Here is a 118,742-nt window from a genome sequence, read left to right as displayed (position 1 = left end):
TGGAAGGACATAAAAATCAATTCAGCTACTTCGTAAGTTATGTTACACGCATTCAAGGGAATATTACAAAACCATTAAAAATAAGATAGACATAGAAAGATCTCCAAACCACAGCTAAGAAAATAAAAGGCAGGCTGTAAGTCACCTGTAAGTCACATGCTGCTGCAAGTTGACCATGACGTCATTTCTGCATGAAAATAACCTGTGTATATTAGTATATGCATGTAAAAAAATCTGGAGAAAGACACACTGAATCCCAGAAGGTAGACTTAAGGGAGATTTTCACTTGTAAATTTCTGTACTATTTAAGCATTTTTGCAAAGGAATAAGTTTCCAGTCAGAAAAAAACCAACGGATTAAAAACATGTAGGAGAAAATAATTGTGAAATACTGGATGGAAAAACAGGTCATTGAATGGGACTAAGCCCATGTATTAGTTTGGGGGGGCAAGGGAGAGATGCGAGAATAAAAGAGACTGCAAATTTGGGGTTGAGAGTACATGGGTATTTCTGGTGTTATTCTTATATATTCTTTTTGATATTTAAAAATTTATTTTCGCTGTGAGCTATATATTCAAAAGAGAGTATGTAGTGAGTATAAATTTGCTAGTGCTGCCATAACAGTACCACAAACTGAGTGACCTAAACGACAGAAATGTATTGTCGTACAGTTCCAGAGGCCGGAAGTCTGAGATCAGGGTGTCAGCGGGCGATGCTCCCTCTGGAGGTGCTGGAGAAGGATCGGTTCCAGGCCTCGCTCCTGGCTTCTGGTAGTTTCTTGGCAGCAGAACGCCATCTACATGTGATATTCTCCCTGTGTGTGTCTGAGTCCGAATTCCCCCTTTTTATAAGGACACCGGTTACACTAGATCGGGGGCCCACCCTACTCCAATATGATCTCATCTTAGCTAATTACATGTACAATGACCCTATTTCCAAATAAGGTCACGTTCTGAGGTCCTGGGGGTTCGGACTTCAGCATATGAACTTGTGGGGGACGCAGTTGAGCCCACAGCAGTGCAGATGTTCAGTTTAAAGATGTATCATAAACTAGACACTAATAGGGCCACTGCCCAACTTAAGAAATAAAAGGTTTAATTTTTTTTTTTTTTTTAACCAGAAGACGCTATCTCAAAATGTTAACACTGGTGGTTTATTTCTCTTGTTCTGTTTTTCCAAATTTCAACAATGAACGTAGGCTTCTTGCGTTCGTTAGAAGTAACCACAGGTGGGTAAGCAGCTGCAGCTCCGGCTCTGGGTCCCAGCCCTGCATGCAACTCACAGCCCCTGAGTCCTCTGGCTCAGGCTCCAGCCTCTCCATTTGCCCAAGGGGCCTCATTACCAGTTATTTCCATCCAGGAGCACCTCCTCCAGGGGCCTGATGCAACTGTCACAGCACTGCTCTGGGGAGAAGGAAGAGCTGGGAGAGCAAAGTCTCCCAGGCCCTATCAAGGTTGGGCTCCTCTTGGACCCTTTGACCAGCCACTCACTGGCCCCGAGCCTCTGAGATTAGACAGACGCCCGGCTCAGCTGCCAGTCTTGGATCTACAGTTGCCCAAACCAGTGGTTCTAAAAGCGTGGTCCTTACGGTCCTTGCACCAACAGCATCAGCATCACTAAAGAACTTATTAAAAATGCAAATTCTTGGGCCCTACCCCAGACCTACTGAATCAGAAACTTTGGGGGTGGGGCCCAGCAATCTGTTTTAATAATTTATCCAGGTGATTCAGGGCACTCTAAAGTTTGAGAACCACTTCCCAGACCCTTGGGAGCGATCTTGGAGAGCAAATCTGTTCGTGCCCGTTCATTTCCAGAGGGGGAAACAAAGAAGGACCTGGCTCAGTGGCACAGACAGATATGTGGCAGTCAGGTCATCTGTTTCCAGAGCCCCCACTCCTTGTTCTGACTCAGTCAGACCTCCCACGTTGATCCTGATTCTCTCTTTCACTGTCTGGAAGGTCACTGTGATGCCAGTGACCATCAATGCGGTACTCCCTCTGTGCCAAGCACTGTGCTACCTACTTTAGCTCATGAATCCCCACGACATCCAGTGAATTTGGTATGAATACTAACCCCTTTTTACGGAGCAGAAAACTGAGGCTAAAGAAAGGTCAGGACACTTGCCCAAGGTCACAGAGCTAGAAAGGGCCAAGATAGAACTCAAACCAGCTTTCTCGGCCCCCAGGGTCCATGCTGTGGCTAGTAAGACCACAAGCAGCTTGCAGAGACCGCCACCAACCAGGGAGGGCTCTTCAGCATCTATAATTCGTCTGAGTAGCTGTAAAGGAGACAAAAAGCTCTCTGAGCAGGCAAAACAGTTGGCAAACAGCCAATGCCCCAAAACTACTTCCATTTACTCATAGGAAAACCCTTTGTCTCTTGGTTGGCACACAATCATACCTCCTGGGGTCGGGGGGCAGAGCAGCCCTCTAGGAGGGAGATTGGTAGACATGGATCTTGCCCATTGGTCCTGTCCCCACTTGCTCACTTTCTCTGTCATCCATGACCCGCTCCAAGCAGCGGGTGTGCCTCAGGGCAAGGCGGCCCAACTTTCTTAGCAAGGTACCCACAGAAAGTCAAAACATTTGCACACCGCTATCCAGAGTAGTCTGGAGGGTATCGCGGGGGTGGGGGGAGGGCGTTTGGAAGTCTTAATGAAAATTTCATAATACATTTTTTCATAATATATATTAGAATGAGAAACTATAGTATAAAGTATTAGGGAAGATATTAAAGCTCAATTTTGTACAAAACTTCCAAATAAAACGTGATGCTGGATAAAAGGAGACAGACACAAAAAGCCACATACTGTATGATTCCATCCAGATGACAGTTTGGAAAAGGCAAAACCACGGGGAGTTGACTGCAGAGTGGCCCAAGGGAATTGGGGAGGGGGCATCTAATTATGTACATTCCATATCTGCATTGTAGGGGTGGCGACAGGACTGTTTACATTGTCAAGAATCATCAAGGTAAATTTTACTGTATATAGTTTTCACAGTAGTTCCCAAACCTGTCGCCTCCTTGGAATGACCTGGGGTGGTGATTTGGTTCAAAAACCTCACAGCAGGGAGACAGGAGAGGGCAGGAATCTGCATTTTAACAAGCTCCCCAGGTCCCCAGTGATGGAGTGTGTGGTGTTGGGGGCCAAAGCTTCTGGCTCAGGACAGGATTCCAAGCTTCTACCTCCAGCCCAGACTTGAACCCTGAATCCCAGGGTCATCTATCTGACCCCAACCTGACATCTGCATCCCGAGCTCAAATTCAGCCCGTCTAAAACTGACCTGCCCTGCCCCCCACCAGGCCCACGCAATCTCTCATTGCAGTTCATGGCAGTTCCATTCTTTCGGTAATTTGGGCTAAAAACTTTGGCGTCATCCTCAACTTCTTCTCTTCTTCTTCTTCTTCTTTTTTTTTTAGTTTAGTTTTCATTTCATGATTATAAACTTAACTCTTCAATTGAGCTAGACTTGGAGGGAGAAAAGGAAAACACAGAACCCAAAGAAATACAGCGAGAACACAAACATCATCAGCTGTCGTGAGCAGGTGGGGCTGAGTGAGGGGTGCTCTTCCGAGCTGTGGAAGGGATGATGACCTGGTGGTTAAGATAAAACACGGGTCAATGCTGGCATCGTCCACAGACAGAAGTGGTGCCCTTCTCGCTGGTCTTGTCATTGCTGGACCCAAAGCGTCCCACGGCTTCCGCGGTTGGCGTGCCCTTTTTCGCCTTGCCAAAGGCCACACGCATGCGATCCAGGCGTTCGGTCTTGGCCATGCCCGTGCAAAGCCAGGAACTGTTTGTGTTGGTCCAGTGTTCGCCATGAACAAGATGCCGGGACCCACGTGCTTCAGGATGAAATTCTCATCATCACATTTCTCCCCATGGATGGATTTGGCGCCAGTGCCCGTACGGTGTGTGAAGTCACCACCCTGGCACATAAATCCCAGAATAATTCTGTGAAAACGAGAACTTTTATAACCAAATCCTTTCTTCCCTGTGCTCAGAGCATGGAAGTTTTCTGCTCCCTTTGGCACTTGGTCTGCAAATAGCTTGAAGATGAGGCCCAAGGGCTCGCCAGCAATGTCGAAGAATGAAGAACTCAGTGGGGTTGACCCCATGAGGCAGGGCAAGGTGGCTCCAGGAGCAGAGGCTTCAGCCTCTGCAAAGCCACCTCTTCTGTCGGGCTTTACTTTCTCACCACCCCCACTGCCACCACCCTGGTGTGAGGCACCATTTTGTCTCACCTGTTATTACCATGGGTTCCTAACCGGTCTCCCTATTTCCACCCTGGACCCCCCTACAGTTCATTCTAGTACAGTAGCCAGGGTGATACTGTTAAAATATAAGTCATTTCTGCCTCAAACCCTTCAGGGGCTCCTTATCTCAGAGTAAAGCCTAAAATAGCCTGCAAGATCTTTTCTGCTCTGGCCCTGACCTTGGCTCTGCCATCTCCAGACCTTGGCTCCTCTTTGCTCACTCTGCTCCAGCCACACGGGCCTCCCTGCTGTCATTTGAACCTCCCAGTCCTGCTCTTGCCTCAGGACCTTTGCACATGCTGCTCCCTCGGCCTGTAATGGTGTTTCTTCAGATATCCCCAAAGCTTGTCCCCTTAGCTCCTTCAAGTCTTTATTCAGAGGTTAATTTTGCAGATCGTACTTGGTATCTCCTCTCTCATTTTTCTCTGTGGCACGAACCCTCCAGTATTTGTTTCTGTCTGTCGCCCTCACTAGAATGTCAGCTCCATGAGGTCAGGGACTTTGTGTGTGTGTTTTATTTACTGCTGTATTCCTAGTGCCTAAACCCGGCCCACAGGAGGTGCTCAATAAATGTTCATTTTAAAGAATGAAAGGGGCGCCTTAAGCCTAAAGAGAAGTGACTTGCTCAAGGTCAGAGCCATCCAGAATCAATGGCTTTTACCCTTGGGACAAACTAAGCACCAATCCCACAGCTCTGGCCCAAAGCTCTTCTCACAGCCTACCAGGTCCCAGAACCAAGGCCACACCAAGTGGACTTCATGCCCTCAAGGGGGTGCCTGCCCGACTCTGCCAAGACCCAGGTGCTTACACGACCAAGTCAAGGGGCCGCCATGGGAGAGGGGCTCCTCTGAAGAAGGAAACCGGAAGCTGCCAGTATCACAGTCCTGAGCTGGGGGAGGCCCAGGCAGCCAGGCCAAGGCAAGGGGCCACCTTCCCACAGCCTCCAGCTCTTGAGTACAGGCACTGGAGACAGCTGCTAGGCCAAGAAGCCTGACGACGGGAGAGGGCGTGGTGGACGGCGCGGGAGGAGGGCCGGCAATTCCCAAGCAGAAGGGCAGAAAGAAAACCAGAACCCGGAGCTGCTGCTGGTAACCCTCACCTCACGCAGAGTCCAAACGCCCTGGGCTCCCTTCCCCGTCTTCGGCCCCTAACCAGCAGAGGGCGCTCTGGCCCACAAGGTCCAGGCTCTGCCACCTAGCGCCCTCTGGCGGCCACACTGGTTCAGGCTGGAGGGGAGCCCGGGATGTCCCTCAGCCGCCCCCAGCAGAGGGGTTCCAGCTGCACAAGTGAAGATCCAAAGGCGGAAGGCATCAGCAGCCCTGGGTCTGGCCTGGGCCCACCCTGACCAGCAAGGCGAGGTTGACGATGACCATGACAGGACCAATGGGTGAGCATTCTCTTCTCACCGCTTTACCAATCAGTAGACTAAGGAGATAACGCCAGGTGGGCCCAACTCCTCCTCCAGGCTGCCCTCCCCTCTGTCTCTCTAACTGCTTATCCACAGATCCCAGACCTAGTGACAAGCAAAGAGGCTCAGCCATGAGTTAAAAAATATAAAGTGCAAACGCCAGCCGGCTTTTATTGAGGGCCTACTGTGTGCAGGCTCTTCCTCCCACCTCCTTGAATTTCCCACTGGCCAGGGGAGAGGGTGGGTCCTGGCAGGTGAGACCCAGGCTTCCAGTTAGGGGTGAGGACTAAGGTGGAGGTAGAAGAGAGTGGAGGGGCACCAGCAGCTGGGTCCTCAGGGAGGGTAAGGCTCCTGTGTCTGCCCAGCTGGAAACTGAAGGCCGGGCAGCCTCCCTCCTTCCCACCCCAGGCCGTGGGTCAGGCCGGCAGGGTAAGAGGGCCTTCAGGCCCTGCCCTTTTGCCACATGACCTCAGGGAAGGGCACCCATTTGTGAGTGGTTTCTCCCAGGGCCAGAGGGAGAGTGACCATGCCTAAGGTGGCGGCCAGGTCTCTACTGGGTCTGTGGTTCCTGATGGCCGTGCCCGCCAGCAATCTCCACCTCTGCTCCCTGGACATCTGTGCCTGTTCCTGGGCGCTCCTCTGGAGTCACCGCCTGGACCTGGTGGGACAGCAGAGGCCAGAGGAGGAAAACAGAAAGAGCTGGAGTTGGACAGCAAAAGGCAGAGACAGAAACACACACAGAGGAGTCAGTGACAGAGAGACAGGTGGACAGAGGCAGAGAGAGACACCAACAGATACAGAGAAACAAAGAGAAGCAGAGAGAGAGAGAGCTACAGGTGGAGAAATGCAGAGACAGAGACAGAGACAGAGACAGAGAGAGAGAGAGAGAGAGAGAAAGAAACAGCCCGGAGAGAGAGGAGAGAGAGAGAGACAGGAGACAGAGACAGAGACAGAGAGAGAGAGAGAAAGAGAGAGACAGAGAAGAGACAGATAGGAAAGAAACAAGTTCCAGAGAGAGAAACGTTCTATATATATATATATATTGGTATATATAGACAGAGAGAGAACAGGGAGAGAGAGAGAGAGAGAAACAGTCCGTGAGAGAGAGAGAGAGAGAGAGAGAGAGAGAGACAGAGAGAGAGAGACAGAGAGACAGAGAGAAGAGAGAAACAGCCCCGAGAGAGAGAAAGAGAGAGAGAGAAACAGCCCGAGAAGGGGAAAAAGGACCCAGAAGCAGAATTGGCCACAGAGGAGAGAAAACTGAGGACCACAAGGCTGGGGGCCTCTTCCCAGCCCCGCACTCACCTAGAGCTCGTCCCTGGGGTGGGGATGGAGGCTGTGCCCACTGCTGCCAGCCAGGTCCAGGCGGGGGCCACGCAGGGTCTTGTGAGAACCGCTCCAGCTGATGAGGCGGCCGCTGTCGTCGTCCCAGAGTGAGGACGTCTCCGTATCGCTGAGCCATTCTGCGTCCCCCGCGTAGTGGGTGGGGGCAGCAAGCAGGGGCCGGGCCGAGAAGGCCCGTAGGTCCCTCGGCCAGAAATGTGCCTTGTACTGCTCGCTGTGAGGTAGGAGGACAGCTCAGGGGGCTGAGGCAAACCCCACCACCCAGACCTCATGCCAGCCCGGAGCCTGGCACCTCACCTGCCCGCAGCACCTCACTGCCCTCCCTAGCTAGACCTCACGACAAACACGAGAGGCAGGGTTTCCCTTCTCCCCATTTTCCAGATGAGGAAACTGATGGGGAACAGGAAAGTCGCTCATCTAAAATCTCATGGGCTGCAGAGAATTCACACCTAGGTTGGCCTGACGCCAGGGGCTGGGTGACCTGGAAGAAGTGACTCAGCTTTGTCAGCCTCAGTCTCCCCACCTACCCAGCAGGGGACTCACTACTTGCCGAGGTGGGCTGCCGGGACAGGGCGAGCCTGCCCCGCCCCAACCTGTGACTCACTTGGGGTGCTGGTCAAACATGATGGGCAGGAACTCGTCCACGGGCAGCATCCGGCGCAGGGGCTGGGAGGCCAGCAGCTTGCGGGCGCCCGCCAGGCTCAGGACGTATGCTAGTGTCCAGTAGGAGTACCCGGCCACCACCAGGTGCGGCAGCCCCTCCACGGCCTCCTCCTCCTCAGGGTTCACCTGCTTCCGGCCAAGGTAGCTGCTCGTGACATCAAGAGTTCAGGAATCACTAGAGGTCCTGGCGTGTCACGGGACCCCTTCCCCAACCCCATCCTCCAGGCCCAGGCTGGGGGAAGGAAGGCTCCAAGCAGGAGGGGGCAGACCACTCGAGGTGCGTCCCCTCGCCCCTGCCCCTTGGGCGCTGGCTGCCTACATCAGGTCCCACGGAAGTCTCTCTGCCTCCACCTCCGCCATCAGCTGCCGCAGCCGCCCCTGGAAGTTGCTCTCAAAGCGGACGTCATCCTCAAACACCACGACCTGGGCCAGGCCCCTGGCAACCACCTGTGGTAGGCAGTGGGGTGGGGCGACTCTGTAGATTTGAGCTGTCCCCTTCCACCCGGCCAACAATGACACTCTCCCTGGCCTCACTTATATGCCAGATGCTCAGCCTGGCCACATCGCTCAGCTGCTCTGGAGCCCACGGGGGCTCCCACCATCTGGGGACTGAAGTCCCAATGCCTCGCCCTGGCATTCGTGGCCCTCCAGGCCCCCGCCGAGCTCCCCAAGTAGACTCATGGTGGCGATCGGAACCTGTGCTGCATTCGCTGAGTGCTACTACATCCCAGGGGCCAAGGCGCCACTACCTATCTCTAGGGACCCTCAGGAGGCAGCGCACACGATGGCCCTGTACAGCAGCAAGGAGACAGAGACAGGGAGGTGCAAGCACCTGTCCAAGGACACACAGCTAGGAAGTGGCGGAGCCGGGATCTGAACCGGCACGGGCTGGACTCCGGGGCCCGCACCCCCATCTCGGCCTCCTAAGCTTTCCTAAAGGAAGCTGAGCTGGGTGGGGGTGGGGAAGACCCTAGCCCTAACATCCCTAACGAAAAGAACTTTCTGGACCTTTTGGAAACGTGAAAAGAACATGAAATTAGCTCAGTAAATGTACCTCATCCTTCAATCTGTTCAGAGACAGCAGAAAATAAACAGAAATATAAGCTCACACGCGTCTATTTTGGCTAGAGCAGAAAATAAGAACAAGGAGTGAGTGTGCATCACGTCCTAGAGGAGGCATCCCTCGGGGGCCAGGGCCCAGCAAGTGGCCTCTCAGTGGCCCCTGGAGGTCAATCCCTTGGTCCTTCCCGTGGTGTCCAAGCAGTAGCCTTTCTGAGGCCCTCACACTCCAGCCCTGGGCTGAAGCTTCTCACAGAGGTGAGCGGGCCGCTCACGCACCCAACGCCCTCCTGCCTCAGAGCCTCTGCTTCCAGTTTTCCTCTGCCAAGAAGGCTCTTCTTCCCACCAGTCAATGGCAAGGCCCACCCTGACCCCACACCAGGCCAGTCCACACTCTAGAACAGCCTGTACACCTCCCCTCTGGGGCAAGCTCGGTTCTTTCTTGATTTCTGTTTCCCCTCAGGTCCCTGGGCCCCAGGAGGGCAGGGCTGTATTCTTGTTCACCTCTGAGCCGGATATGTCCTAGCACACAGTAGGTTCTCACTAGAAACTGCAGAACGAATAAGGTATAGGGCTGAACACATAGGTGGTTTAAAGCTGCTGGCTGGGGCTTTGTTAATGCACTCAGTCACCCATCAGTCACTTGAGGGCTGGGCACAAGGCAGTGAATAGGTGGCCCCTGCTCTCCCGGAGGGCGTGGGCCGAGGGAGCGGGGTCCTCACCTCCTCCCAGATGGAGTAGTGGCTCAGGAAGCAGCCCACCTCGCCCTTGGTCAGCGTGCGGCCGGAGTAGGGGTCCTGGTAGCCAGGGAGCAGGTCCACGCCGAGGCTCCGCATGATACTGCTGTTGAGTGTCCTGAGGGAGATGGGTGTGACGGGGTGAAAGGTGCCTTCTGGGGACATGTCTGGGGGAGCCTGGCCGGTGTGTGCTGGTGGCAGTCACGCTAGAGTCTGGTTCGAAGGAGGTTTCAGTCTTATTACTGCGTCGTGTGGTCTGAAGCCATTGGTGGCTGGATTGGGGGGAACCACAGCCACCTCGGGCAGGGGTGACCCTCGGGGGAGGGGGTGGCGGCATGGGGAGGCGGGAGGAAGCCTGAGGGGGGTGCACCCCAGGATGAATGTGGGGAACATGGCAGAGGCCCAACCAAAGGGTGCAGCCAGACGGGGCAAATAGCAGCGGGCACATGGGGCCTCGTAACCCCAGGCTCCCCCGGGGAGTGTGACTGGTCTGCTCCCACCCCATCCATCAGGGACCTGATGGAGAAGAACCCTGATAATAATCACGAAGACACCTGACCTCTGGAATACTTACTGTATCAGGCCCTGGCTAAATCTTCCTCAAACCCTTACAAACCTCCGAGAGGAAGGTACCCTGATTGGCCATTTACACACAGGGCTGAAATATAGGGGTGACTTGTCGAGGTCACAGAGCTGGTAAGTGGCAGAGCTGGGACCCCAGCCAAGGAGCCCCAGGCCTTGGGTCTTTAACCGCTGAATCCCCCTTCCCCCGGGGACTGAGGTGGCGCATCCCGTCCTGGCTCTGCTTTCCCCGGGGACCCCCTGAGACAGAATTACTCAGGCCCTGCTTGAATACCTCCTGGAACAAGAAACTCATTCAACTTTCCCCCCGTCTCAGGAGCACCGATGGGCCGCGCTGCGCCCCAGGGAGCTCACCGGCCGTCCACGGCATCCAGCACCCGCCCAGACACCTCCATTTCCCAGAGCGAGCTCAGCATGCGCTCACGGCGGTCTGGCCGGCGGGCCAGGCTGATGACAAAGACCTGGAGGAGGCGGGAGAGGTGGGTGCGCGGAGCGGGTGCCAGGGAGGGGAGGCCCTCCCGCCTCCGACCCCAGACCTGCAGGCTGGGGGCACTCACCTCATCAAACCCCATCTTGGTGGGACTCTTTGGGGGCCGGGACACATGAGCTGAGGCCCACATGGGGGGCCCATCCACTGTGGAGGAAAGTACACCCAACTGTGAGTCCCTAAAATTCCTGTCGACAGTGACCCTGGCATCCTAGCTGCCCCATTTCTGTCCCCTTGGCAGAAGGCCCAGCAGGAAGGGCCTTCAGACATCACAGAATCCATCTGCCTCCCCTGGACAGATGGGGAGACTGAGGCCCAGTAGAGAAAGGGACTTGCCCAGAGCCAGGGAATGAGTTAGAGGCGAGGCTGGGCCCCCAAACCCGCTGCGCACTCATGTCTGGGGCCTAGGAGAAGGGGTGCATGGGGGGGCAGGGAGCGGGAGCCGCACTGGGCGCCAGGCTCTCGGCCCTCACCTAGCGCCTCCAAGATCAGGTGGATGAAGTTGACCCTCTCGTCCTGCAGGTCCTGGTAGGATTTCACAGGCACGTTCATGTACCCGTAACGGTGCTCATTGCACACGTGGACTGACACGCCTGCGGAGAGAGGCCACGTGAGTGTCGGAGTGGGGGCGCAGGGCTCTCAGAACCCAGCTGAGAGGTCCCGGGCGCACCCGGTCCTGCCAGTGACCCTAGAGCACCTGCTGGGTGCCGGGGCGATGGTGGCGAGCAAGACAGAGCCCCTGCCTTCGGGGGGTCAGGTTGAGGCAGGAGCAGGCCATCTCCAGGGTGACTACAGCCACGGGAGGCCATTGCCACACCCCCTACATCTCTCCCATGTCTGCCCAGAGCCAGCCAGGACCTAGCACTGTCACCATTTACCCAGATCCCCGCATTTAACTCCGCACCCCCTCCTGTCCCCTCCATGCTGTCCCCACTGGCAACCGGCGGCCTTTTATTTCTTCAAGATGCGTCACCTTTACTAGAATTCTTTATTTATCCTTTATTTTCTATAGACCGTGAGCTCAATAGCTGGGTGCTGGAAGCATAAAAGATGGAGACAAAACCGCCGTTCGCTAAACTCCTTCAAACCGCTGACCGATTAACAGCGGCTGACGCTCGAAGTGGCGGCAGCAATAAAAAAAGACTCTCGCTCCTTCTCATTTTCTCTCCATGTGTTTGCTTCACCTTCACTCGCTTTTTACACCTGATTTTTTTTTTTTTCCTTCTTGCATGTCTGCATTGTAGATGTCGCCAATACCGGTGCCCAGAAAAGCTGATGACAATGCTCCCCTCTCTGGCCACTCCTCACACGGCTGCTTGCTCAGGTGCAGCACCTCTGGATCGAATCGTCACTTCTCGTTCACTCCGACCACCAGCAGAGTCCTCCATGCACCAGACAGTCTTCATGTCCCCGCCGCCTCTCAATCCACACCTCAAATTCTACCCTCTGGAGCCTTCTCGAGAACCTCACTCCAACATTCATGTCTCTGTTTTGATCTTGTCTTCGACTCTTCTGCAGAACCGGATTCATTCCATCCAAACCCAAATGCTTTCTAGTAACTTACATCTTAAAATAAAATAACTCCCAACACCAGAGTGATCTTTGCAGGGTTCAGATCCCACCACATGATCTTCTGACTGCCCACTGCTCTCAGGCTCAAGCCCAGACACTTGCTGGTCAGTTCCACACCGGCTGGCACCGGCCTCACCTGCCACATCTGCCTCGGCGGGCACCAAGCCCCACACCCTTCCTGTGTTCAGCCACCCTCCTTTTTGTGTCCCCTGCCACCACGGGCCTCTGCACCTGCTGGTCCCATCGCCTGACATACTCTGACGGGAAGGGAGGCTCCAGGAGGGAAAGGACTGCTTGATTTTACTCATCACTTTCTCCCCAGTACTTGGCACATGACAGGTGCTCCATAAATATTTGCCTAATGAAGGAATACGTGATAGTGCCATGATGGGGACCGCCAGAAGAAAGATCTGATCTACTGGAGCAGCGGTCTCAAGAAAGGCTGTGACCCAAAGGACAAACAGGAGCGAACAAGATGAACTGTGGAGCGGGGAAGGGCATGCGAGGCTAAGGGAACAGCACGTGCAAAGGCCTAGAGTCTTCCAAGGAATGCTCAAGGAGAGCCGTCCTCACCAGCAGCCTGACAGGAGTAGGCGAAGACGATGATGTCGTCGAAGGGCCAGGTGTAGTTGGGGTGAGGGGGGTAGAAGGCGAGCTGGGATGCCCCCTCTGCCCGTAAGGAAACCAGGAAGGTGGAGTGGACCATGGGGACCCGGAAGCAGCCCCGGCGCTGGCGGTTCTTGGTGGGGAAGTACTCGGCTGTGCGGCGGTAGTAGCCCTGGGGAAGGGGGTGCTCTGGGCTGTGAGAGGAGCCCCTCGCCCCCCAGAACACTGCTCTCTGCCATGGCCCACAGACCCCGAGGCCTTCGGGCTCTCTGCTCTTCATGCCCCTTCTCCCAGGACCTCGAGCCCCCCTGAGGCCCCCGGCCCCGGCCTCACCTGGGGAGTGATCCCACACCAGAAATTGGAGTAGTAGGTCTGAGAGTCCAGCATTGGGGCGACCACGGGCAGCCCCTGCTCTATCAGAAGGCGCAGCGTCTGGTTGTTGGTCAGAATGTTGTCTGTATCTGCAAACTTTGGGCAGGGGGATGTCACGGGCCCCAGCCTTGCTTGTCCCCCAGGGAACACTGAGGGATCCCTCCAGATTGCCAGAGACCCAGAGTGGCTCCTAGGATCCAGTGAGGGGCCCTTAGAGAGGTCTAGCCTACAAACCAGGAGATCTGTTTTTGGACCAAGGATCCGGCCTGAGGCACTGGCTCAGGGACCAGGTCCACAGATTTAGACCTAAATTGTTGACTTAAGAACTTTACCTGAGATCTGACTTAGAAAGCAGATGCAAAGACCTACTCCGAGCTCTAGCGCAGGGAACTAGGCTCAGCACATACCCTGGGATCTACCTCAGAGATCCAGGCTTAGTATCTAGTCTGATACTAGGTACTAAGCATAGGGATCCCAGCTCAATATCTGGTCTGGTTTCTGACCCAGGTTGCTAGCGGAAGAATCCAGCCTACAGGAGGTTAAGTCACATCGAATTTTCTGTCAGCGACAGATACCAGCACCGATGGGAAACCCAACCGCAGGCCAGGCTTTCTTACCAGGATGTAGTCAGCTCCCCAGCCCCTGGCAAAGGTCAGGGCTTCCTGCTTCAACTCCATCAGAAACTGGTACCTTTCTTTGGTCCAGTGCTTGGGACTCTCTTCGTCTGGGTAGGACCTGAGTGGGTAAAGGGATGAGATATTCCCATGGGGTAGGTGCCTCTCCCTCTCTGCAGGGACTGGACAGAGCCCTGGCCTGCAGGCTGTGGCTTACGCTGCCCCTTTCTCTGTGAGTTGCAGCTGCTGCCCCTCCTCCCAGAGCCTTTCCCCTCAGGTCACCACCTGGGCTCCCCCTCGGGCCTCCAGACCACGGCGGCATAGTCATTGCCCACAGCGGCCAGCCACTCCTGTAGCATCTCTGTGGTGTTGTCCACGTTGTGGTCCGTGGCACACCTGGGGACACAGGAGGAAGAAAAGTGAGGGCACAGCCCCCAAAGGCCCCTGAGGCAGCCTTGACCCCTGGAGCACCAACACTTGGAGGCTGGCCTCTCCTGGGAGCAATGGAAGTAGGTGGCAGGCAGCCAGGTCCCTGTCACTGGTCTGTGACCCACTGTGAGACTCCTGGCAAGTTCCGAACCTCTCTGGGCTTCACTTTCTCCCTCTGTGACTATGAGATGTCCTCTGAGGCTGGAAGCAGCCCCCCGGGCTGAGATAACAAAACGCGAGAGCATTTGGAAAAGTGAAAAGTACCTCATCTTAGAAGCACACACACAGTCCTTGGTTACCTGCCTTCCTTGCTGTGCGACCACAGGTCAGCCGCTTCTCCTCTCTGAGTAAGGACTGGACAGAAAAGCTGCTGCTTCTCTCAGCTCAAAGGTCGTAATAAGGCCCCAACACTCTGAGTGTCCCTGGGAAGTGCTGATGGACCCTCTCCCGCCCTGTGAGAGAGGCCCCCATGGCCGAGTTGGGGTGGGGGGCTTAGACGGGAGCCCAGGCTTTCCATGGCACTGCCCCTTTAAGTCAACTGCCCAGGAGTGAAGACTAACTACGTGTCAAGTCCTGCAGGGGTGGGAACTAACGAACTCCCAAAATGTGGTAATTGTGGGCGGCCTCCCCAGGCCACGGCTCCGCCCCTAGCCCAAGTTTGGTGTGTTGTGAGGGGTAGTTTGTCATTTCTCTCAGTTTATCCCCAACCTCAGCTTGGGACTCCTCCCTGTTCTGGCTTCCACAGACTGTGGCCTCTGAGTCCAGTGCCTTGTAGAGGACGCCTGGGGAGGAGGGACCCTGGGGGGCGGGGTGTGTGCAGCCATGAGCTGGCAGGACCACTCCTCTACAGAGAGAGGCTGGAAGCAGCCCAGATGGAGGAAGAGCGAGTCTGACTCCGCAGCAGGGCTGACAGCATCCCCACTGCTCCCCAAGAGCTCCCAGTCCCGCTGATCTCGGCCACCTTGGCCCCGGGGCACCAGCTGTTCCTGTCTGCTGCACTCCAAGTCAAGCCAACCACAGGCCCCATGGGGTTGAGTTGTAAGCTGGGCCCAACTTACACCCAGAGGAGGTCCCAAGAGGAGGAGCAAGGGACAGGGTGGGTGTCTTAGGGTCAACATAAGTACTCAGAGGTCAGTCTGCAGGGCCAGGGGGTACAGGGTCCTGCCTGGGGGAGAAGCTTGGGGCTGTGGGCCGTCTGGGAGGAGGAGCCTGTCTGGGGGTAGGGAGCAGTTGAGGCCATCTGGGGCAGGGGCTGTCGGTGGGGCTGGGGGGCAGATGCCCAGTGGGTACCAATGCCAGGGTCTCTCTCACCAGAGGGCCAGTCGGGCCCGGGGGTAGTCCAGCCGCTCCAGTGCGCCCAGGTAGTGGGGCAGCGAGTGCTCGGCATTGCGGGCCAGGATGGCAAGGACCACGGCGGGCGGCGGCGGCGGCTGAGCGACGCCCGCAACCGGGAGCCGCAGCCGCAGCAAGAGCAGCAGCCGGAGCAGCAGGGCGGCTGGGGCGGCGCGCATGGCGGGCGCTCGGGCGGCGGAGGCGGCCCCCGGGGCTCCCGGCTGGACCAAGGGGAGTGGGCGGTGCGGCCGGGCCGGGGCGGGGCCCGGAGCCCTGGGTGGGGCCGCGGCGGCCCGGAGTGGGTGGGGGGAGCGTACCCCACAATGAGTGGGCTCCCACTCTCCGCCCCTACACGAGAGTTCTCAAGTGTCTTCTCCTCGGCCAGGGGCACCGCAGGGCCAGGACCCGGCGACCCGCCCCAGACGCGACCCGGGAGCAGCCCCCTCCGGGCTGGACGCTGGAGGGGGAAAGGGGGTTAAAGGGGAGGGTCTGGGGTGACGGCATCTGAGCTGCCCGGGCGTCTGCGAACGCGCCACTCCAAAGGTCTGAGCAACCCCCGGAATCCGGCTTCATGTTGCGCCCGACGCCTCTGAATCCGGATTCCCTGGCCCTCGGTCCGACCCTCGGACCTCAGCTGCCCACCCCGCGGAGCAGGACTGACCCCGCACCGCCCTTCCCGGTTCCCCGGCCCGCCCCCTCCGCCGTCCCGGGGCGCCCTCTGGCGGACCCATATGGAACTTCGCAGAGCCTCGAGGCAACGCGTGGGCCTGAGAGTGAGACCGACCAGCTTGGGGAACAAGGAGTGGGGTCCCCCTGACCTGGGCGCGCCATTCCACTGCGGTCCGAGCCTGGCGTCCCCCGTGCGTCATCATCTTCGCCTCTGTCGCCGGCACCGGCACTGCTCCAGCCCTTTAAGAGAGCACAGCCCAGTCTTAGACTGAGTGCGGAACAAGGGGGCAGCCCCTCACGGTGTCCCAGCCTCCCCACCAAAGCAATCTCCCCGGGGGCAGGGGGCAAAGTTTGGGTTCTAGGCCATGCTGAGATGGAAAGGGGTCTCCAGCCTCTCTTAGAAAGCAGGAAAAGGGAGGGGCCTGGAGGCACCAATGATGGGTTCCAGATACATCTGCCACTGACCTCAGGCAGGTCAGTTTCCCTGAGCCTCAGATCCTCGTTTGGCTGGGAAGGAGGGGACGGGGAAGGTTGCAAGGATTCCTTGAGAAAATGAACGCACTAGAAGCTTTTCCACTGCATGGAGCCTGGCCCCAAGAATTCCTAGGGCTGGAAGACAGGACTGGAGAGAAAGCCAGGCTCCCCTTCTGTCTCTGGTCAGCCTCTTCCCAGAGTCAGAGGGAGGCTAAGCCTGTGCATACTATCTGCACTGGGAAAGGAGGGATGAGGGCCCAGCAAAGAACGGACTTGCCTAGTGATGGGGCAGGATGAGGGGGCAGGGGACCCTGAAGTCCAAGAGTCCTGGTTCCAAAGCCCCCACCAGGCCCCAGTGCAAGTTTTCAGGTGGGGCTGCTTCCTGGCCAGAGGCCTTGCAATGAAAAACCTAAGGCCTCTCCTTGCTACTTTTTGGAGGAAAAGAAGAAGCTATTGCCTGGGAACTCTCATTTCCAGCCTCCAAACCTTCCACCCTCTGCCCCAAGCTGGCTTCTCCTCTCACCGTAAGGTACAGTGGGAGAGGCACTCGCACTCCTTCCTCACGATGGAACCTCTCCCGGGCTCCAAATGCCATCTCCTTGTCCTTCCTGGATCGCCAACCGCCCTCTCTCCTGGATCCTTCCTTTGACATTTCAAAGGACTGGAATCTCCTCCAACCTAAAATACAAAAACGCCAACCTGCCTGCCGGCCCCCAGCTGCTGCCCTACCTGTCTCCCTCCAAACCTCCTGGGGGCGGGTCCTGTGCTTTGCTCCCTGTATGGCCTCCTCATCTCCATTTACCACTTGACATAGACCAAGGCTGTTCCAGCCAAGACCAGCATCCTCCCGGCCACTGCTCCCAAAGGACCCTTCCTCCTCATCCAAGAGGGCTCTTCTGCAGCTGGCCGCATGGACCAGTTCCTGTTTCTGGAAAACTGACATGCGTCTCAACTGCCCACCTGGACCTGAATTCCATTTGTCCAAAACGGAACCTCAATCTTCCCCCGAACCTGGTTCCCCTCCAGTGGTCTCCCTGCTCTAGGGAACAGCACGTCCACCTACCCAGTGCTTAGAGCTGGAGACCTGGGTGTCACTGATGACACGCCCTTCCCTCTCAGCCCAATCCATCAATCACCTCATCCTGGCAAAATCACCTCCTCAGCGTCTCCTGCACGTGGCCACCTCTTCTGCACTGCCACTCGCCTAGCTCAGGGTGTCAGCACCACTCACCTGGCCCTTCTGGCCACCCCCCCGCACCTCCCAGCCCCTCCCCACCCCATGTGCCCCGCCTCACCCTGGCCCTCGCCCTGGAAACCATTCTCAGCCGGCCCTTTCTAAAATGCCTGGCATGAACGCCTCCATGGGGATGGGGGGCTACCCGTCGCCCTCAGCATAGAGCTCAAGCCGCTTAAGGGACAGCAAGGCCCCGCACGGCCTGCCCGATGCATCCCCAACTCCTCTGACCTCCCCTCCCGCCCAATCTCTGGCTCCAGCCAACTGGACTCTGTATAGTTTCCAGAACACTCCACACTTTAGGACCTTCCCACATCCTTTTTCGTTTTTGCTCGTCTGCTTGAACTGGTCTTTCTGGCCAAACCCTACAGGCTCTCCAGTCCCAGCTCAAACTTCCTTCCTATGGGCATATCCGCCTACACGGCATCTAATATAACCTCATTCACTCCTCAAGTATTTATGGGGTACATGCTAGGTGCAGTAGAATTCTAAGTCCTGGGGTACCCAAGACAGACCATCTCTGCTCCTTGGGAGCTCACATTCTGTTAAGAGGAGACAAACAGGAAACGAGCAACTAATAAATTAATAGTTTCGAAGAATGGTTAAGTGCTATGAACAAAATAAAACAAGTTTATAAGAACAGAGAGCAGCTGGAGGTAAGAAGTAACGTCGAGTCAAGGGGTCAGTGAAGACATCACAGCGCGTAAGGGGAGCCCACCAAGGGCAGTTCTGGGGGAAGAGTGTTCCACGTGGAGGGAGCAGATGGGGCCAAAGTTCTGCCGTGGAGACGAGCCAGGGCGGCTGGAGCAAAGTGAGTCAGGCGAGTGCGATGAGAGCTGAGGACCACCTAGGGCCTTGAAGCCATGGCAGGAGTTTGAATTTTTTAAAAAGTGAAATAAAGAGGCATTGGCGGAGGTAATCAGAGGAGTGACATGATTTGCCTTTATTTTAAAAAGTTTTTTTTTTTTTACTCCTACAGTACCTGGTCTTCCTAGGTGGTCTCCTATCCAAGTACTAACCAACCCTGCTTAGCTTTCGAGATCAGAAGGGATCAGGTATGTTCAGGGTGGCATGGCCGTAGATGATTAGTCTTTAAAGGATTAATCTGGCCGCAGCTCAGAGGGTGGACTATGGGGGCAAAGATGAAGCCAGGAGTCCCTCGTACAGGGAGAGATGACAGTGGGCAGGGTCAAAGTACATAGTGGGATTAGATGTGGGAGATGGAGCGAGGAATCAGTATGACCCATAGGGTTTGCAACCGGGCTGGATGGTGGGCTTGTTACTGGATGGAGAAGACCTGAGAAATGGGATGTAAACTGGGTTCTGCTTTGGACCTTATCCTGAGCCACCCTTTACTCTTCCTGGCAGAGAGATGGCAGGCCAGACCTGACTAGCTGTGAGTTCTGAGACAGGGACCTGTCCGCCTCCTTCACCATTATTATATCAGCAGCCCTATAGCAGGGACAGCCAGGTGTAGGGTGGGCTCTCAGTAGAAATATGATGAGGTCACTGCAGAGGTGGGGTGATCAAGTACCTGTACTCCCACTTAACTTATTTTTTTTTTTGCCCAAATATAATAAGGCATATTCTACAAAGGTAATATTGGGCCAGATCCACAGTAGTTATAAAGCAGTGGTTCTCAAAGTATGGTCCCTGAACCAGCCAGCATTAACCTCAACTGGAAATTTTAGAAATGCAAATTCCTAAGCCCTTCCCCATGTCTACTGAATCAGAAACTCTGGGAGTGGAGGTTAAACCAAGGAGCCTTCCCGGTGATTTTGATGCAGGCTAAAGTTCGAAGCTGCTGTTCTGTAGGGCCTAAGGCCTCTTTCTCAGGGTCACGTGATGCCTGGAAAAAAACTGGACCCATCTGTCTGAATAGGACCCAGACCGCCCTGGACCAACATCTAGCTCTGGGTTTCGGCCCCCACATTGTAATTCTGGCCTAAGCCAGGTGGTGGCGCTAGTGCCTCAGGCTTCACTCTGGTATTAGGAAATAGAGACCCCAGAGTTGTCCCCCTCCCCAGTGTCTTCTTAGCACTGGGAGCCTCAGCCCCAAGCCCTGCCCACTGGCAAAGGCTCTGCAGGGTGGTCTTCATCAGAGACAGGCGTCCTGAGGCTGGCACACCCAAGGTGGCAGCCAATCTCCTCCTCCTGGAGGTTAGGAAGGTGGGCTAGAGGACACCCCTTGGTCAGAGAGAAATTGGGGGTGTCTGTTCTGTGGCACTTGGGGTCAGAAGCCCAGGCAGGCAGCTCTGATCCGGTGGACTCTGGCCACACGTCCATTAACCAACCCCCTGCCTACCCTGCCCTACCTCAGGCGAGGTCTCAGGTGCCGCTTCCCTGCCAGCGGGTGGGGGAGACCAGGAGGTACCTCAGGGCCCAGACCGAGCCCCAGGGTTGGGGGTCCTCATAGCCTGGCAGCCAAGCAAGCAGGGAATGGGCACCTACAGCTGAAGGGATGCTTGGATGGAGCTCTTTCTTACCAGCTGCCAGCTTCACGTCTCCTGGGTTGGGGGCTCTCTGGGCCCGTCCTGCTCTGAAGCCAAAGGAGCCCAGGATCCTGGCCAGAGGAGGCGCCCATGCCCCGCTTCTGGTCCTGGGTGCAGCTCCGCAGATAGGAGTCCAGGAGCCTCTCCTGTCTGGGCTCCCTCCCACCTCAGGTTCCAAGCCCAGTACCCAGAGGACCCAGGGCTGAGTGCAGGCTTGCCCCCCCCATCTGCTCCCCTGGCCCTCATCTTTCTTATCTGAGGGGAGACGGAGACCCCCAAATCCAGCTGGAGTCACCCTGCGCAGTCTGCTTAGACCCAGCATGCCTTGGCCTCCGCTCCAGGAATCTGCCCACAAGCTCTCATCTCCTGTGGTCCCACCCAACGCCCACACCCACTCCAAAGGACTCCCTCTTAGCTATGCCTTCCTCTGCCAGGACCCCAGAAGTGGAGCTGTCCTTTGAGGCTCTGCCTCTGTCCTTAGGAGGCTGGGGCCGGGCCAGCTGTTTTCCCCAGGCAGCCAGCTGTTTTGACCATCAGGAAACAGTCCTGGCTCCTCTGCTGGAACCGTTGCTGTGGCTGGGCTGCAGCGTGGCAGCCCTGCTGGGCCAGCGCCTGGGAGCTGTTAACTCCTCTGGGCCCAGGCAGCCCCTTCCCCTCCCAGCCCACCCTTCACTTCCCCCCCCCCCGCCCCCCCCACCCACAGGAGCAGCCTGTCAGGGCTTCTAGAGACTCCGAGAAGACTGAGCATTGCTACCCCACCTCCATCAACAACTGCTAAGCCGCCCCTTCCTTAGACAGAGCCTTGTCCTCAGGTGACCCAAGGTGAGAGGAAGGTTCAAAGGGATAAAGGCCACTCCATTCGGCCCGATAACAACAGTTATCTTTAACTGACTGCTGTGTGCCAGCCATGGTGCTAAATGCTTTATATGTATAATCTAACTCAATTGTCACAACCACCCTGTGAAGCAGGGAATGTTATTTTTCATTTTACAGAGGAGGAAACCGAGGCGTGGGAATCTGAACCGCCTGCCCAAGCCCACGCAGAGCTGGCGTTTGAAACGGAACTGCCGGCCTCTCTCCGGCTGGCCCTGCGGCTCCGGAATCGCCATTGGTGTTGCTATTTAAGATTCCCCTCACTGCGGTTTCTTTCCCTGGGCCTCAGCAGCACCATCTGTGAAATGGGAAAACGGAAAACGGAGCGGTGGAGTTGACACCACCACTGGCTCCCGCAGGCTGAGTCCGGTGCTGTGCCAGGCTCTGCACTCACCACCTTCCAAGTATTTATTAGCAAAATCATTCCTCTCGGTGGCGGCTGTCTGCCTGGGCTGGGATCCCAGCTCTGCCGGTTCCTGGCAGCTTGGCTTTGGGCAAGAGACTTTACCTCTCAGAGCTCTGGTGTCCGAAGCTGAAAAATGGATATAAGAACGGTACCTACTAGATCCTCAGTTTTGTTGTGAAAAGGATGTGATAATGCAGGTAAAGTTGGTCAGCCTAGTACCCGACACAGAAGAGGTGGGTGGGGATGTTACCTCTCACTGTCAGAACCATCAACCACAATCTGGAAGGACTGGAGTGGCCCACCCACCACTGTACACCCTCACACCCAGCACGGAGCTGGCACATAAGAGGGCTCTGTCGTCACTTTGTTGATGAATGAACCTGGTCCGGTGGCACCTACACAGAGACGGCAGGCTGCGAGAGAGGCACAACTAGCTCGAGATGAGTTACCAGGTAGAGCTATGGGGATCCCAAGATACCCAGCTCTCAACTCCTGCACCCCTGTGGCCTTCTCTCCTGAGGCTGGACCTGGTCTGCTGGAAGGGTAGGAAGGACAAGGGAACAGGGACAATCCCAGGGCTGAGACAGCCCAGAAGGTGACTGGGCCGTGGCTGGGTGGGATCTCAGGGTCTGGGAACGACCCCTCAGGACGCAGTGACCCGTGCTCTCCCCTTTTGTCCCCACCCCCCTGCCCACCATGGGTCAGCTCCCTGGTCCCAGCCTAGACATCTGGAACTGGGGCAGACAAAGGGCCGCGAGGAGGGACAATAACCTTCTGTCCATTTTCAGATGCCGGCCGGGCCTGGACAGGGCTGGGGGCCGGAGCCCCGGCGAGGCGGTGCCAGGCCCCCCGCGGGCAGCGGACAATGTTGGCAGTGATGGAGAGGAGGCATTTCAAAGTGTTTTGTTCCTGTTGACCCCCTCCCCCCCCACATCTCGCCCCAGCTCAGGGTGAGGCCCCGGCCCCACCCCCAGCCACCTAGGCCCCTGCTCCAGGCGGCTTGGGGACCGGCCACATTCTTGACCTCAGGGGAAAAGTTTAGACTCTTTGCACCCTGGGCAACAATAACAGTGTCACAGAACTGATTTAGGAGCAGCACTTACCATCACAAAGCGGCAGACAAAGAGCCAGGGCTGAGAATGCGCTGGGCCTCTGTGCCTACTGCTCCCAGCGCTGCTCACTTCTCTCCTGGGCTCTGCCTGGCGGACTGGGTGCCAGGGCCCGATCCCGGGCACGCCAGAGGAGAACTGTTGGAGACAGGGATCTAAGTGGGAATTTGGGTTCTGAGAGCTGCTTCCTGCTCCACCACCAATTTACTATGTGACCCCAATAAGTCCCCCACTCTGGGCCTCAGTTTCCCTATCTGTAATAAGGAGGTTAAACTATAAGGCCAAGAGCTGGAGGCTCTGATCTTGCAGCCAGAGGCGTTTCGATGGTGATAATGATGATGGTAATGATGATGGTGGTGATAAGTATTTACTGCTCCATCCTGAACACTTCGTAGATGCCCGGAGTTGTAACCACTAACCCTTTTCTGGTCTTTACTCATTTTTTTTTTTTTTTTAACTACAACGGAGACCACTCAGACAGCATCCCCTCCCTCTTACTCTCCCAAGGGAAGAGAAGAACAGTCACCAATGGCAAATGATAGTTGCAGAAGCAACACCAAGAGCACGCTTCGCACTTAGGAGGGAACGCCACGCCTCCTCCTCCTGGTTTCCGGTGTTCCGTACGTTCAGAGAAATTTCTCCAGTAAGAAACTATGTAGAAATGGTTCCTAAAAGTCTAGTCTTTCCATCCCCTTCTAACATTCAATCCTCATCAACCTCACGAAGCAGGTGCGCCATTAACCCCAGTTCAGTTGATAACGGAGGCTCAGAGAAGTCGAGTCACTTGTCCAGGCCCACACAGTCTGAAGGTTATAGAGCCGAGACATGAGCAAGGCTGGTTCATTTCTAATTGCGCCGCAGTGGGAAGGAGGGAGGTGATGAGGCAGCTGGACCCTGGTGAGTTCTGGGTGGGAGGGACTCTGCTCCCAGCCAGAAGGCTATGAATAAATAAATGTCTGATTACCCCCAGGGGAAATTCTACCCTTGGAGCAGGTGCCTTTAAAAAACAAGATTGATTCTTGTCTGTGAGCAGTGGTTGGCCTGGGCGGACACCCAGATGCAGGGGATTGGACACAATGACCTCTAGTGGAGCACTCCTAGGAATTAGAGGCAGGATAGGAGAACATTTAAGGGCTCAGGGCCTGGAGCCAGGCTATAGGTTTGTCCACGGACATGTCCCTTCAACATTCTGCGCCTCGGTTTTCTCATCTGTAGCATCGAACCTTGTAGGAGTGCGGCAGCCACTCAGTGAGGTTTGGGGCTGGGGGGCCTCAGAATGGCTCCTGACTCAGCGAGAGCTGCCTGTTTCTCTTCGTTAGGGTCCTCCCATCCAGGTCTCATGGCAGGACCCCTCGAGGTGGGCACTTTGGGGACGATGTGGCAATCAGCTGTTGCTCTTGCTTCCCAGGAAGCGGTTGGCTTTGATTATAGCATGACACTGAGAGCAAAGGGGGCCTGGTTCTTTGTGATCCAGGAGACAAAGGCCAACCATGGCTGCCTAGAGACAGAGGAGATCGTGGCATCTCTGGTGCTTGGGCAGGGATTTCTCGGCCCTGGGCTTGGTGCTTGGAGAGCGGGCAGAACGGGAAGGAGGCCCTGCAAGGTGCTGGCCAGAGTCTGGCCCACTCTCACCCCTGAAATCTAGAGGGACCAAACTGTACATGGAGAGGGAAGGAGAGGTGACCAAGCGTGGAGTCCATAGCACAAACAACACTGCCCTCGGCATCTTAAGGGGGCCTGGTGGGTTTGAGTCCCCGCTCTGCCAAATGGCCGTCACCCAGGATGAGTTGCTAGCCCTCTCCAAGCTCATCCCAAATGCTCAAAGGAGACCATCGCAGGAATTTCTGGGATTCCATGAGTCCAATCCACAAGATGGCTTGGAATCCAGGAGGCCTAGACTCCAGCCTCCCGTCTCCCCTCATCCCGACTTTACCTGCATTTCTGCAGCCAACCCCTGGGCTCTCTCAGCAAACCGCCAGTGGCACACGGACCCTGGACAGAGCGCGAGACGGCCCAGCGGAAAATGTCAGCTTCTTGGGGCCTCGTAGAGTGCACAGGGGCCCTGGGGAGCCCCAACAAGGACAGCCCCACCCTCCCTCACTGCCTGGCTGCGGGGCCAGAGTAGCACTCACCTGGGCAGAGCACCTCGGGGTCCCCCTCGGCCCAGGAGGCGGATGGCACTGCCGGGGCTGTCTCTGACAAAAGGTGACTTCCTCACCCAGTTCTTGCTTCTGTGAAGGGCTGGTCAGGCAGCCCTTAGATTTTCTTGGCATCTTCTGGGCAACAGGCTGGGGGGGGGCAGCAGGGCAGAGAGAGATTCCTGGGAAAGGACGAGGTGTCTCCTACAGGGCATGTCCCCAGCCCCTCGACCCGCTCCCTTTCTGGACACTGTGGGCCAAGGTCCAGGAGGCCATGGCCCTCAGGGGTGGGAGAGGGTTGATCGGGGGAGGCTGAGATGAGCGCAGGGCCCCGCCAGATCACGGCCCCCCCAGTGGGCCGACGTGGCCCAGGCTGCGGTGTTTGCTTTTCCTGTCTCTACACTGACTCCTTTCAGAGCGGCTTTTCTCCACCCCCGGCCAGCGAGCCAGGACACCAGGGCGAGAGATCACCACCCCCACCCTCCCTCCTTGCAAACCCCCTCCTGCCACCTTCATTCTGGGGACCGTCAGCCTCAAGGCCTTCCTAGTTTTCAGGGGGGACTGCAGAAGTAGGGGGATTGCGGCGGACCTGCCCAGTGGAGAGGAAGGGAAGAGGAAAACCGAATGGAGAGAGTGGTGGGAAAAGAACATGAAGGGAGGTCAGGAAAGAGAAGAGGCAGTGGCATGTGGAAGGGGCTGGTGGAGAACAGGGCCCCTAACGATGGAGATCCCAGGCAGAGGTGGGGTGGGGAGATGAGCCACGGACTGGGGCGCCACCGGGCACAGGCTGGCACAGGAGGCAGGGAGCGCCTTTCCAGGCTGACCCAGGGCCTCGGGCCTGGTTCTGTGCCATCGAGGTAGGCAGGGCCTGCCGTGGACCCTGCAGCAGGGGGCTCCTGACTCCCACCTGAAAACGACCTTCTCCTCATCCTTGGGCCAGGGGCCAGGGGAAGGAGGGTGAAAAGTTTCCCCAAGTCAGAAGGCCATGGGGGAGGCAACTCAGGGGGTCCTGCTCTTTGCTCTCTCTGACTGTCACGTTGGTACATAAAGAGGGTAGAAAGGTCAGATGTGGCTTTTCAGGCCCGTGGGAAAAACTCTGCCCATTTCCCTAATCCATATTTATTGGTGTGAGACACTGGGCTGGGAGGAAGCCCCCCGCCCCCACCCGCTGCCCCAGCCAGGCCAGGTTAGCACTAAGAACAGGCTCCATGTCACCCAAATCCTACTCTTTGTCTCCAGATTGGCTCCAGAGTCCTCCCCCTACCCTCCTCCCCTCTGCTCTTCCCCCGCTTTGGGGTTGCCAAGCAACTGTGGAAGGGTAGCTGAGATATTTTCTTTATTACAAGCAAAAGCAAGACAGTATCATGGCCCCAGGAGGGGAACAGGGTGGGGGCCGGGGCGAGGGCGTCTTGTGCTCTGGGGGAACCTCCATACCTCTGTGTGCCTGGTCATGGGCAGTGGGGAGACAGGGCCTCAGAGCCCAGGAGAAGGTGGAGGATGGAACACGGCAGTGGTGGTGATGCAGGGGTGGTGGATACACAGACGCCGATCCAGTCTACAAAATGCTAAAAGAAGCAGCGGTGCCAAGAGACCCAGGCCTCGGACCCTTACCCATCACCTACCAGTTGTGCATTCTGGGCCAAAGGGTCACTTCCATTCTCTGGGCCTAAGTTTTTCCCCCGTGATAAAATGAGGATAATGGCATGTATTATCTCATTTAATGCTCGCAATAACCCAATGAGATGTTTATTTTTCCCATTTCACTGGTTAGGAAGCTGATGCTCTGAGATGTGAATTGACCTGCCCAACAAGTAAGCGGTGAGATTCTCAAGCCCTGACTCTTTTTAATAGCAGCTTTTTTGAGATGTAATTCACATGACATACAATTTGCTCACTTAAAATGTACAATTTAATGGCTTTTAGTGTATTCACGTAATTGTGCAATCATTATTACAGTCAATTTTAGAACATTTTTATCACCCCAAAAAGAAGCTGTACTCATTAGCCTTCACTCCTCATTCCCCCCCCACTTCCCCTCCCTCCAGCCCTAGGCAACCACTAATCTGCTTTTTGTCTCTATAGATTTTCCTATTTTTGGATATTTCTATAAATGGAATCAGACAATATGTCTGAGTCCCAACTCTTAACTGCCAATGACTCCGACCTCACTGGGTGCTGGGGTAATAGAGTAAAAGGTGTCAGATCATGGTTAAGGACACAGCCTTTGCTGCTAAAACCTGGCTGTCACTCAGTAGCTCTGTACCTGGGGGAAGTCACTTCCTCCCTCTGAGCCTCAGGTCTCGGGTCAGCAAAATCGGAAGGATAATGGCGTCTGTCCCAAAGCTGTTGTGATCCATGAAAAGTGCAAGCCCGGTGCCCAGTCCCCAGTGCTTAATATACAGCATTGTGAACTAGGTTACGATGATCCACGCATTTGCCAGTCTATTTATCCCTTTACCCAGGCATTTAATAAAAGTTAGCACCTTCTAAGGGTTAGGCGCTGTTCTAGGTGCTGGAGATAGGGCAATGAACAGGGCGTGACCCTCGTCCACATAGGGCTGACAGTCAAGTGGAGAGACAAGACGGCTGATCAATCAGAGGCTTTCAGAGAGTGATATGTGTGATGAAGACAGCAGCACAGCATGATGGGATGAAGCCGTTGAGGCACACTGACTAGTGGCAGAGCCCCTTCCTCTATCCCAAGCTTCGCGGCCAGGCGTCAGTGAAACTTGGACTGATGGGAACATTTGGGAACAGGACTCCAGCACAGAGGTGCAGCGTGACCGACCTTTTGCCTCAACTGCTCCCTGGGCAACTGTCTGCCATGCCCCGGGCCTCGGATCTGTCTCTGAAGGGTCACAGCATGAAGGAAACCCCCTTCTGGCCTCCTTCAATGAGCCCCACCCACAGCAATGCCTCCAGGTCCACATCTAGAACCTCAGCTGATTGGCTGCATCCATGCGCCCAGTCAACTCTATTCATTCATCTTTCATTCAAGTGTCTCAACATGTTTTTTCACCTGTCTGTCCACCCACCATTCTTTTAATTATTACTCCAATAAAGTATGCATTCACTCATTCATTCATTCATTTGACAGACATTTACTGAGCATGTCCTTTGCACTATACACAGTATTTGGTCAAATGCCAGTTCTGGGGGAAGGCATGCTTAACTGGCAGTGTGGATGGCTTTGCTACCTTCTTCCTGAGACTTAATAAGGGAGAAGGGAGAGAGCAGAGGCTAGGAACAGCTGAATGCATGCATGAGCCGGAACATGTGTCCTGTATGTGTGTATTAGATAACCAAACAACTTAACTGCAAATAAATACAAGGTACTGGATCCTCCCCCAATACCACAACCATCTCTAGGGAGGCGGGACAGGCATAGTGGCCCCATTTCACAGAATAGCTAAGGTTCGGTCTATTGGAATTCATTTGCCCTGAAAGCCCAAGGCAATACTGTCTCTTCCAGAAGTTTTCCCAGTCTGCCAGTCGTTCATCTTCTATAACCCCAGAGAACTGTGCTAATACTTTCTGTGGCTCTGCTTCTTCCATTGGTGCTGGCTGGGTATTTGTACGTCTGTCCACTTGTCCACAAGATGGATACTTCTGGAGAGGTATTATCAGATTTGGTTCATCTTTCTCTCCCCGCTCCCCACAGCCTCCGGCATGCACACAGTACCCCTCAGGTGCTCACTAAATGTTACTCATTGCTAAATGACCTGCTTAAGGACACCAGGACTGTCAAGAACACAGTTTGAAACCCTTCTCTGCCATCACCTAAGCCCAAGCCACCATCAGCTCTCACCTGCAAACCAGCGGTAACCTAATTGGTCTCCTGTGGTCCAGTTCGCGGCTCTCCTCCCATCCCCCATTTCCCCCTCCTCTATTCCCTACATTGCTCTGCCCCGGCAAACCTTTAAAAATGTAAATCTGAACTTGGCAGACCTTTCAGGATCCCCACTGTGATTAGGATAAAATCACAAATACTCTCAGTGTCCTATAGGGCCAAGCAGGGTCGCCTCAGCTTTATCTCGCACTTCCTCTTCCTCTCGTGCCCCAGTCATGCCAGATTTTTCCTTTCCGGAACTCGCCAACTTCTTTTTTGCTTGTTAGCTTTGGAGTATGTTGTTCCTTCTGCCTGAAACGGTGCCAGCATCAGCACCCCACCCATCTTCGCCTAACTTCCCCACTGACCAGGGTGGCTCACCCCTCCGCCCCCTGTGCATCTCCTTTGGGGGTCATCTGCCCACTGCGGAGTCCCTGACTACCACACAGTAGGCATTCTATAAATATCTGTTCGATGACTGGCGGTAGGACTCCTTCTTGGCCCCTCGGTTTCCTTGAGGGTGAGGGTAAGGTGAATTAGCCCTTTTCTGCCCAGGACTGGTGGCTTTTGAGAGCCTTGACATTCCCTGGAGGCTGACCAGCCCTCCTTCAAGGACGTAGCTGCTGCCTGAAGTGGCCTGAGAGCTCTCCGCTCGTGCAGAGACCCTTCCATCGGGGCTGTGTTCCCGCCAGGCTGGGGTGGGGCCAGGGCTGGATTCTGACTTATAAGGAGACACGGGGTGTTCTCCTGGGCCTCACGTTTTGACTGCGATCACGTTGGTCTCCTGCATATCTGTGAAGTAATGGCTGGGAAACTACTGAGCAGCGGGTTCTACGGCCCTGGGTTCCAACTCTCTGTTCCATCACATGTCGGCTGTGAACTAGAGACTTAACTGCCACCAATTTCAGTTTCTTCTGTAAAATGGGGCCGATAATAGTATCTACTAGGCTGTGAGACGTCAACAGGCTACTACCACCTTCGAAGTGCACAGTGCTCGCACAGAAAGCACTCGTAGTGGTTAATGATGTTATCTGATGGAGCTGGATTAGCAGGGCTCTGTCTCTATGAACCCCCATTTGAAGTATTTACTCCCCAGAAGCCATATTTCTTCAACTTTGCAAAGAAACACTCAAGTTTATGTGGTACATTTTTAAGTCACCAATGAATATTCAAGGATTGCTTGGGGATAGGGCCCTGTACTAGGCCTTGGAGGCACAAAGATTAGTAGGACCCACTTCCTATCCAAGTGATGAGAGTAGATACCTGGTAACCACAGTTCAGCGGGGCACGTGGTGAGGTGGCCCCACAGACTGTGAGAAGAGAGGATGGAAGGGCAAGGGGTACTTTGGAGGCCTGGGGAACCCTGTGGCGCATGGAGGGCAGGAGGCATGGGAAGAATGGCCACGCGCTCACCACCAGGGTATGAGATTCGCTGGGAAAGCTAGGCTGAGCTCTGTGGGAGAGAAAGCCGGTATGGATTTCCCAGCAGACAGAACCTTCTCTGTGCCAGACCTGGCAGGGGTGAGGGTGGGGGACGCCTCAGAACTAGACAGAGCCTCTGCCCTCCTGGACCGGTGAGCTGTCCAGTGGAAGAGACAAGACAGCATTACTCCATTCCACGCCCCTCTCCCTTCCCCCTCCCCCTCACACACCCTGCTAGAGCTGAGGTATCCAGGACCTGCCGGAAGCGTCCTGGGAATCAAGCCCTTGCTCTTGGTACCTCAGTCTGCAGATTCCCAGTGGGGGTGTGGTCACTGGAGATGGCATCTTCAGCCTGGGGCTCAGGGCTACATCCCCTCCCTTATGCTTCAGCAGAGCCTTTTAAGGGGGTGACCCTCTGACCTCCAGACTGTTCCCCCTCACCCTCCAGCTAGAAGCCCCTGGGGCAAGAGCTTAAGGAATGAGGGCTCCAGAGGCCTCAGTTTAGATGCAGATAGGAGGCCAGGGTTGGGCCTCGAAAGACTCTAGAGTCCCCTGGGCACTCTAGGGGAGCTCAGCCAAGGCCAGGGGCCTGAGTCAGGTCCATGGGAGTGCAGAGCCGAGATGCGGGTGCCTGGTCCAGGAGGAAGGAGGGGGCCATGGGCCAAGGGTTCAGCGGAGGGAGCAGGCGGGGCACCGGGAGTCTAGGACACGGGGTAGGAGTGGGAGGGTAAGGGGTCTGGCCGGTGCAGAGGGGGGGCGCCCCCGGGGAGGGGCACGCTATGTCTTTAAGAGCTGCCTGAGCGCAGGTTGCAGCTGCCTGGCCAGCCCGAGAGACAGCGGAGATTCATTACCAGCCGACACAATGACCATTGATGGCCCCGTGGCGTTATTCAAATCCAGTACCAATTGCAGCCGAGCCCCTTTCTCCGCGCCAGGCCCGTATTGTTGGAGCGGCCCACTAAAAGCCCGCCCCGGCCCCGAGCCGCCAGAGGCGCCCGCTCGGGTTCAGCCCTGCGCCTCGCCAGCCCGCCGGCTCCCGGCCCGGCTCCCCGGGCGCGGCAGGTGACCCGGCGGCGCATTCCAGCGCTCCCGTCCGCCCGGGCCACTGCTACCGCCGGCGCCCTGGCCGCGACTCAGCCGCAGGGAAGCAGAGAGCGCCCGAGCCGGTGCGTGCGCGGGGACGGCGGGGGCGGGGGACCCACGAGTCCAACAGCCCGGACCCCGGGCTCGGAAACGCCACCCGGCCTCGGGCCCCTGCTTTCCGGAATCCTGGCAAGCCCGGGGAACCCAGGCTGGGGGCGGGGAGCGGGGAGTTGGGGTTCCCCGGGCCCAAGGCGATTCCCCCGACCTGGGGCGGCGAAGAGACCCAACACGGGCTACTCTAGGTGCCCGGGGCCGCGATCGAAGGAGACACACGCCAGGGGCGATGGGCATCCCGACACACGGTCGGGATCCGCGTGCTTGCGCGTCCACCTTACCGCGGGATGGGCGGCCACCGCCGAGCGTCTGCGAGGCAGTCGGACGCACAGCTCCGGAGATCTCCCGGCCAGGCGCTTTTAAGGACCAAAGCGGAACCCAGAGACTGGGGCCGTGAACTCAGGGGCTTCGCCACTGATTGTCCAAACGCAATTCTTGTACGAGTCTGCGGCCAACCGAGAATTGTGGCTGGACATCTGTGGCTGAGCTCCGGGCGCAACAGGGGCGGGAGCCGCAGGGACCGAGCTCAGGCGGGCGAGACCCCTCGGTCGGGCGGCGGCCGGCTGGCCCCAGCGCCAGGATCGCGGCCCCGGCCAGGAGCGCAGAGGAAGGACGCGGGTCCCTGCCGCCAGCGCCGCCATCCGCGTCTTCGTCGCCGCCGTCGTCCTCCTTCTCCTCCTCCTCTGCGGGTGACCAGTCCTGCTGGAGGGGTCCTCCAGTCGATCGCGTTGTTTTCCCATTTTTCAAATTTCGGCTGGGAACGAAGCTGGCACACGGCGGCGGGGCCGAATGTGGTCCAGGGTGCCCGCCCTCGGGCCGAGCCGCAGGAAGTCGGGGGCGAAAGATGCCGGCGGAATGCGCTCGCTACCTCGTTTTGAATTGGTTCTCACCTGTCCCCCACCAATAACCTCCAAACAAAAAGAGCCTAAACCGACCCTTAAACCCCCCATAAACCGACCCCTCCCGCCAGCCCCTCCAGAGGAACGGATGGGCTGAGCCTCCTCCAGCCGCTGCCGGAGTCGCAGCTCGGAGAAGCGTGGGGAATCGTGCGCTCCAGCCGGGCAAACCGCCTCGGCTTTGGAACCCGAACTTGGACAAATGAATCCTTTTCATTAAAGACTAATCTTCGGATATAGTGGGGTTTATTTATTCGTTTATTTCCTCACGAGCGGGGGTGAGGAGTTGCCTGGGGGGGCAGCAGTTGGGCATTGCTGGGGCTGAGCCTAGGTCACCTGTCCCTGACCCCTCTAAGACTCTGGGCTGAAAATGACCTATAATGCTGTGGCCCCTGGCCCTGGACAATTTCGGCCTTGGCACTGGCATCCCCTCATGCCTCGGAGAACCTGCGCATCCTCCTGCCCTACTGCTCCGCGTTAACTGGGGTGCAGACGTGGAACGGATATTCCGTATCTACCCCCGTTGCCCCAGTGTGGGTGGGAAAGGAATCCTCGGGCCCAGTCTCCAGGACTTGGAACCCTGGGTGGGACAACAGGCCACTCTAGTAGGACTGGAGGCAGGGAGGGACCTCCAGGTTACAGGGATCAAGGGACAGGCCAATTTTCCACCGTGAGGTTGTAGGGGGCCATTTCAAGTCCCTTGGCACTGCTCCCTAACATGGAGACCTTGACCTCAGTACCCAATGTGGGATGGTCATACAGCCTCCCTAGACAGCACTTGGACCCCAACACTGGCCTTAATTTGTAACCCCAACATGGCAGTCCCCACCCACACACATACCCAGAGAGCTGGAGAGATGCTTACCAGCCAGGGTGTTGTGGGTGCTCTACGCCTTGAGAATATTACACACACATCTCCCACATACTGCTGGGACAACCATTTGCCACCTTCATCCCAACAGAGTGAGAGAAATTCCACCTTAAATTACTGATATTTAATGAAAAACGTTTTGGGCAGGATGATATTAATGCCCTAATTTTTTTTTTCTTTTTTTTGAGCTATCCCTCCAGCAAACAAAGCTTTTCTCCAGCTCATGAGAAGGAGGGGCTCAGCAGTCTTATCTGTGCCACTCCTGTTCTGGGTTCTGGGGCTGTTGGTTGCAGTTAGTGGGACAAAGCCGTGGACGGGTATGGCAATGTCCTGGGACGCACACTGGTGAGGACAGACTGGCTCTGCCACCCCCTTCTCCAGATGGCCCTAATCAGATCGCCCCTTCCCAGACAGGATGGGTGGTCTGGGTTTCAACCCCGTTCCATTTTTGGGTGAAGGGCAGCTCTAAAAGCCCTAGATAAGAGGGCAGAGAGGATGGACCAGAGACCATGGCTGAGAGGATGTGGGGTGTCACTGGTTTCTAAGGATAAAGCTCCAGGCAAGGCTAGTAAACAACCTAGTCTTTTATTTGCCCAAGGCCAGCTGTGGCAGACACTGAAGCCCCAAGACTTCCAGAAGGGATGAGGGGAGGAACGGTGAACCATCCTGCCTACCAGGTGCCACTTGCCCTGATCCTGCTTCCTGCAGAAGGTGGGAAGATAAAAGTCTACTTTTTGTGCCATCAAGTGTCACACCAGTTTTCAGATACTATATTCAGTTGTTGTTGAGGAGGCAACTGAGGCACACTGACTCTCCCAGGCCTCTATTCGCCAGTCCAAGGTTAAGCCTACTGCCTCCTTCTCTCTAGAATGAGCTGCAGTCAGCCTTTTGCTGGGGGAGGGTCTCAGGAGCCCATCTGGTGGCCTGTGGGGGGGAAGGCCAGCCAGGGTCAAGGGCTGGGCTGTAGATGGAGGGGAGAAGGAGGAGTGTGGTTGGAAGAGCAGCTGCTGGGTGGGGGGGAGGGGGTCGGCACTGAATAGGGGACCCCAGCTGGGGTTCCATAATGACATCGGTGGGGGACAGGCAGAGCTCTCTACTGTCCAGATGGGGAAACTGAGGCGAAACTCCTCCAATGTTTGAAAAGGGAGGGGCCTCCCGTCAGCCATTCAGGACCATTCATCTTCCCCCTGAAGACACTGACCGGGAGCTGGAGTGCCTTGCCAGTGGTCACTCAGCGTTTAGACTGAGACACAGGAGTGGAAGGCAGCTGGGTCACCTGGCTGCAGAGCCCTCCTCCACTACTGACAAACCAAAGGGGCACCCTCCCCCACCTCAGCTGCTGGGAGAGGGCACGCCAGGCTCAGGCGCCCGCCTGCCCGCCCGCCAGCCTGCTTCCCCTGTCCACGTGTCTGAGTAAAGGCTCATTTTTAGCACCTGGCCTCTTTTCCCTGCCTGGAGGGAGCTCAGGGGACAGAGCAGGGAAGAAAGCAGACAAGGGGGACAGGGAGACCTGGAAGCAGGGCCCAAGGGGACGTCTGATTGTTCTCTTCTCTGCCCCCCAAGGGCGCCCAGGCACAGAGAGGGCCCCTTAGCCGCCGTGCAGGGTGGAGATGAAGAGGACGCTGTCCTGGTCCTGAAGCTGGTAGTCCAGCTCGCCCTGGTCCAGGAGAGAAACGAGGAGGAGACTCTGAGGGCCACTTTTCCAGTTTGCCCCCAGGTGTCGGGAGGGGTGGAGGGTCGGGGGTGAAGGTCGGGCTGCTTTGGGAGGAAAGAAAACTGGGTTCCCTATACTTTCATTTGCAAACGTTTAGGATGGAGGACAGCGCACCACCTCCCCCAGCCATCCTTTCCTTCCTCGCTCACGGTGGGAGACTTGAAGAGCCTTAGTCTGGGGGCTAGAGTGGGACAGAGGATTACCCAGTCCCCCTCTTTGGGCCTGATGAAAGGCCCAAGGCTTTGCTACTAAAGCAGTGAGGGGAGGGGTTGGGGGAGGGATGTCCCCAGAGGCACTGACCAGCAGTTCCCAGTCCGCGTCGTTAATCAGCACAAGAATTCCTGGCCGCCTGCGGGAAAGATGGTGGTGAGTAGCAGGGAGGGAAGGGCAGTCAGCAGCAGGCGTGCAGAGGCTTAAGCATTTGGGCTGCAGGAGTGGGTGGTGGGAGCCCTTCCTTTGGAAGTTCCGGTTAAAGATCTCCCTGGAAGCAGAGGTAACAGCCTGAGTCTAAAGGAAACCAGATCAGATAGATAGTCATGGTCTAGGGGCCAGATGGAAAAGGGGTACAAATTCCAGCGTCACCTCCCAGACTCTGGGCAGGTCATTTTGTTTCTCAGAGCATCAGTTTCCACACCTGAAAATGGGGTAAATGACAGCGCCTTTCCCACAAGGCCTGTGCCAGGATGAAATGGATGATGATGTGTGTGCGGTGCTTGCTCGCCAGGGTTGGTAGCGATAACCACTGGCAGCGGTATATTTTTCCAGGGTTCCAACCTCACTCTCCCAGGCCTCCTGCATGCCTGTCTGGAGAGGGGGCTGTCTCAGCTCCTCCAAGTCAGGGAAGGCTGCCCAGGCTCAGGGCCCCTGGATGCCCAAGAACAGCACTACTGATATAAGGCAGGGCAGGCCGACGTATGGACAGGGACCTTAGCCCGGCTCCTGTTGGCAGTGGCCCAAGGAGCACTGCTGTCCTTGGGGTGGCCTCCATGACTACCAGACCATGACCTGAACCAGGGGCTGGATGGCAGCCTTAGCCCTCAGGACTGGATGGTGACCTCTGCTTCAAGGCAGATGAACAAGTCCTACAAATGCCCTGCCCGCCACTTTTACACATTACGCTGTTTGTTGTAGAAGTGACTTCTTGGCACATGGAACCTGGCTCCTTGCCTAGGAGGCTGAGCCAGGCCTGGGACAGGTACAGAAGCTTTGGACTGGAAGTAGGGGTGTCCCCAGCGAGCAAGAATTTGTGTGCATGTACGCACGTGCACACAGTAACACCCTGGGACCTAGACCGGTGCTGTCCAATATGGTATCTATTAGCCATATTCAAATTTAAATTACAATTAAATAAAACTGAACATTCACTTCCTCATTCACACTGGCCACATGTCTAAGGCTCTGCAGCCTTATGTGTCTAGCAGCCACCATATTGGACAGGACAGATAAAGAATATTTCCATCATGGCAAAAATTCTACAGGTTAACACATCCAAGACTGTCAAGGGATTGAAGGGACCCCAGGCAGCATTTTTTCCTTCGTACTTTCTGTACAGAGAGAGCAGCTGAGGCCCAGAGAAGGAAGTAACTTGCCTAAGGTTCCACAGCAGCAAGCCCGTGGCAAACAAAAGGAGGAATCCAAGTTTTTTGAGGACTTTACCAGTCTCCTGGCCTGGGCTTTGAAGAGATTCCCAACAATCCAGCATGGTTACAAGAAAACTGGATGGAAGCTCTTTCCTCAGAGGGTAAGGGGACGATAACAGGGACAATAGGACATGGAGAAGGCGGTGGCTGAATGCAAGGACAGGGGCCCAAACCTCCTTCCCTCCAGCCGCCCTCCTCAGGGGAGGCAGGAAAGGGACTCACACGCTATCTCCCTGGATGAAGAGCTCTGGCCGCTCTTTCAGCAAATTCTTCTTGATCCAGACAAGGAGGTTCCGGATGTCCCCTGAAGAGGAAGGCAGAGATCAAACTACTGTCAAACCTAGATGACTCTTGACCCCTAGAGCCTCACCTGGACCAGAAGAAGGTGAACATGGGGCCCGGAGGGCCTCTTTCAGACCAGACTGCCATCGGCCCTGAACTTATGCATTCCCGAGGTGAGAAAATAGGTCAACAGAGGCCAGAGACCTGCCAGAGAGGTCTTCAGAGAAAAGTGGCATCTAGCACTGCTGAAGGCTTAAAGAGACAATAGGGGCTCAAGGCACACGGCAGGAGGAAGTCACATCTGAAAGGATTGGGAGACAGACCCCCACAAGCCCTGGAAGACAGTCTGACACTGCCACAGATCGGCTTTGGAGGGGGCCGTGGACAGCTCCCTCCATTTTTATCTCTCTAGCCAGTCCCGATGGGGAGGATGCTGCTTTGCTCTTAGAGCGGTCTGCATATATTTCCTTTGTGAGGGAAGAAAAACAATTGCTGAGCTGATAACATCAGTTAATTTCCTCCGGTAGAAGGAGAGAAGGATCCTTCACCAGCCAGAGACACTGACAAATCACTGCCCCCTCCACAGAGCCCCCGGAGCTGGGGACAGCCACTCTGAAGAGACAAGAGGTTCAGGGTTGAAGGGCCTCTCCTGCTCAGCTGGACTCTGAGATCTGCTGCTTTGTGGTTTGGGGACAGCCACCAAGCTCTTTGTGCATCATGTGGAGGCTAAGAGTCACCTGTCCCCAGGGTCACCTCTCCTTCCTAGGAATAGGATCCCGGGCGATAACACATTGAAACCTGGCTCTATAAACTCCTCGAGGGCTATAGCTCTCAACTACCCACTCCTCAAACAGACTGTCTGCTGAGGCTGCCCGAGTTCCCTCTCCCCTGGAGACAGCCTGAGGACTGAAGGCTCTGGAGAGACAACTAGTCTCTGAAAAGCCAGTAGGGGCCTGGGACTAGCCACCCCCACCCAAGTCAATGTCTCAGAGGGGTCTGCTGTCCTGGACTCATGCCTGAGACAAAGCTCAAAGGTTAGGCTGGAGGAGGCCCAGGTGGGGCCTTGTTCTCCGCCTAGTCAGTCCTGGAATGTAGGTGACGGGAAGGCTGCTCGGGCACTGAGAATTAGCTCTCCGCAGTCTAGGCCCAGCAGCGTGTCATACGCACAGTACCAGCCTTGGGCAGTGTTTCAAGGCCCTCTCACTGGCCTGTGTACCACCCTCTTGGAAGGCACAGGCTGAATAGGCTGGTTTACTCTGCCCCATGCCAACTTCTCTGGGTCATATGCCAGCAGAGCACAGGGCTATGGGCAAAGTGTCCATGGACGGAGACTGCCACCTTTCAATTTTAATTCCTACTTTTAAAAGCAGACCGGATTTCTCAGGGTCCCTGGAGTGGGCAGGGGGTGGGAGTGTCGCCTCCGACTAGCCGCAGTCCACTTGGTCTCCTGGCTGGGTTCCTCCTCTGACGCCTAGGTTTCAGAGGCTTCTCCTCGGCCTCCATCTTGGTACTGTCTGGTGGGCCGCCAGCTCATACATCTTCTGGCCGCTCGATAGAGCCGCCGGGGTCTGACACATCCATCAGCCAGACCTGACAGACAGGGTTCTGCCTGTGTGTGTGGAGACACTGAGAGGGACTAGGCAGTGCCTGGCCTAAAGGCCACCAGCTGCACCTCTACAGCCTATACAGAACCAGATCCAGTTGGGGAAAATGAGGGGACTTCTATTCCACTCTGGATAGGCTGCGGGGGTGGTGGTGGTGGCTAGTGGTCATGCTGGGGTCATCCAAGTGATGGTACCATCATGGAGTCCCAGAGGGGTGGGCTGGGGGTGAGTCTGCTGCCGGTGCTGGCTCATTTATCATGATGCTCCTCTCTGCTGAGGTCATTCCCTCCCTCCTTTGGGCCCCCCAGGCCTACCCACATTCTTGATAGCCTGTTACCATGGTGAGGCCACTGCATCATCATCTGTATTGTTCCCCCATGCCTGGATTTGGTGGTGGGGAGAGATGGAACTCAAGGCTCCCTTCGCAGGCTGCAAGGGCCACTCGGCCTGGCCTGAAATACACCCCCAGGGACATCTTGCCAGGCTTGCTGAGGCCCAGACAATATGCAAATGGCCTCCAAGCCAGATGGCCTGCTTCCAAAGTTGCCGGGGAGGAGGAAGGGTTAAGCAGAATCAGGGGCTGGTGGCTCGGGGAGGGCTCTGGGGAATCTCACTTTCACCTTCCCCCTCTGCGTCCTACTGCCTTTCCACTGTGACTGAGGGTGGCTTCCCTCCTGGGATCCCACGCAATCATTTGTAAGGTAAATATTTACTGAGTGAGTAGTACGTGCAGGTGCCAGGGAGATGGCGGTGAGCAAGACTGACATAGAGCCTACCCTCATGGCATTAACAGGCCAGCAGGGGAGCCAGACATTACATATTAGTTGTGATAAATGCTATCTCCTTTGTGTAGGATCAAGAAAAGCTGAGGCCTGAAGGATGAGTGGGTGGGATGGGAGAATATTCCAGGCAGAAGGAAGAACATATGGGAAGACCTGTGGCAGGATGGAACTGGCAGGTTCAAGGTAACAGAATAGAGAAGGCGAGAAGATCGTCACCAGATGAGCCCAAGAAGTAGATGGCCAGGGACCAGATCCTACAGGGCATGTGTGAGCCTTGAGAAGGGGCCTGCTCTGGCAGAGGCCTCTGCTTCCTCACGCATCCCAGGGGTATTTACCGAGCATGTGCTCCAAGGGCGCAGAACCCATACTGCCCGGGCCTGTGCTCTATGTTTCTCTGCTCTGACACACGTGTCAAGATCCAGCTCAAATGTGTGGAGTCACCATTACTAGAGTATGTTCTCTGGATCCGGCACAGGCCACAGAACACAGCATAGACCCTTCCACACAGCACCCTGCCCCTTCCCCCAGATGTGTGCCGAACATGTGGACAACTGGAGAGAGAAGGCGGGCTGAAAACAGGGACCCCCGGTTCTGAGTTCAACTCCATCGCTTCCTAGTTCAATGCTCTGGGTTAGGAATTCCATGAGCCTCAGCTTCCTTCTTTGCCAAATGGGGAGAGTAAGAATGCCTCATAGAGCTGTTGTGAGGATTGAATGAGATGATTCACATGAAGCTCCTGGCACTGTGCTGTGATTCTTCTGCGATTCAGAAGAAGAACCTGTATTGTGTACCCTCTCTTGATGACGTGAGCTTCCATGCACTCTGCCCAGGGGCCTGGCACTCTGTGGAAATGCTCATACTGCTCTGGAGGGTGAGTTACAGCCAGTCAACCTTTAATTGGACAGTGCTGGGAGGTTTTCTATGGGATTCACTACCTTCCCATCAGAAGTCAGAGAGAAAATGGGAAAATGAAGGAATTGAGAGAGTGGTAATGGGGCCTCCCCTCCATTTTCTATGTTCGGATGCCTAAGATGCTCCAGGACAACCCAGGTGGAAGAAATCACATTCTGAGGCCATGGGTACTGGAGGCCAGACTGCCCTGGTCACGTGGCCCCAGAAGAGGGACAGGAGCACCCTAATAAAAGGCTTCCAGGGCAGGAAGCCTTGCACCTGGCCTGCCCATCTGGGGAAGAGCAAGTGATGGGAGCTGCTGCTTTGGTGGCGTGGTTAAGAGTTTGGATTCTGGAGCTGGAAACTGCATGCTAGGTGGCCTCGGGTAGGTCACTTCACCTGTCCTAAGTCTCAGTGTCATCATTTGACAAATGGGGATAATAATCCAACCTCCAAAGACTGCCGAGGATTTGGGCATAAGGGCAGCGGTCGACCCAGTGCACCGTTAAACACACAGGTCAAACATTTGTCCAGTGACAGGATTCTTTATCCTCTGGGCTACCAGAACCTTCTTCTCCTAAAGGCTGCTGACAACGGGCACCATGCACGCCCCTTAGAGAGCACCTACGAAGGCTCCTGCCAGAATCCCTCTCCCCAGTGGACTGTCCTTGTTTGGGGACAATGACCACCCACTGTGGCAGGGTCCCCCAACGGTGTCAATCCAAGCTTCTCAGGCTGAAAGAGAACAATCTCAAGGTCTTATCTGATATGGAGTCCCAGCTGCAACAGCCCTTCACGCGGCCTCTCTCTGAACGCTCCTGGGAGAGCTTTTCTCCCAACCAGAAATCTGTCTTCCTGTCACTCCCACCGAGCCTGGTTGGTCCATGGGGACTACACCAACAAATGTGTTCCCTCTTCCCCATGCCCGCCCAGCAGACTGGGGAGAGACAGCTCCCCTGAGTCTCCTCTTCCATAGGTTAAACCACTCCTGTCCGCACCAAGTCCACCGGGCAACAAGACAAGGCTCCTCTGGGAGCCCACCCCAGGCCTTCGCTGAAAAGGGAGAAGAAAGAGCTGGGTAGGGGGGAGTAAAGGAGAGGAGAGGGTAGAGGGAACATCAGAGGGTCCATTTACAAGTGAATGGGGGTAAGAATGGAGCAGTTTGTGGGCTAAACTGGCCTCAGAAGGAGGTTTACAGATGTGCGAAGGGACGCTCCTCATTGTTTAATTAAGCAGAAAGTGGATCTTTTCAAAAGCAATTTTGCACAGGGACTGGGAGGGGTGGGGGGAGAGGAGGGCAGTGGGGACGGGATCAGCAAACAGGCCCCGGAGCAGAAAAAGGAACAGCTGGCCCCAGAGAGGCTGTGAAATGCATGCTAAGCAGTTTAAAGGCGCTGGGAGCGCAGCGCCTCAGCCTCCCTTTAGTACAATGGCAGGGCGGAGGAAGCGGGCAGGGAAAGGTGAGACAGACACGTCTCCTGCTGGGGGCCAGGGCAGGTAATGCCCTCGCTGGGACAGTCTGTCCCCCGACTGTTTGGGTTTGCTCCAGGCCACTGACCAACCATGGGCTGGAAGCCTCAAGTTGAAAGAATCCTTGAAACATAAAAGCCAGCCCCCAGGGGCTACAAGAGCCAAAGCTAATGGGTGCCTATCAACCCCAGCCAATCAAAGAGATGGCCCACTCCAGGGACACGGCTATTAAGAGGTCCCCCCTACATGTACAACCTCCTCCTGATCAGCATGTCCTGTCTCCCAGAATTGTAAACTTAGCTCTGGAAGCAACATTTCCAAACTACATGTCAGATGGATAACCTGCTCAGTGAAGAGGAAATCTAGCCCAACCTCTCGTTTTACAGATGGGAAAACAGAGGCTCACGGAAGTAAGTGGCGCTGTGCCAGGGCTCCTCTCCCCTTTGGCCTTGCCCACCCTCTTCTCTCAAGTTGGCCGGGTTGGACGCTCTCCCCTGGCCCAGGACCCAGGGCCCTGGAGTCCCCTTGTTTGGGCGACTTGTCACAGTCCATAATCTTATGGCTGCTATTTTCTCTGCTGGAGTCTCCAAGACCTGCTGGGCCAAGTGGCAGCCCCTGGGCTGGGAAGGATGCCAGACAACAGATCTGGGCACAGGCTTGGGCGAAGAGTAAGACTCTCCCAGTGGCAACTGCTGGGCTCCCGTGTGCCAGGGTAAGGCCTGGCAGCTGCCAACCAGCTCGCGGCTGCGATGTGACCCAAGCCTCTGGGCACGGCAGGGCAAAAATGGGAACCAGAGGTAGAGTGTCATAGCCAATGCCCCGAAGACTGAGAAAAGGGGCCGTTTCAGCTTCTCTCCCCTGCTTCCTTCCCTTTCATCCCAGAGGGCGGAGGATAGGCCCCCAGCTGGCCTATAGGCAGCAGGTGGAGAATGAGGGATCAAAACCCTGGGTCTTAGCCCAGACTCCCCACTTGAACAACTCTGGACAGGTCACCCCGCTTCTCTTTCTCTCAAGTTTGGTTTCCTTGATGATAGATAATATCTACTGGGGGTGATTATGAAAATCAGAACAAGTAGCTGTTGAATGTACAAATATAAATACATAAAAGTATAAAAACCAGAAAGTACATTGCAGATGTGATACGTTATGTGATTCAGGGAGCCTCTCAGGATAAATGATGACGAGTCAGTGGCAGCACGCAAGGACTCTGAAGAACCTGAAATCTGGTTCTGAATCCCAGCTCCGCTATTTAAATAACTGTATGACTTGGAATAAGTCCCTTGACATCTCTGAGTTTGGGTTTCCACTTTTTAAAATGGGAATAAAAATGACAGCTACCACCTAGGAATTGGTGACAATTATTTGCACAACCAGTTGGGGCCTTGCCTACCATGCCGAACTCAGTCTGTGCCCTTTAGGACACTGGTCTTCCTTTAGTTCCTCAGCCACCCTAAGGCCTCTTACCCCGAGCCTTCGCAGGAGTGATCCCCTTTGCCTGGAACGGGCCCCATGCACCTCTACGCTCCCTCCAATTTATCAGGCCGGCTCCTTCTCGTCGTTCCGGCCTTAGCCTCCAAGACACCTCTTTAAAGAGGCCGTCCCTTACCACCTCATTCAGAGCACCCTTCTGTTCCCATGCCAGCCAACGCTATATGTTGTTATAATTATACATGAATGTGATTTTTTTTTAAAATTTATTTTACAGGCACGTGTCTACTTATTTGTTGCCTGGATGTACTTCCATGACACTGTAAGCTCCGTGAGGGCAAGAACTATTATCTGTTTTGTTCACCATCGAATACTCGGCAACTAATACCATGCCCAGCACAAAGAAGCCCCTCAAAAAGTATGTGCCCACTATAGGAAAGGATAAAGTACTTCTAAATCTGACACTTGGTAAGCATTCAGACAATGAATGAATGAAAGAGGCTGGAAGTATTAAACTTGGAGACATTTATGCCAAGCAAACGCAGGGGGAAGGCAATCATAACCTGTGATATTTTAATAACTTCCCAGCTAGTTCTTTGAGAGGCTTTGACTCTTTGAGAGGCTTCTTCTAAGGGCCCCTTGTTCTCTCCCAAGGCTGCGTGGCCATCCGTCAAACTAAGAAATAGTCACCTTTATCACCCCTGGTCTTCTCCCACCAGGGACATACACAATCCCACAATCCTGACATTTAACCCCAGCCTCACGCCAACTGCCAGCTCAAGGGTGGCAGTGCCCTGTTCCTTGGTGAGTGTCCCCCAGCCTCTACACGTGACACGCAGACCCACCCTGAGCCACTGCTCTCCAACCCAAGGGAGGCTCAGGAACAACATTGGCAGCCAGCAAATTTGGGTAATAACTGTTGGATTCCTGGCAGATACACGTCCAGTTCCAGAAGAATCCTGTCAGACCTCACTGACCATTTTCTGCCGCTCACCTCCAGGAACCTCACTCCCCTGCCTGCTCGTAACTGATCCCCTCTTCCCCCCGCAACGTGTCTCAGTCCTCGGTGAGAAGGGCTCCGGGTCCCGAGCGTTCTGCTCTTGCTAGGATCCACTGCCAGGGCTGCGAGGCACCTCCAGTCGTGACACCAGCCCCTGTCTCTAGGCCACAATGATATCACCCAGCTGGACCTCTTCGAGACCCCCAGTTTGAGGCAGGGACTGGCTCTCGTTCATGGTTGTCACCTCAGTGCCTCGTATGTGGTCTTTCACACAGGAAGTGCTCGATATATGTTTGTTAAAGAAAGATGAACAAGTATTTGAGTGAACAAATGAAGAGAGTCCCCTGTCCTCCTTGGTCAAACTCCCTCCTCCAACCTTTTTGGGTGAATATTCTTCTCATCTGAACCCTCTTACCACAGTGTGAGCCCACCCACATTGCTCCCGTTTCAACGGAGGTTCCCACCCTCACGAGAACAGCTCTGCTGCCATCTAACAACAACGGATGCTCCTTCTAGCAACTCTGAGAGACAAGGATCACCACGCCCACTTCACGGACAAGAACACTAAGGCTCAGAGAGGGGAGGTTACTGGCCTAAGGTTCTAAGGGGATTCTCACTCTAGTGTGTCTGAATACAGGACTAGGGTACGCCATCTCCCTCCTACAAAGCTGGCTGATCCCAGAGAGGACGGGGGAAAGGGTGCTCCAGTGACCTCTCTTCCTCGTTCTCCCTGGCTAGGGAAATCCAACCCATTCCCATGTGAACTGGGCTGAGTGACCCCTGTGACCTCCTGCCCAGAGTACTCGAGAGAGAGGCTCAGACAGCCCATACTCACAGGGCTCTTCCTGTCCAGGCAAGGTGACCTGATGTTTCTTTACCCCGTCGAACAGGAGCTCCGCACCACCTCTGCAAAGAAGAGCCAGAGAAAGACAGCCGGGTCAGCGCCTGCAGATACCTAGCTGAGCCTGAAAACTGAGGAGGGGGCTAGCACGAGAAGCCCAAGGTTCAGGAACACCTTGGGTACCAGTGACTGATTCTCAAATATGACTTCCTGATGTGGTAAAGTAGGATATCAGTAATTTTTTACCAAACATCAAGTACCCAAATTTTCAGACTCTTGTTTTCTCTGCTTTCTCAAGAGGTGGCCTAGCATACAGGGTCAGGTTTGGAGCTGATGGAGACCAGGGTCCACTTCGGCCTGATGCCCAGACCTTGGGCATGTGACTCTATGTTCTCAAGCCTCAGTCTTTCCATTTACAAAAATGTTGAAAAGCCACCATGAGGCATGCTGGAGACCCTGTATGTGTTGAGGCGTTTCCTCTGGCCAGGTGAGAGTTTGAACTGTCCCTGCTTGTGCCACCCGCTGCTGGCCTGGTTGGCACACCACAATGCTGGAGTAAGAAACTCCACTAGGCTTACCAATAACTTGGCCATTTACAAGATCGTTCTTCATCTCATTTCATCCTCAGGGCATCCCAGGGAAGGAAGGAGGGAGGCAGACATTATTAACTCCATCTGATGGAGAAGCAGAGGCCTAAAGCGGTTAAGTAATTTGTCCAAGGTCATGTAGGCAGAGGCCAAACTAGGCTTTGAATTCCAACTGGTTTCTTTTTTTATTTTATTTTATTTTATTTTATTTTATTTTATTTTATTTTATTTTATTTTATTTTTAGGCAAGGCAACCCTTGGTTGACCTCACATATTGCAAGGACCTTGTCAACTTACAATCCCTTATTTTTAATTTTTTTACGCCTACAGCACCTGGTCTTCCTGGGTGGTCTCCCATCCAAGTACTAACCAGGCCCAACCCTGCTTAGCTTCCGAGATCAGACGGGATCCGGCTTGTTCAGGGTGGCACGGCCGTAGACCCAACTGGTTTCTGCTGAGTCCCAGCAGCCTTGGCAGAAAAAAAACAAGACTTCTCAAACATCAGAAAGCCCCTCGAGGGCAGAGTTCGGTTCACTTCTGTGTGCCAGCACCTGGCCAAGGGAAGGCTGGGGCAGCAGAGAAGCTCAGAGCCAAGTCGGGAAGCCAGGGCTTATGCTGTGGACACCGGGGCTCTTTCAGTGCCCCACACGGCTTCTCCCTCTGGGTCTCCTGACTCCATCTCAGACTTCACGTGGATCTTAACTGAGAAGGCCTTAACAGACTCGATGGATGTGATGCCTCCCACCCTACCGCTCTTTCCCAATTTCAGAGAACAGAGATGTCCTGAGACAGTCCACTGGGAGGCAAAGGCAAGGCAAACATTGTCATGGAGGAAACATGGGGCGACTGTCATCCAAACAAGGTCACGCTTTGTTGATGCAGAAATGTGGAGGGGGAGAGGAGGCCCATCTGTGGCTGTGCGTAGGGCCATTTCAGCTGCAAGCCCGCACAGAGCCTCCATTTATCCCCTTCCAAGAGCCTCGTTCTCTCCTGGGTGGGGGTTGGCACATGCAGCAGCTGGGGTGGGGGAGGGCGACAGGCAAGGGGCTCAGGAATTGGGGGTCAGAGAAAAGGGGTGGGAGCTGGAGGCACTGGGACCCAGGCAAACAACCAAGAATGGCCAAACCTGGTGGTGCCAGGCTCAGAGGCCGAGGCTGTTTCTCCCTTTACAAATGGATGAAGGGAGAACCAGTCTGGCTCAGAGAGTGACTTGTCGCCACTGGGTTCGCTAGCCCCCAGGGGAGGGGCTGCCATTTCTGCTATCAGCACATCTGGAGGGGAGGAAGGTGGGTGCTCAGCCTCTGGAGTGATTCAAGGAGACAGGCAAGCGGCCTATTTTGGCCCCAGAAGAGAACCGAGGCCAGACTCTTATATCTGACAGGATTTACTCTTCAAAGTCAATTGAGGCATTACATCCAAAGACATCTTGTCTTCCCTCTACTCCCCAATTCTTGGCAAGAGTGTTTCTTGGTATCAGTGACTGGTACGGACATTCCCAAAACTGCCTTTGTTTTTTCTAGTTTATCATCTTTTTTATCTTATATTTTAAATTTTTTGTTTCTTTATTTCCTCTCTACCTGTTGGAATGTAAGCTCTGCCTAACACAGGGCCTGGCACACAGTAGGCACTCAATTTGCCATGAGTGAAAATGCCCATTTCTCCCACTTCTTTTCTAACCTCAGTGGCGTTCACTCCCTTTGCTAATACCTCCCAGACTCAGGAAAGAGAAAGGGAAAAAGACGAGGGAATCGCACAGCTGGACCGCAGGGACGCAAAATATATCTGCACTACATACTTCGAACCCTGTGTGACCTGAGAAAATGCTCTGCTAAGGCCAGTTCAGGAGGCAAGACAAAGGATGGCAGAACTGGTCACTGAGAAGAAGGAGAAAGGGGTGAGAGGTCTTCTGGAGAGTCTATCAGAGTTGGTGGGATGGGAGGACACCTGGTGCTCAGGGAGAAGAGGCCAAGCCCTTACCCAGACTCTTCAAGGATCAGGGTGATACTCAGGGACAAAAAGGAGAGAATGACAGGAAAGACAGCTTCTTTGCAAACCTGCTAAGGTTCAGGGTGAAGACAGTCTAGTCTGCTAAGAGACATAGCAAATGAAAGTCCAAGGGCAAAAACATGCAGTGAGAAAAGGACAAAGAGAAGGAATCTGGGTCTGGAATCTTAGGCACTCTTCCTTCCAGAAAAGTTGCGATTCTCATGGGACGCTGTGGTTGCAGGTAGAGGTGCAAGCAGGTGAGTAAATGGGTGCAGGAATGTTGTCTTGCTTTGCTGAGGCTCACTACTGCTCTTGGGGGTAAGGAAGGCTGAAGTTAGAGATGGTCAGGCCAGAAAAGAGATAATTATGCTAGTCTGTAAGCCTTGGAGGGCAAGGACCATATCTTCCTCACGTGACTTCCCCGCTGCTGCCAGCTCAGTATCTGGCAGACAGGAGACATTTCTGATGAACAAATACCATGTCTGACTCAGTTAGAATGAAAGGTAAGTTGGCTGTAGATAAACCTTAACACTGGCAGTCTGCAGCTTCTCCCTTTTCAGCTCTGCTGAGGCCTGCCAAAGCGGTAGGGATCTTCCTAGATCCTCCAGGCTATGAGGGGCATGGCTGGGCCAAGAGTCAATGAAGCAAAATAGTCAGGCGTCCAACCCAGTACGGTTCTAATTGGATCCAAGGGGCCAGACAATATCAGCAATTAAAATGCAGTTAACATTCATGAGACTACTCTCTTCTTAGAGACAGAACCCTGAACACTGGAGAGCATGGACAGAGTTCTATTTATCTTTGTATCCTCTGTCTGGCTCACTGCCTGGCACATGGTAGGCACTCAATAAATGACTGGTGAATAGACTACCCAGTGGAGGGAAAGCATGAAAGAAACTGGGAGCATCCAATGGAAGGAAAGGAAAGGCATTTGGATTCTCATTTCTGACTTTTCCTTTCATATAAGCCTTGGCTTGTTATCTTCAGACAGACAGACAGACAGACAGACACACACACACACACACACACACATCCCTAGTCCCAGCTTTTCCATGTGACTGGAAATTATACCCCCCACATCTTGGGTCTCAGTTTCTTTGCCTTCTCTCTAAGCTCTGCAATTTCTCTCGACTCCAAAATTATGCGACAAACTTTTTATTTGTAGCAGGCAGAAGACAGTGTCTTGAGGAGATACCCTCCCTGATCTGTTTCTTCAGTTACTGTTTGTGTACCCCAATTCCTGCACTTTTCGTCGTGGGCATAGCGCACTGTCAGGGCTAGTCTCCTCCACTGTGCTATCTTATTCATCCCCCTGTCTCCACCTGACTCAAGATTTGCAGAGGACACTCTGCAAATTTACTAAACGTCCTAAAAGGGAGGGGTTCAGGTCTGTTTTCCCAAATCTTGGAAAAGAGAAGAAAGGAATCTCGTCTTGGCCACACAACCCATGAGAAACAAGGCTTCAAGAACCGTGTAAGTAGAACTTGCTGCCCAGAGAAAGGAATCAGGGAAAGGGTGGTCCTTCTCGGTTCTAGGAGCTCAGATGCCAGACACAAGGGCCTGGTCTAAAGCGGGACTGGCAAAGAAGGTAGGAAAGCCGCCTGCTAACCGTCACGCCTTTTGAGTCCAGCTGGGCGCAGGGCACCGAGAAGTGGCCGAAGCGCACCTCCACACCCGGGTGTGCGCCTCTATTCCCGGACATACGGCCTCGTCGCCAAGGGAGACCGAACCTCTCAGACCCTCCGAGGAGGATGGCATAACTCACGGAAGGCGCCAAGAGACTCAGAGATTCGGTCGTGACAGGCCCCAAGGCAGAAGGAAGGGAGTTCCGGGCCCGACGATTTCAATCCATCCCCACGGCACCCCAACTCTGTGACTCACCCGAACTCCACCTCCACTGACAAGGGCGCTGCCATGTTGAGGAAGCCGAGCTCACAGGAACTCATTTTAACTTCCGGCGCTCCCACCTCACTTCCGGTCCCGAGGACGGAAGAGGCGGTGCCCAGGGAGCCATCCTCCTCAGCTATTGGAGATAGACTTGGAGCGGAGCGGAAGAGGGAAGGTGACCGGCGCTGATGGGGCCTTTAGAGTTGGTCCACTTCTGCCGTTTAGGGACGGGACTCAGGCAGCCAGGATGGGCGGCGACCTGCACTGGGCACAGCTAGGCTGAGGAGAGCCCCTGGCATCTTTGCGCAGTGGCCGTGAGTCATGTTACTGTTTATCTTGGATTAGTTACAAATCTCTGTTCAGTCCGCACACCGTTTGGGCGAATTCGACTTCTTGCTCGAAGTGACTGCCCCACCCAGCCCCGCCCCAATCTTTATTTCCAGCCCAGAAATCTCTCTCCGGAGCTGTCGACTCAGTATCCAACCACTTCCTTTGCTGTCGACTTGGATTGAACTCACAACAGGTTTTTATTGCACGTCCTCTGTATGCCAGGCATCTTGATTGGGTGCCGTGGATGCAGTGGTGATGGGCATGGTTCCTGCCTTTAGGGCGCTCACAGTATAGTGGGGGAAACTAAGCCGATCAAATAAACATGCCAGTCTTACTAATAAACGTAAAATCTCAAACGGAAAGGAATGGTCTGGACTTATCGGAACTTTAAAAAGAAAGAGGACTGCCCTGGACTGGTCTGGACTTGAGCTGAACTCTAAAGCCTGAGTAGAATTAACTAGGTCGATGTCAGGGGAGGAAAACCTCCAGGAGTGTTCCAGCGTGGAGAACAGAAGGTGTGGGGGCTCTGGGTGAGAGAACATGCTGGATCACCAACAGAGGTAGATAGAACTCAGAGAGCGGAGGGCCTGGTAAGAGATGAGGCTAGAAAGGTGGACAGGGGCCAAATTATGCCACATGAGCCAGGTAAGAATTTCAGTCTCTGTTCCAAGAGCAATGGGAGGCCTTTGAAGGGTTTTGGTAGGGGGCGACATTATTAGAACTATGTTTTAAAATGTCCTCTCTGGCTGCAGTGTGGAGAATGGTTTGGAGGGGAACAAGGAAGAGGTTAGGGAGAACACTGGAGCCTGTTACAAAAGCCACGGGCAGAAATGGAGTGAAGTGGATGTCCCGGGGTATCTAAACCACACTTCCAAAATTGAACTGGCAGAGTATGGTGGTGTAGCCTGGTGGTTAAGGGCAGAATGATGTAAAGGTTAAATGGGTTGAGTTCGATTGCCCGCGTTGTTTTCATGTTCTACTTCCTCGTCGTGTGTCTGGGCAAGTCCCTTAACATCTTTGTGCCTCAGTTTCCTCATCTGTAAAATGAGGATAATAAATCCGCCTCATAGGGTTGTAATAAAGACTAAATGAATTCTTGGCACAGTGCCTCTTTCCCTAAAACAGGCTCTCCCCTGTGTCCCCCATCTCATATGTACTACTGCTGAAGAGGAATTTCCCACTCAAATGGCTAACCTCGTAATCATCTCTTTGTTCTGCTTCTGTTGACATGCTTGCCGCATAGGCTGAAGGGCAGAGTGACCTCAAGATCAACTGAAGACTCACACTCCCTTTTGCTTGTTCTGTCTAGATAACAGATGTGTTGCCTAAGTTCCTATCTGAAAATCTCATGCTCTTTAACTGCCCGTAGCCCATAGCAACTCTCGTGCTCTGTAACCACCTGAGGATGAATTTACCAGTCGGCCTATGCCACCTGTAACTGCCAACTGTAACTGCGCTATAAAAGTAAGGTTACCCCTGAGCTTGGGGCCCAGATCTTCAGAGCCCTAGCTCTTTTGGGACCGCTGGCATAAAAAACCTGAGTTCTCCAACTCTCGGAGTGGTGCTTGGTTTCTCGCCCATCTGATTTTTCTGCAACACTGCCACCCACTGAAACGCCCAAGCAAGAAAACTTAGACATTGTGCTCACTTCTCTTCTACTTCTAGTCACCATATTTGGATTTGTCTCCCTTCTAAGCTGATGTTACAACCCCACATTCTTCCACTACCACCCATCACTTGTCACCTGCACCTGCTGCTTCTCTGGCCTTGGCTTAATTGTACAGTTCAACCTATAGACAGCCCTGAGCCCCTGCAATATACCAGGCACTATCTCAGGGCACTGACAAAATGAGAAATGAGACAGCCCCGGTCCTCAAAGGAATCCTGTGGAAATGGAGAGACCCTCCCATCACCAGGCTGTGTGGGTAGGGCACTTCCCCTCCCTGGAATTCAGTTTCCCCAAACTGTAAAAGTTTGGGACCAAATGATCTCTTAAGGTCCTTTCAGCAAAAATATTTTAAGATTCTTCCACTGGACCCAGCTCCTCCAGGGCAGAAACAGTATAGTGATTCATCTTTGATCCTTAGTTTGTGGTAAGGAGCTTTGTACCATACACAGTAGGGGTTTGGTAAGTGCTTGAATGAACAAATAAAGGAATGAGTGAACAAATGAACACATATCACTCCTCTGCTCAAAGTCATTTAGTGGCTTTTCTTTGCCAACAAGATAAAGGCCTTCCCAGAAGGCATTCAGAGGCCTTAGAGCCTCCGTTCCCAGTATGCTCTGACCCTGGGAACTGCCACTTCTCTGTACTGGAACAGGAGAGCTAGGGAGCATTTGAAGAGCTTTATCCATTTGATACAGTTATTGAGCACCTATGAAGTGCAGGCCCAGTGCTGGTGCTGGGAACACAGTGGTGAACAAAACCAATGGGTCACTGCCCTCCTGGGGCTGATGTTGTAGGAGACACAGAGGGAAAAACAGACCACACAGTGAGATCAGTATTATGAAGGGGGATCGTGGGGTCCTGTGGAAGCAGGAAGAGGCTCCTAATCCAGCCCTGAGATCAGGGAAGGCTTCCCAGGGGAAGCCACCTCTAAGCTCAAATCGAAAGGAATTGTGGGAGGTGGAGGTGGGGAGGGAGAGGGCACAAGGGAAAGCCAGAGGCATTCCCTCACTCCCAGAAGAGGAGGAGTGGGAATACCTCCCACAGCTCAGTAGGCAGGGGGCGGGGGCTCCAGTTTTCCTTGTATAGCCCAAAGACTGGTAGCTCACTTCTGGACTAATGAGCCCATTCTGTGAATGCCTGGCTCTCACTCAAAAAGTCCTTCCTTTTCCTGACCTGGCCTTTTAATCAGTAACAATAACAGTTTAACATACTCATTCTGTATTTATTAATGCCCTCTATGCACTCTGCTTTACATGCAGAGATTAATATCCCCATTTTTCAAATGAGAAAACTGAGGCTCAGAATTGGCTTGCTCATGGACCCCTAAGTGTCACACCTCACCCCAGGTTGTCGTGCCTTCAGGATCCCTGGCCCTACTCACTGACCCTCCTGTCTCCCAATAGGCCAGGCTCACCCAAGTGCCTTTTGGGATCCACGCAGAAGAGGGGCTGGGGCCCATCCCCTATCCCCTCCAGCAGGCCGGCCAGCCCGGGCGCCGGCTGAAGGCTGCTCTGAAGCTGCTAGGGAGACAATGGTGGGGTCGGAGGGGGAGGCAAGGGCGCGGGTGCCCCCCTGCCCGCTGCCCTTTGTCTTCCCGCCGGCTCCCCTCGTCCGCCCCGGGAGGCTGGGAGGCGCCTCTCGCAGGCTTCCTCCTCCCATTCTTGTGCTAATTGAGTGTCAAGCTGAGATCAGTGAGAAAGAAATCCGCCCTGGCTCGGGTTAAACTGCCGCCAAAGACTAGGGCTGAGCCCAGAATATCATTAGGCTGGGAGGAAGCAGGGCCCCCTCCTCGGGGGGAGGGGCTGGCTACGCATTCAGGCCCCTTTGAAAGTCACCGGGTCGCCCCCTCCCTTGCTGCCACCGCCTCAATGGGCCCCTCGGAGGTATTTAACCTTCTCAAGAATTGAAAGTGATATGCCAAGCACTGGTCTCGGTGGCCACTTGCCTGTCCCGAGGGTGGTAGGACCTCCGGGGTCGCTGGAGAACCCCTGGCACAGGTTACCAATGGGAACACTGAGGCTCCAAGGAGGGGCCTGCATCCCAGCACTGCTGTTCACAGGCTGTGGTCTGTGGAGAGACTTCGCATCTCTGAGCCACAGATTCCTCATCTGGGGAATGGGGATCAAAATAGCAGCTGCTTTGTTTCATGGACTTCATGAAATAATGCACTTAAAGTGCTTTTGTACAGCGCCTGGCACATAGGAAGTGCCCCATACGTGGTGCCATTAGCAAGTCTAAGGATCTACTAGCGGGCTCCCAGCGTCTGGGGTGTTTAAGTACAAATGCCCACAAAGGACTCACTTTTCAGATCTTGCCTCAACTCTACCCAACCCCAACGCCCCCAGCCTCAGTGCACTTCTTAATCTGCCCGGCTAGCCCTTCACCTCCAGGGCGTTACATTTTGCTGCTTATTCTGTCTGGGACACTCTTCCCTTCCAATTCTTGGTTAGCTCTCCCTTGAAAAGCCTTTCTGACCAGTAAACATGACCCCCCAACTTCACTCCCACACCCGCCCGGGTGCTGGATTAGGTGCAGCTAAGCACAAACTCTTTGCTTCTTGGCTGCTTACCCCTCCCCTGCCCCCGACGGTGGGCTCTCTGAGGGCAGATCTAGGGCCCAGTCTGTCTTGCTCACTGTGGGCCCCCTCACCCCTGTCCCACCCCCACCCTACCCCCTACACAGAGGCTTTTTGAATCTGCTCTTAGATGAACTTACACGGTGCTCTGTAAACTGTGAACCACTTTATAAATGTCAGGAAATGGCCAATACACAGTAGCCATCGTTAACTTCACAAGCACGCACTGAGCGCCTGCTTCCCATGTGCATGGAGACGACGCACATAGCCGTGGTTCAGGATGACCAGAGGCCCACCAGTCCCATCCCTGCATGGAAATGTAGGCCTCGTCTGGGGTCTTAACATCTGACTCCATCTCCTTTTAACTGCCATATACTGAGCAGAAATCAGGACCAGACCCCCTATGAGATTTCCATGCACCATCTTGTTGCATGTGCACAACTACTACGATGTAGGGATTCCTAGATCTTCAAATACAGGAAACCGAGGCTGAGTCTGGCAAAAGGATTTGAATGCCTGACTCCTAAGCTGGAGCATTTCATCAACCACTCCATACTGCCCTTGGTGACTGTTCAACCTGGAGGAAGGCATAGGCTCCTTGCCATTGGAGGGCATGCCCTGCTGACGGTTAAAGACGCAAGGCTACATTATCAGCTAAGCCCGACCAAGGCATTCAAGGTACTCTCGGCTGAGTACCTGCCGGGGCATGATTGAGGCAGGGGACCCACAGTTCCCTCCTTTTTGCTTCCCTCAGAAGAGCTGGGATTCTACATGCCCTGCACGCCCTCTGCTGGTCACATCAGTATGCTGCATATCAGGACACTGTAGCCATACCTGCCATCACTAAACCTACTCAGCATCACTCTCGCTGTCCAGAGGCCTATCTCTAGCTCTGCATCCCCCTTTCCCCCAAGAGAGGCACCAGACTCCTTTACCTTTCAGAGGTCACTCCCCTAGGAGGCACCCCAGATTTCTTACTCTGGCCACCCTCCACTTGAACTGTCAGCTGCTGGCCTAGGATGTGGCCCACAGAAGACTCCACAGGCATGCGTGGAATGGAAGCTTCCCCAGGCTTTCCGGTCTTCTACACCAGGGGGTGGGTGGAGCATGGGGAAGGGCACGGGGCTGGGGTTTGCATTCCAGCCCAAACAAGTTGCTGTGATTTGGGCCATGTGCCAGTGGTGAGGGTGAGTAAAGATAAAGCCCAGGGGCAGGTACTACCCACTGCCCTGGGCTGGGCTGGACCCCTTTCCCATCAGGCTGCGCAGCTTCCAGCCTGGGTGTGACTCCAGCAATGGGGCCTAGGGGACAGCTGACTCTCCACTGGCACTGTCGACTATACATACAGCCCTGGTAAGACTGCTCCAGGAAACTTTCCTGGACCCTGCCCCTCCCAGTTCTGGCTCCACACAGCTCCCAGAACCCTGGAGTAATGCACCCCGGGCAGAGAGAACAGCGTGAGCATGAGCCTGAAGATGTGATCCTAACCTGGGTTAGAATTTTCTCCCTCAAGGGCTCTGAGCAGCCCTTTCCCCATAATGGCTACTTCAGCTCAAGATCCTTCTGATTATTTCCTTTTCATAAGACAAAGTCACCTGCCCAAGGCCACAAACTTGTTAAGTGACAAAGCTAGTTTGGACTTTGAAGCTAAACACCAGGCCAGGCTTATGTGTCGAGGGCAGGGCTGAGGGTCCTAAGTCCAACTGAGTGAATGGATGGATAAGTAAATGGGCCAGAGGGGCAGGAGGTGGGGCCTGAGCAGGCTGCAGCAAGCTCAAGAGGCATGTACCCAGTCTGGGGAGTCAAGGCAGTTTATTGGCCCCTGAATGCCCCTCACCCCTCTTCCTTATAGCACTAGGCCAGGATTGAGATGAAGGTGACAATGGACAGACCCATGAAAACAGAAAAGACTCGCCTGACACAGGCAGGCAGCCACCTAGGGAGAGGAGGGGTGTTCAGTCCAGGCCACCTGCTGGTCGGGGTGCTTCTGTCCTCCTGGAGGCGCAGGCCAGGATCCTCTTCAGCCACCGAATCAATGGCCTCTGCTGCCCCTGCCAACTCTGCAGGCTTCCTGAGTCTGGGGGCTTCTACCCTAGTCCTATTTACAAATCCCCTGCTCTCTGAGTGCTTGGTGTTGTGACCGAAATAACCAGGCCCAACTCGAGTGCTCTAATCCAAGAGACAGTTTATTAGCCGGCGGCTGTCCTTGCCAAGGAGCAGCCCTGAGGCGCAGGGGCACAAAGGTTTTAAGCCCTCGATTCCATCCCCCACATCCTTAATTTTTACACAAAAGACTATATCTCCTCCATTCATTAACTGATAACTAAGAGGTGGGTAAGCAAGCACGGGTACAGAAGCAGAATGCGTCATTGTTAAAATATTTTGTACCTATAGGCAGTGATCCAGCCAGTAAATCCCTCCAGTTAATAAATTTTTAGCAGATAACTAACTAGAAGTGAGACATGGCGGTTAGCACATACCATGTCTTATCCTTAACCTATTGTTTCTAAAGGTGAGGCCACTACACTTGGCAGCTCTACCACCTCCCCTGACCTGGCCCAAGACATCATCCGGAGGGGCCTAGTCAATCTGAGGATCCGGAGGCCCGGTCTAGCCTCAAAGATACACGTGGTCATGAAGCTTTCACAGAAAGCCACTGGGGGAGGGAGGAAGTGGCAGTGAGTCACGTGGCAGTCTGAGTTGGGGAGGGGGTCAGCACCTCATGGTTGAGGCGCTGGGCCCTGCTTGCTTAGGTCTGGCACTGCCCAAGACCCCTCTGGGTAGGAGCTGGGGCTCTGGATCCAGCAACTGCTGGCCCTGAGAAGGCCTCGGGGCAAATCACAGCTTCTCCTTGCCGGCCTGGATGCGGTTGTAGACCCCTTGGTCCAGTGGGACGTAGCGGCCCTTCTGGGCATTCAGGTAGAACAGTGGGTCTTTCACAATCGCAGGGTCAAAGCCCTCCTTCCGCAGCTCTGTCTTCTGAAACTTGAAGGTCCCTGAGGGAGCAGGAAGATGGGGGAAGAAGAGTTGGAGGGTGCTGGGCAGGAGCCGAGCTCCTGGGAACCCATCTGCCAGAATGGAGGGGCAGAGGAGGGCTGGAGACATAGGAAGGGGACATATGGGAGGAGGGCTGAGCCCTTTCCTGTTTGCAAAGAATGCTCCATCAACTTCATTATGTACCACTTCTCAGAACAGCCCTGGCAAAAGGGTTGGGGGACACACTACCTGACCTCTTTTTGCAGATGGGGAAACTGAGGCCCAAAGAAGGGAAGCTACTTGTCCGAGGCCACACACCGAGTGACAGCAGAGTAAGGAGCAGAATTTGGGTCTTCTGTGAGACTCCCTTTATCTGAGCACCTCCCAGGTACAGCTGTGATGGCGTTTAATCTGCACACCAACCTCAGTGTGTTCAACCGTATTCTACGGATTCTAAGATGCACGTTTTCAGATTTTAACATCTCTGAAATAGTTTCAGCAGCACTGTTTTTTTCTTAACATTACAAATAAATTATACATCAATTGGTGGTATTAGCCCCACTGTACAGATGAGAAAACTGATGCTCAGAGAGGCACATCCCTGGACCAAAGTCACACAGCTAGAAAGTGGTGGAGCTGGCATATGAATCCAGGTATGATTGCCAAAAGTGGCCACAGATTCCTCCTCTCTTCATAGGCACACTCCTCTGCCATGGGGCTTGGCCAGTTCTCCCAGCAAGAGCTGGAGTCTTTCTCAATCCCTACCTAAATTCTTATGACTTGCTTTAACCAATGGAATACAGCAGAAACAATGCTGCGAGAGTTCTGAGTGGTCTAGGTCTCAAGGGGTCTTGCAGCTTCCACCTCCACCCTCTTGAGGTTTCCGGGACCAGTCTAGCCTCAAGGATGAGAAGCCACAGGGAGCACAAATGAACCACACCAGGAAAGGCCCCCTAGTCTGGCACTGTCCAATAGGGTACCCACTGGCCATAAGTGGCTATTTAAATTAATTAAACAAAATGGAATTTCTCAGTCACACTAGCTCCATTTCAAGTGCTCGATAACTACGCGGGGCCAGCAGCCGCTGTGTCAGACGGCGCAGACACAGAACGTTTCCATTGCAGAGAGCTGTCGCATAGTGCTGCAGAACCAAGCAGCAGAGCCAGACGAGAGAGGCCGTCTTAGAACCTCTAGCCTCGGCTGAGTCTCTGAGTGATGGCAGCACCTTGACCCAGGTGAGGCCAACAGAACCACTCGGCTGAACTTAACCTCAGTGGCTGACCCACGAATTGTGAGCAAATGGTTGTTTTAAGCCCTAAGTACACTTGAGGGTGTCTGTTCTGCAGCAAAGCCTCTCTTGAAAGCCAAGTTCTGACAGTTCCCCTGCCTCCCCTGGACAGAGATGTCACAGCTATCCTCCAGTCCTCAGGGAGCCTGCAGTCTCCGTCAGGAGGCCAGCACCAGTGTCTCCATCAGGCCCTCTCTACTGTTTCAGGTGCTCCCAGGGACCACTATCTGTCAGGGACCATATCAGTTGGGGAAGGCCTTCCATCAAGTGACCATGTGGTGACCATGTGGGAGGTGAGTCAAGGGAGAACCACGCAGGTCTCTCCAGAAGGAACCAGAAAGGGGCCTAGGCCCAGAACCTGGGAGGTGGAGCAGAGGGAGGGGGTGAGGACAGACCTGTTTTGTGCAGCTCAGGCATTAAGCGCATGAAGATGGGGCGGGCGCATAGAGGCAGCTCCTTCTCCAGGAGCTGGGCCAAGTGCTCAAGGTCACAGCTGCCCGCAGGGTTGGCCACAGCTGCCATTCCGGCCCGGCCCTCAGTTCCTGAAGGCAGTAGAGTGGACAGTGAGCTGCTGGCAGTGGCCCCTGGGGGCGCCTCCCCACACATACCTGGCACCTCCCACACAGAGATACCTGGCACTTTGACACCATACACGGCCACATCGGCCATATCCAGCAGGCGGCTAAGTATGCCCTCCACCTCGGTGGTGGACACGTTCTCACCCTTCCAGCGGAACGTGTCCCCCGTGCGGTCTCGGAAGTACAGGTAGCCCAGCTCGTCCATCACCAGCACGTCGCCTAGGGAGGGGTTATGTGAGGCAGCGCTTGGGCCAGGCAGTCCTTGCTGGATCCCAAGGATCTGCCTGACTGTAGGCGCTCGGCCTGGGGCGCGGGTCCTGGAGAGGTGCTCTCTGCAGGTAGGGGAGGCGCTTTCATTCCTCTACACCCTCCCCTCTGACGGGCTGCCAAAGGCTGGGGAGAGGTGCCCACCCACCGGTGAGGTAGGCCTGGTCCCCCTTTTTGAAGACATTTGAAGCGATCTTATTGTTGGCACTCTGCATGAGGTAGCCATCGAAGCTCCGCAAGGGGTCCTGCTGGATGATGCGGCCCACCAGCTGGCCCGGCTCACCTGGGCGCAGGGAAGGTGGGGTCAGATCTACCCTGGGTGACCTCTTCCGCCGGCCCCCCCAACCCCCAAATGCACCCTGACTTTTGATGTAACTTCCGGTCACACTGCTTCCCACAGAAACACCCTTCTCCCCCTAGCCTGGGAGACCCCCCCAGGGCAGGGAGCTTCCCTTGGCAAATCTGGCACATGTAGGTGCTCAGCGATGCCCGGTCAGCTGAGCAGATGGAAAGAGGAACAAAGAGATGAAAGGGTGGCCGTGCTCTACGCGGACAGTCTAGGCAGAGCCAGCACTCCCTGGGCTCCTGGCTCTGCTCAGAGAGCCCCATGTTCAGGGCCACCCCATGAGGTGGTGCTGCCATCAGTCCCACCACAGATGTGGGGACTCAGACACGGAGCTAAGGGGCTGACCTAAGATCATCCCAGGTGGCCTGGACCCAGGGTCTTCAACGTGAAAGTGAATGAATAAACCGGTGATGATGACGGACGGAACGGTGAAGGAAAGGGTGGACTGAAAGATGAGATGGTGAAGGACAGGATGGGTGGGTGCAGAAATAAATGACTTGTCGCCCTAAGAGAAGAGCTAACTGATGGCCAATGATCAGAACAGGATTACTTACCTACCCATGCCCTACCCCCATCCTGGGCCAACCCCACCCACTCTGATCCCCAGTTCCAACCCTGGGGCAGACCTGGCTGGCAAGGAAGGCAGACACCATCGGGCCCCCGGATCAGCTCCATGGTGTCCTCGTTGACACGTACCAGGCGGATGGGGTATATGAAGGGCAGGATGCGGCTGTTGAAGCCACAGGCCCCCACCTGTAAAGGCCAAGACTTCGGCCTAGGCTCTCCAGCACAGGCCCCAAACGGGACAGTGTGTGTGTGTGTGTGTGTGCGCGTGAGTGTGTGTGTGCGCACGCGCCCGTGCGCACGCTCTGGCACCCACGCTCCCTCGCTGGAACTCTGCCCTCCCCTCTGCTGCCAGTGCCTTCTGTGGCCCATCCATGGCCCATCTGTGTCCCCAACCTGGACGCACCTGGCTGTCGAAGTTGCCCAGGCTGCAGTTGCACTCAGTAGCTCCATAGAACTCAGCCACCTGGGAGATGTTGAAGCGGCCAGAAAATTTGGTCCAGATGGAATGCCGGAGGCCGTTGCCAAGTGCCATGCGCACCCGGTGCTGGTTTTCTGCCTCCCGGGGCGGCTGGTTCAGGAGGTAGCGGCACAGTTCGCCGATGTACTGCACAATCTGAGGGTGGACTTGGTGTGTGTCTGGGCCCCCGAAGTCGCTGTCACTTCGCACCTCCTAGTCCCTCAGGCCCCTACCCATGAGTCCTGTCCCTCCCCTCGGTCTCCTCAGTGAACACAGGCTGCTCAGTCGTCATAAGGCAGCTGTCCCTGGGCGGGGCTGGTGGGAGGGTCACAGGGGAAGGGATGGCTCATCCGCTTCCCTCTCACTCACTGTGCAGTTATACTTGATACAATCATCCCAAAACCGGGAGGCTGAGAACTTCTTCCTGATCACCACTGTCATGCCATGGAGCAGGCACTGCCCGATCCCCACGATGTTTCCTGCAGGCAGAGTGGGCCCCGGAGCTCAGGGAGATGGGACACCCTTCCCTCCAGAGCCGCCTCTTGTCCAGCCAAAGGCCCTTTCCCCTGGTCTCTTTCCTGTCCTCTCCCTCCAACACTAATGATCATCTCTCTCCCCTAGTGAGACACCTTCTATGGTTCCTCATGGGATCAGGTGCACACTCTTTAGTCTGCTCCCCAGAGCATCTGAAGCCGGCCCCTTGTTCTTGCTCTAATACCCATAATGCTGCCATCCGGCTGGGGGGACTGTGCTAACCTGCCTGTCCTGGGTGCCCCTCCTCCTTCCCGGCCATCACTGGGCTCTTCCCTTGAGCCCAGCTCCCGCTCCTTGCCTCTCTCACACTCATCATGCCATTTCTTGTACAGAGTCATGAGGGTTCCCATCATTCATCCCTGACTCTAAGCACTATATTTATTCCATCTGTCTTCCTTTAAGCCCCTAAGACCAAGCAGCAAGGCCATGCCCACCCGTGAAAATGAACTGATGGTCAGACCTGCCCAGGTGCCCTGTGAGACACGGTCACACACACCCTCAGACTGCGGTGGCCATCCTCATTCAGAGCTCCAGTCCATGGCTATGTCTGAACTTGAACCCTGATTTAACTCCAAAGCTCATGTGTCTCTACTGCTGCATGCTGCCTGCTAAGAGGGGTGGGTTCCTGAGGCCCTGGGGGTGCTGGAGGCTGAGAGGTGGGCCCAGGGTACCTGCTGTGTGGTAGAGCGGGAGGCAGTCGTAGATAATGTCATCAGGCCGCATGCGAAATCCATAGTACACAAAGGCAGCTATTCGGTAATACCTGGGAAGCCGAGGGTAGAAGGCTCAGTGGGCCCCTGGAAAGGCAGGAGGGTAGATTCTCAGGCCCCGTCACCCCCAGCTCTCCCCACAGGGATCTGCCCCTTACCTGCTATGTACTACAATGGCGGCTTTGGGCAAACCCGTGGTGCCCGATGTGTAGATGTAGAAGAGCTTATCTGAAGAAAACAGATACACAAGTGGCTGTGAGAGGCGTGCAGCACAGGGCTCGGCATGGAGTCAGAGAGATGGACATCCGTACATGTGCATCGTTTAATGCCTACTCCATCACACCTCTTCCAGGAAGCCTACTCTGATGACCCCAGACATCACACTTTGCTCTAATGCATCCGTACCTTCATCAAACTTTTTCTGGGCCCTCACTCTGTGCCAGACATCAGTGACTAAGATGGGTACAGGCCCTGCCCTGGTGGAGGTTGCAGCCAAGTGAGACAAGCAGATGAGAACAGAGGCATTCTGAGCACAAAGTGCCAGGAAGCACAGGGCCTGTTGAAGCCCAGTGGTAGCATCTGACCCAGGCTTCAGGGAGGGGAGGTGACACCAGGGAGGGCTTCTCAAAGGAGGTGATGCCTACCCCATGTCTTAGAGTGTGGGGAGGCATCACCTGCAGGAAACAGGGTGGTGACCACTGACTATTTCTTTCTGCCACCCTGCAGCCCAATCCAGGGACTGTCACATTATGGTTTCTGTATGAGGCTCAGCCCCACCAGGCTGGAAGTTACAGGAACCCATGGGATGACTCTATATTAACCATCACCTGTTCTCTAGATGTCTGCTGTATGCCAGCTCTGGGCTGTGCACCATGAAGGCACCAGGCTGAACCAGTCAGAGTCCCTGGCCTCAAGTGGCTTACAAAAGCACCAGGAGATAAGATCCTCATATGACAAAGTTTAAATGACCACAATGAAGTCAATGACCAGTTACTGAGCACTTCCTGCCACACCCTAATTTCCCGCTGCATCTTTTTCAATCCTCAAAGTTGCTCCATAAAATAGGTTCTGTTACCATCCCCAATCTCATGGCCATGGGAACTGAGGTTCAGAGGGCAGCTCAGGTGTTTGGGTTCGCACATAGGAAGCAGTAGAGCTGGTGTATAAAGTAGCCCAAGCTCTGAGCCATCAGATGGCTCTGGGCTTCACAAGGCAGTGCAGAGGAAGAGAGGCGAGAAGGCAGGATGTGTGTGGGGGAGCTCCCTGGAGGAGGGGAGGGGAAGGCAGCCCAGTGCAGGGAAGGATCACAGCCCAACAGGGGCCTGCACTGAACGGGTGCTGGAGGAATATTTGAAGGGTCTTGCCCCTGGCCCAACTCCAAACGAAACTCAGACACAGCCAGTTCCTGGGCGCCCCATGATGCTGCACGTTACGCATCCACGAAGGATTTTATGGTGCCATCATGGCACTCTCATACACATCATCTCATTTAGCTGCACAGTAACCGGAGGGTTACCGTCCCCATTTTCCCAGATGGAAAAAGGGAGGTGATGTGACTCACTACAGGTCACATGCAAGTCTGCAGAACCCAGGCCTCTGGCCCTGAGGCCAGTGATCTGTCCTTGGTCATCTCAGAAGCCCTTTGTGGAAGTGGTGCGGGGGCGGAGGGGGGTGGGGCGGGAAGCCCACCTACGAAGCCCTTGTCAGGGCGACTGGGCAGGTGCTTGGGCGCATCTTCCAGTAGGGGGTCCAGGTGTTCTGTGTTGGGCGGCACTGAGCTGGGTTCCCAGGGACCGGAGCAGAAGAGGCTCAGTGAAGAGTCCAGGCTGGCACGGATCTCAAAGACAGCTGCAGGGGAAACAGGGCAGATCAGCAGGCAGGCCAGGAAACCTTGTGTTCCTAGGACCTCTGCTCATGTCAGGGCTGAGCATGTTGCCAGGGGAGCCTGGCTGGGTGGGGGGAAAGCGATGGGTAAGGCTCCCAGGACCTCATTACAAGGAAAACGCTGATTGGAGCAACAGCTCCCATTAGCTGCTGGCTAATCAATCACACAGTGAACTCTTAACATCTATTCTCCTGCTCACACACCCTAGAAGTAGGTACTGATATTAGCCCATTTTACAGATGAGGAAACTGAGGCTCTGATATGAGAGGTACTTGCTTACAACTAGAATGTGCAGGGGCTGCGAATCAACGCCAACTCTATCTCACACCAAAGTTTGTGCCCTTAACCACTACATGGCGCTAGTCCCTGGGGGTCGCCTTGGAAGGGAGGATTGAGGCTCAGAGGCCAGCAGCCCCCCAGCCTCTTTAGACAATGAGAACCTTCTCTCAGCCTCCCCAGTGCATTATAGTTGTCCAGAAACTCACTCCTGGGCCCACTTGACCCCATTTGCTCTTGGTTTGTCCAACCGTCTCCTTTCTCCCTGCTGTATCCTTTCTCTTCCCCCTTTAGCACCTTAATAACCTTCCCTGTTCATTATCGCACAAACCACAGCAGCATGGAGAGAAAGAACAGGGACGCTGTGGTCAAGTCCAAAGTCAAATCTGGCTTTGGCAGCCGTGTGACCTCACACCACTCTGAACCTTGGTCTCCTCATCTATAAAGCGGATGGCAATCCTTACCTCACCAGGCTTTGTGAAGATTAGAGCTGTTCTTATAAAGCACAGCGCTCAGCACTCACTCAGTGCCCAATGTGGCAGCAAATAAAACATAAGCTCTGTAGGAGAGCGAGAATGGATTCTTGTTCTCATAGTATAGACGAGGAAATGAGACCTAATCAATCACGGATGGTTACTATAAATCTGAGGGCTCACTGAGCATCAGCCACTTTGTTGGTGCTTCAGGTGAAGTACTTTCTTTAGAATAACGTGAGATAAGTACTACAATGAGGAAACTGAGGCACAGAGAATTCTAGTCTCCGGCTTATCAGGCCATCTGACTGCAGGGCTTCTGCACTTAACCTATGAGCCACACAGCCCCTCACAGGGCTGGAGGGGGGCTGCGGTCTGTGCAAGGTCCTGTGGAGCTCCCTGCCTGTCCCCCGCCCCTTTGGGGACTCACCTGGGGCCATCTCACTGCCAAAGATGAGTACTCGGGCCCGGGAAATGGTCAGGCAGTGGCGCAGGGTGTCTCGCTGGAGGTTGGTGTTGATGAGTGCCGCCTCCACACCCAGCTTGGCCATGCCCAGCCACAGACCCACGAACTCATTGCGATTCTCCATGAAGAGGGCAGCCACGTCGCCGGAGACCAGGCCTCGGGCCTGCAGGAAGTTGGCCACGCTGCTTGAGTAGTCATCCAGCTGGCGGAAGGTCCAGTGGGTGTCTGTGCCCTCGAAGATCAGGGCTGTCTTGTCGGGGTGGCGCTGTACCGTAGAGGCAAACAAAATGGGTATTGTTTGCCGCTGCCGCAGGTATCGCTGGACCTTCACCTTCACCTTCAGGAGCACCATGCCACCACTGTGTGGAAGCCAGTAAGAGAGCTGTGAACGCTGGGTTGGGAGTTGGGCTCCCAATAACCTGGCCCAGGTTGCTGCCCTATGTACCTGAGCCCAATTGCCTGCAGCACTCCCAAGGTCCAGCAGCTGTACGCTGGGCACCGCTACACACACCGGCTCTCTGATGTCGCATAGGAACACCAGGGACCAAGGCAATTACTCCCTCCCCTGTACAGGGGGGAAACTGAGGCTCTGCTGGCACATGACTTGCCCTGGCTTCATGGGCGGAATGTGGCAGAACTGAGATTCGAAGCTCAGTCCTCTCTCTCCCGAATTCAACTCCTACCGCCCTCTATGTCTGCTCTGAGTCTGCTGCTCTGTCAGAGCCTTCTGGAACTCCAAGGCCCAAGTCAAGGTCCAAACTCCTCTTCTGGGGCCTCCCACCATGCCATATCATACTTCTCTCAACTTCAAGCCTCCCCTTGCAATGCCACAGTAAATAAAGGATGCGTTTGTGATCTGTCCAGTGTCCTCCTGTTCACCACCTTGTCCCCGAGGCCCTGGTCAGTGCCAGGCATGAGATGTTCAGCAAGCGTTTGTGGAATCTCTGGCCACGCCCCCCTTTCCTGCCCTGGCCCCGCCACCTCTGATCCCCTGAATTCCCCCAGCTTACCAGCCTTTACGCCTTTGCTGATGCTAAATTCTCTGGCTGGAATCCCCTGCTGCCACCATCTTGAGGTCTCTCTCTTTTTTCAAGGTACCTACTTTTCCTCCAGGAGGCCTCCAAATCCCCAAGGCCCTCTTGAGTCATGTGTCCTTATCTATGCTCTCACAGCTCTCTGCTGCCACCACCTTCCTGCAGTGGCCACTGGATACCTCTTTTTGCAATCAACTCAGATTGACAAATGCTGAGCTGCGTGTCCTGGGTGTGGGTCATCACGCTGGGCACTGGGACACTTGTGATCAAGACGGCCAAGGTCTCTGCCCATATGGCACTGCCAGTTTAGGGATTTACTGTGTCCCCCAATTATTTCCCTGACCAGCCTGAGCTTGGCCTGGGGCTGAGTCTGTCTTATTCCTCTCTAGGCCCCAGAGCCAGCCTGACACCTGGCACAGAAAAGGTGGCAGGAGGTGTTTCAGGTACAGGACATCCCTATGGACCATATTTAACTTTCTCTAGGAAACAGGGTCTCCCAGACACCTGACCTGAGGCCCTGCTCTAGAACTCAGTGCCCTCTCACACTCATGCCAAGTTGAGGACAGGACCTTTCACACAGGGTTCCCTGTCACCCTCTCACAAGCTACAGCATATCCTCAGGACCCCTTGCAGATGTATCCTCAACACACTCAGTGTTCTTTGTTATGACCAGGGCCCCTAAGTCTGCCCTAGGCTAAGGAACACCAAGTTAGGGAAATTCCCCAGGAGGAGACTTTGACCTTGGAGATAGAGGTACCAGATACCAGTATCAGGGGAAAGGTGTGGGGCAGAGGGTGTGGGGCCCAGATGCCCTATACTGGTAGAGGCCATGGGTCTGGTCTGAGGAGATTTTGGGACTAGGAGACCAGCGTGGCAAGGGAGACCCCAGGAAGGGCTAGACCAGGTACTCACAAGACATCGCGCCTGATGGTCTTGATGAAGACCCAGACGAAGCGCCAGCCAACAGATCCCAGGTAGAGGAGCAGCAAGGAAAACCCCACTTGGGTCCAGGGCAGTTTCAGCACCAGACTGGAGAACAGCAACACTCCCACAAGGGATGCCCCAAGCAGCATTGTGGCCTATGGGCATAGGGCAGTCAGTGGATTAAAATGTCTAGGTCCTCCACCTCCTGGCCCAATCAGCCAGGCCACTATGACCCCAAGGGGTCAACCTGTAGTGAGGCTTAGCAATACTAAGTGGGGTGGTTGAGGACGGGGTCCCTTTCCAGGGCTGTCTGTAAGACTAGAAACAAGGGACTTGAGGTGAGGAGTTCCAAGGGTGACAGGCAGGCAGCTGGGTTCTAATTCCTTAGTCCCATCTCTGCCTGTGACTCTCTGAGTGACCCTGGACAAGTCCTTTTCCCACGTTAGGACTTAGTCCCCTGCTCTGTGCAATGTGTGTACTGAGACTTGCTCTCAGAATCCCTTCCAGCCAAAACGGAACAGTCCACTCTCCTGACATCCAGGGTCCCTAACCAAAACGGCTTGGACGGGGGTACTGACTTAAGCACCTCTGGCTGAACTCCCCACCTGGAGGCCCAAGCCAAGTCACAATACCCAAAAGCGCAGCTTCCCGGGAAGGGGCCCTGCTTAGTCCCTGTCCACAGGCTCCGGCAGCGTCATGTCTCTGCTGGCCGATAGAGGGCGATGGAACCTGGAGGTACCTGAGAGGTGACCACCCAGAGAGGAAAGGTAATTGAGGGAGAGGAAGAAGGCCTTGAAGGTATCCCCACAAACACACTCAGTAAGGCACTCAGATGAATATTTGGGAATTGGGCTCAGGGGGAGGGGAACAGCTGGCTGGGCTGAGATTAGGACTCTTGGGTTCTATTTCTGGCGCTTTAGGGATTTGCTCAAGGGGGCAGCAGAAGGGGCTGTTTTCCTTTGAGTCCTCTTGTTCCTGGGGAGAGGGTGAAGGTCACGGCTGTGATGTAGCCTGAGAGCTTCCAAGCCAGGATGAGGACATGGTCTGGACCTTAGGGAGACCTTACAGACCATCTTCCCCTCCTCAATGCGAAAAGCAAAAGTCGGGAGGAGTACTGAATCGGGCCCCCAACTCCAAACCCAGGATCTCCAAGGTCCTCAGACCTCTGGCCTCCCAGAACCCGCCAGAGCAGAGGCAGGAACCCGTCCTGGAAGGCTGGAGGATGGGGAGTGGAGAGAAGGGGATGTCCAGTTCCCTCGTGCTCCCGTTTCAGGTCACTGCGGATAGTCCTGGCCCCTTTTAAAGAGCCAGGGCAGCAGAGGGCCCGGCAAGGAGACAGAACAGCCGGGCACGCCTCCCGCCCCAGGCCGGTACCGTCATCTCCCGACCCAGCAGGGCATATTCCCACTCTCGGGGACCCACTGGCCTAGCCTATACTCACCCGGCGTCGGACCCGCCGCGCGGCGCCTGGTCCAGATGCGGCCCGGCTGCTGCAGCTGAGTGGGGAGCGCTGGGAGCATGGGCCGCCCCTAGGCGCGCAGAGTCGGGTCTGCGCCCTACACGGCCCGGCCAGCCCCGCCCGCCCTCGGCGCTCCCTCCCCGCCCGCCTCCAGTAGCCCAAACCGGCTACGCCGGCCAGCAACACCACCTCCCGCGCCTTCCCCGCCGCCGGCAAGCTGCAGATCCAGTGGCGCAGCGCAACCTTAGCGCGCGGGACACCGCCCGGCCCAGCCCGCTCTGCGCGCGCGACGGCTTCGGGCGGGGCCCCCGCGCAGGACTCTGGGAGTTGTAGTCCGTGCGGCACACTCCCGCCCAGCCACGGAGACTTGCCCCAGGGTGTGGAACAGACAGACCGGTAGGCTTTGTATGGGCCCCCAACCCCAAGTCCCCGGGCGTCCAGACGTGGGGTAGAGCGCCCTCACCCGAAACGTTGGCGGAGAATACGGAGCCCTTAGTCTGATAAGTATTGGGATCTATTTCTTCCAGAATATAGGGTGTATCTTTTGGGAGACCTAGGTGAATTAGAGCACTACCTCCATATGGGTGTTACATTCAGGTGGCAGTGTGGTAGTGTGTTTATAGGCATCCAAAAGACTTGGGTCAGCTTCTCAGTTGAAAGTTCAAAGCCTCCATTTCTTATATATAAAAATGAGGACATACTAATAATGCTTACCGCATAGGGTGTGTGTGGAGAATCGCGGGGAGCATTTGAATTAGCACTTGATACGTTATTGTAGCCTACAGGCTCATTGACTGCAAAGCACCTATAAATTCTAGACATGAAGATTACCTCATTGTTACCCTAGAGCTTAACAAATAACAGAAGCTCAATGAATGTTTGTTGAATGAATGACAGGGAGAGTGAATTGGGGGCTCTGACCTTATCCATATCAGGATCGAGGAGTACAAATATGATTATTTTCACCCACTGCTGAGGTCATATGCAAAGAGGGCAAGTGAGAATGTGGAGGATGGCGGTAGTGACCAGCCCCCTCTTCTCCGCCTAGGCTAGTCACATTGGTGAAGCCAGAGAGCCATTACCCCACCAGACACTGGAACAGGCCTGAGGAGTAGGTGCAAAGGGACACAGAAGGAACGAGACAGTATGCCTTCAAGTTGCTTAGAGTCTAGTTGGACACACAGAGAGGGCGGGTGGCGAGTAGGACACTAGAATAGCTTTTTCTTCACCAAGTGCCCATTGCACTTCTGTTCACACCCACCACACATTATTGTGATGTCTCCTTTGCCTTGCAGTCTGATACACCTGGGTTGCACTCCCAGCCCTGGCTGTGAGACATTGGGCAGATCACTTCTCCCCAGGAAGCCTCAGTGTCCTGATTTATAGGAGGGGATACAGTCATCACAGTCCCTGCCTCCTGGGGCTGGGTATGGATTTAATGAGACGACGTTTGTCAAGTTCTTAACACAGGAGTGGCACATGGAAGGCCCTCAGTTGCCATAATTGCTCAGCTCCAAGGGAGGGGGATGCAGCTGTCTTGATCACTGCAGAACCCCCAGCATTTGGCAAATGCTTTCAAGATATTTGTGAAATCACTGAAGACTAGTGGGCCTGTGCATCAGGATACATGGGCAGGGTACATGTAGTGGGAAGTAAATGGAAAGGCCTTCATGAGCCAGGCTGTCTATCCCAGTGCAGTGAAGAGCCATTGAGGGTTCTTCAGAAGGACAGGAGCTGGGTGCTGTCATTTGTGGGACAGGCTGAGCTTAGGCTGACCTCGCAGTGGGCTCCTTTCCACTGACATGACCCCCATCTGTCCTGCTTGCACTTGAATCTCTGGACTTACCGGAGACTGACATTTGGCCTACTTGAATTAAACCTCCCCAGAGGGCTGAAGTGGTTTGGCTCCTGGCACACAGTAGGTGCTCACCCCATAAACATTCAGTTGCATGTGGCATTAATGACCTCTGAGCTAAGTTCACCCACTCTGGGTGTGTACAAAATAAATACCTCTGGCTTATTGTGTACCGGATGACTTTAGAGGCCTCAAAGGGCCTTCCTGGAAAATGTCAGCTTGTTTCCTGAGTGCTTACTATGTGTTAAAGCACCACACATGCACAGTGGAACTGTTGTGAGATAGGCATGTACTCTCCCCATTTTAGAGATGAGACAGAGGCTTGAAGGGGCGATGTGACTACTGTAAGTTTGCAGAGCTGGTCAGTGGCGGGCCAGGTCTGCCTGCCTTTAGAGCCTGTGCCCCCAAACACTACTCTGGGGTCAGCTACATATGCCTTTTATTAGGCAGAGGGAGAGGGAGCTTCCCCTTGGCTACTGGGAGAGGACATGTGCGTCCCGGGACAGGCTTGCTCCACCATACTCGAGCTGTGTGACCCTAGGATCCTCCGCGAACCCGAGACCAGGGTCTTCATGAAGTGAGGTTGTGGGGCCCGACCGAGTACGATCCTGCACGCTGTGGGGACAGGAAAGCGTGGGGGTTCAACTTCCATTCCTTCAAGGTGAAGCAGCCCCTGCTGTGTGCCAAGCACTGTCCCAGCATGGAAGGGAAAGAACAAGGACCCTGCCCTCTTGGAGCGGCCATGAACTCGGAAATAAATGTCAGAGTGGTAAGCGCTCCAAAGAAAATAAGGCGATGTGACGGAGGGGAAGGGGATTTGGGTGGGGTGGTCAAGGCAGGCCTCTGAGGTGACGTTTGAGCACATGTATGAATGACGAAGAGCTATGTAATGACCTGAGGACAAAGACAGGAAGAAGGCCAGTGTGGTTTATTGAGATGAATGGAAGTTTCTAGGCAGGAGTTGACAGAGCCTCATGGGCCGTGGTAAGAACTCAGTTAAGTAGTAGCTATCGCCAGTAATTTTTCTCCAGCTGTGAGCTGGTGACAAAAATGCCACCTTATGATCTGCAGACAGGACTCCACTCCCAGGTAATCATGATGCTTAGCACCTGTCTCTTGAACGCCGTAAAGGCCCAGGGTCATGGGGGCACCAAGGGGCTGGAGCAGGTGGGCTACCAAGCTGGGCTGAGGCCATCTGGGTCCAATCTTTCTTCAACTTTGACACTGTTGACTTTTACTGACCTGGGGATGGGCGTGTCTGGGATTCTGGCAAGCGATGGAAACAGCTGGCAGGTCCAGAAAGGTGGCCTATACTGCAAAAATCTATGAGGCGTGAGGAGCTCACCCTAATCCCTTCCTCTTTCTGCAGAAATTCAGAGTTTGGACAAGGCTTCCCTCTTGAAAAGAGGTTCCACGGTTGGTCTCCAGCCTCCTACACCTTCCCTCTGTCACTGGGCGCCCTGGACTGGAATGTGGTAGGCACAAGGAAGGCAGTGTTGAGCAGGTATTCGGACACCTCTGGTTCCAGCCTTAGCTCTGTTCCTATCGCCTCGTTAGTAAAATAAAATAGTACCACCTCTCTCCATGAGTTGTTGGAGATGTCAGTGTGATAAAGCCTCTAAGTGCTTGGCACTGCCTGGCACTTAGTACAGCTGTAAGTACACCGTAGCTGTTATCCATAGGAAAAGCAAACAGGAGGCATTTGCAGTCTGTATTCTAGTTACTCCAGGAGATTCCTTGCCCATCTCTGGGCCTTAGCTGCCCCATCCACACGAAGAGATGCTTCTCCCAGACTCAAAGGCTGACATTCTGGGAGCGCATCTGGTTCATGTGGTTGACAGGGCCACCCACTTGTCAACAGTACCTTTCTCCCTGGCTGTCTGCACTCCCTGGCTCCGACCCAAGGAAAATACCTGGTTGCCACTCTAAAATAAACCTGCCTCACGGTTGCCTCCTCCACAGGTAAACACAATAGCACGATTGCTCCAGCCCCTTGGCTTCTTCCAATGAAACCTTTCTTTGTACTGAGTGGCACTCACGAAACTCCCACAATAACCATAGGAGACAGGTGGTTTTTATTCCCCCTGGCACTGATTATGAAATGAGCTGAGGGAAAAGGATTTGCCCCAAGTCTCTCTGCTGGAAAACCGTGCAGGGGCTGGGAGCTTAAATCCCAGTCTACCCGATTTCAGACCAGAGGAGATGGGGCAGGCAGCTAATACACAGGCTGGAAGGGACATCTGCCTTTGGGGCTCAAGAGTCAGCCTGCACTGGGTGAAGGCAGGAGAAGCAGGCACATGACCTGATGGAGCTTATTCAGATAGAGACAGAGCTTCCTATTCCCATCGACCTCTTTCTCTGGCCTTTGGAACTGGTATAGTCCTCACTTGTGGCAGGGAGGGGTCTGGAACGGGGGTTGCGGACCTGAGACATCCCTGCAAGAGCTGGGATGACTGACTCCTATTCACATGTGGTTCTCTCGGGCAGCTCCCGGCTCCCCTAGGAGCCCCACTGCCTGCTCCCTCCTGGGTTAGCCCTCAAAGTCACTCAGCAGTGGTCAGGACGAATTCTGATAAATGATGTCCAATGGTCAGGGTTCAAAGAAAACAATCAAAAGGTAGTGGCAAAGGAGCCCTCTGCCCGCTGGGGAAGTGGTAGGGGTCGGGGTGGGGAGCCAGGCGGGCCCTCCTGGCCCAGCGGCACAGGGCCTAGGCCCGACCCACGTGTATAGGGGGGTCTGTGATGCCCAACTCCTCCCGCAGGGCCCTCAGGGACTGCGCCCAGCGCTGCTCGTAGTATAGGTTGAGGACGCAGGGGGCCCTGCGCCCATTCTGAATTGCCCATGGGATCAGCTCCGTGACCAAGACTTCAAGGTGCCTGTGGGGCAGCAGGGAAGAAAAAAAATGTTAGGCCCTGAGGGCCGGGTACGCTATGTACCCAGCAGTCAACGTGCATCTTCTCAGTTAGTCCTCACACAGACCAAAGAAGGTAGTTATTGCCACTTTTCAGATGAGGAAACAGCAGCTCAGTGATGTTAAAATCCTGTACCCAGAGCCACATACCTGGAACATGCCAACGCCCAGGTTTAAATCGAGGGCTAACTGATGCTAGACCGCCACCAGCCCTGACTGCATCATCATGACCTGGACTGAGGCCGGGCCCGAGAGACCCCTGACTGCGTCATCATGACCCGAAAGACCCTAAGGTCCATGCAACGTCCAGCTTCGTTCAACGCCCTGGAGACCCCATGCCACGTCAGTTTCACCTCTCCACCCGGTTCTTTCCACCCTGGCCTCCGCCATGGGCTGCTCAGGAAGGCTGCATGCTCTTCCATTTCCTGGAGCCCTGGCCACTTGAGAACTTACTGGACACTGAGTCGGATTGGCCCGAAGAGCGCACCCAGGATGCACATGGGCAGGCCGGTCTGGACAGCTTCAAACCATTTCACGACGATCTCCCCTGGGGGGCAGGGTAAGAGATGAATAGGGCCCAGAAGAGAAGCCAGTGGCACACATGGCAGAGAACAGGGAGATGTCTGCTCCTCTCTGAACCTGCCAGGGATTAGACATACCCAGGCTAGGCTGCTGGGCCCTGGGGCACTTGGCCTGGAGAGGCGGAGAAGGACCGAGAAAAGTGTCAAAGGAAACAAGGGCTGGAAAAGAAGCTTGAAGTCAGAACGCAGAGGACTCCACATCCAGGCTGGTTCCTACAGGCCCTAGGAGTTTCTGAGGGGGTCAGAAGAGGGAGCTCAGATGCTGGAGTCGGGTGGCAGAGACAGGTGAACCCTGCCCTGGCCCTGAAGACAGAGCCTGGCTTGAACGCAGATCACCCCCCCACCCTGCCGCCAGCCTCCTCCCCGCTGAGGCAGGTGACAAGGTAGCACTCACCCAGGATGTTGGTGGGCATCCCCAGCAGGGTGTGGAGCATGTCGTGCACCTCCCGGTACCGCTGGATCACATATGCTAGCTCCTCGTCATCCACGAATCGCGTAGGCGCTCGGGTGTCCGGGGAGACCCTCTGACAACCGTGAACTTCCCCTAGACCCCCTTCCCCACAGTTCCCAAAGCCCACCTGCCAGCTTCTCCTCTACTCTACCAACCACTCCCACCGAACTCTCTGGAGATTTTGCTTCTGTCTACGCCTGCCAACTGGGGAGTCCTCCGGCAGGGTTTGGCAGCCTCTCAGCCTACCCCAACTCACACACATGCCTGTGTAACCTGTTGAAATCCATGGCACAGAAGCCTGGGGAGGAAGGGGAAGTGGGAGTTGTTTAATGGGTATAGAGTTTCAGTTTTACAAAATAAAAAAGCTCTGGAGGTTGGGTTCATAACAATATGAACACTACTTAACTACTTAACACTACTGAGCTATCCATTTAAAAATGGTTAAGATGGGAAATTTTATGTTTTTGTTTTTACCACAATTAGAAATTAAAAAAAAAAATTTTAGCACAAGCAAAAGCCTAGGGTGCTCTCTCCCAACTACCCTCATCTCCACCTTGATAACTCTTGCTCATCATCTATGACTCAGCTTAAGGGTCCCCTCCAAAGGGAGACCGTTCTTGACCTTCGGACTGATCAGGCCCACGTTGTGGCCTTTTGTAGTATCCTGTATCTTTCTGTGGCATTCGACGTGATTGTGTCATGATGTTCAGTGCATGTGATTGTTAACGTCTCTCTCCTAGACCTATGCTCGCCACAAGTTCCAATCGAGAAATGTTGTACATGAAAATACGCACTGGATTTCAAGACTTAGTATGAGAATGATGTGAAATCATAATCATTTAAGAATATTGATTGCATGTTGAAATAATATTTTAGACATTGGATTAAACAAAATGTTATTAAGATTAATTCCACCTGTTGCTTTTTGCTTTATTAAAGTAGCTAGTAGCAAACTTTAAATTTCTTATGTGGCTTCTTATCTATTTCTATGAACAGTGCTGCAGCAACCTCTCATTTGCATAGGACAGGGCTGGCTCTGTTTTGCTCAGTCTTATCTCTAGGGCCTGGATAAAGAAACATCTCTTGAATGCATGAGGAAAAGGCTAGTTCCAGGCACTTTTCTGACTCCTAGGTAGGGATGTCAACTGTCCTTTTATCCACTTACTGCCTGAGTCCTCAGTAGCACAGAGTGGGAATAGCCTGGTCTTCCTATACCCAAAGCATGGCCTCAGCCTGACCAGAGGCTGAGAGATTTGATGTTTTTATTGCTCTGGGGCTGCTAGCTCTGTGCTATGGTCTGTGTCCATTGGCCTCATTGGGTCACGGGCCTTGATTTCTTCCACAGAGTTCTCCTTCCTTTGTGAGGCTGAAGGTGGTCATAATGCTAGAGGCTACATTTACCGAGTCCCTACTATGTGCCTGCCCTGTATGATGTCCTTTACGTGTATTATCATACTTCATCCTCATCACCATCTGGGGGGTAGATGCTATTATGACCCTCAGATACAGATAACAAACATGAGGATCAGAGAGATAAAGTAACTTGCCAGGATTCGAAATAGTCTGTTGGACTGCAAAGCCAGTTGCTTTAACATCTATTAATAATAAGCCATATAAGTGCCCTGGAAGATAAACATTAGGTTCCTTTTCCTCATATAAAGAATCTGAGCCTCATTTGACTTGTCCAGGTCTATAAAGCTGGGAAGGGAGACAGGATTCTAACTGGGACTACTCTTAACTCCAGAGCCCAAGCCTGTAATCTTAGTGCCACAAGGATGACCACACCTCCTACCAAGATCAGCCTCAAAGAGTGTGGCCTCACCTGGGACCTTGATCTAAATCTCTTCTGGAGCAAAGGTGTTACTTCACACTCCTTGGGTTGCTGGTTTCCATCCTCTAGAAGAGTCATAATCTCTAGGGCTGTTACCACAACTAGGGCTGTGATTGGGCAAGGTGCCCAGGGAGGCCCTGGCTGTCTCATCCTCTCCACAATAACAGGACAAAAGGCTCTGGGGAAAATTCAGAAGCAGCTTGTCCCTCCTGGGGTGACACTTGGGGCAGATGACCCTGGTGAGTTTCCCACTGATTAAATAACTTGCATCTGGGTGAAATCTGAGGGATATGGTATAAAATAGGGCATGGACGAGTATCAGTTGAGTATGGGAAACAGGTTATTTTTTTCAAGGACAATATCCTTCTAGAGCAATGGTTCTCAACTGTCCACCAGGGGACATTGTCTGGAGATATTTGTGGTGATTATAACTTACGGGAGTGCTACTGGCGTCTAGTGAGTAGAATGCTAGAATGGCTGCAGAATGCCATAACTTGTCATACCATAGGAAAAGCAGTGTCTCTGAAACAGGACACAGCGAAGCAGTTAACAGCATGACCTAGGTTTAAATATTCCTTGGCATCTGGCATGCAATAAGAGGTTAACAAATGCTGCCTGGTGTTATCAATTGCAGTGATGTTACAGGCCCATTTACCTGTGCCAAAGAAAAAACAAAGCTTTGGCACAAGAGACTGAAAGCACACCTGCTTTTCTTTCCTTGAGATGTCACCCCCATTCCACTCATCTAACCTTCCTGGTGACTGCCAAATGCACAGAAGCTGGAAACTCACATTCACATCCAGGAAACGGAGATACTCGCGGCCGAGGGAGCCCTCAGGTAGGTTCTGGAGCTTGCCCAGGTTGAGGGTGGACAAAGAGATCCGGGGACGCTGCCTACGAGGCAGAAGTTAGGACTTAAGTATTAGGAGGGTGCCAACAAAGGTAGAGGTGTGAGAGGTAAAGGGGCAGAGTGGCAATGGGGCATCTTCTAGACTACCACAAGCTAAGGTCATGGTTCCCACCCACAGGGGCACAATTGAGGCCAGTCAGCCTCAGATGTGATCAGGGCACTCACAAAGGGCGGTACAGGAAGGGGTGGATGGTACAGCCCACACATGTTATGGGACAGAGCCCTATGGATGGAACTGGGCCAAGGTCACCATACGATAGTACCCAGGGATCATCGTAGTGTCTATATGAATGGCACCCCTGGAGTTGGGCAGTGCCCAGCCTGTGCAGCCATCCAGAGCCAGGATATCAAGAAGAGTTCCTTCAAGGAACAAGGTTGACACAATGTGACTCCAGAGCGAGCAGGGTCTCCAAAAAATGCTCCTAACCCCCCCAAGGCAGGGCTAGGACCTACTGCAGGATCTGGGAGCCTTCTGGATCCCTCTTCATCTGGTCCCTGAGGACCTTCAGGGCACGGTGTCCTGTGGTCTCCCCTAGAACTGCAACCATGTCTGAAAGGAAAGACATGAGGACAAATGGAGGCTATGAACTTAGGTAAGTTATTTGACCTGGTCTGAGTCTTAATTTCCTAAATGACAAAATACGGATGAGATCTTCCTCTTAGTTATGAGAATTCATGTTAAATGCTTAGCAAATCATCCTGCACAAAGTTACAGCTCAATATATCTGTAATTATTAGTATTATATAATTAATCTACCGGAGAGAGGTGGCTCTGGTTAGCATGGTGCTCTAAAGAGATTATAAATCACTTTCACATCCATTATAACTGTTGCAGAAAAGTTGCAAAAATCGGACAGGGGAGAAACCAAGCAGCACTCGGAGAGTTGGGGAACTCAGGTTTATTATACCAGTGATCCGCTCTGAAGATCTGGGCCCGAGGTTCAGTTGCAACATTCCTTATATAGAACTTATTTGGCATGGGCTAATTGGTTAATTTGTCCTCAAATGGTAACAAAGCTCGGGAGTTCCTATGGGTTGCAGGCAGTTATAAAAGAGTTATAAAGCACAGAAGTTGCTAGGAGGTACAGGCGGTTACATTCGTTGCTTAGAACAAACAAAAGGGAAGATGAGTCTTTGAGTGCAGCCTATGCAGCAAGTATATTTACAGAAACAGAAGAGCTGATTAGCCTTTAGTGTGAAAATTCCTCTTCATAAAAATATCATGTCTCCATCGACAGGTACAAGCTTTGGCATTAGAGCCCAGGTACAGTCACTGTCTAGGTGAGCTGATATAAACTGCTTCACTAAGACTCAGTGTTCTACTTTGTGAAGGGCAGATAACACCTTTCTCATAAGGTTAATATGAGAAACCAAAAACATGCATATGTATAAAGCACTTAGCCAAAATAAGTGCTCAGTAATCAGTTAGCATTACTGTTTTTATTAGTAGGAGTAATAGTACTTTCCAGACTTAAGAATCCTGAGGGGTGAGAGAGCATTTGAGATCTTGCTCCCTGGCATATGTCATCAGTTTTTCTCAAATAAACTCTTATAAAAATTAATAATAATAAATTATTATTATAGGGATGAGAAAGGCATCATAGAATCCCAGGATGTTGTCATACATTCGGGAAACACTTACTGAGCATTTATTATGTGCCAGGCACTATCCAAAATGCTGCTGATACAATGGAACAGGGCAGTCATGGTCTTTGACCTCTTAAAAGTTATTTTCTAGTGGGATGTTATCATGCGCTAGGTGGATATTAATCTATTTAGTCCAGAGGTTCTCACTGTGGCTGGATGACATAATATCTCCAAAGTCGTTTCGAAAGGCAGCTCAGATTCCACGCCCCTTCTTCCCGCACCTTTCCAAGTCTGAAAGAGTTTACGGTGAGACGCAGGCATCTGCATTTTTACGAATGTTCCAGGTGACCATGAGGCGCAGCCAAATTTGGGTACCCTGGTCTAATCTATTTTCCAATTACCCATAGGAAACGAAAGCTCTGACAGAGGTCGGGACCTGCCCAAGCTTCCAAAACAAGGGCGCTCCCGGATCCTTTGCTGCCTCCATGGCAGCGCGGAGCACGAGCGGTCTTACCGTGGCGATATGGGTCGTAGAGGGCCATTGCGGCAGATCCCGCGGCCAACAGCGCTTTCTGCAGCGGGGAAGTGCGGATGTGTTCGGGGTAGAGCAAGGCGGTGCCATGGCTCGCGGCTCGGAGGGGCACATCTGTGGGGCAAGAAAAAGGCAGTGGTCAAACGTGTGCGTGGCCCTCAGGACTCCTTCCCGCCCCCGCCACTTGCCTGCGAGAGGCCCAGGGATGCACTGGAGTGGGCGGAGGGGGCGCAGGGCCCGCCACAACCCCGTCGTCATAACAGCTGGGACTTTCTGACCTGCGCGGGGGGGTAGGCGGGACAAAGCCGACGCTCTAAACTTTTCTGGCGACGGAGCGCCGGAGGGGTCAAAATAACTCGACCCTTATTACTCTAAGTAGGGCTTTTTGAGCCGGGGGGATCGTAGCTCGAACAGGAAAGGGCCCTATCGCTAAGTGTGAGTAGGAAATCCAGGCAGCCTGTCTGCCACCTACTCTACCGACGTAAAACTCTCATTTCACCTCACCCCCAGAAAGGATCTCCAAGTAAGTCTTCCTAGGTTGGGTTCAGCGCCGGGCCCTACTTATTTTCTGCATCACCTTTCCCCGCCGAGGATAATAAGATGAGAACCGCTTCCGGCTGCGAAACATGGCGGCGCCCGTTGAAAGGACCGTATTTGAGTGTGGGACTGTACGGCACTTCCGTCCGTCCAGCTTTGCTGCGAGTCTGGACCGCCGGCTTCACACATGGGGTCCGCCGGCTTGGCACGGTTGCATGGGCTCTTCGCGGTCTACAAGCCTCCGGGGCTAAAATGGAACCATCTGCGGGATACCGTGGAGCTGCAGCTTCTGAAGGGTGAGTGCCTCCAGCTAGACCACGATTTCTCTCTTGATCCTTCTAGCAAAATAAAGTCATGTGACTTGGTCGCCTGGGCAGAGCGCTTTCCTAATGTGTTCTGTACACTCTGTTACTCCTCCTTTTCCATGTGTTCAGATGGGTAAACAAACTCAATATTGTCGGTTGTTATAAGCAGTTAATAAGTAATAGAGTAGGATTTGAACCCAAGGCTTACTTAACTATTGCTATTCTGTTCGCCACCGTGGGCTTTCTTCTGTCTTCTCCATCTTCATACTTCCTTGGCCCTTCCTTCCCCTCGAACGGAATTGACAAGATATCCTCTGACTGTGTATACTCAGGTCTCAATGCTGGGAGGCCTCCTGCCCCAGAACAGCGCGTTCGCTTCCTGCTGGGCCCCATGGAAGGCAGCAAAGAGAAGGAACTGACCCTCACAGCCACCAGTGTGCCCACCCTCACGGACCATTTGCTGGGTAAGGTACATTTCAGGCAGGGGTCTGGGCGTCACTTCCCAGGAAGTCTCTGCCCGGATTCACTGTCCCAGTCAGTGCTCAGACTCCTGTCCCAGACCTTTGAAGGGCCACAGTGAGGATGAAGTATTTGACCAGGAATTGGCAGATTTTCCAGATAGTAGCTATTTTAGGTTTTGCAGGCTCACTTCTGCCATTGTAGTGCAAAAGCAGCTGTAGATGATAATGTAAAGCGATGAGCTGGGATGCGTTCCAATGAAATTTTATGGACACTGACGTTTGACTTTCATGTAATTTTCATATGTCACTATTCTCTTGATTTTTTTGAACCATTGAAAAATAGAGAAAAATATTAACTCATGGGCCATTATAAAAATAGGCTTTAGGATTTGGCTTGTGACTGTAGTTTGCTGACCCCTCTACTATTCTGGGACGCCATAGGGAAGTCAGACCCTCAGGTAGAAGTCCTAAGGAGGTTGAAATCTAGACACTCTAGGAGGACAAAGAGGCTTGACCAGAAACCTCTAAACCCCCTTCAACAGTGATATTCAGTGATTCTACAGTATAACAATAGCAAATATGATGTATTGAGGATCTGCTTTGTACTAGATACTGTGTTAAGCTTTTCCCAAATGCCATCTCACTGAATCTTCACCACAATCCTGAGTGGTGAATCCTATTCTCATTTCACAAAAGAGGAAACTGAGACTCAATGTTAACATTAAGTAACATAGCCTGGATTCACTAGGCTCTTAATTACCTTATACCATCCCCCTAGAGTCTGCCGTGGTATAAATGCTTCTGGTTCATTCCTGCATTTACTCTTTTTTTGTTTTGTGTGTGTGTGTGTGTGTGTGTGTGTGTGTGTGTATGTGTGGGTGTTTACAGCAATTTTATTGAGGGATAATTGGCAGACAGAAAACTACAGTTATTTTAATATATATATATATTTTAATGAGTCATTCATTCTTTCGGTAGTTATTTCCTGAGCAGCTAATGAGTTCTGGACTCTGGAACTGTGAACAAGCAGACCCAGGCCTGCCTTAAGGAGCTCACAGCCTTTGTTTTCTCACTGGCAGACTGTCTAGGATACTCCTTCTGCAGGAGCTGGATAGGGAACTGTATAATCTTGATTCTCAGTGTCATGCGCAGTCCACTGAGACTCTCACTGAGGGAATGGTGATAGGCAGAGTAACAGGCATCTTGGGTTGTCTTTTCTCTGGGCCTAGGGAACTGAGGAAGTGGTTCTAGGCCCCAGGTTTTGTGGTAAGGAAACCTGAGAGCCCAACTTGATCCTGGTTTGAGCACTGTGAGGCTGCATTTTAGGAATGAGGTCATCGAGCAGCCTAAAGCCATCCTGGAGTCTGGATTCATTGAGGAAAGGGACCTCATGTGTTTCTTTCCAGTACGTGGACCAGCATTCACCAGCCTGAAGGTTGGCGTGGGACACCGGCTGGATGCCCAGGCATCTGGGGTGCTTGGTAGGTGATGTGGTGAGCCTGGGGATGTAGTCATATAGCCTTAGGGAGGATAAGGGAGCTTCTAGGAGCCCAGCGCACTTCCAGCTTGACAGCCATTTTCCACCACTGCTCTCCTCTGATTCCTGGCCCAAGAGTGATCAGCTGGTGGAAGTGGGGAGTTCACAATTGCCCACCTTCATCAAATCATTCCCGAATGTGATGTAGTATGAAGCCCTTTGTGTACATGTATTTACCACAACAATCTCATTAGATAGATATTGTATGATTTTTATGAATGAGAAAAGCAAGGCTCCAGGAGCTCAGGAGACTCGTCCTGGGTCACATGGCTGGTGAACACTCTTGGTCCAGAGAGGGGAAACCATCATCACTTGCATGGGTAGCAAAACGCGTGACTCTGACTCCACTAGCTAGGGTCTGGGTCACTCTGAGTCATGAGCCATCTGTGTCCCTAGGGTCAAGCGGTATCCACATCCTCCATGTGTGACAGCCATAGTCCTCTTGTCTTGCTTCCTGGGGCACAGGCAGGCAGACATGACCTCATGCCCCCTCCCTGTTCTCCCTCCAGAAGTGAATGGAGAGTCATTTCTCCTTCAGCCAGAGGGACAAATAGAGCTGGGGAAAGGCAGGGAGTGGCCACAATGCCCCCATTTATAGGGCCCTTCCTTTGTCCTGATTGCTTCTTGTGCTTCCTCAGTCTTCACAACATCACAGGGATCAGACAGTGAGGCCGGAGGAGGCTTAGAGCCTCCCCTGATTACAGCGTAGGTCCGTGTGACTGGGCCACTTGTCTCTTTTGAGTGTATCAAAAGCCCCTCCCCACCACATCTCGGAGACAGTGCATATGAGTGGGGCCCAGGAATCTGCATTTTTACATATACCCAGGGGATTTCGACTGCTCCCTGTAGAAGAAGCTCTCCTTGCTCCCTCACTGGCTTCAGCAGCATTGGAGGTGGGAATATTCTGATGGTGGGTATGGGGGTTGGGGTCCCAGGGAAACGGGAAAGCGGAGCCAGCTGTGAAATCAGGTTGGGTGCCTTTCAGTACTCGGCGTGGGACATGGTCGCCGTCTCCTCACCGACATGTACAACGCTCACCTCACCAAGGTACGAGGTGCTGGGGACAGACTGCTTATCCTCTGGTCCTTTCCCTGGGGGTCACTAGCAGGAGTCTGAGGCTGAGAGGATTCCACTGGGGATTCCCAGGCCGTCAGCCAGCATGTTTTTATGGTCACGTGCTGTAGAAGCCTGTAACAACATAATAATGACTGTGGGTTCTGTCCTTCACCCATTTTACAGATGAGAGAACTGAGGTTCAGAGAAAGGATGTCGCTTGCTCAGGGTCATGCATCCTGAAAGGGACAGAGCTGGGATTGGAACCTATGTCCGTCTAATACCAGAGCCTTACTATGACACCACTCCATTCTTTCCCCAAGACTGAGAAGTGGATGTCACTGCCTAGACATCAGGCTGCTTGTGTCCCAGCTGAGTCCATGGAGTCTGGCCCCGCGAGCGTGCACAGAGGTGCCCCGTTAGGGGGCATGAATTTTTAATAGTTAAGAGCATAGATTCTGGAGTCAAATGGCTTTGGTTCAAAACCAACTTCTACCTCTCTGCCAGCTGTGGTCCTTGGGTGGGTTACTTAACATCTGTGCGCCTCCATCTCCTCCTCTCTAAAATGGGAGTGGTAATAGTACCACCTCCATAGGGTCACTTTGAAGATTAAATTAGTGACCACAAGTAACACACTTAGCACAGTCACTGTCATATGGTAAATGCTCATTGTTACTTGTCATCATCTCTATCGTCATAGTCATTAATTTGTGGCAAAGGCCGTTAGCCTCACAGATCATACTTAGAGGGATAGAGAGTCACCAACAGGACATGCCAGGAAGGGCCGAGCATGATGAATTGTTACGTTCGGCTGGACTGGAGAGGTGTAGCAGCATGGGATTGTCACAGTATGGTCATCAGTGCCCTTTTTGGGCTGCCAGCCCTCACCATCATAGGAAAGTCCGGTGCCCTTCCCTAGGGGGTACTGGGGTAGCTGGGTAGGGGCTGAGTGCCTGAGCTCCCTGAGGGTCCCCCACCCCAACCCTCAGTCTAGTACCCCCCTCCTCAGCACTGAGGCTGAGAGCAGAGACACTGACTAGGTCTTACCCTCCTTGTCCTTGCAGGATTACACAGTGCGCGGCCTCCTAGGCAAAGCCACAGATGACTTCTGTGAGGACGGGCGGCTGGTGGAGAAGACGACGTACGGTGAGAGCCTGTAGGAGCCCAGGGTGGTGGGAGAAGCAGTTGCGGCTGCCTCCGCATTTGCTTTCCCGATTCCTCACCCCACGTGGGCTGTGTGGGCTCCCTCTCAGTCACTCGCAGACACACCAAGCTCGGGCTGGCTATTAGGGGTCTTTGGATACCTCATTCTGTCTTCCAGGAATGCCCTGTGCTCCCCTTTGTCTCCTTGCCTGGCTTAAATGTCACCTCCCCAGGGGAGCTTCTCTGCTCCTCAGACTTGGACTGGATGGACTCTCAGAATAGTTAGTAATCAACTAATGATAAGTGATTGATTGATTATTTATTTATTTATCTATCTATCTATTTATTTATTTATTTACGCCTACAACGCTTGGTCTTCCTAGGTGGTCTCCCATCCAAGTACTAACCAGGCCCAACCCTGCTTAGCTTCTGAGATCAGACGAGATCGGGCACGTTTAGGGTGGCATGGTCAGACTCCATTAGTGCGATTATTTAGTATCTTTCCCCAACTGCGAGACCTGTCACTCCGCGCTACAGGACCGTGCAATTTCACCAAATGCACAATACACAGATCACTGTACTGTGACCCGGGGAGGTCCCTCATTTTCGATGGCTGCGATATTTGATTTTAATGGGGACGGACGGGATGGATTATTTTATCAAGACGATTTGAAATGTATGAAATGATTTGGATGTGGTGAGAGGATGATTTATGGATTTGGATGGGATGGGGACAGATGACGGATTTAAAGTAGTGTTTATTTTACTTGGATGGATATTTGATGGAAAGCGGACGAACGGACGGACGAATGGACAGACAGTGGACGGGGAGTATATCGTGTGATGAGACGGACGACGCAAGGGGTAAGGATTTGGACAATAAAGGACGGACGGACAAAATGGATTTAATGGATTTTATCGGACGGACGGGACAAGTGACGGACGGATTTAAAAGACGGACGGGACGATGGATGCAAGTGACGAGCTGAAAGGAATTTGGGACGACGTGAATTTGACAGTGCGACGGGACGGTCGTATTTTATTTTATCGATGGATGGATGGATGGATGGGTGGATGGATGGATAGGGGGTGGATGGATGGATGGGGGATGGATGGCTAAATGGCCCATTCTTGACTTCTTACTCTCCCCATGTTCTAACATTCTCGATAACATCTATTGCATTTGCTTATTTGGCATAAACCATGTTCTAGGCACTGGGGGTACATATGGTCGCGTCCCCAATCTCAGTGAACTCAGACTAGCAAGGAGAGCAGATACGTATCTCTATATCTTCTAGAGATTTAAAACATGGCAAGACGACACTGTATGTTTGTATGTGTAGATGTGTGTCAGCATCCAAGACACATCTAAAGACAGCTACCAAATTGACACTTTTAGGAGGGAGGAAGCCAGAATTTGGAGGAGGGGAGATGTTTGTTGGTGCTAATCTGAATTTCTTAAAGAAGATCCATATAGCAATGACATAATTAAAAAGTAATATAAAAACCAAAGAAAATTAAATGTTGGGAAATAGACCCAGGTACTGAGTGGCAGGAGCCAGGAGGAAAAAGCAACATGCTCCAGGAAGGGCTTCCTGGAGGAGGCAGCATTTGAGCTGGACTGTAAATGAAAGGGGAGGAGGTGGTGTGGGGTGCACACCAGGTAAGACAACAGCATGAATGAGCCAGGCAGAAGAGATGAGAGACCTAAGGCTTTCCAAGCTGGCAAGTCTTCACAGTTACTACACCTGCTCCCAGAACTCTGGCCTTTGGAGCCAGAAGTTGGCCCCTGCCCCAGCTGAGCCGCAGGATCAGCCTGCCAGCAGAGCTTGTGAGTATCCCCAGGCTTTGCTACTGCCTGCCGTACAGCCACTCCTTGCCACCTGTTTCTGCATTTGGACAGATGGCACCCTCCCTCCCAGGCTTCCTGGCATGGAAAACCCCACACTGGGGCTTAGGAGGCCTGACTCAGAATATCGGGCAAGTCACATTACATCTTCATCTCATTTCCAGAAGAAAATGTTTTTAAGCTGGAGTCTGTGAGTTCCCTGGAAATGTCCTCAAAATATAGAGTTCATGCATATTGTTCTGAGAAGAGAGACCAAGCTTTCATAAGGTCTTCAAAGGACTCTGAACCCCTAGATGGGACCCCTGGGATCAGAGGATGCTCTGGAACCCCCTCCAGATTCCAAGGACAGGGCCGGTTTGGGGGAAAGGAGTTTGTCAGTTTGTCATCGCCCATCCTCAGTGGGTACCTCCTGACGGTCCCCTGGCTTTTCTAGACCACGTGACCAGAGAGAAGCTGGACCGAATCTTGGCCGTAATTCAAGGCTCCCATCAGAAGGCCCTGGTGATGTAAGTGGGGCCCAACCCACATCGCCCTGAAAGGGCCCTCAGGATGGTGCTGGAAGAGCAGGAGGTGCCCACAGGGCCCCCTGGGCTCCACCTGCCCTGGAGCAGATCCCATGAACCACTCATTTCTTCCACAGCACACAAATATGTCTGTGTGCCAGGTCTGAGGCCAGTCCTTGGGGAGACTGCGGGGAACAGGAGACACCAGCTGCCCTCCTAGGAGGCGTATGATCTAATGGAGAGGAAAGCTGGGGACCCGCATCATCATGACATAGGGCCAGGGGTCGGGGATCATCAGCACGTGTGTGACTGTTGAAGCCAGGGAGGGTGTGCAGAGGAAGGCTGACTGCATTTAAGGTCTGGAAGGGAAAGAGAAAACGGCGGCTGCAGAGGCACCTGGAGGGGCGAGGGAGATGGAGAGTGAAACAAGAGCTTCCGGAAGGGCGTCTTTCAGGATCGAGCGGGGCGAGGGTGAGCAGTCAGCACAGCTCCCCACCCCACGTCAGCCACCTGACTACCCACCTCCTGATTCCCAGGTACTCCAACCTCGACCTGCAGACTCAGGAAGCCTATGAGATGGCCGTGAGAGGCTCCATCCGGCCCATGAACAAGTCCCCAATGCTGATAACAGGCATCCGGTGCCTCCACTTTGCGCCTCCAGAATTCCTCTTAGGTAAGTTGTCCTGGGAAGTTGGGGCTCCTGGATTTGGGGAGTCGCTGCGGAATGCCGTGGCAGAGGCCAGCACATCCCAGCCCCGATCTCTGCTGGCCAGCTTCCTTCCCAGCCTTGGGCTGGGCTTGGCTGATCACATAGCACACAGAACAAATGCTGTCCTATCTCCTGCCAAGTCAGCCTTCAAAGCCGGACCTTAACAGGCAAAGGTTGTGTTAGCGGCTCATTGCCCAGTGCGTCAGGTTGATGTGGACCGTCAGACAGCACTGTCAGCTACCCAGTCCCTCCCGACCCAGCCTCCCGACTCCTTTCTTTGTTGATCATATTAACGAGGGCTCTTCTTCTTGAGCATTGACCGAGCCCTTCCTCATGCTGAACCCCTTGTGTAAATTACCTCCTAGACATCTCACAACCACCTATTTTACAGATGAGCAAACGAAGTGTCAGAGCAGCTCCGTGACTAATCTTCCTAAAAGGCAGCTTCTGACTCAGCAGGTGTGAGTGGGGCCTGAGATTCTCTATGTCTTCAGGTGGCACCCACAGGGTAGTCTTTAGGCAGCACTCTGAATAGCAAAGCCCTGCAGAACTACGGTGTCTTGCTAAGGTTATTACATACCCAAGAGGTATAAAGCGATGTGGATCTAGATCAGCCGACACCAGAGGCGGTGCTCCCGACCACATTCTGTGTCCTTGTGTGTCCCTGACAGAGGTGCAGTGCATGCATGAGACGCAGAAGCAGCTGCGAAGGCTGGTCCATGAAATCGGCCTGGAGCTGAAGAGCACTGCTGTCTGCTCCCAAGTGCGGCGTACGCGTGATGGCTGCTTCACCCTGGACGATGCCCTCCTGAGGACCCAGTGGGACCTACACAGCATCCAAGGTGCCATCCAGGCTGCAGCCCCCCGGGTGGCAGCGGAGCTGGAGAAGAGCTTGAGTCCACGACTGGGCACCCAGCAACTGCTGGGGCCAGGCCAGCACTGCGATTCCCAGAGGCCAAGGTCTTCCTTGAAAGGCCAGGCAGCTGGTGGGGCAGCAGGTGGATAAAGGTAAAGAGTTGTTCATGAACCAGAACTGATGACCATGCAGAAAGAGCAGAGGATGTTTTTCTATTTGTGCCTCAAACTGAAGCTGTAAGAGAAAAGATCAACAGATTTGACCCAGTTGAAAAGAAGAAGTTTCTTTATGGAGGAAAAGATGATACATGAATGACAGACCGATAAAAATCTTTGCAGTATGTTTAACGAAGAACTGATATCCATAATATATAAAGAGCTCTTATAAAACAAGAAGATGACAAGGAAATTAGGCAAATGACATGAATCATATATAAAGAAATCCAGATGTTCAGTAAACCAGAAATTATGCTCCACCTTTCTAGTAACGAAAGACATACAGATGAAAAATAAGATGACTTTTTTCTTTGCTTTCAAAAATAATAAAAAGATAACAGCACTGGTGATGATGTGAGAAAATGGACAGTCTATATTGTTGCTAAGCATATACAACTGTGTAGGTCTAGGAGTAATTTGATAGTATGTATCAAAATTACCATCCATCAGTAAGGGACTGGTTAAATAAATGTGACATACGTAAGGTCAAAAGGCTCTATTCTCATACCATCAAAATCAAAAGAAAAAAAATTTAGCCATTTTTTTCTGCCAATTTTATTTCTCTAGGCTTTGGACACCTTGGTCCCGTGTGTGCTTTTTTGGGGGGTTGTTTTTTAACCTCTAGGTACGTGGGTAATTCCCACTCAGAACACGGGCTAGAAGGAGCGAGTTGGCCTCTGGCTAGGGCTCCCGATTTGGTCCCTAAGGGGAAGTACTGCATGTCTCGTCCCTGCCGCCATCCTGGGAGAGGAGGCTCTGCCACTACAGCTCCCTCACCCTTTCCTGTGAGGCAGCCCGCAGCTCAGAGCAGCATCAAGCAGATGTGGCTCTGTGGGCCTCTGGCTACGATGCCTCGAAAGCCTGGCTCCTTCATCCATAATGTGACATAATGATTTCACCCACCTTGTGAGGTGGTTGGGACAAGTGAAGTCATCATGGTCAGGTGCTTGTCACAGTGCCTGGTGCATAAGACTTGCTCTCTGTGTGTGAGCTGTCTGCTCACTGTGGCTCCTTTCTTTTTAACAATGACCTTAAAGAGTTGTCACAGGGAGTGTCAGAGGCCCTTTTTCCGGTACCTCTCGTTTCTCTGGCATAAAAATCAGTCGGAAACCAGACAGACACTACCTCAGCCAGGGGATCAAGGTCAGCATCAACAGTGATGTCATGTTGCTAGTGTGTACTCTTGATATGAAGTGATGAAAATGGCCCTTTACCTCTGAGGTAAATAACCCATAACTCCAGTCCTATCATGAGAAGAACATCAGACAGATCCCGGTAGCGTGGCATCCTACAAAAACACCTGACCAAAAAAGAAAAAAAAAAAACAAAACACCTGACCGGTTCTCTTTAAAAAACTGTCAAGGTCATCAAAAGCAATGAAGTTCGAGAAACTGCCACAGCCAAGAGGAGCCTAAAGAGACATGATAGCTAAATATAATATGGGATTCTGGAACAGTAAAAAGAGGACCTTCGGTAAAAATAAAGGAAATCTAAATAATCTCTGGACTTTAGTTAATAAAGGCCAGTATTCGTTGTAACAAATGTATTATACTAACGTAAGATGTTAATACTAGAATAACGTGGGAAACTCGGAGCCAAGTACATGGGAATTCTCTATCGATTTTTCTATAAACAGTTGTTCTAAAAAAACAGTCTGAAAAAAAAAAAAATCACCTGGAGAGATCTTTGAAAATCCAGATCCTAACCCCAGCTCTTGGATTCTGACTCGATAGGTCTAGAGTGGGGCCCAGGAACCTAAATGATGGGGTTCAGAGAGCTGCTGGCTTAGTGGACACATCTAGGTTCTAGATGGGTGGTGTACCCAGCAAACGTGGACAAGCCCTGTCTCCTTTCTTACTTGCCCTGTGTGTCCATCTGTCTCTTCCATTTGCCTATTCCTGAGCTGTATCCTTTATATTAAGTGGTAAACATAAGTAAGTATTTCTCTTGAGATCTGTGAGCTGTTCAAGCAAACTATCAAACTGAAGGGAGGGGGTAATGGGAACTCCCAGTTTATAGCCAGTCAGTACAGGTGACAGCCTAGGACTTGGGATTAATGTCTGAACCTTACCCTGTGGGACCTGTGTTAACTCCCACAGGCAGTTAGTGTCAGAATAGAGTTAAATTGTAGAATGAAGGTCACCGACACTCGGGCCAAGGACCGATACTAGTCAGTGGCCTGTTAGGAACCAGGCCACACAGCAGAAGGCAAGCAGCAGGTGAGTGAACAAAGCTTCATCTGTATCTGCAGCCGCTCCCCAGCACCAGCATCACCGCCTCAGCCCCACCTCAGATCATCAGGCATCAGATTTTCATAGGAGCACTGGTCCCTGGGACCGAAAAAGGTTGGGGACCGTTGTAGAACACCCGGCCTGTGTCCATCAGGAGTTGCAGAATTGCTTGGTGTGGAAGACCTCACACTTTAGGTGTCAGAAGTATTGTGTGCAGAGAGGAAATAGGAATTTTTCCTTTACCTGTATATGTGTTTAGTATACGTGTGCTGAATGAACCCAAATGATTAATTTTTAACAAAGTGGAATTGTACAGTGTGTCACTTATTTCATTTGACAATAGAGCATGGCCATTTCTCCCTATCTGACCCTCAGGTTATGGGTGCTTCTACCTCCAGACCCCAGGAAGGTAGCCAGAGACACTGGGCTTTTTCTCAGGCCCCACCTCTTCCCGTTTTGGGTTGTTCCTGCCTATCAAGTAGGTTGTTGCTGCTAGGACTTGGTGGCTTTTCGAAGGCCTGGGTTCCAGCCAGTGTATTCAACATTTACTTAACAGATATTTCTCTATGGAGCGCCTACTATTCAGATCCTGTTATAGGCACCAGGATACATCAGTAAACAAGACAACCCATGTCGGGGGTGGCTGTGTTCCTTAGGGCTGAGTGAGGAGGTCATTTGAATCAGGAGCTGAAGGCGATAATGAGGCTGGGAGCCAGGAATGCTCTGGAGGAGGAAGCACTGGAGGCCAGGGGAACAGCCAGTGCGGTTGAAATGGTATCTCCCTTATCAGGGGACATGCATTGCGCACTGATTGGCTTGACTCTCTGTGAATTAAGATCACTTTGAGGCCTTTACAGCTGAGGCAAGTTGTCCTGTATTTTCAAAGCTGACCTTGCACCCTTTGCATCAGAATTGCCTGTGACTCAATCCACCACGAGGCCAGGACCCTGGACCGAGATCTGAACGTATGTTTCGTTCTCCATTCATTTTATTGAACCTCACGGGGTTTAGAGCAAGCGTGTTCAAAGTAGGTTCTTTTGGAGGGGTCCCCACCCCTTGGGCCTATCCTCTGGCACTTAAACCAATCAAGAGAAGGTAGAAACTGGCTGCCACACTTTCCCTGAAAGGCCTGACTGATGCAGTCACTGTAAATTTTTCCTAGAGTATAGTACCCAGCCCTGAGCCTGGGCACGTTTGGCAGTCAGCAGGCCAGGTGACCTGAAGGGAAGATGATGACAGAGATACTGATAGCAACAGCTGTCATGTACTGAGGGCTCTGTGCTAACAGCTTTATATTCACTATCTCAGTTGCTCCTGCGATCACTCAGCATGGAAGTATTATGATTTATCCCCATTATATGGGTAAGAAAAGCTGCTATGGAGAGACATCCTGCCTAGCAGAGAACATTTACATCTCCATGGGACCTGCTTCCTCCATGATTTCTGAGCAGGTAGCGCTTAAGACATCAGTTTAACCTGCGTGCCTCCTACATCTTTGTCCCAGAAATAGGTTCAGACCTGTCTTCCCCACCTCAGGGTTACCCTAACCTATGGCTAGGCTGAGCCAAGAGCAAGTATTTGCTTCACCTGTGCTTACTCAAGCCACATCTGCAGCCACCTCTTCTTCTTGTTCAGCACCTCTATACTTCTTTCTACCATGTGATCTTACATCAGAATTCCCAGAGAATGTAATCCTTATTTTACAGGTGGAAAACTGTAAAAGGCAGCAAGAAAATAATACTTGCCTGGGCTTCACAGCTAGTCAAGAGTACATTTAAACTGGGTAGCCTGGCTCCAGAGCCCATGCTCTTAATCTCTTAACCATGACCACCTTTATCTTGACCTTGGCCGAACCTAGGCCTAGCCCACCTGCCCTGGCTGTGTCCCCTGTGAATTTTTTTGCTAGAGACCTTGGAGCCAGGGGAGATATGCATAATCGAATCCCATCCAAGAGTTGTGGTCCTGTTAGATAGGAAGCATATGGAAATACATATTTCCACATATAGAAAATTCAGAATAAAAAAAAAAGCCATACTTGGGTTAGCAGGATCCAATCCAATGGTGAGGAAACCTGAGTTGGGGCAGAAGGTGTTTGCAAATCTCAATTAGTTGGAAAAATTAGGTAACGAATCCAGAGTATGCAAGCCATCACATCGCCTCATTTGGAATCCTAATTGATGCAGAAATTATAAGAGTCAGAGTGGCCTGTCACAATCTCAGGATTGTGAGGAGCAGAGGGACCTCTGAGTATGACCAAAATATTCGGTCAATATGCAGCCTCAGTATTCTGGAAAACCACCCCAAATCTCTTAATGTTTTCTTCAGTAGGTGTCTTGAACCCCGAAAAGGCTGGAAATTAACGATTGCTAAATTGTGTCAAACATACAAACAACATGAGCTTTCTAAGTTGAGCTTTAAATTTTTTTTAAAATTAAGTTTATTGGGGTAACATTGGTTAATACAATTATATAATTTTCAAGTGTACATTATAATTTGACATCTGTACATTCTATTGTGTGAGCTTTACATTTTAAGTTAAACTATCGAGTTGAACATTTCAAGAAATAGACTGTTTTTAAAGTCAGAGGAAATGCAAATAATCCTTTCTGTACACAAAACGTGCTCTCAAGAACACCAGCAACTTCGATGAACTCACAGGCCTCTGCATTTGCCTGTCACCTGCCAGGGTGATGTGGGCACCGGGGTACACCGGACAGCGGAGGTGTGGCAACTCAGCTGCACATCATGCTGTGCTTTGGTGGCAGAAGGGCCTCGGCCCGAACCCTGAGCAGTACTGGATGCTCTGACCTCCGTGAGACCTGTTAACTTTAAAATAAAAGACCAACGTGAGAAGCAACATGGATTTATTTGAGATCCCAAACAATAGCTAATCAAGCAGCACTGATTCAAGCAAAAGCCCAAATCATGTTCTGTTTAGAAGAAGGAGGGAAAAAAAGGGAAGGGATATTTATGAGAAAAGGAAGGGGATCAATTACATCAGTAGAAGGAAGGAACTATAGATGGAGAGAAGCTAACAAAGTGATGCTAATTCTATAGAGTGTTTTTAGGTTTTAATCTTGTAGTCCTGGTATCTGTTTTCTAAGTTATTTTTGCAAACAGCTGTTTGGGACAAAATGTTGCTTTAGGTTAATTTATGCTGTTTTAACATTCCAAAGGTTTGAGGTATAGGACTGCAAGGCAGTTCCTCTGCAATGGCAGCTCCGACTCCATTTTAAAGTGGCTCTCTTTGTGTTATTTTTTATAGACCACACCACCTATCTGGAAAATGAAGATTAAAATGACACCCACTTGATCATTCTCTAATTCGATTCTCCCCACCTAGTAATCACATCCTCCCGTGGGCCAGCCACAGCCTTGGCACTAGGACTTGGTGTTGTTGACGTAAGAAATGTCTAAACCTGTAGAGTTTGTATAAGTTTATTAGAGCTGAAATGAGGACGTAACCCCAGTCTGTGGAGAACACTGAGGATGGAGAAAGGGGCAGGGCCAGATGGTCCCAAGGGCCCCTAGTGAGGAGAAACCACTGGGGCCCAATCCTGGGGGGCGGGGGACACAGGTTCCATGTGGCCTGAAGCTTACACAATTTCTTACACAAAAAGAATGAAGCTTGAATATCATTAGCCTCATGGTAACCTGCCTCTGCTGCATAGTGGTTGGTAGTAGGTGTCAAAGAAATAGAAGCAGAGAAAACTTTTTTTAAAAGTAGCCATCTCTAGTCTCTCTCTCTTTTTTTTAAATATGATTTTCAAGTTCACACATTTTAGTGCACAGTTCTAGACAAGTGCATGCAGTTATCTAACCACAACCACAATCAGGATACAGACAGGTCCTTTACCTCCCAAGCCCCTCTGCAGCCGACCCCTCCCCCTTCCCAGTTCCTGGCAACTCCTGGTCTGTTTTCTGTTCCTATAATGTTGTCTTTTCCAGAACGTCATATGCATGGAATCACACAGTGTATAAACTTTGGAGACTGGCTTTTTTCAACATCATCCACGTCGACTGTATCAGGAGTTCATTCCCTTTTAGTGCAGCGTAGTATTCCATGACATGGATGTACCACTGTTTGTTTATTCTTTGGCCAGTTTGAAGGACTTCTTGCAGTTTTTAGTGATTATAAAGAAAGCTAGAGAGCTCTATATATTTGCCTCCTAATGCACTGAGAAACTAGAAGCAATCACAAGAGGACTTCATGAGTTCCCTCTACCACTTCCCCGCCTCCCTGCATCCAGGTCCAGAGATCTCTTTCCTCCTATAACTAGAATAAACTCTTGTGGCTGCTACCCATGGCCAAGCCTCTATTTGTGCACGGGATCCCACCTTCTCTCCTGACCCAAGGTCATTACCCGAGATCCCACCTTCTCTCCTGACCCAAGGTCATTACCCGAGATCCCACCTTCTCTCCTGACCCAAGGTCATTACAGGGCAATTCTCCCCTTTCTTTTGCTTCATCGATTTCCTCCTTTTTATTTGATTATTTTCATTAGCATAAAAACATGCTGTTAAATCTCCTATCTTAAAAGGAAACAGAAAACAGCATGGTGGGCCTTCAAAAATTAAACAAAGAATTACCATAGGATCCAGCGATTCCAATTCTGGGTATATACGCAAAAGAATTGAAAGCAAAGACTCAAGCTGATACATGTTCACCCACATTCATAGCAGCACTATTCACAATAGCCAAAAGGTGGAAAAAACTCAAGCGTCCACCAACAGATGAATGGATGAGCAAAACGTGATCCATCCACATGATAGAATATTATTCGAACATTAAAAAGAAAATTCTGACATATGCTACAACATGGATGAACCTTGAAGGAATTGTACTAAATGAAATAAGCCAATCACAAGAAAACAGATACCATTTATTTGAGGTCCCTAGAGTAGTCGAATTCATAGAGCTAGGGAGTAGGATGGTGGGTGCCAGGGGCTGGGGAGAGGGGAGTTAGTGTTTAATGGGAACTGAGTTTCAGTTTTACAAGATGAAAAGAGCTCCAGAGATGGTTGCGCAGCAATGCGAATATGCTAATGCCACTGAATTGTACACTTAAAAATGGCAAAAGTGGTCAATTTTATGTATATTTTACCACAAAAAAGCCTCAAGCAGAAGAATAAACATAAACTCTTGACTTCACATCTCCCTCCAGGGACTGTGTTTCTCTGCCTCCTTTAAGAGCAAAACTCCTGGAAAGATTGTCTCTGGCCGCTGACCCAGTTCTCATCCCATGCTCCCTGGAACACACTCTAATCAGACTTTCATTCTCCCCTGCTCTCCAGGAACCGCTCTTGCCGAGGTCGGCCACGACTTGCTCCTTGTTAAGTCCAGCGGCGCGTTCTCAGCTGCCTTCTCCTGGAACAGTCTTCAGAGCCCGCTGCTGGGTCTTCTGCTTTCTCCCTTCTCCCTGGTTCCTTCTCGGTCTCCTTCGCTGGATCCTCCTCCTCCCCCAGCTCCCCTCAGTGGTGCTCATGGGCTCCCTTCTGACTCCTCTCTCCCATGACACTTGCTCCCCGATCACCTTCCAAAATCATATGGCTGTCAATACCATCGATATTGTTGGGACACTGCTGGTGTCCACCTTCTACCTCTTGCCTGACCTACCCCGTGAACTCCATCCTCATAGGTCTGTCTGTCCCTTAACATCTCCACTTCCATATTGAGTTGCCATCTCAAACCTAACAGAACCCAAGTTTAAGCCCTTATCTTCCCCTGCACCCTGTTCTTCGCATACACTTCCTCATTCCAGTAATGAATGACTCCACCCTACCAGTGGCTCAGGCCAAAGTCCTAGCAGGCCCTTTTCCACCAGCAAATCCTGTTGGCTCCACCTTCAAATACTGTTGTTTCCAGAATCCAACCACTTGTCACCATCCACCTGCGTCCACCTTTGCACCCTCCCACCTCCCACCCCCCACCCAGGGGACAGAGGGATTTTGTAAAAATGCAAGTCAGATCTTTGTTATTTTTCTGCTCAGAGCTTTTCCCGTCTCACCTAGAATAGAAGCCAAAGTCTTTACAAGGGCTTGAAAGGCCCCCGGATCTGCTCTGTCCCTGTTTTTCCTGCTCTCCAACTTAGTCATCCACTGAGTCCACACTGGGTTCTCTCCTGCTTCTCAAACACTCCTGCCTCCTCCTGCTGGTCCCCCCAGGTAGCCTCAGGCTTCCTTCCTCCCCTCCTGGATGTCTCCATTCCTCTGACACCTCCCTGTTCTACGTAAAACTGCCCCTTCCTGGGCTCCTTCATGGGCCCAGGACCTAAATTTGATTTTGGCCGATATGTATTGAGGTGGAGGGAAGGCCCAAATTTTACAAGCTTCAGATCCCATCACTTTTCCCTGACTTATTTTCCCCAGCATTCATCACCATCCGAAGAATGACTTATTTTTTTAAATTTGCTTTTATCTGTCTCCCCCACCTTAGAATGTAAGTTTCGCAAGGAAAAATAGTTGTCGAATGAACGAATGAATGAATGAATGAACGAACAAATATTAATGCCCAGATACCCGCAGCTTTCAAGGTAAGAATTTTCTCTTCACACACTCCCCAGTTACTCCCCTCTCCTCCTTCATCTAAGTTCCTCCTCTCCTACTCCTTCCCAGCCCTCCTCTCCCCACCCTTCCCCAGACCCCACTGTACTCAGATTGTTGGCTCACTAAGGTCCCACTTTAAGCTGTAAGGAACTTGCATTCCTTAGGAACCAGGAATAGTCTTAGAACACACAAATGTATCATCATCTTAACGAGCTGACATTGGCCTCTATCTTCACAATCATTAAGCCAGCCTTTACATCTATGATCACTTACAAAATGGCCACAGTAGGTTTTTACTTACTTTATAGACAAAGAAACTGAGGCCTGGTGAGGTGAAGGCACCGGCCCAGCCTCCCGCATCTGTCTACATACAGGCACACCCTGCTGAGCTTTTTCTGCTTGGCCACAGGATAAAAAACAAACAAACCATATCTACTACTGGCTTATCAATATCTTGACTTCCTCTGTCATATCCTGTCAGTCCCTCCTTTGAGCACCTTAGCAGGAGGCAAAGGGCTCATTAGGAGATGGGCTGGATAACAGGAGGGACTGACATTAATTACACAAAGAAGTTCCTGTCTGGGCAAGACTCAGTTGACTAAGAGAGAAAGCATCAGGTGGGCAGCCAGGCTGTGATTGGTGAGGTGCTGGGGCTGTCCTGCCGCCTTCCAGCCCCCTTGTGGTCTGCAAAGAACCCTGGGCTCAAAGCAGACCCTCTGCTCAGAACTTTTCTCCATGCGGTCCCCACCCCCAACCCCTGCAGGCACTATCTGAACCCCTAATAAATCAGAATTGAGAAGAGCCCTAAGTTGGCCAAACAGACCGAGCTCCTCCCTGGCAAACCAGCTGAGCAGGTCTGAGGATGCCAGGGCGAGGGGTGGAGCAGCAGGTTAGTTCCAGCTGACAAAACACCAGGGCCTGTGAGAGGGATCTGGGGAGAAGCCAGAGAAAGTCCAGCCGGGTTTGATATGGAGCTGGCTCTTAGGGGCTGGTGGCTCTGGAGATGGGTTTAAAGGTGGCTGGTTTGGAGACAGGATTTGATTGGACGTTATTACCGGTGTTTAAAATCCATTTCGTCAACCATCAAGGAATACTCACAGGTGAGGCCAGATACCAAGAGCATCTGGATTGCTTGTTAAAAATATGTAGGTCTGCCTCAGGCCTGCAAAATCAGAATCCTTAGGGACCCAAATCTTTATTTTTAAAAGTTCTCTCAGATAATTGTGATACTCGGAGGTTTGGAAACTACCATTCACCTTTAAAGAGTATGTCTTTGGAACCTTCATCTTCTGAGTCTGCTGCTTAGTTATGTTTCCTTGGGAAAATGACTTAATCTCTCTGAGTTTCATTTGCTTCATCTGGAAAATGAGAATAACTACATATCTCTGAAGGATGCCTAAGCTATCCATGCAATAGTCACACTGACCGCTAGGCTCGGGACCTGGCGCGGAGCATGTACTCAGCATGTTAGTTGCTATGATTATTATTCCAGCTGAGATCATTTGCAATTCTCGGGTGAACACAAGAAGCTGAGGGAGCTGAAGGTCAAGAGAGGATCTGCTCCTGTTCAGAGTCCTTGATGTTGGAAACGAGAGGCTTACTGAGAAGAAAGCATAGTCTCCTACTCAGAGGAATTAGGAGAGAGGGGCCAAGGCTAAGCCCAAGGCCAAGGCCAAGGCTGTTCATTTTTGGCCACTGTCCTGGCCACTAGGTCAGGGCTTTGGGTGGATACAACTTGTAAGAAACACGGCAGAGATTTGTGGTTAAGACCTTAAGCTTAAGGGCTCAGAGAGTTCTAGGTTCAAGTTCTAACTCCTTTTATTAATGCATGACCTTGGGTGAGAGACTCAAGAGAGGCTGAGCCTCTACTGGGGAGGCAGGACAACACATCATCAGCCGGCTTCTGGAGTATGGACCTGTGACCTTGAGCGAGTCACTTCACCCTTTTGAGCTTGAGTTTGGGGACACTGAACTGGGAATGTCTGAACTAGCTACACTGACCCACAGTGTTGTGTGAATGTTGGTCATTACTGCCATCAACCCCATTCTCTGGGGAAACCTTCACTTGTGGCCGGGCGCCCGGCATGGCCTTCCTCCTCTCTCTCCCTCCCCGAGGTGTCTCCTTCCTCTGAGCAAAGTGGGGTGCAATTTGGTGACACTGTCTCTGTGAGGTCAGGCTGCCCAGAAATGACCCTTTTCAGTCCACAGGGATGAGAACGCAGGCTGTATTGTGCTAGTGTGTGCCCATATGTGCCAGGTGAAACTTTTAGGTAATGTTTAACTGAATGTGATCGAACTATGCTCATGTACTTGCAGTACCATTTGCCCTGGGCTGCCTGTTTTCCAGCACCATTGGGCAGGCCTTGAGAAATGTCACATGTCACTATCTACATCTCACAACCAGTTGGCTCCTTACTGACCTTGGGGGCGGGGGGTCACTTCAGACTCCTGGAAGGGATGCTGCCAGAGAGAACCCCCGTCCTATGTGAGGCACTGGGAGGATCTAGTCTGCATCCAGTAGCTTGGCGGGCCCAGAGCTTCCTAGCGAGGCTTTCCCAGGGATAGCTTGCAGGCCCGTTGCCTGCATCTCTGAGCCGACACTGCCTCCGCGAGGCCACTGCCTGCCATGACACCTGGGAGAGGAGACCTCACCCAAGAAGGAACCGGACCCAGATGACGCTTTCCTCCCAAGCATTTTATTTAGTGCATTCAAATTGCCCCCAAATGCAAAAAGTCCTTGAGGCACTGGCAGCATATTCGTCCTCGACTTGAGAACCTGGACTCTACCCTGGTGCCATTTGTTGCCTTCCAGAAGAAATGCAACTCAAGCTGACTGCCGGAATGCGCGTATATGGCCACAAGAAGTCTGGGGACTCTAGGTTATCTGTAATTTGTAAAGAGGCAAGGGGTTTAGTGGACAAGTAACACGTTTCCTTGCTTTCTAGTAACATGTGGAATTAGGGTTGAGGATAAGTTTAGAGTTAAGCAAAATAACTAGTATAGAGTTAAGGGAAAGGAGGATACGTTGCTATAAAATTTGATATTAGATACCGAAAAGGCGGTGGGAGAAATAAAGAATAAAAGCAAGTAAGCATTAGTTACAGGTTTGAGAACTAAACGAGTTAAGAGGCGCTGTGGTGGGGGCGTGGAGACAGCCGCCAGCGGCTGCCAGACTGCAGGCAGTATGACAACGCTGTGTGCCGTGTGGAAATGTGGGAAAACACGGAAAAACCACCAATAATCCTACCGTCTTAAATAAGCATTATTATTATTTGGGTGCATTCCCTTTGTTATTATTTCCTGCATGTCTGCCTTTAATGTCTTTATTGGATTTAATATCTTTATTGGATTTTTAAAATCATAAATCATAAAACATATGGGTTGTAGAAATTAAAAACTACACCCTACACCCATATCCCTCCCCTTCCAAAAAACTGGTCCAAAATGCAGAGTTGGGTTATGATTACGTTTGGGAGGGGTTCTGTTTTTAATCACTCTTCAATCAGACCGCGTCCCTCAGCATCCTGTGCCCACTAGGTTCTCTTCCTCGGGCCTTTGCTAGTGCTATTTCTCCTCTTGGAACACCCTCCCACATTCTGGTCTGGCTGACGCCTTCTACTGCACAGGCATCTATGTCTCTTCTCCCGAGAAGTTTCCCCAATGTCCCGATTGGTTAGGTGTCACTCAAGTGTGCTCCTAAAACGTCATGACAACCTTTGATTAAACTGCATTGTCGCCACTTCTTAGTTCCCTGACTTCTTGCTGGCAGGTGAGCAAAGTGTGGCAGAGGTTCAGAGACCGTGGCTCCCCAGCTCCTGGCATCGAGAGACCTTTTGTGTGGACAGAGGCAAGACAAGCCAACTGTCCACGTGGAGAAAATTGGATGAGGTAGGGGAAAGCTAAGGAAGGGGGTCAGTTTTACTGGGGTTCTCACCTTTCCAAGCCTGGCTGCTTACCTCTCCTCTTCCTCCTCCACTGTAAAATGATGTGGCCCAGGAAGGTGAGAGGGGAGTGGGTCAGGTGAGGTGACCGCTGTATGGGGCCTAAAAAGTGTGAGAATCTCAGGAGCCCATTCCAGTCCTGGCTCCACCTCTAGCTAGATGGCTCGCTCTCACCCACGACCCAAGGGAACAAGATCAAGGCCACATTCAATTAGGCAAATACTGAACATGTGTGAGGTGCAGGTGGGAAGGGCTTTGTTCGAGATGAATCTGAGTCTTGTCCTCAGAAGGTATTCAGAGTGTCCAGGGCAAGGCCTCTCGATGTGGGGACCAGGCTAGAAGCCTGGGGTTAGAAGCCAGATGGGCCTGGGCTCTCATCCCAGCTCTGCCATTGTGTGACTTTGACAAGTTGCTTCCACTCTCTGAGCCTCAGTTTCCTTATCTGCAAAATGGGGACAATAATGGAACCCATCTCATAAGGTGGTTTGTGAAGAGCTGGTGATATGATGATGTGAAAGTTTAAGAAATGGCCAGAAAAGCCCCCAAATGAGAAGGCATGCGGGCGTTCATGGTGAATCTAGGAGGGCGTACAAATGCAAACAGTGACCGCAGTCTGGAGTGGGACCACAGCACTGAGGACAGGGTGCTCTCCAGTGCCAAAGGGAGCTGGACTCCAATGTTCCTAGGCCCTAGTCCTGTGCTCGCCAAATCTTTGAAGTGCCTTTTGGAGCTGGGTGTGCTCGTAGCTGACAGCAGCTAGTGCCCACCAAATATCCATGTGTTCACTCTCGTTTCCCAGCCTCCCTCAGCCAGTTTGGGCCACATGAGCGGTTCTGGACAATTGTGAGGGGAAGTGACATCTGCTCCTTTGGGGGTCAGTTCAGAGTTGATGTGTCTTCTCCATCTCTTTTCTCCTGCTGAGTCACTGGTGAAGCTCTGAAATGGGAGGCTACCAGACCCTCATCAGATGTCATGAGACAAAGAAACCTTTGTTGGGGTCAGTCATGGAGATTTGGGGTTGTTTGTTGATTGCCCTGAGGCATACAGTACTACTATTATTTCCACTTATAGAGGCCAGGTCAGTCATCATGGTCACACAGCTTGTAAGTGGGCAGAGCTGGAATTCAAACCTAGACCAGACTTGCATGGCTGGTTTTTTAGAAACTATACTTACTTCACCTCATGACAGCCTGTCCCCCAAGCGCTACTGTCACATCTGAAATCTTATGAGACTGTCCAGTAGGACAGGACCAGAGGGACAACTAGAATAATCAGGACACTTAGATCCTGCCAACGTGGCTCACATCAAGCAGTTGCAACACTCCAGTTTCGCTCCTGCCTGTGGTGGCAGGTCATGAGAAGCGACACCCAGTGAAGAAATGACAGCTCACCCTCGCTTGGCAGCAGTTACAACTGGGTCCTGGAACCCTCATTCTGTAGATTGATTTACAAGGATCGAATTCCTCCCAATGTTGCTATGCTATTCTCAGCTCTTACCCTCTTCTTCCCCAACCCAGAAAGGCAGTACTGCAAACCATCAGCTTCAGAGTGAGACCTGGGCTCTAATCCCTGCTCTGCCACTTACTGGCTGTGTGTCCTTGGGCAAGTCACTTTGTCTCTCTGAGCCTCAACTGCCTCATCTGTAAAATAGGGATAGTGATGCTAATTCCTCATAGGATGGATTTAAGCATGAGAGATAATGGATGTAAGGTACTTGGCTCGGTGCTTGGTATGTGTGAGACTGTTATCGCAAAGGCAGGCCAGGCTCCCTTTCTCCTGGGTGAGATGGGGGCTATCGGAAGAGAGGAAATCCGCGTGCAGAGTCACACCAAGATTGTTCACATGTTTATTTACAAATGGGATACACGCACATACACACGTATCATTGGGACATCTCGGGAACCTTGGAGCTGGGCTCCCCTTCTTTGCTGGGTTCCCTCCCGACTCAGGTTGGGTTCTCCAGAAAAGGGCTTCTGACGCTTTCTTGCTGCTAAGCCTGTAGGCATGCTGGTTGGGCTCTCAGTGCTTCTCGTATCCATATCTGCCTGTCTCGGAGGGCCGTGGACAAGGGGCTGTGAGCCTCTGCTCAGTCATTCATGTCTAGGCCAAATTCCGGATACAATTCTTTGGTGGTGATGCCTCGGATCACAGCTGAAAATAAGGATGAGAAAGTTCAGCGGGAGCAGTGGGAGAATGGCCGAAGCCTTGGCCCACTCCTGCGCTTCTTCCTGCTTCCCTGGTCGCCAAGGTAACCCTCCTGCCACTCCTTCCGGGTCTCTCCACCGTGGGCCCTGTCAGGCCACCCCAACCTAGACTTGCGAACCCTTGCCCCACTTTACAGAGGAGTCAAACAAAGCTCCCTAGAATCCTTTCTCCACACAGAGCAGCTAGAGTCACCTGCTCAAAATGGAAATGTACATGTACCTTGTACCCACGGCCTGCTAACAACCAGAATCCTTAGCCTGGCTCATGTGCCAGGCCCTGGCTGCTTGGTGACACTGTTCCTCCTGTTCCCTCAAAGACTCTTCTTTCCTCCTATGAGAAGGGCTCTGCTCAGAGGCCTCCCCTGACCACCTTATCTCACGCCCACCTGCCACCCTGTCCCTAGCTCGACACTCTCCATCTCTGTCCTTTGTTTCCTTCACAGCACTTACCACGTTTTATAATTTGTTTGTGTTCCTTTACTTAGTGACCACTCTCCTCCCTAACCCCAACGATGAAACGAGTCACTTGAAGAAAGAGACCCTCGAATGTCTGGTTCTCCAATGTACACCCATGCCTCGTAGAGCAGCACAGGGTAGGTGCTCAGTAAATATTCACTCAGCAAATGATAGGCCACCCGCGCCAGCTCTTACGTCACAGAAGGACAAGTCTCAAGCTGGTGTCTATCTAACAAGACCTTATGCCCTAACCACTGGGCCACAGTCCCCTCACATTCCTTTCTTCCTGGGCCCTGATCGTCCTCCTCTCTTCATCTGTCTTTATTTCCTTCTGTTTTCTTCTTCCCCTCCTTTGGGACCCATTCCTCACCGAAAGGCAGAGAAGCCCTCCCTGTTGTAAAATCCTGGATGCCGACAGGCAGCTCTGCAGCCGGTGATAAAACTCAGGCAGTAGCTGGACAGACAGTCTCGGCTCTGAACACTATCCCCGATGTCACTGGCCGCTGAACAGCAGAGTGCCCACCAATCCGAGCGAGCTGCTGCAACTGAGGCTACCTACACAATTCCTTACCTCCGAGGTGGGCTGTCTGAGCCACCCACGCACACAGGTGTCTGCCTTGGCTAAGCGCTCTGGGGAACTGTGTCACCGACATAGTGAGACTGTGTTCAAGGAGGAACAAAATACCCCTTCGAGCCACACAGAGTCGCCTTTGCATTTTATGCTTTGGTAGCAAGTCAGCCACAAGATAGCAAGGATAGTGTCTCAATCAGTCTGAGTAGTCCCCAGAAGACTGGGAACCCTAGTCTTCAGTCCAGCAGGGGGGTGAGCCCACGCTCACACCTGCCTGCAGACTCTACACTGGAGGAAAAAAACCCCAGGGACTCAGGTAAGAGCTGTACAGCTGCTTCGCCAGGTGGGCAGGGAGGGCAGGGGCATTCGGGGAGCTGGGCTGCTGAGTAGCGTGAGAGGGTTGGCAAGTTAGAAGGCCCAGGAGCAAAATCCAGGGACAGGGGACTCCTTCCAAGCCCTAGTGCCCTCTGGAGTCTTGCTACTCACCTAATTTGCCCAGTAGCATCTGGCCTGCATCCTTGATGTCGTTATACTCATGGAGCTGGGAGATGTGGTCCTCTAGTTCATCTACACTGTAGCCTCTGGGGTGAGGGATGGAGAGAGAGAATCATTAAGGAAGCTGATGAGGTTCCAAGGTTCAGAGAGTCACGAGGCACCTATTTACCAAATGTTCACTAAGGGCCTACCAGGTGCTCAGTGCTACAGACACACAGAGATGGCGAGATAGACCCTGCCCACTGAAGCTTACAGGAGGGCAGGGGATCGGCCCCTGGCAAATGCTCCCGTACCCTCCAGGAGGAGTCCTAGCCACACTGATACTGTGAACCTGGCTACAGCTGAGGGATTCACAGATGGGCCCATGAATGGCTAGTCAGATTCCCTCAAGTGTGAAATGTACATTCAGAAGCTGCTCAGTCTGTGCCATGTGGCTGGAACAAGGAGCGTGGGAAAACCCAGGAGCTGTGAAAGAACCAGCTTTCTCCAGGCAGTGAAAACCCCACTTGCAGAGAGAGAATGGAGCCCAGTGCAGACAGAGCAGAGGCAGAGAATGCGGGCCTGGGAGAGAGACCAGGAGAGGGATAACCTGCATTCCTGAGTTCCTAGTTCCTGGTCTTCCTGCGCCTGACCACACCCTGCCCGGGAGAGGCTGCTGAGACATCCTGAATTCAACGTCGCAGTCCTGTTTTTATACCGAGCTAGTATGACTGGGCTGCAGTTACTGGGTACTAGTTCAAAGTTATCTTAAGTATGCTCGGGAACCCAGTGAGACTTACTCAGCGATTAACTGAGCGATCTCCTTGTCCAGCATGTCCCTCTTCTCCTTCAGTTTCTGAATGTCAAGGTGCAGAGAATCTTCGCTGGCCCTATCAGCCTGGCCAGACTTGGGCGATGGCCGCTGAGTGGCACAAAAAGTCATTAGCCAGGTTGACCAGTTATCCACAATCCAGAACTTACAAGTTGTCCCCCAATAACCACTGCCCTCTTCTGCTTGGTAATAGACACCCCCCAGCCGCAAGTAGGATTACATTTCCCAGCTTCCCTTGGAATTAGATGTGGCCCTATAACTAAGTTCTGACAAGTGGAACGTGACCAGAAACGGTGTACGCGACGTCTGGGAACTGTCCTAGGGAGAAGACAGGCTTTTCTTTGGCCTTCATCCTTCCTGCTAGCTGGAATGTCGAAGTCACGCTGGAGCTGAGCAGTGTCTTGGATGATGAAGTAGAAGCCACACTGAAGGCATGGTGGAACAGGAGAGAGGCCTGGCTCTCTGATGACTGTTTAAGCCACCATTATCTGGGGTTTTCTTTCACTCCCAGCCAAACCCAATCCTACCCAAAGGGCCCCGGGAGTCCACGTCAGGTCTCCTTGGATTCTTCTCTTCAGTCTGTGATGTCGCTGGGTTTATAACAAAATCTTTTCCTGGGGCCACAGTTCATCTTTACTCTTTCTATCTCTAAAAGCTGTGAAGGCTGGTGCCTGGTACACTGCTAATCTTCAGGAAATGTGTGTTGGATTAACTGTCTACATGTGATACAAGAGACCGAGGAAGACGTGGTTCCTATTCTTCCAGCCAGTCAACAACGGTAGTGAGTAAGCACTATTTTGCAGGCACTGGCAAAAGCTCCAGGGGTTTAGCAATGGAGAAGACAGCAAGCCTGGCCCGCCGCCTTCATGGAACGATAGCCTCGTACCAAACATAAAACACTCAACAGTTATGCTCTTCCTCCAGAGAGTTCCATTTCAAGCTCTACTCACAGGTCACACGTCATGAGAAAGGACTTCTCTGGCCACTTCGTTTAAATGGTCACTCCTCAACCACTCACTATCTCTTTGTGCTGATGTTTTATGACATGTCATACCTCTCATTGATAATATGATTTTCATTGTTGGCCTTACACCACTGGAGCATTAACTCCACGAGGGCAAGGACTTTGCTATATTCACTGCTGACTGCACTATGTCTACAATAGCACGCGGCATGAAGTAGGCACTCAATAAAATTTGTCAAACGAGTGAGTGAATGACAAATAACTAATCAACTAGACTGGGTGCCACTGACAAGGACAGGACACTGCTTCTTCTTTGAAGCTTGATGGGCATGAGGAAAAGACGGAGAAAGGCTGAGAAATAACTTGGGAGTTCCTCAGCAGAAGGTCGGCTGGGGGTGGGTCAGCTGCCGTGGGGATAGAGAGAAGGACTGGGAGCAGCAGTGACGTACACAGTGGTGGGCGAGAGTGGGGTGGGGGACACAGGCATACTCACCGGGGATCGGAAAGCCCCGCGGCAACTTTTGGAAAGTCCTGGTTGGGTCCTGGAGAGGAATCCAAAGGAAAAATGGCATATTGTACCTAGAGTCCGCTCCAGGAAGAAGTACTGTGGGGGGCGCGGGAGGAGTTGGGAAATAGGAGTGACCGGGACTGGATCTAGTCGGGAAGGGGGGATTCTGACGGGATGGAGTGTGTGGACTGGATCGGGTCCTTAGAGGTGATCTCTGGGACAAGAAAGTGTGGTGCAGATCTATGGGGAGTCAGGAAAGGGATTGTGAAGGGATGCACTTTCCCCCTGCTGTCCGCTCCCAGCCCACCTCCTGAGCCCCGGGGTCCGGGGCCCCCGTTTCGGGGGGGTTTGCAGTGCAGGAGGGTCCAGGGCGTGGCCGGGAGAGAGGCCTCTCAGGTCCGCCAGTTAACCAGAATGCTGTGAGGAGCCCAGGAACCGTCACAAAGCGAGCTGTGCGTGCAACCTGAGAGAGGTTGGGCCCCGCCCCTTCCCGAGGTGGGCGGAGACAGCGGCTGCGCGCGCAGCTTTCATTGTGACTCTACCCGTCCGTCAAGGCCCGCGGAAGCATAGCCACGCCCCCTTTCGCTGACGTCTTTCTCATAGACCAATGGGATTAGAGGATATAGGCCACGCCCATACCGCTGTTGCTTAGTACCCTGGTTCCTCCTTTTCTGGCTCACTCTCAAAACTGCGCGGCGGCTGCCGGAAGCAATTCCGCAGTGGTCGCTGGGATTGAAGAGATATGGCCCCTCCCCTTCCCGGGATGTCGGAAGAAACCCGACAGAGCAAATTGGCCGCGGCCAGGAAAAAGGTAAAACGTGTCGGGGTCGCGGCTCCCTGACCAAGCCCAAGGCCCCTCCGACTGCTGGTCTGTGGTCAGAGTCTGTGCTGCCTCTGAGGCACACGGGGCAAACCCCTCGGCGCCCCTTGGCGCCACCCCCCAACGTCTTCTCACCAGTCCCGCCCTCCCACCCCTGGCAGCCCAGCCCCCGCCCTCGCCTGTTGCCCCCGGGTGACTTTGGGCCGGTGACCCTGGGTGCTGCCGGCTCCAGGCTCGGTCTTCGCCTCCTGCCGCCCAGAACCGGACCTCCTGGGGTTCCTGGGCTCCCGGTCGCTAAGGACCTCGGTCCGGGCCCTGCGCTCCCTTCCCCCTCCGCGGAGCGGCGACTCGGTAGAGAGGAGTGGAATGTGGTACGTCACAGTCCCCCTCCGAACTGTCATTACCGCCGCGAGCCCGGTGTTTGATCTCACGACCCAGACGCCTAGTGTTTTCGCCGCCTTTCCGGTTTCTCTGGTCGTGGCACACATTTCCAGCTTGAAGGGGACTCGGGGCTATAGGACCTAGGTCGGAGAGGTTTCAGGCTCTCTTACTCTAGACTGTATCCTACCCATAGACATGAAAAGTCTACATTTTACTGGTGATCTGGAAAAGTTGGCCACGTCTCTGGGTGACAAGGGGGAGAATGTGTTTGGTTTTCTCTCCGGTTTCTGCTCTCCAGAGAGACTTTCTAACTTTTCATCTGAATTCTCTACCTCACGTTCTAATTCCCTATGATTCTGGGACCGGATTGGCTCCCAGTTAGTGCTCTTTGCCGTGAGATATGCTTATCCTCTGTGGAGCAGATCCCGGGAAACTGCACTGCACAGCTGAGAATCTTCCCCAGATGGGCATCTCAATATGGGGTGTTCTGGGGTGTGCCACAGGAAACATATGGGACCGAAGCATCAGTTTTGCTGGATTCTCTTGAGAAAGAAAAAAGCCTTTAATATTAAGGTTCTTAGAAATGACATTTACATAGATTTGTAAGATCATAATAGACTTCTCTCTGAAATGGTGCTTGGGTTGTCTTTTCCCTGTTACCATTCCCGATTCACTAGGGGTGTCCCTTCACTGGCTTCTGCCATTAGGCTACTCTGATGGAAAAGTTTGAGTAGTGGTGTGTTACCTTTAACAGACGTCTGAGAAAGGATCCTGATGTCTGATTACTTTAAGTATTTACTTTTCCACTTCCACCTTAGTTTTGCCCTCTGGCAGCTGCGGATTCATAGCATAAACCCCAGAACTCAGAGTCAAAAGACCGAATTTAAATTCCATTATTAAGAGGTGGTGAAATACTGCCATTTGTGACAACATAGATGGACCTTGAGATAATCATGCTAAGCAAAATAAGCCAGACAGAAAAGGTTCAAAACCACATGATATCACTTATATGTGGGGTATAAATCTAAAAGCAACAAACAAACAGGACAAACAGAGACTCATGGACATGGACAATAGACTAGTGGTTACCAGAGGGCGGGGGGAGAAGGGGTTGATGGAGTAAAAGGGGTCAAATATGTGGTGACAAAGAAATCTAACTATGGGTGGTGAACACACAATGCAATCTATATATATATATAGATTATATATATGTATATATATATATATATATATATATATATATATATAGCATATATATATATATATATATATATACTGCTAAATTATACACCTGAAACTTACTGGATTTTGTTAACCAATGTCACCATAAAAAAAAAAAACCAAAAAAACAAATTCCATGATTGCCTTTTTTTAAAGCTATATTATCAGTCCATTTCTTCAGTCCTTAAGTGAGAATTATAACACTTTGTAGGGTTGTCGTGGCATTAAATCAGACGGCGAATATGAGAGTTTTGTAAATTGTAAAGTAGGATGTGTATACAGGTGTTTATAGGTCTCATGAGTCTCACTGCTTTTTCTTTCTGCAGTTAAGGGAATATCAGCTGAAGCACGGCCTTCTTCCTACAGGACCTAAGAAGAAAAGAAAGGTTAAAAATGGCAATAACCCTGAGACACCCACTTCTCATGAGTGTCACTCAGCTGAAGATGTGAGTCTTGGCTAGCCAGGCTTCCAGGAATAGGGGCACTCAGCGGGCAGTAGAGGGTAGTGGTTAAGATTGTGGAAGAAGTGTCAGGTACTGGGTAAGAATTCTGGGTCTGAATCCTACCTCTTTCTCTGCAAGGGACGTAGTGAAGGGCAAACTGTTTCAACTCTTTGGGTCTCTTTTTCCATATCAGTAAAATCCAGGTAGTGTGTCTTACTTACATTTATGATGTTGTTTTTGTATTAATCCCTTAATATAGGGCCCGGTGCGGAGAAAACATTCAGTAAAAGGTAGTTGCTTTTGGACTTTCTGCTCTGGCGGTTTTTCTTATCCCCAGTCTCAGGGGGAAGCCAGGCTGCCAGGCTGTGAGAACAACCACCTGCTATCAGGCTCTCCCTTTAGGAAGCACCAAGAGAGCCCCAGGGTGTGGTGAGGAGAGGCCCAGGTGCTGGATTAGGAGTGTCGAGTCCATCTCTGCCACCAGCTCGCTGGGCGATCTTAGGAAAATCACTTCCTCCCCTGGGCCTTGGTTTCCATATCTGTAAGATGATATTCGTTGTATCAGATCAGTGTCTTTCAAACTTATTTTTTAGCTGTAATCCCCTTTGTTGAAGCAAACGTTTCCTCGAAATTCTGGTTTTTAAAATGGAGATGGGGGTCTGGAGCCCTGTCAGATTCACTTCTATCTCCCTGGGCCCGAGGAGAGGGTCTGATGAGCGGATTCAGAGCTGCACTGGCCAGATGACTTCACTCTATGTGAGTGCATCATTCAGGGGACTTTTCCATCTGTCTGTCTCTGTTGATTTCGGCCTCCGGCAAGTGGCCATTTGGAGAGATGGCACAGGCCATGGTATTGATCCCCTTCTCTTCGCCAGCATTTCGTTTCTTTGAAACCATCTGTTCTTCCTTCCTTGACTCTCTCGCCTCTCTCTAAGCCACTTTTCTCTTTCTCCCCCTGCCCTTGTTTTTCCTTTTCGCCTCCTGTAGATTCAGGACATTCTGAAGGTGCTGGTGTCCGACCTTAACCGCTCCAATGGGGTAGTGCTCCCCCCATTGGACAAGTGGAAGGTGAGGCAGTGCCAAGACCCCTCTCTGGCTTGCTCTCTCCCAGCTGTGCATGTCCCCAAGGCTTTTCTGATTTGGGGGATACTTCGCCTCTGGCTTATTTTATGTTGCTGCCATTAACCCTCAGCCCGTTAATGTTTGCTTTTTCACCTGCTTGGTTGATTGGGTTTTTTTTCCCTTCCCCCACATCTTTTATCATCTTGGAGAAGGCAAGATGTACCTTGAAGGCTAAAGGTAATTTGGGAATAGCTTCTAGAGCAGGTGTGTGGGATATGGGCTTTTTGAGCCTCGAGTTTGAGTGTCCCAGTGGTGCTTTCAGACTAGGAGAGATTAAATAAAACCAGACTTTCAAGTCTTGTCCTGTGGGCATCTGTCCTCAAAAGACCGAGAGACCACAGAGCAGTTTGCGATTTTTCAAATTGACTAATTCATTTTGGTTTGAGTCAGCAACCTAGGGTTACAAAAAAGGGAGTTTGCATTAGAGTTATAGAGATACTAAGGATGTGAAGTTAAACAAACAGATGAGTGACCAGGACATTTCGCCCTAATGCTCTTTGAAAAATCAACTGGACACTTAACCATATTCAGTGGGCCCTTGACAGCAGAGGCACTTGGCTAAGTGCTGGAGAAGATAGGGGAACCAGATAGAATGCCCACTGAGGGAGGCAGGCTCCCCTGAAAGAGGCAAGATAAAGTGTGGCAACATTCCAGATGCTTGGCTGAGGGCGAGGTTGGTTTTAAATGGATTCGAGGTGGAGGGGGTGGCATTTGAGGTTCGTTTGAAGATTAGAGGCGGGTAACGGCCTTCCATATGGAGAGAGAGGGAAATAGGAGTCCTAGGCCGAGGGCGCGGTGCAGGTAGCGGCCAGGGTTATGAGCTCACAGAGTACATCCCAGAAAGTCGAGGAGCCAGGAGATGACCTCTCCCGGACGTGATGTTGGCACTTCCTCCTTCATTAACTTTCTCGGAGGACATCTGCCAGGCCGGAGGAGTAGCGCTGAAATGGGGCCAGGTCCTGTTGGAGAAGGGTGTGGGGAAAGGGGCTGGGACAGGGCACTGCTGGCTGGTGTTAGAGTCTTTTCAGTCATCGGGACTGCTCACGCCCAGTCAGGCAGGCCTCTCCATGCTGTGTGACTCACCTTGTCGACTCAGAGGAGCACCGAGTGGCATGGGGAAGACAGCACAGGCCTAAAGGAGTCCTGAAGCTGAGTATTTACGCTCATGTTCTGCGCCCATGTCCCTCTGTTGTCTTGGAAATGAAGACACAGATTCTCATAGTCCCTTCGTGCTGATTTTAAATCCTCTCTTTATCAGTTACTGTTTCCCACTTAAGTTTTCTGTTCCAATAATGCAGGCCTGTGAATGCAGTATCCTGGGCAGAAATGATAGCATTTCCAGAAGTGGGGAATAATGGAGAAATAAAAAGATTTTTAATGGAGTGGGACATTTGAGGAGAGTGGACAATGTTTATTATTTTTGAACTCCAGACTTAGCTACAGGACTTAAAATTAGGAAATAACTTGGTTGCTCACAGAATAGTCATGTTATGTATATTTAAGTTCTCAGAAAAATACTTTATTTCCTCTTTGGAACTTTCTCGTGTCTAATGCTAGGGATCAATGGGAATCCCAAGATGCCAAGAGGGACCCAGAGCTGGCCAGGGCCCATGGTTGAGAGGGTGCCACCTCCCCCAAAGTATTCTGCCTGCCCAACTCTGAACCCCTGCTCTAGCCTATTAGAGTCAATTATATAGGTTGGCAAGGCAACACTGATTCCAATGTCAAAGGTCACAGTGTGGACAGTAAACCAGCAAATAGCTTGACCCAGCCTCAGCTCCCCCAGGCTCTTTAGCACTCGCTCTAAGATGGGCAGCAGATCAGGGTTTTCAGAGGCCAGGACTGAGGGGTCCAGCAGGCAGTCAGCCCTTTTCCCCCGCAGAGAGGTGCAGCCTCTTCCTCCTGGACCCAACTTCACTGCACAGGTCTTGGCTCCCTAGCACTTTTCCCTCGTCAAGCCTCAGTTTGTCACCCATCTTCCCCATCTCTGCTCACCTGGCCTGTTGGACATTAGCTCTCTAGAGCGGGAGGCTTGGACTAAGTGTCAGGCCTGAGCCTGCAGGGAGGCTGGGTGGGGCTCTGGTAAAGCAGGTGGGTCCAGTTGGGGAAGAGAGAGTGGCTGGTCCTCGATCCCAGGATTGTTCTTCAGGAAGCCAAGCGTCAAAGGGCGGACAGTTACTCCTGGTTTCTCAGGTGGTTTCTTGCTTGGGTAGGTGTTTTGGGACTAGGAGGTTGGGGTGGGGTTACTTTTTACCTCCAAGAACAGGGAGAGTCTTCTAGTTGGCCAGCTTCTTTCCCAGAAAAGGCCTTAGTCAGGCAGACGCAGTCACTGGGTGGTGGGGGAGTGGAGGAAGGAAAGGGGAGCGTGAGGGGAAGGAGGCAGAGCTGCGCTGACCACATCGGCTTCTTCACTGCCACCCTGCACCCGCTGGGGCCCGTAGTGAGGCACAGACAGGCTTTCTGGAAGAACAGTGCCTTCTTCTCCCTGACTCGGCACACCTTCCTCCCACCTGCTGGGACTGCCGCAGCTCAGACCCTGATACTGTCTTTTGCTGAATGCCAGGGAGAACAAGGCCCCCATATGTTCACGAAGGAGGTCGTGCAGAACTGCTCTGAGCTCTGGCTGGCCCGAAGGCTGCAGAGCGGCCTGAGCCCTGGGTGAGCCATAGCCACACCTCAGAGTGGCTTCCAGCATGTGTGACTGTCACTCTGATTGCAGCAACACCTGTCCTACCCGCTCCACACCCTGCATCCATGGCAGTGAGATGTCTTCTTTCCCACATGGCTCCCTAACCCCCTGCTCTGTTCTGTGACAGGCGCCCAAAGACTGCGCCGCTCCTGCAGCACCACCTGCTGATGACACCATGTCACCCGGCGGTGTCACTTCCCCCTGTGCTGGTCCCTCCCGTGTCACTAGCATGGCATCAACTCAGGTTTGTGCCTCTTCTCCCTTTGCCCTCTGCCGCACTGTATGTTCACCCCTCCTCCTCCCCAGAGGACTGGACCCGCTGCGGATTCTTCCCCTTGCTTCAGGTAGCTTGGTTCCTAGGGCCAGGCACCCTTTCTGAGGACTGGGGTGAGGGAGGCCAAGACCAGGCTTTTCCTTAAGGTTTGGGGAGACGGAAGGTTCTCGGAATGAGCTTGGCTCACCCCACTGCTGGGTGATACTTAGTGGAAATTGAGTTACCACCTCATGTGTCTCTTCCCAAACAGAACCATGACGCTGAAAATGGTCCTAGTCCCATGGATGGAAGCAAGTGAGTGTCTCCTATGGGGGAGCAGTTCCGAGGCTGAGGGAGTCAGGGCAGGCCACTGCCCGTGACCCCTTCTTTTCCATCGAGCCTCCTACATCCCTGACTCCTGTGTTCATCCCCAGATTCTCATCTACCGAGAGCCTACGTCAGCTTTCTCAGCAGCTCAACGGTCTTGTGTCCGAGGTACCCCAGAAATGGGAACCAAGAGGGGGTCAGAGGGAGGAGGAACATAGAATAGAAACTGAGGCAGAGGTTCCTTTGCGGGTAGAAGACGTGAGAGCAGTCGAGTTGGCTGGGTAATGACTAGTCATTCCTTCTCCGAGTCTCCCCTTCGAAGCTGTGCAAACGAAGGATTTGGACCACGAGGTTGGCTACGTCATTTTATCTCGCTGCACCTCGAAAGCACAGGATGAGAGGTGCTCGAGAGAGGTGAAGGGGAGATAAGAACCAGGAGAGGTTGGCACAGAGGGATTACTGTAGGAAGGGGTCAGCTTAGGCAGAAAAGAAAATTTTGCCAGTCGATGGAGACAGGAAGTCTGCAGGCTTGTCGTGGAGGGAGACAGAGCATCTCCATGTGAGCTCTTTGATCTCTCCTAGTCTACATCCTACATCAACGGGGAGGGCCTAGCATCTTCTGCTAACATAAAGGCTCTGGAGGTGAGTGGCCCTGGACTGGCCCAGTGACCCTGTAGGCCAGCCTCTGCCCCAACAGCGGGGGCTGGGTGCCCCGCTGCCAGCTGAGACAGCCCAGACACCCCCCAACCCTAATGATTGCTCTTTCTACCTCTTCCCCCACCTTCCTCCAACTCCTCCTCTCTGCATGCGCCTCAGAGCCGGTATCAAGAGCTATCTCTAGCCCTGGACTCCAGCAATCTAACAAACAAACAACTCCTTAGCAAGATAGAGGAATTGGTAAGAGTCCAGTGGGGTCCCCTGATTTCACGCTGCCAGTCGGGGGCTCTGAAGAAAGGGCCCGGGGCCCCTGGTGCCAAGGGAGAATGGGGTGCCGGGGGGCTCAGGTCTCAGCTGGAGGGACCCCAGAGCACAGAGCATGTAGCATGGCTCTTTCTCTGGCTGCCCCTTTGCCTGCTCTCTGTTCTTCAGACACCCCTGCTTGAGCCCTCTTTACACCGGCCCTGGTGGCTCTGTTGCCTCTGGGGGAAGCGTAGCTTGACTGTTGTGGTCTGGCTCTGACTCCGCCCCAAACTTGCTCTTGTCTTTGACCTTGAACAATTTACGTCTCCTCTCTGCGCTTCAGTTTCCTGAGAAGGTAGAATTAGAGGGTGTCCAAGGTCCCTTTTAGCTTAGAAAAATCAAAGACATGAAGGTTCTTTTCATTCCTATATCTCTGCTTTTGAGAACAGAACCCTGCCTGTGGTATGTGCTTAGTAAATATTCGTTGAATGAATGCACCTTTCCCAATCACGAGCTGGCAGAAGGGGTAGTCTTTCTTTTCTCAGGCCTCATTTCTAGAGGTTTATGTCATTGTCCTCTCATGGGAATTTCGATTGAGACACTCGTTTCCGTACCTGGGAGCAAAGCTACCCGAGACCCAGAGTCTCTGCTTGGGCGCTTTGAACTTTCCCCGCGAACGTTCCCTTTAAAACCCATTCCTGGCCCCTGCCCATTTCTCCTTCTCGATCTGGGGAGCATAGCAAAGGGGACAGCCTCAGTTACCTTTCTTTGACTCTTCCCACAGAAACAACAGAACCAGGAAACTGTGGATCAACTGGAAAAAGTAACGTGGTTTCTTTGCTCGCGATATGGCTGAGGGGTTTGGGGGAGGACTCAGATGCACAGGCCTGTTCTCCTCTGGCCTGCCCCTGGCCTAGAAAAATAAAGGGCTCACTCTGCCCGTCTCCTGTCCATCCCTCACCTATCTCCCACCTCAATATGATGTCACTCGGGGTGGGGGGGCGGCCCGTCCTGGTGGCATTTTGGGAGCATGTCCCTTGCTGTTTTCTCTCTGCCTCCTCCCAGCAAGATATATTTCTTCTTTCTTCCCACAGGAGAAGGCAGAATGTGAGCAAAAGCGCTTGAAGGAGCAGGGGGCTCTGAGAGAGCAGCTGCAGGTGAGTGGACCGTAGGGTCTCCCCTCATGTCCCCTGGGAGACACTTCTTTCCCTCTTTCTCAGCACTTATTTGGCTTTTCTCCCAAAGGTTCATATCCAGACCATCGGCATTCTAGTGTCTGAGAAGACGGAATTACAGACGGCCCTGTCCCATACCCACCAGGCAGTCAGGCACAAAGCAGGTGGGACTCTAGATGCCCTGTCCCCTTCCGCCCTGGCATGCAGGCCGGCCTCCGGTGGCATTCTTTCTTCGGGCTCCATTTCTGTCATTTCAGGAGAGGTGGAGGATCTTATCTGTCGCCTGAAGTCTTCCCGGCAGCGCATCGCTGAGCTGGAGCGGACGCTGTCTGCTATCTCCACGCAGCAGAAACAGGCGGACAGGGTGAGCCCAGCACCCAACCCGGCCCTGCCACTTGGGGAGTGGGCAGTGAGCCTCAAAGTCCCTTCTGTAGAATGGAGTGTCTCGCTTCCCAGAGGGCAGCTCATGCCATTTCTTACAGCTTTAAGGTCATGCGGTTGTGAGAAGCAGCCGGGGATGAGTTGGTTGCTGTGGGATTTGGGGTGTGCTGTCTCCAGCGAGGCCGGGGTGCAGGGCTCAGAGCCCGGTGCCAGCCCTGCCCTGACTGGCTGTGTGCGAGCCGGGGCCAGGGCGCTAGGTATTTGGGCCGCCCTGGTGCAGAATAGCGTTTTCAGTATGTTATTCTCCATGCAGAAAGGGGAGGAGTGTGTGTGTGTGTGAGAGTTCACAACAACCCAGGGGAGAGGAACAGGCTGGCTGGGAGACATGGCACTTCTGTGCCTTCTGAATTTGGGGCAATGCGAATGTATCATCCATTCAGAAAATGAACAAAAAGTTGTAATACAAATTTAATTCCCCCTCTCATGCCCCCACCCTAGGAAGAAAATATGGAAAGAATCAGACAGATCCGAATGTCTAATTATAGCTCTAAGTGATTTTAGGCAAGCGAATTAACCTCCGATGCTTTGTGTCATTCACCTGTAAAATACTGATAAGGATAGTGATTGCCTCCTATTGCGATTGTGAGGATTAAAAAGGTTGGCACAGTGCCTGGTAAAGTGCTCAATAAAGGTTCAAGAGCGATGATGATAACAGTAATAACGATAGCAATATTATCAGCTATCTCTGGGCTTCTGTCAGCCAGCTGTGAATTCGATCTCGGCCTGCCTCTTCCACCCTTACCGAGTTCTTATTAAAAGCAGATGAGAACATGGGCTTGGAAATGCTTTGAAAAAATATACAGTGACTCTGGGTGACTAAGCGTGGCCATGGCATTGCTGCCGTTGCTGTTAGTGTGAGCTGTGTCGTCCGCCTGCCCAGCCCTGACTTGGCCTTTTTGTTTTTTCAGTACACCAAGGAATTAACCAAAGATCGAGATACCCTCAGGCTGGAGTTATACAGGAGCAAGTAGGATGGGGGTTGGGGAGGCCAGGGGGTCCTCGGGCTGGGGGATGTGCTGGGAAGTGGGAGGGATACCAGCTGTGGACATGCGCTAGTCTCAGCTGTGCCACCGACTCATGCTTGGCCTCACGTGATTCTTGTCCTCTCTCTGGCCTGTCATTTGTGACTCTTGATCCTGGGATCCCTTCCAGTGACACTATTCTGTAGTTCTTTGCGAGGGCGATGGGTTGATCAGCACAGTGATCCTTTCTGGTCTTTGTTCATGCCTTTTCCCACTGTCTCTGGCCATAGCAAAGCCAATGAGGACCTGAAGCAGCAGAACTCAGAACTGGAGGAGAAGCTTCGGGTCTTGGCGACTGAGAATTCGGCTATGCAAATCAGGTTTGAGGAGTCGCAAAAAAAGCTGGAGATGTCAGAGCTGCTGCTGCAGCAGGTGAGGGGCTGGAGCCCCAGGGACTACAGGGCAGCTGGGGTCGGGTCTCTCGGGATCATCGTGGGTGGCCCCCACAGGAGCTAGGAAATTCGGATCCTTGTTCTGGTCTTGCCATAGACTCCTCTAGATTTTGAGAAAAATACAACTTGAGACCCTCCCCAAACTGTGGAATCAGACCTCAGGGATAAGGCTTTTTAATTTTGTCATTTAAAGCATCCTAGTTGAAAACTATTGTTTTATAGATGACATTTATCAGGCTAGCCCATGAGTCTGTTGACTTCCTCTTGAGGGCCAAGCCACCAGGTAGTCAGCGCGCCTGGAGAGCCCCTCTGCAGTTTTTCTTCACACTGAGCGATACTTTGCCTTCATGTAACTTCCACCCACTGGTCTTTCTTCCCTCCAGAACAGCACAGGAAAAATCTCATCTCTTTCCTAAGACAGATCTGTCTTAGGAAAAGTGTGTGAGCTCCCTGTCCTTCCTAAGATCTTTTCTGAGCTAATCAGCCCGGCTCCTTCAACTCTTGCTCCCTCCTGATCGCGCTCTTCTGGATATGATTGTCAGGGCTCTTTTATGGTCAGGACCCTAGAGTGAAACATGAGTCTCCAATTTGGCCTGGGCAGCAAATGGATTTTAATACCTCCTCGCCTCGCCTCCCATCCATCTGTCCACTAGGGGGCAATCTTTGTGCCTGTTCCTGTGATAGGCAGTCTAATAAACGGTCTACTAGAGATACAAGAAGTTAGGGCTTAAGGGCGCTCCGAAATTCAGGTGGCTGCTCATACTTTTGACCCAACCACTCCATTTTGAGGACCAGCACATGTGTCACCTTACTCATTATAGCCATCTAAAAGGCCATTGGTAAAGGTATACTGAAAGCATGCTGCGTTGATATATAAGACTATGAAACCATTTCAAAAATTAAATATGTCTTATTCATAGCAAAGTGAAAATAAGTTCTAGAACCATATATGATAGGCCCCCAAGACAACACAACTTGTAATGTGCATTAATTAAATTTGTTTGC

At 52.7% G+C, this 118,742-nt stretch overlaps 7 protein-coding genes, 3 long non-coding RNA genes, 2 other non-coding genes and 2 pseudogenes across 21 annotated transcripts in view; 5 read left to right on the top strand and 9 right to left on the bottom strand.

Annotated features, from left to right (window-relative positions):
* Positions 1 to 3,418: 3,418 nt before the first annotated feature.
* LOC120601701 (peptidyl-prolyl cis-trans isomerase A-like) lies at positions 3,419 to 5,350 on the bottom strand (annotated as a pseudogene).
* A 460-nt stretch (positions 5,351 to 5,810) lies between these two features.
* Positions 5,811 to 15,687, bottom strand: CERCAM (cerebral endothelial cell adhesion molecule). 3 transcript variants are annotated; one of them, XM_039861442.1, is made up of 13 exons: positions 15,441 to 15,687; positions 13,986 to 14,096; positions 13,704 to 13,821; positions 13,048 to 13,182; positions 12,682 to 12,886; positions 11,010 to 11,129; positions 10,607 to 10,683; positions 10,404 to 10,510; positions 9,453 to 9,585; positions 7,991 to 8,118; positions 7,613 to 7,816; positions 6,970 to 7,222; positions 5,811 to 6,363 (listed from the first exon to the last, which is right to left on the bottom strand). In XM_039861442.1, the coding sequence occupies exons 1-12, from the start codon at positions 15,638 to 15,640 to the stop codon at positions 6,970 to 6,972; spliced, it is 1,791 nt and encodes a 596-aa protein (XP_039717376.1). In that variant the 5' UTR covers positions 15,641 to 15,687; the 3' UTR covers positions 5,811 to 6,363. The 3 variants fall into 3 exon arrangements, with proteins under 3 accessions (XP_039717376.1, XP_039717375.1, XP_039717374.1); XM_039861441.1 differs by having other exon boundaries at positions 5,811 to 6,325; XM_039861440.1 differs by having other exon boundaries at positions 5,811 to 6,322; positions 15,441 to 15,686.
* Positions 15,688 to 23,186: 7,499 nt separating this feature from the next.
* LOC120601797 (small nucleolar RNA U3) lies at positions 23,187 to 23,402 on the bottom strand. Its single transcript, XR_005652561.1, has one exon. It is a non-coding gene; the product is annotated as a small nucleolar RNA U3 (small nucleolar RNA).
* Positions 23,403 to 32,441: 9,039 nt separating this feature from the next.
* URM1 (ubiquitin related modifier 1) lies at positions 32,442 to 54,849 on the bottom strand. Of its 3 annotated transcripts, none has more exons than XM_039861447.1 (5): positions 54,693 to 54,836; positions 44,718 to 44,788; positions 36,648 to 36,729; positions 35,086 to 35,134; positions 32,442 to 34,728 (listed from the first exon to the last, which is right to left on the bottom strand). In XM_039861447.1, exons 1-5 carry the CDS (start codon positions 54,803 to 54,805, stop codon positions 34,660 to 34,662), a joined length of 384 nt encoding a protein of 127 aa, XP_039717381.1. In that variant the 5' UTR covers positions 54,806 to 54,836; the 3' UTR covers positions 32,442 to 34,659. The 3 variants fall into 3 exon arrangements, with proteins under 3 accessions (XP_039717381.1, XP_039717383.1, XP_039717382.1); XM_039861449.1 differs by lacking the exon at positions 54,693 to 54,836 and adding an exon at positions 49,178 to 49,302; XM_039861448.1 differs by lacking the exons at positions 32,442 to 34,728; positions 35,086 to 35,134 and adding an exon at positions 35,141 to 35,292 and having other exon boundaries at positions 54,693 to 54,849.
* LOC120601796 (5S ribosomal RNA) lies at positions 45,632 to 45,750 on the bottom strand. The gene has a single exon (XR_005652560.1). It is a non-coding gene; the product is annotated as a 5S ribosomal RNA (ribosomal RNA).
* Positions 49,339 to 51,686, top strand: LOC120601644 (uncharacterized). Its single transcript, XR_005652498.1, has 2 exons — positions 49,339 to 49,497; positions 49,627 to 51,686. It is a non-coding gene; the product is annotated as an uncharacterized LOC120601644 (long non-coding RNA).
* Positions 54,850 to 54,867: 18 nt separating the features above from the next.
* Positions 54,868 to 57,276, top strand: LOC120601645 (uncharacterized). Its single transcript, XR_005652499.1, has 2 exons — positions 54,868 to 55,110; positions 57,000 to 57,276. It is a non-coding gene; the product is annotated as an uncharacterized LOC120601645 (long non-coding RNA).
* Positions 56,352 to 68,117, bottom strand: SLC27A4 (solute carrier family 27 member 4). The gene is made up of 13 exons (XM_039861439.1): positions 67,980 to 68,117; positions 66,527 to 66,693; positions 64,545 to 64,939; positions 63,170 to 63,328; positions 61,639 to 61,708; positions 61,442 to 61,533; positions 60,606 to 60,715; positions 60,183 to 60,392; positions 59,839 to 59,965; positions 59,015 to 59,149; positions 58,654 to 58,818; positions 58,417 to 58,563; positions 56,352 to 56,753 (listed from the first exon to the last, which is right to left on the bottom strand). The coding sequence occupies exons 2-13, from the start codon at positions 66,685 to 66,687 to the stop codon at positions 56,596 to 56,598; spliced, it is 1,929 nt and encodes a 642-aa protein (XP_039717373.1). The 5' UTR covers positions 66,688 to 66,693; positions 67,980 to 68,117; the 3' UTR covers positions 56,352 to 56,595.
* A 106-nt stretch (positions 68,118 to 68,223) lies between these two features.
* Positions 68,224 to 71,435, top strand: LOC120601646 (uncharacterized). Its single transcript, XR_005652500.1, has 2 exons — positions 68,224 to 68,393; positions 70,514 to 71,435. It is a non-coding gene; the product is annotated as an uncharacterized LOC120601646 (long non-coding RNA).
* COQ4 (coenzyme Q4) lies at positions 70,766 to 78,970 on the bottom strand. Its single transcript, XM_039861446.1, has 7 exons — positions 78,845 to 78,970; positions 78,639 to 78,770; positions 76,991 to 77,087; positions 76,419 to 76,521; positions 73,740 to 73,869; positions 73,218 to 73,311; positions 70,766 to 72,729 (listed from the first exon to the last, which is right to left on the bottom strand). The coding sequence occupies exons 1-7, from the start codon at positions 78,912 to 78,914 to the stop codon at positions 72,561 to 72,563; spliced, it is 795 nt and encodes a 264-aa protein (XP_039717380.1). The 5' UTR covers positions 78,915 to 78,970; the 3' UTR covers positions 70,766 to 72,560.
* Positions 78,971 to 79,059: 89 nt separating this feature from the next.
* TRUB2 (TruB pseudouridine synthase family member 2) lies at positions 79,060 to 89,362 on the top strand. Of its 2 annotated transcripts, XM_039861443.1 has the most exons (8): positions 79,066 to 79,489; positions 79,831 to 79,962; positions 81,366 to 81,440; positions 82,482 to 82,543; positions 83,614 to 83,695; positions 85,975 to 86,047; positions 86,581 to 86,717; positions 87,425 to 89,362. In XM_039861443.1, the coding sequence occupies exons 1-8, from the start codon at positions 79,381 to 79,383 to the stop codon at positions 87,757 to 87,759; spliced, it is 1,005 nt and encodes a 334-aa protein (XP_039717377.1). In that variant the 5' UTR covers positions 79,066 to 79,380; the 3' UTR covers positions 87,760 to 89,362. The 2 variants fall into 2 exon arrangements, with proteins under 2 accessions (XP_039717378.1, XP_039717377.1); XM_039861444.1 differs by lacking the exon at positions 81,366 to 81,440 and having other exon boundaries at positions 79,060 to 79,489.
* LOC120601850 (uncharacterized) lies at positions 84,051 to 84,169 on the bottom strand (annotated as a pseudogene).
* A 13,003-nt stretch (positions 89,363 to 102,365) lies between the features above and the next one.
* Positions 102,366 to 106,956, bottom strand: SWI5 (SWI5 homologous recombination repair protein; the record flags this gene model as incomplete). The annotated part of the gene is made up of 5 exons (XM_039861461.1): positions 102,366 to 102,693; positions 104,260 to 104,354; positions 105,048 to 105,169; positions 106,537 to 106,585; positions 106,859 to 106,956. Coding segments are annotated over 5 exons (429 nt in total), but the record flags the coding sequence as incomplete, so codon positions are not given.
* Positions 106,957 to 107,214: 258 nt separating this feature from the next.
* The window catches only part of GOLGA2 (golgin A2), a 17,149-nt gene continuing 5,621 nt past the window's right edge, over positions 107,215 to 118,742 (top strand). The window contains exons 1-14 of one of the 5 annotated variants that reach the window (XM_039861536.1): positions 107,215 to 107,362; positions 109,300 to 109,419; positions 110,404 to 110,484; positions 113,355 to 113,471; positions 113,752 to 113,795; positions 113,915 to 113,975; positions 114,390 to 114,449; positions 114,624 to 114,704; positions 115,492 to 115,530; positions 115,802 to 115,864; positions 115,953 to 116,046; positions 116,140 to 116,246; positions 117,232 to 117,290; positions 117,576 to 117,717. In XM_039861536.1, coding sequence (XP_039717470.1) covers positions 107,294 to 107,362; positions 109,300 to 109,419; positions 110,404 to 110,484; positions 113,355 to 113,471; positions 113,752 to 113,795; positions 113,915 to 113,975; positions 114,390 to 114,449; positions 114,624 to 114,704; positions 115,492 to 115,530; positions 115,802 to 115,864; positions 115,953 to 116,046; positions 116,140 to 116,246; positions 117,232 to 117,290; positions 117,576 to 117,717 — 1,137 coding nt within the window. In that variant the 5' untranslated portion in view covers positions 107,215 to 107,293. Of the gene's footprint in view, positions 107,363 to 109,299; positions 109,420 to 110,009; positions 110,173 to 110,403; positions 110,485 to 113,354; positions 113,472 to 113,751; positions 113,796 to 113,914; positions 113,976 to 114,389; positions 114,450 to 114,623; positions 114,705 to 115,491; positions 115,531 to 115,801; positions 115,865 to 115,952; positions 116,047 to 116,139; positions 116,247 to 117,231; positions 117,291 to 117,575; positions 117,718 to 118,742 lie in introns of those variants that run through there. The other 4 variants (XM_039861537.1, XM_039861539.1, XM_039861538.1 and 1 more) reach the window with 4 other exon arrangements.

Source organism: Pteropus medius, unplaced genomic scaffold, assembly GCF_902729225.1.
Source record: "Pteropus medius unplaced genomic scaffold, Ma_sr-lr_union100, whole genome shotgun sequence".
NCBI classification, from domain to species: domain Eukaryota; kingdom Metazoa; phylum Chordata; class Mammalia; order Chiroptera; family Pteropodidae; genus Pteropus; species Pteropus medius.
This window is presented reverse-complemented; position numbering and strand designations above follow the sequence as displayed.

What these genes read in the sequence shown, in the direction of transcription:
- CERCAM (XM_039861442.1), bottom strand. Translation starts at nt 15,640, where the DNA reads ATGCGCGCCGCCCCAGCCGCCCTGCTGCTCCGGCTGCTGCTCTTGCTG. An exon ending in CGGGCCCGACTGGCCCTCTG is followed by an intron (nt 14,097 to 15,440) that starts GTGAGAGAGACC and finishes CTGTGTCCCCAG; the next exon opens with GTGTGCCACGGACCACAACG. An exon ending in CCAAGATGGGGTTTGATGAG is followed by an intron (nt 10,511 to 10,606) that starts GTGAGTGCCCCC and finishes CGCCTCCTCCAG; the next exon opens with GTCTTTGTCATCAGCCTGGC.
- URM1 (XM_039861447.1), bottom strand. Translation starts at nt 54,805, where the DNA reads ATGCCTGTGGAGTCTTCTGTGGGCCACATCCTAGGCCAGCAGCTGACA. An exon ending in AGGGGAGTGACCTCTGAAAG is followed by an intron (nt 44,789 to 54,692) that starts GTAAAGGAGTCT and finishes TCTTCTTTGCAG; the next exon opens with AGGTGGTGCGGAGCTCCTGT. An exon ending in GCCTGGACAGGAAGAGCCCT is followed by an intron (nt 36,730 to 44,717) that starts GTGAGTATGGGC and finishes CTTCCTCTTCAG; the next exon opens with GGGACATCCGGAACCTCCTT.
- SLC27A4 (XM_039861439.1), bottom strand. Translation starts at nt 66,687, where the DNA reads ATGCTGCTTGGGGCATCCCTTGTGGGAGTGTTGCTGTTCTCCAGTCTG. An exon ending in CTGCCTTCCTTGCCAGCCAG is followed by an intron (nt 59,150 to 59,838) that starts GTCTGCCCCAGG and finishes CCCTGCGCCCAG; the next exon opens with GTGAGCCGGGCCAGCTGGTG. An exon ending in GGACCAGGCCTACCTCACCG is followed by an intron (nt 58,819 to 59,014) that starts GTGGGTGGGCAC and finishes ACCCCTCCCTAG; the next exon opens with GCGACGTGCTGGTGATGGAC.
- COQ4 (XM_039861446.1), bottom strand. Translation starts at nt 78,914, where the DNA reads ATGACGACGGGGTTGTGGCGGGCCCTGCGCCCCCTCCGCCCACTCCAG. An exon ending in CATCCCTGGGCCTCTCGCAG is followed by an intron (nt 78,771 to 78,844) that starts GCAAGTGGCGGG and finishes CTTGCCCCACAG; the next exon opens with ATGTGCCCCTCCGAGCCGCG. An exon ending in GAAGGCTCCCAGATCCTGCA is followed by an intron (nt 76,522 to 76,990) that starts GTAGGTCCTAGC and finishes TCTGCCTCGTAG; the next exon opens with GCAGCGTCCCCGGATCTCTT.
- TRUB2 (XM_039861443.1), top strand. Translation starts at nt 79,381, where the DNA reads ATGGGGTCCGCCGGCTTGGCACGGTTGCATGGGCTCTTCGCGGTCTAC. An exon ending in ACAACGCTCACCTCACCAAG is followed by an intron (nt 82,544 to 83,613) that starts GTACGAGGTGCT and finishes TTGTCCTTGCAG; the next exon opens with GATTACACAGTGCGCGGCCT. An exon ending in GCCTCCAGAATTCCTCTTAG is followed by an intron (nt 86,718 to 87,424) that starts GTAAGTTGTCCT and finishes TGTCCCTGACAG; the next exon opens with AGGTGCAGTGCATGCATGAG.